The sequence below is a fragment of the Malania oleifera genome, chromosome 10 (genome assembly GCF_029873635.1).
Source record: "Malania oleifera isolate guangnan ecotype guangnan chromosome 10, ASM2987363v1, whole genome shotgun sequence".
NCBI lineage: Eukaryota > Viridiplantae > Streptophyta > Magnoliopsida > Santalales > Ximeniaceae > Malania > Malania oleifera.
In genome coordinates, this window is record NC_080426.1 from 11,754,963 (window position 1) to 11,896,372 (window position 141,410).

Consider the following 141,410-nt stretch of genomic DNA (forward strand, 5'->3'; position numbering starts at 1 on the left):
CCCTCGAGAGTGCTGGGGGTAGTACCATGACGCTCCTGGCGGAGTTCTCTTCAAGTCTGCTGGGGCGGATCGTCGGTGGGATTGAGTCGAGTTTCTCGCTATAATCAGGGTAAGTTATTTTATTCAATTTTTGACATTTTGGTAGTTGTAGGAAATGATGTAGGCCAGAAAATATTGATATTTGGTTCTAGCAAATATGGTTTTCAGGGTGTGGAATAGGAAGCCCTGTGGGTGTAGGACCAGTATGCGATAGGGGCTTTTCGACAGTTTGGTAAGGGAAACATGCTATCTAACGACCTCAAAATTCATATCATTTTTATATATATATTTTTATTATATATATATATATATATATATCCATATCGATACCTAGGCAGCGGAAATAAATATTATGCAACCATTTACATATATACTATGCAATACCAGAATTCTATATATATACAAACCATGGTCACACAAAAATGCTCTTCCAGCATCATCTACTCAAAAATATACAGCTCTGACAAAAACTTACCCTATAACAAGGGTGATCTAACTACTTTCTATTCGTGAGTCTGATCTGCTCGCCTAGCTAGCTCTCCTGAAAAATGGTAAAGTAATGGGGTGAATCGACACTCAGTAAGTGGAAATATGCTATTACTAGTGTGTGGCAACTAAGTTAAAAATACTTAAAAATAGTACTGAACTATAATGCAGTAAACATCTGTAAAGCATATTTTCCTTTCACAATTTAAGATATGCTGTATTGTCTGTATTTTCTACTTTTCATACTGATAATATCATACTATACTCATCATATACTGTGATACTATATACATGTACATAACTGTGCTTTATCCCTGGGACTTTGTACGTCATTATTTGACCCCTCATGATAGGATTGTGCGGTCCGTAGGCGGGACTCTATCTGGTCGGCCCTCCAGATAAGTCAATAAACTCTACACTACATCAGCTTGGCCAAATTGCATCCTCTCTTAGGTGCGGGTGTAATGACCCGAATTTAGAATGGTATTTAAATAATAAAGAGAGGGAAATGGAGACCGGAAACAGAAGGAGGCGACATTGAACTTTGGGAGGAAAAAGGGCAAAAAAAGGGGATCAACAAGACTTTGTCGACGAACACAGGGTTTCGTCGACGAAGGCTTAAGAGAATTCGTCGACGAACACAGGGGGCTCGTCGACGAGAAAATACCGAGAGGGGTTTTTGAGCCGACTGAATTTCATCGATGAGGGGTGGATTTCGTCGATGAAATTTGTGAAGGACTCGTCGACAAAGTACGGGCTCGTTGAAGAAATCCCCTGTTTTATATATACAGAAATCCGGATTTTTAAAGCTTCTTTAAGAAGCTAACTCTCTCTCTCTCTCTCCCCCCCCCATTCGGTTCTCTCTCTCTCTCTCTTCATTTTTGGGCTATTTTTACGCCGGATCGACGATCCGGAGTCACCACGACGCTCCTGGCGGAGTTCTCTCTGAATCTGCTGGAGTGAATCATCGGTGAAAGCAAAGAGGAAACCATCCCAAATCTAAGGTAAGACTTTATACTCAATTTTTGGATTTGTGACAGTTGAGAGAAGTGTTATACGTGTTAAAATATTAAAGTTTAATACTGGAAGTTTTCATTTCCAGGGGTGTTGATTGGAAACGTTGAGAATCGTCCCTAAGTTGAGGTAAGGCTTTTAAGACTAATTTGACTTAGTGATAGTTATAGAAAATGCTGTACGCACGAAAATACTGAACTTTAGTTCTGGTGAATTTCATTTTCAGGGTATTGAGTTGGAAACCCCGTGGGTGCAGGGAAGAGTTTCTTAGGGGCTGTTCAAGAATCAGGTAAGGGGATAAACTAAGCTAGTTTCTATTTTTGAGAAAATGCTTATATATATATATATATATATATATATATCATTTGATTTATGGATAATGTATAAGTTTATATATATGTTTTATATTTGCAAAATACTGTAAAAATGATCGTATGTTGAATATGTGAAAAATCTGTTGTGTGGCATGACTAAAATGTTGGGAAATATTGTTTTCTGGGAATGTGGATGATATGAATTTTTATGATGGAAAATAGGCATACGGGCCAAGATTTTTATATGATTTGCCAGCATACGAGCTATGCTATGGTTTGCCAGCGTATAGGCCGTGCTATGTGATGTGATTTGCCAGCGTACGGGCTGTGTTATGTTTTGCCGGCGTACTGGACGTGCTATATGACTGTGATTTGTTGGCGTACGGGCCGTGCTATATGATTATATGACTGTGATTTGCCGGCGTACGGGCCAAGCTCTGATAAAATGTGTAATACCAGCGTACGGGCCGATGATTTTCATGATACGCGTATATATGTAAAATGATATAATTGATTTAGACATGTATGATATGAATTATCCCTGTATCACGATTTCAGTATACGTATATGTTATCAGAACCTGGTTGGCTTGGTTTAGGCTAGCACTTATACAGTACCGTTGCTATTTATCCATGGTCTTCGTGATCATGATATTAGTGTTAACGCTGCTATACGGAGTGGTGTGAGATTGGATGGTCGATGTGGTTATTTTCAATAAGTGTGCTGTTATTGCCCCTAGTGTACAGACCAGTCTGGGTAGACCCATCAGACCTACAGACTAAACTATTGACTTGACAATGGTCGGCCAACTATTGTCAGGTCCCGCTTTCGGGCCACACAACCCAATCATGTGGGGGTAATACATGACAACAGTCAGCTAACCTACCAGGATGGTTTTTATGTTATTATTATTATTATGATATGAGATAAGAAATGTTTATGAAAATGCAGTATGTTCTGCCATGTTTTGATATACATATATTTTCCCAGATTTGATAAACAGTATTGAATATGTTATGTATGGTATATGTAGAACACAAAATACTCATGTTGTCACACACTGGTATTAGTTTATTTCCCTTACTGAGAGGTGTCTCACCCCTAAATTTTACAAACTTTTCAAGAGCCCCTAATAGGAGAGCGGGAAAAGCCCCGCTGATTTAGAGTTGTTTATCTGCCCTCTACGAAGGGTAAGTTTTGTAGGGACAGTTAGATTTTTGGGGAAATGTACCTAGATATGATTTTTGGGATGTATATACTGGGATACAGTGATTGTAGTAATTCTGGTATTATATTACATGTTATGATGAAATATATATAATTGTATGTTTCCTGTTGCTAGGGCTTCTGCTGTATGTTCTAATATATCCCTAGTACCTACGAGTCCAGGTGGATTGTGACCTGCTGAGTTGGAATGTGTGATGCGTGGTATTGATTTATGACATTGATATTATTATAAAAAAAAATGTGGAAAAATGAGCAGGTTGTGACAGCGGGACTGGCTGCTACCTCGTCTAGCTGGCCCCCTCTACCCAGCATACTAGGGAGCTGCATCCTCTCCGAACGCAGTTAGACGGTACCCACACACTATCTGAGATATGTGGTTGCACTCTATCTATATATAGCAACGGTATAGTGCTCTGTAATCTATATCTGTACTATATCTGTCTGAAATCTTTCCACAGGGATCTGATACTATATACATATATACATATATAATCTTTTACTGTTTCCGTCATGTTTCCAAAATTACCTTAACTCTATCTTTCTGTACTGTATATTCTGTAATTTTTGTATACTGTATCCGTAGTATCTTGATACTACCTCTATTCGTAGCATCTTGATGCTACCTCTATTCGTAGCATCTTGATGCTACCTCTATATGTATATTTGTTTGTATCTATGTTTATATACTCTGTATATTATGGTAATAGGAAATCTGTGTAAAGCTGTAATATAAATACTGATCTGAGTAACTGTATACCTGTGTATGTATATATGTACATATCTGTTTCATGAAACTATTCATATAAAAACTGTATATGCATGTACATTCTCTGTTAATATAGATATATATATATATATATATATATTCTATATAATCTCATATACTGGAAAAACTATATAAACTGCATATACTGTCAACAATTGTGTATTCAGTATAGTATGATACATTATAAAAACTATGCAAATTCCTCATCTCATGAAAATCACTTAGGCCACACAATCATTTAAACTCATATTTGACAAAACTGTATAATAAACTAGCATAAACATACATCTATAAAATCGTTGTTAACTTTATTAAAATTCCTAGCATAGCATATTTCCCTTACCTTAACTTTAAAAAACCCCTATATAATTATGTGATGGGGATCAACATGCCTTATGTATCCCTTTTACTGATATGATAAAACATGGACGACCTCCCGATCTCCACTCCTTTGCTGACATGGTGACACGTGGACGACCTCCAGATGTCCACTAGTGTTTATATCTATTTTGCAGGAACACATGGGATTAATTGAAGATCATCTACTTCTTTGATGGAAGATTTTTTTTATGTGAAGACTTTGCTATTGTTAATTTATATTTTTCGTGTATATGTTATTTCAAGATTACTAGGTGCTTGAAGACCCAAGTGAAGTATTGAAGCAAAGTCCAACTCAAAACCCATGTGGCCCCCACATGGCTCCGATGGGTCCCACACGGTTTTGGCCTTCCTTTTGGAATGTGTTTAAATTTCAAATTTGAATTGTAATAATGCAAGACAATTAAGCTTGACTTGTGTGCTTATGAGTTGGAGTTCCTTGTTTTTTAGTAAGTATTAATTGTGTTAGGTTAATAGTTGTTGAAAGTCGTTGTTGAAAGTTATTGAGAGTTGTTGTTGAAAATTGTTGAGAGTTGTTGAGTGTTTAAAGCTTTGTCTCCTAGGCTATGCCGATAAATAGCTTTCTTATTGTAAGAACAAGAGAGGAAGTTGAAGTTGAATATTGAAGAAGCATCTCTTTGCTTGAGCTTGTAAAGCTTGTTCCTCACCTTGTAAGTGAGTAGTGTGAGGCTACGGCGTTCTCTCCGGAGATCAAGTGGTGGGAGACCACTAAACTATCCAACGACTCCATCAACCCCTCCTCCATCTAATATTCTCACGGCCCCCATCAACACCACACGGCCAGCGTCTTCATACACCCACACGACGATCATCATCTACACTTCATTGCTATGTTCATCTTGTGATTCAAAGCTTGTACAAAGGACCAACGGTATGACCTAACTACGTGTGGAACAACGTCAAGTCATCCAAACCAATATCTTGGTAACTTCAATACTTGTGTTTGAATCTTTTTTATATTTTGTGAACCCTTGCTAGTAGATTAAAATCACATCTTTGAATAGCCCATTTGATCCATAGATTGCAATATTGGTACTTGCTAGTTAAAATCAATTGTATGAATATTAGTTTGCTAACATAGAACTTTTATTCTTGAATCTTTGAAATAACAACTTTTCAGTATATAACTTGATTCCTTTGTGAAAGAACCAATCGGGACTTAATTGCTGGACAAGTCATACACCTTTTCAAAATCCTTGAACATGTGAAATAAAACATGATTTATTGTGTTTATGTTCGGATAATTAAATTCTTAAATTAAAGTGTTTAAGTGTATGTGCTTGTGTGAGGGTTGAATCGTAGGACATAGGTCGACCATTCCCGTCCTACATCATTATGGCTCTATACCCGCAAGGTTCCTAACTCAACATCTTGAAAACATAATCTCCCAGAACAAAACATTAGTATTTCGTCGCCTACATCATTTCTTATAACTACCATAAAGCCAGAAATAGGCTAAAAGACCTTACCCTGAATTTGGGATGAAATCCAACTTTGTTTTCCCGACGATCTGCTCCAGCTGACTTGTAGAGAACTCCGCCAGAAGCGTCGTGGTAGCTTCGGATGGTCGATCCGGCGACTGGTGGGGCCGAAATCGAAGAGAGAAGGGAGAGGATTCGTAGAGAGAGAGAGGCGCTGGTAAATGGATAAAAATCCCAGTTTTCAAATATTTATACTACCAGATTCGTCGACGAGACACGTCACCTCGTTGACGAGTCTTTCATTAAATTCGTCGATGAGTCCCTATATTCGTTGACGAAATTCAGGCTGCTCCATACCCCTCTTGGTATTTTCTCGTCGACGAGGCCCTGTGTTCGTCGACGAATTTCCTTACGTAATCGTCGACAAAGCCCTGTATTCATTTACGAGTTTCCTTATGCACTTGTCGATGAAGCCCTGTATTCGTTGACTAGTTATGGCAATCTCTTAAAATTATTATTATCTTCAAAATGCGATGTCGTCGACGAAGCCTACTGCCTCCTTCTGTTTTTGTTTCCATTTTCCTCTCTCTTTAATATTGAATATCAATATTTTTCTGGATCGTTACATGTAATGTTAGGAAAACCTAATATGATTTCAGTATGAAGTTTATGTTTTACCAGATTATTATTCAAAGCAGAAATTTATGCAATTTATTATTGATGTTAATATATTTTAAATTATGGTACAGCATGAGAGTAGGAAAACAGTATAGAAACATGTTTTTACAGTATTTTCAGGAATATGTTTTACAGAATATATAGATAGTGAAATGCGTTTATAGTATCTTTCAGAATACTATGATTTTACAATTTTACAGCACCATAACAGATAGATTTACAGTTTATCTCAGAGAAATACAGTTGATATAGTTACAGAATATTACAGCATCGTGGTTTATACAGTTATTACAGAATCATGGTAAAACAATTAGTGTATATAGAAACGTATTATATGGTATTAAACCCTGATGGATCAGACAACAGAGCACGGTACTGTAGCTATAGATATTTAATTCAGAGTGCAACCACTTAACTCAGATAGTAAGTGGTATGAGGTCGATCGTACCTAGTCGTGGACAGGCTCCCCATCAGACGTGGGTTGAGGAGGGCCGATCTGACCGAGGAGTAGAGTGGTTTACCCTGGTCGGCCAGCCAAGATAGATCCAGCCTTTGGGCTGCACAACCCTGTCATAAGGGGTTAAATCATGACATACAACCATCTAGGGAAATATTCTCATATATTATGGTATTATCAAATTTTTTGAAATAGTATTATTATTACGAAAAGTAATTTCACATAGTTTGACATGTTAAATTATGTAGCTAAAGGTTTTATAATATGTTATAAAACCGTAACTCGGACATGTTAAATTATGTATCAGATTTTAGTTATTTGTACTACTCTTAACTCGAATTAATTTTTACAGATCCACATCTCAGTAGCCACACACTAGTGATGGCATGTTTTGTCTTACTGAGCTTTGGCTCTTCCCAGTTGTGACAACCCGAATAATAATGGGATTTAAATAATAAAGAGGAAGGGAAATGGAAACGGTAACAGAAGGAGGAAGTCGACTTCATCGACGAATGCTTCGCATTCGTCAACAACATTGTACTTTTGAAGAAATAATGAGGGGAAACATCAGGGCTTCGTCGACGAATACAGGGGATTCGTCAATGAGGGTTTTAGAGAATTCGTCGATGAATACAGGGGAATCATCGACGAAGAGATATCGAGAGAGGTTTGAACCGACTGAATTTCGTCGACGAGGACTGAATTTCGTCAACGAAATTATTGAATGACTCGTCGACGAATGACGTGGCTCGTCGACGAAGCCAGTTCTATAAATATAGAAAAATCCAAATTTTACTTCATTGTTAAGCAAACATTTCTCTTCTCTCTCTCTCTCTCTCATCGATTTTGAGCCGGATTTACGCCGGTTCAACATTTCAAAGTCACTACGACACTCCTGGGGAAGTTCTCTCCAAATCTGTCGGAGCGGATCGTTGGTGAAAGTAAGTTGGAAATCATCCCTGAGTTTAGGTAAGTCTTTTTAAGCCAAATTTGGTGTTTTAGTAGTTATAGGAAATGATGTACACATGGAAATATTGAAGTTTAATACTGGAAGTTTTCAGTTTCAGGGTATTGATCAAGAAATCCTACGGGCAGTAGACTAGGATATTTTAGGGGGCTTTCTCAGTAGTCAGGTAAGGGAATAAACTAAAGTAGTTATCTTTCACTCAAATTGTTATTATTTATGAGCAAACTGTTTTCTTGAAAATATGTATGATATTTGAATATAATGGAATTAATGCACATTTGGGGAAAAATACCGTTATTACGTTGAAACATGTATATATATGTATGAGATTCCAGAAATCATGATTTTCATAATACAATGTATAGTTTTATACAGTAAATGTGTGGCATGAATATTATTTTACGTGGAGAAATATTATGATATGAATGCAGTATGACATGAGAAGTTATGAAAGTATACAGTACATTATAATTATAATAAATGCATGATAAAATGATTATTTTTTAAACAACGTATTTATGTATGACATGTTCGGCACAAGGCCGTAATTATGTTATCTTCGGCATGAGGTCGTAATTATGTTATGTTCGACACAAGGCCGTAATTATGTTATGTTCAGCACGAGGCCGTGATGATGATATGTTCGGCACGAGGTTGTAATTATGTTATGTTCAGCACGAGGCCGTAATTACAATATGTTCGGCACGAGGCCGTAATGATGTTATATATATATATGATCATGTATTATATGTTATCAGAACCCGGATGTTAGTTTAGTTTAGTTCAGGGGCTCGGTACCGTAGCTTATAAATCAGATATTTATGATCTGATTTAGTGCTAATCACCCCACGAGGGGGTAGGAGATGGATAGTCGATGTGGCTTTCAGTAGAGTGTGGACGTCCACCTGGCAGTCCGGACTAGGGTGTGGTGGGCCCATCGTACTTACAGACATATTTGACTCAATAGTGGTCGGCCAGCCATTGTCGGGTCTCACTTTCGGGCTGCATAACTCATCATGGGGGGTAATACATGATACCAGCTAGCTATTCATCCTGGGTATGTTTTTAGTATTATTAGTATAACAGATGTTTACATACGATATGATTTACCAGCAATTATGAAAGTATATGATTATTCAGTATGTGATGATAAATGTCTATAGATATATAAAATGTACTGTATATGTATAATTACATTAAACATTCATGTTGCCACACAACTGTATTTAGTTTATTTTCCCTTATTGAGAAGTGTCTCACCCCCGAACATTAAATGATTTTCAGGAAATCCAGAGAGACCGGCGGGTCAGGGCTACTGTTGAGTGATTGGAGCTTCCCTGCTAGAAGGGTAAGCGTTGAACTAGGATCGGGAGATTTTTGTTATATGATCCTAGTGTTATTTTGACTTTTTTGGAGGTTGTATATAGTAACAGTATTTTAATGATATAGTAAACTCTGGTATTATGTTTTATGGTTGGATGTTCGAGATTTTATGCTTGCTACTACTTAGGTTTCCGCTGTGATTAACAGGTGTCCCCATTACCTACGGGTTCGGGTTGACTTTTTCATTTAATTTGTTACATTATATATTGAGAATTTGAGGTCGTTACAGTGTTGAATTATTTTTTAGGTGTGTCAATTGGGCGAGCGGGGTAGGCTCGTAGATAAAGGAGCTATTAGTCTGCCCTTTTTGAGGGTGAGTGTTTTTTGGATTCAATTTTGTTAGTCCTGGTAGTAGTAAGAGTAGTTCTTAAGAGTACAGTGAAATATGTAATATTTGTGGAATATTTAGACACTCTGGTATTGTATAATTATATATGGTTATGTTTATTTGACTTCCGCTTCTCGCTGCTTAGGTTGATGGTTGGAAAAAAAAAACCTAGTTAAATAGCAGGTTGTTACATAGAAAATATTTCCATTACTTGAAAACATCATCAACAAATGTTAATACAATATCTAGGTATACAGATTTGATTGAAGGCTCTGGAAGAGCTAATATAAAGTTACCCAATGGTATTTTATTACAAATCGATGAAGCTTTATACTCTAGCAGATCTAGAAGAAATCTGTTGAGTTTTAAAGATTTAAGACTCAATGGGTATCATATTGAAACCACAAATGAAGGCAGTAAAGAATTTCTTTACACTTTCATTATTTATGGGAAAAAAATAAATTTTAGAATAGTTGTCAACCTTATCTTTTGGACTATATTATACAAAGATTAAAGCAGTTGAATCATATAATGTCTTGCACCAGAAGTGCAATGACTCAAAGTTATTTACACTTTGGCATGATCATCTTGGACATCCTGGAGATGTAATGATGTAAAGAATCATTGAAAACTCATATGGTCGTCCACTAAAGAACCAGAAGATTCTTTTGTCTAGAGATTTCATGTGTACTGCCTGCTCTCAAGGGAAATTAATTGTCAAACCATCTGTTTCGAAAGTAAATTTTGAGTCACCTGGTTTCTTACAATGAATTCACAGTGATATATGTGGACCAATACATCCACCATCTGGACCATTTAGATACTTTATGGTTCTAATTGATGCATCTACTAGATGGTCACATGTTTCTCTGCTTTCTAGTCGAAATGTTGCTTTTACTATACTAATTTCTCAACTAATTAGATTACGAGCTCATTTTCCCGATTATCCAATTAAATTGATTCATATGGATAATGCTGGTGAGTTTACATCCCAAACTTTTGATAACTATTGCATGTTACTTCGAATAGATGTTGAACATCCTGTTGCTCATACCCATACACAAAATGGTTTAGCTGAATCTTTTATTAAGAGACTTCAACTTTTTGCTAGGCCTATGATTATGAGAACCAAATTGCTCATATCTGTTTGAGGACATACTGTTCTTCATGCTCATGTTTAGTTCGTATAAGGCCAACTGCTTACGATAATCTTTCACCCATGCAATTAGTCTCTCGGAAACAACATGATATTTGAAAGAACCTGAACTGTGATATATGGGTTTAAATAAATAAAAAATGGACAAATTGATAATTTAGCAGGATTCGTCGACGAAGTTCAGAGGCTCATTGACGAAGAGAAGCCGAGGGGTTTCGGAAAACTGGAGATATCAGGATTCGTTGAGGAATCCACCATCTCGTCGACGAGCTATCTATATGGCCTCGTCGATGAGTACACCATCTCGTTGACGAAGACGCCCGAGTCAAAGGGCTATAAATAGAAGTTTCATTACTTCCAAGCTAAGTAAACTCAAATATATTCTCTCTCTCTCTCTATAACTCTTCCTACTCTCTATCTCTCTAGATTTCTTCGCCGTTCGTTGTGAGAATCGTAAATCTGAAGTTACCACAAGGATTGTGGAAGGATTTTCTACAAGTTCTACGGATCGGAATCCCCTTTTGGAGATTTTTGGGTTTTGACATAAAATCGAGGTAAGGCTCAGTTTTCAATTCTGATATGGTAATTGTGTAGGGAACAGTTTGTGAGTATATTCTGTACTGTTGATTGTAGGTTTCGGAACTCGGTTCGCTGTTTAGGAGCCTCGGACTTCAGGATTTGCTGTTTAGGGGAAAGGTAAGGGGAATTGTGTTTATATCGGTTATTTTTGAAATCGGACTCAGTAGAACTGTGGTTCACGGTCCTGTGTGTGTTTTGGCTACTCATTTGGGGGGATCTAAGGGGGAAAACTATGGGTTTTTCGTGATTACAGTTTTGGGAAAAAGTGGGCGACGGGCTGCATCCCTGGTTTTGTTGAAAATCGAACATATATGTTGATTTATACTGTGTTATAGGGATGTCCATGCCTTTACTTGTTTTAAACTATATATGTTTGGAAAACCATGATTTTATATTACCAAATGAGTGTGGTTTGTTTGGTTATATGAGCATGCATGTGTGTGTGTGATTGGTTGAAATGCTAGCAGGAACGCAATTCCGAATTGTTCTAGGTACTAAGAGTGTCCGACTCTATATCTGAGGGCATATGAAATCGCTAGCCATAGATTGGCAGAGTGTCCGACTCTATATCCGAGGGTGTGAGCCTATCCCGGAAGATCAGGCTGAAGGGTGTGGATCCACCAGTTAGTGCTAGTAAGATGCCATAGGAGTCGGGGACTAGCCATGTGCCGGTGGCGCCGTGTTACGCGGGTTGGCTACGGGCCAACGTCGTATGTCGCGGGCCAGCTTCGGGCCGATGGGTGTGACGACACTAGGATTGTTGATCATGTATTTGAATGCGTGTATGCACTATGTAGAATTAGTATTGGAACTGCATTTAACTGCGTGTATGTTGCATCGTGATAACACTCAAATGCCACACACCGATATAACCTGTGTTCTTCCTTACTGAGAGGTGTCTCACCCTTACTGTACGTACATTTTTATAGGTACTTCAAATAACTGAAACTAGCGTCTTGGTGTAGGGAGCGTAGTGGCCGGTGTACTGTGTTTAGTGCTTGGGTAAGTGCTAGGACTGTATTTTGATAGGTTGCCATTTTGGGATGTGTTGGGCACCCAGTTGTATGTTGTATGATAGAGCCTGTTTCTGCTCTTGTATAGGCTCTAGTATGGTACTGTATGTATATAGTAAGACCTTATTCCGCTGCATATGATCTATTATGTTTGAATGTGCAGAGGGTGCCTGGGAACCCCACGGGGGCGGACCCTCGTCCATTGTCCTATATCTTTGGATGATTTGTATGGTACATAGACTGATTGATTTTCATTTTCACCCTTGGGTCCCATTTTCGGGTTCGGGGCGTGACAATATTTCTTATTTAAAAACTTTTGGTTGTACAATATATGTTCCTATTACCCCTCCTCAAATAACTAAAATGGGTCCTCAACGTAAACTTGGTATCTATGTTGGTTTTGATTTTCCTTCTATTATTAGATATCTTGAACCTTTAATAGGTGATTTGTTTAAAGCACGGTTTCAAGATTGTCATTTTGATGAAACGGTATTCCCCACACTAGGGAGAGCAAAATTAGTGTCTGGAACACAAAATGAAATCACATGGAATGTCATGAATTTATCTCATTTAGATTTTCATACAAATCAATGTGAACTTGAAGTTCAAAAGATTATACATTTGCAAGGAATTGCAAATCAGTTACCTGATTCTTTTGCGAATACCAAGGCAATACTAAAATCCCATATACCTGCTGCAAATACTCCATTACGTATTGATGTCCCTAAAAAACAACAGCCGGCTAATAAATCTAAGCTGCAAGTTAAACGTGGAAGGCCTGTTGGTGCAAAAGATAAGATTCCCAGAAGGAGAAAATTGAAATCTGTAAACGCTCCAGAAGATGTTACAAAGGTAAGTAATCCAATCGACATCAAACCCATTTCTCTTGAAAATAAAATCCCTATTTAGAATCTCCTGAAGAGAAATCTCCTCTTGAAAATGAATCTCCTAAAGAGAAAACTCCTGAAGAGACATCCCTTGAAAAGGGACAGGTACTTGGAAATAATAATGATATCTCAATACATTACACAGGAGAAATTTGTGATATAAATAAAGTTGTTGTCAATAATACATTTGTATATGCAGTAGCTATTGACATTATCATAAGTAATGAGGATCCTGAATCAAAATTTGTGGATAAATGTCGATATAGAAGTGATTGGCCAAAATGGAAAGAGGCTATCACATCAGAAATAAACTCTCTTTTAAAAAAAAAAGTTTTTGGACCTGTAATCCAGACACCAGAAGATGTCCAACCCGTTGGATACAAATGGGTATTTGTGTGCAAGCGAAATGAAAATAATGAAATTACTCGATATAAAGTAAGGCTTGTGGCACAAGGTTTCTCGCAGAAATCCAGAATTGATTATAAGGAAAAATATTCTCCTGTAATGGATGGAATCACTTTTAGATTCTTAATTGGGCTAGCAGTCGTTGGATGACTGAGCATGCATCTTATGGACGTAGTAAAGACATACCTATATGGATCGTTGGATAATGAAATTTATATGAAAATACCTGAAGGTTTTGAGTTACCTGAAGCAAAACCTAGTAATTTATATTCAGTCAAACTCTAATGTTTTTAATATGGATTAAATCAATGTGGGCGTATGTGGTACAATCGATTAAGTGAGTACCTAATGAAAGAAGGATTCATAAACAATCCAATTTGTCCTTGCATTTTTATTAAAATATCAAACTCCAGATTTGCTATAATTGCTGTTTATATTGATGATTTGAATTTAGTTTGGGACTCCTGAAGAGCTCACTAAAGCTGTTAATTATTTAATGGCAGAATTTGAGATGAAAGATATAGGAAAGACAATATATTGTCTTGGCCTATAAATTGAACATTTAAATGACGAAATTTTTGTTCATCAATCTAAATATACTGAAAAGGTATTGAAACAATTCTATATGGATAAAGTTCATCCTCTGAGATCTCCAATGATGATGCGATCACTTGATGTTAAGAAATATCCATTTCGACCTCGTGATGAGGGGGAGGAATTATTTGGTCCTAAAGTACCAAATTTATGTGCTATCGGTTGTTTGATGTATCTGGCAAATTGTACTAGACATGACATTGCATTTGTTGTGAATGTACTAATAAGATATAGCTCTGCTCCTACTCGGAGACACTGGAATGAAATTAAATACATTTTACGTTATTTGAGAGGTACATCTAATTTGGGTCTATTTTACTCGTTTAATTTCAAATCTCAACTAGTAGGATATGCAAATGCTGGATATCTATCCGATCCTCATAATGCTAAATCTCAAGCTGGATATGTATTATTTTATGGAAAAACTGTTATATCTTGGAAATCAATGAAGTAGACGATTACAGCAACATCTTCCAATCATTATGAAATACTAACTATTCATGAAGCCAGTAGAGAATGCGCGTCACTTAGATAAATGATTTCTCATATCCAAGAAAATTATAGCTTTCAGTCAATCAAGGATATTCGAACAGTTTTGTATGAAGATAACGCCGCATGTATAGCTCAATTGAGAGGAAGATACATAAAGGGTGACAGGACAAAACATATCTCTCCAAAATTTTTCTATACACATGAATTCTAGAAGAACGATGATATAAATGTACAACAGATCCAATCAAGTGATAATCTAACAGATTTATTCATTAAGACGTTGTCAACTACAACATTTAAGAGACTTGTTAATTTTATCGGAATGAGACATTTTAAATATCTTAACTAGATAAGTTTATATATAGGTGACATCCAAGGAGGAGTGTTGTGAAATGAATGGTAGATGTCACCATCCATGTCTTCAACATACCTGTCCCATATTTCTCATGTTTGCCATGCATGTGAATCCATTATTATTATCAGACAAACTCACTTGCTCCTCCCACGGCTATATAAAGAGACTATGACATAAGGAGAGGAAAAACGAAGAGTGTAGAGTGCAAAATACGTAGTGTAGAATATTGAGCGTGCAGAAAATATAGAAGGAAGAAGTAGGAGAAAAAAAAGAAAGTGAGATATTTAGTAAGGTAAGAAGGTGAGATATTTGTACAAAAGTCACGTATATTTTATAATTCTTTTTAAAATAGTGGATTTCAGATCCTATCCGCCCGTGGAATAGGTATAAACCGAATCGATCTTACTTTTATTATTATTTATTTATTTATTTTTAAATTTTGTTCGTCTTCATTACTTTTTGATTATTCACATTTATTTATTATTGTATTATTTTATAACAATTTAAAAAATATAGTAAATTTATTGTTCTATGTTTTAACAAGCACTGATTCGGATCTTTCGTTTACTTAGGAAGACTTAATCTGATTAGTATTCATTTAAGCCTTATCCCATCCAATATTTTGGACTAATTTATTCCCAACTTGCATCCCTAGTCATAACGTGCCATCCCATTTCACTTTTCTGTTCTTTTCAAAGACCGTGCTGACGGTCTGCGAAAATTCCTTACAGAGCGGGTGGACGTCAATGAATTGCCTCCTCCGCTCCGGCAACAATCCCGTCCAATCTAGGTCTTACCAGTTTCTGATTCAAATACAAAATCAAAACCCTAGCACAGACATTGTCTGCCAGTAGCTGCAACGATGCAATTAGTCTATCGGTTTGCAATCCTCTCCTGCTCCCGACGTTGTCCGCTTTTTACCACCTCCAATCATCTGCGCGTTAAATCCAATTTCTCAACGTCCTCATCCAAGGTTCGCCAAACCAGTAATTGAAAGAAAATTGAAGAAAAAGAAGATCCAACTCTCTATTTCCCATTTTCTGTTCCTATTTCTAACCGCTACCAACTGAAGACGCTGATCTCTCTGTTTTCATCATGTTTTTTTCGTTTTATTGATTCCTTTCTGGGTTAGCTTCTAACAAACAACGCGGCAGGTGTCTCACTGTTTGGACGAGGACTGCGATGATTTTTTGCCGTGGTTGCGGAAGAAGGCAGGGGTTGAAATTTCGACAGCGCTTTCAGTTGGAAAATCCGCCCACGGCAGGTTTTGTAGTTAGTCTTCTCCGCAAAATAATCCGTCCTCGACGTTGAAAAGCTGCTTAGCCTATACTATAAGTTTTTGGAAGTGATTACTTTATTCTCATCGTTGTCCGTTCATTTGTTGATTTTGGCACATGCTCTTGGCTGAGTGCGATTTACCCCTTGTTCAGTGCTTTCCGCATGAATTTCAATTGAACTTTTTCTAACGTGTCATCGGCATTATTTTGTCTGTGTTAAAAGATTCAACTAATTTTATAATATTGTTATGGATTTTGTCTTAATTTTAATCGGATTGCAGAGTTGTGGGATTTAGAAACTGAAACACATTATGAATGGGGAATCAGCTCACATTTTGAATTTTAAACTATATGAATTAATGCAATATTATTTATTGTGGTTACCAAGAACAAGTTTAGTAGCAAAGCAATATGTTGGTTTTGTTATTCTTGTTCTTCTGGCTGGAAAATGGCAGGGATGCTTGAGTTGCAGTAGTGCATTTTTCATGTTAGTGGAGTATTATCCAGCAATTGTTGAAGACCTTTTGGATTTTTCAGCTAATGAAGCTCTTATGAAGTGAATCTTGATTGGTTGTTTTTTAAGCACTAGATGCTATGGAATAAAGTTTCTAACATATTAGCTTGGAGTGACGTTAGATGCTCAATACAAAGGTAAGCAACAGAAGCTGGAATGATGAAGACATTTATGGCATGCATCAGTGTTTTGTGATTTCAATCAACAAGCAGACAGTGGTTGGCTGTCTACAGTGAAGAAATTAAAAAATGAATGTCATTGAAGTGCTGTACTTCGTTGCTGTCTTCATTTGTTTGTCTTGCATGCTTTCCTTAGTTTATTGCTTGAGTGGGTGGTTACACTGTACAATGATGAAGCCTGAAGGAGTGGGTTTTCTAGAGGCAGGGGGGTTTAAAATTGTTAGGATGACTTCACCATTTTTTATGTGTCAACCTAGCTTCTGTTCTTGCAAATGACTTTGCTTTCTTGGGGGAGAAGTACATATCTGTAATCACGCTAACAGAAAGCACACCCATAAACAACATAAATTTCAGCTTCAGAACTGTTTAGATTTTTTGAGGGGAAAATATTGATTACTTAAGGACTAGCTTATTGACAGAGCTTCCCAAGCGAGCCATGATCAGGGTTGAGAGCATAGGTCATCCTTCTAATGCATGGCAAATTGTTTCTTTTCACTGGTACAAAATGAAGGCTGTTTTTTCTGGTTAAATGAAGGATGAAGTTGAATTTAGCTGCTGACAAATTTTGCATATGATAATACTCCAATAATACTGAAGACATTTGATAGATACACAAGTAACAAAAGCATAATGGTATTGCTGCAAATTTAAGAGGTGCCTCTCTGTCTTATGCTGGTGAGCCTGTTTTACGTTACGTGTTGTTGTAAGAGAGGTTTGGTATTTGTTGCTTTTGGTTTTTGGTCTTTGTTGGGTTATGCTGGATTCAGCTCTCCGGTTACTCAATTGCTGGCCCAGGGATTGCAGGAGGAAAAGGTTCAGGGAGGTGTGGGACTGGCTTCACATTGTGTGTTGGTGCCTTTAGCATGACAAGACTAGGGAAACATTGAAGGAATAGAGTTATTTTTTGACAGTGTGAAACAAATGAGTTTGAGGTGTGTTGTGGACCTTGTGGCGTCTTTGGCATGAGAGTTAGAGGTTTTTGAAGCAATGGAGTAACCTGTTGGCAAAGCGAAAAGATGATTTGGGGCTTCTGTTCTTTTGGGTTTCTGGATGTATCAATATCAATACACATTCCTTTATTGATTTACTGTGAAATTTGTGCATAGCGGCATCTTCTTGATGCATACTGTTTTGTACCTAGGTTGGGCCCTTGTTCTGTTGCCTTTTCATTGAGTAACACATAGTTGCTTATCCCCAAAAAAGTAAAAAAATCTCTGGGCAAAAAAATGGTGGTTGCACTAACAGAAGGCCTATTGCCCAGATTTTTTTTTTTTTTGCTAAAAATGAACTTTGAATTTGTGCTCTACTGCCTGTGATGATTTTAAGTGCCTTGGCCAAATGAGAAAGCAATTGTTTAATTAGGATATGCGCGTGATGCTTTTGTCTTTTGATGGATAAAAATGCGGTGGCCTGCTCCTGTGCTTGGATTGTGGTAGAAATCAGATGTCAATCAAATGAGGCTGGCTATACATTGTCAAGAGAATGGGATTTTTGTTATCGATTGCGTGGTCAAGGATTTCAAGGGAGTTCAATATATTTTGCTGCCTGAAGACATAATTATATTTGGATTTGATTCCATGGATGATTTGAACTTTAAAATATTCGCGAAGGGTTTTATGTTGGTGGTTTATTTGATGCAACTTCATTTTTTTGTTATCTTGTTTATCCGCACTTTGAAACTGTTAGAGTAAAAATTGGTATTCTAAACACGCCCAAGGCAGAGTAGTTGCTGTGAAATTTGTTAAATCAAAATATGATATGCTGCCATTGTGCTTCACTCCATCTTAATTCTGATCATGCTAGTGGATCTCCAGTGACTGCTACTGTGGGGATTAAATCAAGCATTTTAATGGAGTTTATAGTTTTTCCTTGTCCAACTCAGTTTGTGTTTCATCACAGTTGGTCAAGCTCTATAGGCCCAAAGGAGCGAGGAAGTGGGGATTTGAAACAGTTATCAACTAATCATGCAAATGAAAGAAAAACTAAGATACTACAGCCAGGACAACCCCTCCTCCCCTGGCATTCTGTTTTGATGAGGGCGACTCTTGACCCAATGATAAGGGTGGTAGAATCAAACCTGAAGGTCATAGGGTCAATTCATGGAAACAGCATCTCCATAAATATAGGATAAGGTTATGTACATCATGCCCTCCTAGAACTGGACATTGCATGGACCTTGTTCATTGGATGTGACATTCTTTTCCTATTCTGTTCCATTGATGATTATAATCAATATCTTTTGTCTTTTTTTGTTTTTTCGTTATTGCCCATTGCATTGTCACGGAGGAAACATATATTTAGGCGTAGAAAGGTCTTTACCAGGTATTAAAGTCCACAGGATCTTTTATAGGTGCTACGTTTTTTTGGGGAAAAATATTCTACCATTTTGGGTCTCATTAAAGTTCATTTTAGATTATTTATGGTCATGATATAAAATGCATGTTTCTTGAATGCAGATTGTTGTTTGCTTGTAAGCCCATACAAGCTGGTGACTGCATATTTAAGGTTCCTTACAATGTGGTATGTTATTCTTGATAAATTTGCCCGACTTGTAAATATATATCGCATTGTTAGCCTTCCAAACTGCGCATAATGCTTGCTTTATTCCGCAGCAAATAGCACCAGATCATGTACTTCCTGAAATTAATTCTCTGTTTGGTGATGAAATTGGCAATGTTGCAAAGCTTGCTGTAGTCATTTTAACTGAGCAGAAAAGGGGTCAGGTATTGTTGGCTTTTCTTGTTTTGAGCTTCATATCTGCAGTAGATGTATTGTTGCATATTTCTGAAAATTTGCTGGGTTTTGTTTTGCATTTGTCATTTCAAACCCATATGGCAATCTTTGAGAGACTGGGCAAGAGCTGAATAATTCCTTACTTTTCCCCTTTTTATGCAGGATTCTGAATGGGCCCCTTACGTTAGCAGGCTTCCTCAGATTGAGGAGATGCATAGCTCTGTAATTCCCCTGTCCCCTCTTTTGTTGTTGATAAACATCTTGTATGGATATGATCAAAGGGAAAGAGTATGCTGGAGCCATGAGATTCTCTTATGATTTACTTAGGATTCAAGCATTTTATTATTATTATTTGCTTTCAAGTATAATGCATCTTTCATGTTATATCTTAACAGGGGGGAAAATTGTGAAATTATTTTAATATTTTCAATTATAGATGGATAGTTGAAGTTGAGGTAGGAATTACTTAAGACCCTGTTTGTTTGCAATTAATAACCTTGTTGTTCTTACTCCTTAGTGGGCTAAAATTCTGTGAAGTAGCATTGTTTTCTTCTAAATTAGGTATGCACATGATAGACATTATTCTAGAATTTTAATTTTAAGAAAAGCAATCCACTAGTACCATGTGCTATAAGTGTTATACTTTAGTTAATGCAAAGAGCGTATAATGTGACAAATGTGTAGATGCATTATATAATATTACAAATATGCTCAAGCATTGATAATTTAATGTACAAACTTACACTATGTTTAGTTTGCGGAATTAGTGCTAGGACAGAATTGAAATTTGGGCCCCATTTCACATTCCAGTTTGGTTTACATAAATGAGGGCGGAATCGCATTCTGGCCTAATGCTAATTCTCGGAATTCCAAACTTTCTTTTCAAAAGCAATTATAACCCTCACCAAATAGTAAATTCCAAAAAAGAAAACTTGCTGGCCATCTCTCAACAACAACAACAACAAAGACAACAACAACAACAACAATAAATCTTTATGATTATTATTGTTATTATGTTTTGTGTTTTAAAAATATGAAAAAACATAAAGGTCCAAATGATGTCTAAATTTCCAATAAAAGCAGGTAGAGTTGGTGATGATTTAGTTTTCATTCAATTGCAGCCACTAAACAAGGTTTTAAGTAGCGGTTACCTCTGGTACATAATGGTTTTTGGGGTTCCCAATACTGTTGCACATTGCTAAATCAGTGGGAATAAAATTGACAGCCATAGCAGCCATTACCTATCCACTATAGGACTGTTATAGTTCATGTGTGTGTCTGTATTGCTTTTTCTTCTCATTTTCTTTTTTCTTCCCTTACATAGTTCATTCTTGATAAGCTATGAGGATGACAATGAGACAAAAATTATTCTTTTTTACAAATATTCACTAGAGACACATTAATTAACAATTTGATAGAACACTATTTTGTTAAAAAAATTTAATTTTGACAATATTAGTAATTTTTAATTTTTCTTATATTTTTCAACTTTATCATTTTTTTTTCTAGTTTTTGTTGTGTTCAAGTTGTTAATACTTATATTTATTTCATGATAAATTTATGATTACTTTATAATTCTAAAGCTTAGCTTATGTTTATAAAACATTACTTCTTGGTCTAAATTTATTAGATTTTTATTACTTTAACAAATAAATAATAGAACTTTTTTTAATTAATTGCATTATTTGTAGTACTTTATTTATTTCATGATAAATTTATGATTACATAGTATAATTCTAAAGAGCAGCTTATATTTATACAATATAACTTGTTGGTCTAAATTTATTATATTTTTATTAATTTAACAAGTAATTTATATTTTTAAGAATAATGAAAAAGTGAAAAATGTATATAGTTTTTCTATAAATATCGACTTCAATAAATGCAAAATTTATTGCTCTACCAAACAACGTTAGTAAGTTGAACTGAAGGATCCAAAATACCTTGAAACTCTCTTTAAGAAGGATTAAGAGCTTAGAACATGCAAATAAATCAATATACATAAGATTGTGTGTGCTTGAAAAAAATCATGGTTACTACAATTGTTTCCTGTTATGTAACATTTGCTACTCCTTGTATCTGCGACATCCGTTTAATGGGAATTGAAATTGCTGCCCGTGATACTCATTCATTGTGACTAATCAAATGGAGTATCACATTCCAACAATGATTCAGTTCCTGCCTTGATTCCAGTTCTACATGGATTATTTTCCTACTTCAATTCTATTCTACGGAAACAAATGTAGTGTTAATCATGACATCACATTATTAATTTGTTTAGAAGCATAAGCTATGATACAAATGATCAAAATATGATTTTTAGTTTCTATTATTTGGTAAATACATTTGTTTAGAAGCATATAAGCTATAATTAAAATGACCAAAATATGAATATTAGCTTCTATTATTTGGTAAACACATTTTATTTATGAAATTGAATAATCTAGAATTCAAGTTATTAAATTATCATTATACTTAACGTCATTTACTTGTTATTACATGCAATGCATGTTACGGATTTATTATGACCCTAAAGAGTGAGTATTTTATGAAACAAATGCTCATAAAATTGTTCATCTAAAAGATATCTTCACTGTAAGATGAAAAATGCTGCACTTGAGATTTGCAGTAGCTTTTCCTTTCCTGAAAGATTTTATTGAAGATTGATTTGCTTTCACTGTAGCAGTGCACTTACCTATCCAAGAGAAGGTAATAAATGAAAACAGGTGGGGCCTCTTGTGCATAAAAGGTTGCAATTGCAACATACATAATATGCTAGAACAATGTTATGGGAAAATGGATGGTTTGCAGATGTTATTGTGGGGGTTTTCTGTTCCAGGATAAGCTTCTCACTCTTCTCTATCAAGATCCCTATGTGTATGTAGTGTTATGCTTTCTAGATTATTTTTATTGTTTGTATCCACACTTAACATTTCTCATATGCCATCCTTGAATTGCAGTTCTTCTAGGAATTTAATGTGCCTGTGGTTTGAATGTTTTGTAGATATTCTGGAGTGAAGATGAGTTGGAGATGATTCGGCAAAGCTCATTATATCAGGAAACGATTAAACAGCGAGCTCAAATTGTTAAGGAATTTTCAACGATTAAACCAGTACGTGCATGCTGACTAAAACACAAAGAAAGGATTTTTTTTTTTTTTTTCAGTAAAATGAGAGTTCATTAAAAGGGCACCCAGGGGGTTCTATCCTGGTACACGAAAAGAAGATTAAAGATACAGAAAGTGTTGAATCGATTGTGTGACACTGTATCCCCAAAATCAAGAATAATGAGAATCTCCAGCTTGTACTGGTTGCTAAATCAACTAGTAAGATTTGAGTTACTTATCCTTGGGGGTTGTGAGAGAGTAGCTGTTCCCTCAAAAGCTCTTGTCTTTCTCTCTCCATAACCCAAAAATAGCGAGTAGGATCAAGGATAAAGCTTTTCTCCAACCAGTCTTCTTTGGTGTATCCTTCCAGGCCCAAATGTTGTTTTCCACTTTAACCCAGTACTGCTGGCCAGAATATTAGCCAGATTCCATATACTCTTTTGAATGATTTATTGTCCCCAGCTAGTGCTGTATAAATATAAGTTGTCTCAGTATTGCCATATCAGTAAACAGTTAACCAACAAGCTCAAATTGATGTGGAATTTTTGAAATCAGTAAGCACATGATAATAAAAATCAAACTGCGTTTCATTATATGGTGAAACTAGTACATAAAAAACACCAATTATTAGTTTTGTAGCAAAAGTGCTATGAGTATATTTCTCCAGCGCATCTATTAAGGCCTTAGATGAGATATGATGCTACCACTGCAATTCACTTCAACATTTTAATGGTGTATGTTTGCTATTTTCTTTTCTTTCTTTCTGTTTTTTTTAATTATTTTTTTAATTTTAAACATGATATGTTGAAGATGCTTGTGCAGTTGCTTATGATATGGCAATAGATGATTAGTTTTTTGGTGTCACCAGTTCATATCTGTATGTTTCATTCAAGAACGTTCTTGAAGGGTATTGCAGTTCATTTAAGTTTATGTCTAGGAGAAAAAGAGAACAGAATGAAACAGTGAATTTGAATGTTTACACTCTGGATTCACTAATGCTTTCGACTGCCATTTGTGCCACTCTTATCCAGTCATAAAACTTCTGTGTTCTATTAAAGATAAGCTATCGGTTTCGAAAATGCTCAGCTATTGCTAAGGCTGTAGTGACAATGTATCGTGCAGAATAGAAATAAATCATATTCAGATGGTAAGCAACAATAAACTTTCCTGTGTAAAAGTTCTCATGTCACTGTACAAAGATTTTATGTACTTTTGGTTTACAAAGTCCCAATAACACCTTGCACTATCAGATGTAGTGAAAGCAAGTCCTTTGAAAAGATATTTATAGAAGATTCATGAACGATTCAGAGGCACAAATAAGACAGATGATTGAGGGATTTTAAGCTTGGCTATCAAAGGGAAACTGTATCTCTAATTCAGTTGGGATTTAAGCTTGGTCACCCTTTTCTTCATCCTGTTTCTGTCTTTTTTGGTTCTGATACAACATTATAAGTATGTATCTTGTTGTCTGCTTCATCTATGCTACTACTTTCATATTTACCAAACTGGATTTGCACATAGGAATCCTGTTCCACCTGCCCCTTTGAAATTTTTTTAGTGGTACGGGGAAAACCCCCATGGTTTCAAAGAATAATTCTGCAACAACAGTACTTAATGGAATGGGTGGGGGCTGAACTTCTTGTGGGGTGATCTCTTAGCCTCCTATAGTCCTACCACACCAGCTGCTGCTGTGTATCATGTATGAACAATTTTGCCTTTTTTTTTCTTATAAACAAATTTAGTGGGTGAAAAAAAATTTAGCGTGTGGGGGGTGGGGGAGGGGTAAGTTTTAAAAAGATTTGAGGTTCTAAGATGAACTAGATCTTGATGATAACTAAAGTTTAGTTTCTGAATTTGAGATTAAAATTTCAGTATATATATATATATATATATATATATTTATGGATGTTATATATGTAGTTTTGATAGGCCCAAAAGAAAAAATATTGTGGAAGTTCAAGTACACTTAGAAAAATAAAGTCAAAATTTGCATTTATATGTAATTTTCTCTCTTTGATTTCCAGTTGAACGATGTGTCATATCCAGATAGATAGACATCCTTTGAAGTAGCAAGTGCAATCAAACAAAGATGTGAGGTTAAATATTTTGGGTTTACTAGTTATTGGAAGTTTGGGATAGGATATCATACCCATTTGAACTTTTCTCTTCAGAGGCTTTGTGTTCATTTGAGTTTGCACTGCAAGGATTCAGGGATTGGCAAGACTAGTTGAAGTTCTAATTAATTGTCGCATAGATTTTTTTTTTTTTTAAAATATTTTTGCAAGTCTTCTTACACATAAATTAGATTTGGGTTTTGATTTTTTTTCTCTATGCTCATGATATCCCATCGCACATACAATTTGAGCTTTGCATGTTTGTATATTTTATTATTACTAATAACATAATTTACAAGGTCAAGAATGGAAGAAAAGCACATAATAAAATCCTTGACACTATTCTACAAGAAAGTGCTAAATAGTCTAAATGGCCTATATTCATGATGGAATTCTTCTTCTCTCGCAAAACCTTCTTTGTTGTTTCACATTGTATTGCGCCATGGAATTGTAAGAAAATGTCAGATTTACACTAGCATTCAATTCAGATTGAAGGAAAGAGCTTTGATCTGAGGTTAGACAAAGTGGGGTAGAAACCGCATTTTTTTGTGCTCAAACACTAGCAGAATCGAAACAGGTGGCTGAGGTGGAGAAACCGCATTTTTTCTGTGCTCAAACACTAGCGGAATCGAAACAGGAGGCAACAGGTGGCTGAGGTTTCCTCCAGATGCTGAAACTGCATATTTTTTGTGCTCAAACTCTAGCAGAATCAAAACAGGTGGCTGAGGTGGAGAAACCGCTTTTTTGTTGTGCTCAAACACTAGCAGAATCGAAACAGGTGGCTGAGGTTTCCTCCAGATGCTGTGAAATGGTTTTCTAATGGGCACGATAGAGGCATTTGGTTCTTGTTCTTGGTGAATCTAAAGATGTCGGGAGGCGAAGTTTTGAAAGTGAATTCTGTGAATTGGCTAGGGGTCTCCATCAGGAGGCTGGTGGTATGGTTGATGGTCCGCAGCAAGATCAATGATCATGGTGTCAGTCGTGGCAGCAGTGAATAATGTTGAAGGTGAAGGATGTAAAAGCACTGATTTGCCTTTGGGTCAGGGTGTCGTTGCAGGAAAAAGGATAAATCTGCTCTCAATATGGAGGTGAGATGCAATTGAGGGAATTTGCTCCAGAAGCCATCAATTCTTGTTTGGGGATGGTGACTCCTATCGTCAAGGCGGCTAGGGTTTTGGTTGGAATTGCAAAGGTGGTAGAGGCAGCTAGGATTTCTCATGGATGATGAGGGTTATGAGATATTGCAGATTGGGCCCGGGTGCTTACTGGTTGTTTTAGACTTGGGCCAAATTACTTGATACAGGAGGGGCCCCAAGATGGGCCAGGTGTTTGTACAGGCCATTGCATTAAAGAGACTAATTTGATTAGGCTTTTTTGGGAAAAAGGAGGGCGCTTCCTCTTCTAAGATGGGCCACTCTAATGACCAGGCCCTTGTTCTGTTCTTAACGCTGTTTTCAAAACCCAGGAGCCTGGTGCTATAGTCCAAGGGTCTGATCAACATTGTAAGAAGGGCCACAGGGTTTTTTTGGGTGGAGTTTATGCAGGAGAGAGACTCATGTGGGACAGCATCAAGGATCTGCAGTCATGAGAGAATGTGGGAGAGATGGAGGGGAAGAAAGGGGAAGAAGAAGAAGAAGAAGGAGGAGGAAGGAAGAGAGGGAAGGAGATACGAGGGGGGAAAACTGATGTTCACTTCAATTCAAATTCATCAATAACCAACTCCTACATGGCTTTCACACACTATTTATAAGAACGCCAATAACTCAAGAAATTACGCATTCACCCTTAAATTTACATGAAATTACAAACATACCCCTAAAATACACAAGTATTACAAACAAGCCCCCAAATACACATAATACTATACTAATTAAACTAAACACATAAGAAACTATTAACTTAACTCAACAGTCCTTGACCTAATTCTTTTGAATGAATCCCTAACAAGGGTTTGCCCATGGTCTGGCTTCTTGTCCTGCATCAGAGACCCAAGAAGATTTAAGGGATAAATGTGAGAATGACGGGGTGTTGGTTTGAAGGGAAGATTTTGCTGATGATACGAAGGGGGGGAATCTCTTGGGTGGAACAGGAAATTCAATCAGCTGGAGAACTGATTGAGGAGAGTCTTAATAATGGTTCATGTCAAGTGGTACGTATTCCAGGGAATTTATAGAATGGAAATGAATGTAAGAACCTGTGATGATGATGGTATACCAGTGCCAAAAGAAAAATATGCTTGGAAACAATTGTATGAACTCAAACATATGGGGAGGCAAATTGTTAAAAATAGATGATGCTGGGAATTTTTATGTTGAGAAATCTCAAAATTGCACTAAGGTTGATATCGATAAAAGTGTGAATTAAATTCAGAGGTAAAAATAGGAGGATATCTCAGAAAAGGACAGTGAATTTTGATAGTGATTTTTGCTTGAGATAGTGGTTTGTTGTTGAATAAGATTTGTGAAAATTTGGATTATGGGTCTGACTCTTCAGTTGGGGGATATTTCTTATGTGTCCCCTTCTCTGCTTGAAGGTTTAGAGGACGTTTCAATCTCTGAGAGGGGGGTTCAGGGGCAGAATTTAGTTGTGAGTAATCATTGTAAGGATGGTATACTACCTATTCCTGTGGAAAAAATTAGTGACCAGAATGTTGCTGTGAGTAATCAACATAAGGATACGATTCTACCTACTCCTGTGGAGATTGTGGAGACGATTGGTGAGCAGGATGTTGCTGTTCATAATATTTTGGATAAAAATGGGATTGTGGATTGCTGATCATGGAGGGAATGAAGTATGATGATGGAAATAAAGTAAATCAAAGAAGGTCAGCGACTCAGCGGGAATTAGCAAGGCTGCAATGCTCTTATCAATTATGAAGGGAAGGGTTTATTTCTTAATCATGGTTTATTTAGTTTTTTATTTGTTTTCATTTTATTTTCTACTCGTTGTTTATATCTATTTTTTGCCTTTTTCAGCTTTGAGGATCTCTTGTTTTCCCCTAGCTTGTAACTTTCTCTATTCTTAATACTAGCAGTGAGTGCTCCATGATTTTTTGTAAAATTTTGTATTTATTTTGAGGAACTAGTCTGCCGGCCCCACTTAGCGGGACTTGAGGCTTGTTGTTGTGTTGTATCTTGACAAAATAATCGCTAATATCTTATATTAGAAGAGCAGGTATGATTGATTATAGGGCGTTTTGAGGTAGTTACGGGTGGTTATAGGGCTGTGTTGGGGTCTTTTGGGTAGTTATGGGTAATTTTAGGGTTGTTTTGGTATAATTATGGGTAGTTATAGGGGTGTTTTGTATAGTGCAAATACCAGATTTAGAAAGGGGAATCCCCTTTCTAGTAGTGAAGATATTTCTTTTGCTATATAGAAAAAATATTGTTGTTTTTTTTAAACTAATCAGAACACTTGTTCTCTAAGGTCTTAAATTTCAATTTAGAGGAAACTTGTTTGCTGAATAATGAATTCAGTACATTGTCATTGGTTTTAGTGTAAAAAAAATTACATTTATCTATGCATTTATTGCCACAAAATGCTTTTGAGAATACATTACCACCAAACAAACTAATGAAATTAAAAAATCCAGGATGGTTAAATTCATGTATTAATAGGTTTTTTTTATTTGAATTATTTTTAGATAGTTTCTGTGATACAAGAAACTACTGAAAATTGTGATCATGATTAGGCGTCTTTTAAGATTTCAGGCTGTTGATCAATTCCCGGAGATTCTTGGAGATGTCACACTTAAGGATTTCATGCATGCATATGCTTTAGGTACAAAAATGCATGTGTTTATTAATCCTCTCCCAATTTTCTGGGATCAAATTTAATTGTCAATTTTGAACTGTATAGCTACTCTTTGTATGTTTGTAGTCTATTGATCTTTCTCAATGCTAATTTTATTTTTGATACTTGTTTTCTGTTCTATTCTAATGTGGTGCAGAAATTTATATCTATGTACTTTGTCATAATAGAGTGTTCTGAAATTGGCAGTTTGGAGCACTATTATATAACTGTTCATTTTTAATTAGCAAATATTATTAAAATAAGTGCGGAAGTGGGATTATAAGGCCTCCCAACAGAAATAGAATTACCAGGATAACTATAGACGACAAGGTGATCGACGATGTGGTATCAACAGTTGGACATGGTAGTCTTAAATGTTGGATTGATTAAGGCTGGGTCTCCATGGGTACTTTTGGATTTTGCATCAACATCCATATGTTAAGAGATACGATACAGGTTCAAGGCTGTAGAGGTAGGCATACAGCTTATGCATGTTTGGAAGTTGCAAGTCTCTAATGATGGTATCTACCAAAAATAAATGTTTGAATCTTTCATTGGTCACTGTTGTGTATTGCTGTAGGATCATTTGAAGAAGTTAATTGGCTCGCTGGTCTTCTGCTCCCTTTATAGTATTGAACTAGTGAATACTTCAGATTCCAATATTTGGCAGTTTTTCTTTTTCTTTTGCGCATTGGCATAATTGGAAAAAAGTTGCGTTGGCATAATTGGAAAAAAGTTGGAAATCCATGGCCCATTGCATCTTGGCAGCTTTTACTATGATGCAAGTGTTTTATCTTGGGCTGTGGGAAGTGTATGTTTGAGATGTTATTAAGTAAGTGTTCTGAGATGGTGAGCCTTGATCATTTGATGTGAAACTTGAAATATTACCTTTTTATATTTTCGAATGATGTCTGTGTTGATTTAGATGTCTTAATTCTTAAATTGGGAGATCTGACTTTTCCTTTCTGTTGTAAATCGAAATCTGCCAAATGACGCTAATGCACTACTCTACCTCTGCCCACTCAGTCAGTATTTCTCATTTTCCTGTTCGTTTGGGGCTTTGTTTATTTTTAATTTTTAAAAAAAGTGATAATGTGAGCTGCATGTACTTTTCTAAGCTTGGGCATGCACTCTTCTAGCTGTTTTTTCTTGTCCTAGATTATACTTATTTATTTGATTTATTTTTTTATATTTATATTTTCTTCTTTTATGATACTTATTTTTGAAGTTCTAATTTTTGCTTGTTTGTAAGGTTTTATTTTTAATTTTTAAAAACTCTTCCCTAAGTTATTGCATGTTTCACTAATCAAGACACTTAATATGAATGTTGCAGTTCAATCTCGAGCATGGGGAAGCTCAAAGGGCCTGTCTCTGGTATCATTGTTGTAATAATCTCATTATTATGAGTATATTCCTTTTGAATTGAACGATCAACAATATTTTACCATGTGTACGTAACCTTGCCACACACTGGCAGCACCGGCTTGTTTGATATACTTCCATTCTTCCAATATAAGAAACTTAAGCAAACATAATTAATATAAATGCAGCTTCTTTGTAACTCGATTGACATCTTTTGCATATATTATGTCATTTGTAATGCGTTTTGTTATAAAGGAATATATATTTTAGTAATAAGGTTATGTGCATGGTGGTATTTATGTCCTTTATATTTTTTATTATTAACATAAGGAGGGCTGGTCTGGAGATTTATGATTCTCCTATGTGTGCCTGGCACTTTTATCTCTCTCTCTCTTCTTTAAGATTTTCAGGTCACAATGTGGTACGGGAGCAAGTTTTGATTCTCTGGAAAATTTAACTGTTTTGAGCACTGTTCATCGTCACTGTTCACACACTGTGCACTTCTACTGCTCACCAGCCATTGTTCCTCCCTACTGCTCATAGCCACTGATTCGTTGCCATTGTTCATTGCTGTTTTGTTAATTTATTTTCATTAACAGTGGGTTCATTGGTACTGTTGATCTGAATAGCCATTGACAAAAATTTCCCCTGTTTTTCTGTTATCTTCTCACTTGACTCTTAATTCTGATGCTCCCTCTTGCTTAAGAGTTGTTTTAGGCCATTTGTTTTCTCGGTTGGGCTGTGTGCATCCACTAGCGGATGCAATGTGTGCTCAACTGCTCATAAAGTGTTGCCAATGTGAAAGCAGTCACATCCGGATAGTAGTAAGTAGTAACCGCTGTTTCTGGTTGATGCATCTTTGGGTTGGTCGTGATGTGTTTTGTTGTGTGAAATTCTGGAACAGTTTATTACTAACTGTGCCTTTTATCTGTCATTGGTGAGGTTTTGATGGGTGTTTGACTTCCCTGGTTCCTATTTGTGCCTGCATCTACATTCAGTTGATGTCAGGCTGTGTTTTGTGAGAGCTTCAGGGCTAAACTTTGAAACGATCCTGCTGTTTGTGTGATTCTGTCTGCTGGGTGGTCTTCTGGTGTTCTAGCATAATTTTCTCCCTCCTTTGCCAGCATACTCAGGCTATAGTTGTTGCTGTATTGTGGTGCTGTGTTCTGTTGTCGTTGTGGTTGCTTGTTGAAGCCTTACTGCACCAGTGCACCTCCAAAGGGCTGGTCTGTGCGACTGTGCACTGTAACTAATATGTTCAGTGCTGTTTCTGATCTACTGTGAGCTGATCTGCTGTGTTGGGGGTTGTTCTGATGGCCTCCACAAAGAAAGCTTTGTGGTTACTGTTAATGTGCAAACAACTGCCATCAAATTGGCTGGATCCCTCCAATTATTTGTTTTGGTTTCAAGCAGTTTGAGTGCATATTGATGCAAAACGGAAGTCCGAGTGTCTGTGGCATTCTCTGCCATCTCTAGATTATTACAAGGATTATGAAGATTGGATGATGGAAAATGACACGCTGCCTGTGCGGTCATGGAATAGCTTGAAGCCATGAACTGCTGTGGGGTTTATTTTTCATAGAACTGCTAAAGCAGTATGGGATGATAAAATATCAAATCTTCCCACATGAGAAAATTTTCAAATTTGACCAAGAGGGTAGGTGTGTTAGTGAGTATCATAGCACTCTTAAGAGTATGCGGTAGGAACTCAATATCTACAAACCGGTTAATTTCAACATCGAGATGAGTAAGGCAATTAATAGATTTTTCAGATGGGAAGTTTTTTGTTTGAGTTGAATCTTGAGCTTCAATATATTTATGATCAGATTTGTGCTAGTGAATACCAATGAAGCAGATGATGCTAGACTTCAGCGAATCACCAAAGATGGCTCTTAGTATGAGGATATTTATGTCTTTCATATCTTTTCATTATTATATGGATTAAGGAGGGATGGCATGTAGATGTACGTTTATCCTAGGTCCAACTGTCATTCTCTCAAATCTGGTTCACAACACATTGCTCAATGTGTTTAGAGTGCTTTAAATGTATATGCTTATGCTACAATCTCCTGTATTGTAGAGGAGCATTTTCTACAGGCATTTATTTATTTATTTATCATGCAAAAATCCTAGTTCACCATCATTTATTATACTGGAGTTATTTATATAATGCTTTGCTGGCATTGTTTGATATTGATATTCCTATAACAATCTAAGAAATCTGTAGATTCCGTTTGCAGATTTCTTAAATCATGATGGGGTTTCAGAAGCAGTTGTACTAAGTGACGAAGATAAACAACTCTCAGAGGTTTTGCCTTCCCCCCAACCCCAAATTTGTTGTACTGGCATCAAAATCATTTACTCAAACTTCATATTTTACTGCTTTTGTAGGTTTGCTTTTCTATATTTTCTTCCTCTTATTTCTTCCGAGAACTAGAAATTATTCCACTTGCCTTTTGAATCTTATTACCATTGCATATCAATGCTCCACGTGTTTTATTGCTGCAGTATTTCCAGGATCAGCTTTGCATAATTTGAGAAGAATAATTTCTTATGCGTGTTTTCTCATAGGGTGATGTGCAATAAATTTCTCCTCTAGTTCTAATTCTTTAAATTCATTTGTGTAGGTTATTGCTGATCGTAACTATTGTCATGGTGAACAGGTCTGATGCGACTTCCATATACGATTGTAATAACTGTTATTTCTATCAAGGAATTAATTTTTCTGTTTTGTGCCTGTATTCTTGAGCTGTACGTTTGATTATTTGTATTTTTGTCATAAAGAACACAAAATTAATGCTATTACGGGGTGTGATTTTATGCAGCTGTCGCATTATATCTATATATATATATATATATATATATATATGTAATTTTCATTTTGGTCGATCCAATCATTTATTTCCTGTGATAGAGCCTGTCATCTTGGGCTTTTAACCTTTTTCAGTTGGGGTTTTATTCATATCGAGTGTGCTGCCTATGTTCTCCAAATAGAGAAAATATTTTGCTGTACAAATTTATGTCATTATATTCTAGTATTCTAAGACATATATTAATTCTTGTCTTCAAAGTATACATGGGGTAGTGTATTGTGTACATACAGTGAACTTCTTTTTCTTTTCGTGTGTTTAGAAAGAAGCAGTTGTCTTGGGCAGTTCTAAAATTCATGACTGTTTGCGACTGTTTTGGTTACACCACATATAACTAATATGTTTCTGCAATTTTTAGATTGGATGAATGATATTGTGCTATCTGAAATTTTCTATTTAGTGATATTTTATTTATTTATCCATAATTCATTTTCCTTAATTTTTGTGAGTTTAGGGTTTAGTTACTCCATTTCATGTAGTTCCTTTTATTTGCCTTGTATAGTGTCCTTTTATGTAACTAGTTATTCTACTTCCTTTCATTTGCCATTTCCTCAATTTTTGTCAATTCCTTTTTCTTGTCTTTGGAGGTTGATTGCCATGAAGTTATCAGTTTTCTTTCATTCGTAAGCATTTAGAGTTGACAGATAAGCAAATTATTGAGGTTCAACAGTGATTGTTGACAATATCGGAACAAAACAACTGACAGAGACTAATAGCGCCTTTGCAGATCTTCAAGTCTTAATCACCAGATTTGATCTCAAATTTGTCAGGCGCAATTGTGGTCCATGACTGTTGAAGGGCCATCTAACTGCAAATGGAAGGAAGGTCTCGATTTGTGAACTGAGTTGAGGAGTTCGAGCCAACCTAGAACTACTTGTCTTGAATTTCCTCATTTCAACGATGAAGGTCCAAATGAGTGTGTTTATAGGATTGAGCAATTTTTTAAATTAAATTGAAATTTGGACCATAGAATGTTTCACTGACTTTCTTCCACCTGGATGGTGAGCCCCTGCAATGATGTAGTGGCTGGAGAAAACATGAGGAATGGTTACATGGTAGAATTTGTGGAAGCACTCTCTTATTCATTTTGCCCCCAGCACATATGAGCACTTCACTGGGAAATTCACTTAGCTATGTTAGACCTCCAATGACTATCAGTTCTGATTTGAACAACTCACAAATTGGACCATACATTTGTCTGGGAATTTTTTGTTAGCTGTTTTTTTTTTTTTTTTTTTCTGAGAAAAACATAAGGATGAGGTAAAGCATACTTGTGATGGGAAATTGGTCCCAGGCATTGTTGCATGTTGCAAAAATTATTCTTTGATCAAAGATGAATGGCGTGATGATGAGCAAGAAAAAGAAGTTAATGAGATGGAAGATGCAGCATAGTGTTTAGATGGTGCAACACCTGAGACTTCTATGCATGCCATCTTTCAAATTTGTCTCTCCAGACCATGCATTTTTTTGTTTAGCTGAAGAAATGAATATGGACTGTTCTTGATTCTGTTAGTATGTCATATTCATAAATTTTTTCTTACCTTGGCTAAATAACTTAAATATAAGTGGGCTAGAGACAAATATATTAGAGGTTAGGATGGTCAATGGGATGCATTATTCATATAGGAGTCTGTTTCGATATGGTGTTAGGTTTGGTCCTGTTACATGGAATTTTCCTAAATTCTTCTTGCAATTTAAAGTATTTAGAAAGAGATTTTAAGTACATGAGCGATAGATCCTCCTATTGAAATAGATAATAGCCATGCCATAGAGAATTAGATGTCAGACAGTCAGAGGGAGGTGCAGCAATGCTAATGACTATATATTTAGTGGGAGGAGTCGAACTGAGTAGAGTTGCTAGCTGATTGAAGAAGTCATCGACTTCTTATTTGGATATTTTTTCTACTCTCAAGTCTCAACAGGTTTTCTCCTAAACGTTCATGTGACTACTGCATTCCTTTATTTCGCAAGAGGCACTCCCCAAATATCCATCCTTCCTGGTATCCCTACATTCAGAAGTTAGGGATTAACAATCTCATGTAATGTTGGAAAATGATATTATCCTTTGCAATCGTCCCTATTCATCACATGTTCTTTCAGTGTAGAAAAGAGATGGTCATGGCGAATGTGTACAGATTATCAGGCTCAGCAAAATGACAATGAAGGATAAATTTTCGATTGCCACTTTTGATGAGTTGCTGGATGAACTATGCCTGCTTATTTTTCTAATTGGATCTCTGGTTTGAGCCCCCAAAAATGATATTCCAAAAGCTGCTTTTTGCACATTTTTTGCTGCGCTTTTTATTTTAATGTTTTTGATCTTTCTTGGGAGAACCATTTATCTCATTTGGTGGCAAATTTTAAAATTTTAAGAGGAACATAAATTGTTTATTTTAACTTTCAAAATGGTGGTTTTGGTAAAACACATGGAATATTTGGGCACATAATATTGTGGGATAGTGTGGCCATAGACCTGCAAAAGGTGTCTAGCATCCAAATATCCTTGGGCGTTGACAGCATTCTTGGAGTTGAATGGACATAGACGAACTTTCTGAATAATTATGGGGAGATTGTGACTCTCCCTGCTTTGCTGAAAAATTTTAAAAAAACTCTTTCTAGTTGAATGACAAAGCAGAAGCTGCCTTTAATGTTCTTAAAAATTCCATGGCAACAACGCCAGTTTTGGCTCTACTAAAGTTTTCTAAACCATTTGAGATAGAGAGTGATGTGCAGGCATTGACTCTGGAGCGGTGTTAATGCAGGGGGAATCAACCATTGGCTTATACTAGCAAAGCCTTGTTCTAAGAGTACTAGGGACTTTTGGCTTGTAAGGAAAAGGGGATTGCAGTCCTACATGCAATGAGAAAAATGGTAAAATTACTTAATTGACTTGTAATTTGTACTCTATGTTCAACATCATAGCCTAAATTATTTGAAGGAGCTGCATATTTCAAGTATCAACTAAAGTTCTGCAAGGTCTGCCAAAATTATGAGCTTTGATTATGAAATTTGATGTGTGGTGCTGACAAAGCAGCAGCAGTGATGCGTTGTCTTCACTATGGAGGGCCGGTTACTGGCTATCTCATGCCTTGTGCCTAGATGGGCAGGTGAGCTGAAGAGAGAAACAGAAGCATATGAAGTATTTTAAGAATTTGTCCTTGCCATCAGGGACAAAGTGGGGCATATGCCCATTCTTATATTGACAGATTGTAGTGGGATAATATTTAAAAAGTATGGTGGCATCTGGAAAAAAACTTTTTGAGCGGTGACAGTTGGTTCTTCAATTGTTGCATGATTCCCCTATGAGTACTTCGGGATTCAACAAAACTTACAAGAGTTTAAGGAAATTTCTGTTAGAGGGGGATAAAAAAGGATGTCAAGCAATATGTGGATGCTCGTGATGCTTTCTAGAGAAATAAAATTGTAAAAATGTGACTTTGCTTGGTTTGCTACAACCTTTATTGGTACCACCAGTTATTTCGACAGACATATCTGTAGATTTTATTGAAGGTTTGCCACCACCTCATGGGAATACTGTAATGGGGATGGTGGTAGATTGACTTTTTAAGTATGTATATTTCATTCTGGTTGCTCATAGTTATATCGTTGTTGAAATTGCTCAGTTATAGGTTAAGTTGCATGGTGTGCCGACCTCGACTGTCAGTGATAAAATAAGATTTTCATTGATGCTTTCTGAACAGCATTGTGTAGCCTGCATGGTATGAAGTTATCAGACTTATGCATGAGTTCTTTGTACCACGAGCACATGGAAAGAGTAAAGACAGAAATGGTTGACAGGTGTCTAGAGACCTATCTCAAGTGTTTCACCGGTCATCAACCCAAAAGATGGGCAAGTCTCTTTCATGTGATTAGTTGTGGTATAATACTAGTTTTCATAGTTCTACCAACATGAATCCCTATGAAGCAGCTTATGATCAGCCTCCTCTGATAGTGCTCTTTCATATTCGGGGGTCAACTTCAATGTGGTTGCAGACTGCAGAGAGTTGCAGAACTGTGATTGTTTTCAGTTAGCATAAAGATAACTTAAATGCAGCACAAATGTCAGGGGAAGAAACAAGTAGACAAGCATGGCAGTGAATGATCCTTCGAAGTTGACGACTGAGCTTATCTGTTTTTGCAGCTTTGGAGCCAAGTTACAGTGGGTAATTGCAGTAACTTGAAACTATCTTCTAAATTTATGATCCCTATTAGATTCTGGAGAAATTTTTCCCAGTTGCTTATAAGCTGCATGCCTGGATATGCTAGCTGGATCAAAGGTGCATTCTGCTTTTCATATTTCAAACTCGAAAAGAGGATTGGACCCAAGATAGTTGGCTCTGCCAACATGCCTTATTTTTCACTTGGATGGTGAACTTCATTGAGCCTGGTGCTACTCCCGTTTGAAAAATGGTCAGGAAGCATAACCATGATATAATAGAAGTGCTACTGGAATTGTTACATGCTGCTCTGGAGTCCTGAAGATGCTACTTGGAACTCTGCATGGCTAATAGAAGCTGTTAAGGCTTGATATACATTGTTGGTCCACAATCTAACAGCTTAAGTTTGTGGGTAAAGTGGTTGCTTAACAGAAAAAAATTCCCTAATTTTCAACCTTGGGGAGTATGGACAATGTGTATTTCAAAGGAGAGTGGAATGATACTATTCTATTGAAAATGTTCCTATTCAGTGATATTTTTCTATTTACCTTGTTTTCCTTAACTTTTGTGGAATCTGTAGGTAGAAAATATAGTAAAATTTAAAGATAAAATGATAAAAAGGGTGACTGGACAACAGAGGATAAGGTGGACACAAACACTGTGGAGTAGGATGGTTAGCTTTACTAAAAAGATAACAAAAAAGATTTAAGGTGAATCTAAAGGAAGATTTGCGACTAGTAATAAAAGTTGGTGGTGGGATCAAGATATCTAAAAAAACCATAAATATGGAAAGAATTTGATATAAAGTATGGCAAAGTTGTATAACCTTTGAATACTTTAAAACGTACAAAGATGCAAGAAAAGATGCAAAAATGACCAGCAGTGAAGCACTGAAGCTAAAGTAGAGCTTATGATAATTTGTATACTAGACTACATACAAAGGAAGGGGAAATAGATGTGTATACTTGTAAGAGCTAGAGAAAGAAAGTGCAAGGATTTAGATAGTGTCAAAATCTATAATGAGTGAGGATGAGAATGTCATGCTTAAAGAAGAAGACATAAAAAAGAGATGGCGAGGCTACTTTAATTAATTGTTTAGTGGCCAAGTTGAAAGCTTAAACTTATTAGTGATAGATGAGGAAAAGGCAAAAAATTTGAGATTTATTTGCAATGTTAAAGTCATTGAAGTTAAGATGGCTTTAAAAAAAATGAAAAATGGGAAATCTATTGGATTGATAACATCCAATTGAAGTGTGGAAATGTCTAGGGGATAATGGAAGTATATGGTTAACTAATTTATTCAACACAATTATAAAAATCAAGAAATGCCAGACAAATGGAGGAAAAGCACACACTAATACTTATATACAAAAACATGCTTGTAAGCTTGAGAGAATCACGAGATATTTTTTTGTGGTCTGGCATGGAGAGTTGTAGGTAGGGCTGCAAACGAACCAAGCCACTCATGAGCGGCTTGGGAGCTCAGCTTGGTAAGGGCTCGTTCAGGCTTGTTTATTATCTACATGAGTGAGTCCCAAGCCCAATTTTTAGGCTTGTGAACGAGCTGAGTGTGAGCACAGCCGGGCTTGGCTCCTTTCGGCTCATGAGCGGCTTAATAATTGGCTCAAATGGGCTTGTTTATTGGACTTGTTAAGGAGTTTGGAAATGAGCTCGTTAATAGGCTTGTTAAGTTGGCCAAATCCCAAGAGTTCAATACTAGCTCAATCACCCAAGGAGTAAGACACAAATTTTAACTCAAACAAAATAAGTGGATGAAACTATTGCTATTAGGTCGTTTATAAAATTTCAACAGGAGCCCGAGCTCGAGCCCAAGCCCGAGCCTGAGCCCGATCTCAAGCCTAAGCCAATATTTTTAATCTCGAGCCAAGCTCGAGCCCAACTTTCTGAGCTCGAACCGAGCCCAAGCCTGATCCAGAGTCAAGTTCTGACTCTACCAAGCTGAGCCTGAGCATGCTGGAGCTTAGCTCGGCTTAGCTCATTTGCAGCCCTAGTTGTAGGGACCATTTAGTGAGTTGGGTGGAGGTTTGTAGGTCTAAAAAGGAGGGCGGTCGGGTCTTTGTAGCTTGGTGTCTAAAAACACCACTCTTTTAGCTAATGGTTGTGGCATTTCCCCTTATAAGAAAATTCCTTGTAGCATGGAGTTATACGTAGTAAGTTTAGGTGGGATAAGAAAATTCCTTGTAGTATGGATTTATACGTAGTAAGTTTAGCTGGGACACCAATGCTACTTTGAGATGTTCTTTGGGGAGTCCGTGGAGGTTTATTTTCCCATATTTACTCTATTTTCACCCCTCACGCTAAATTTGTATAGGGAAGGGTTCTTGGATTCGTCTTTGGAAAGACCTATGGCTTGGGAATGTTTCTTTTTCCACTTCTTTTCCTCCTCTTTTAGACACTGCTCTGAGCTGAATTGAGTTATTTTATTATTATTATTATTATTATTATTATTATTATTTCTTGTAGACAGTTTGAGTAGCTTTCCGGTCTCTTGGAATCTTCATTTAAGGAGAACTATAAAGTATAAACGATAGGGAGATGGTGGAGTTGTCTTCCTTGTCCGTATTGAACAATTGCAACTTATCTTTGGGAAGTGATGTTCGTTCTTGGTGTCCGGATCAATTGAGTGTTTTCTTGTAAATTATTCTATGAATTTTTAACCTATTCAAACTCTCCTTTTCCTTTTTATCCTGTTATTTGGAAGGTTAAAGTTTCTCCAAAAATAAAAGCGTTTATGTAGTTGGTTGTGCTTAACAAAATTATTATCAATAACTTGCTGCAGATTAGGATACCTTTGAAGGTTTTCTCTTCAGATGTTTGTGTGATCTGTTATAGGAATTCTGAAACAGCCTCCCATCTCTTTTTGCATTGTGACTTTGCTTGGAGGATTTGGAATAAACAATTTGGTATTATGGAAAAGAGTTGGGTTTGCCCATGTTCAGTGGAAGACTTGTTAGTCATCTCTTTTGCTGGCTTTGGAAGAAGGAAGGGTAGGGCAACCTTGTGGAAGTGTAGCAAATATGCAGTGTTATGGGGTTTATGGTTGGAATATAATGCGCGAATTTTTTGTGGGAAGAAGTTGAATTTGTCATTGGTGTGGGAAAAGATTCAGTTTTTGACCTCTTTATACTTCAGCTTGGAATTTTTGAGGAAGCTAGTTTTCAGGATTTAAATAGGGATTGGAGGAACTGGTTGGCTTGATTTTTGTTGTTCAAGGTTTTTTTCTTCTGGTCTGAGCTAGATTTTTTTGGGAAATTTCTTATTCTCCCCCCTTTTAAATTCTTTCCCTATTAATGAAATTTCCTTTGCTGTAAAAAAGCCTATATACATAAACAAAGGTGATATTCAAAATTATAATGACGATCGTGGAATTAGACTAGTGAGCTAAACAATGATATTGTGGGAAAGGATAATTGAACAAAGAATAAAGTTAGAAACGAGGGTGTTAGAGAATCAATTTGGTTTTATGCCTAAGAGTCTATTTTGTAAGAAGATTAAGGAAAAGAAGAGGGACTTGCATATGGTTTTTATTGACCTAGAGAAAGCCTATGCTAGGCTACTTAGGGAAGTTCTTTGATGGGTTTTAGAAAAGAAGGGACTATGCAGTAGGTATACTAATGTCATTAGGGATATATATGATAGAGTAATGACTAGCGATAGGACTGCAAGAATTTCCAATCACAATAATTTTACATCAAGGATCTACTTTGAGCCCTTACTTTTTTGCATTAGTGATTGATGAATTCACTAGGAGTATCCAAAGTGAGATCCCATGGTGTATGTTGTTTGTAGATGATATTATTTTGATCGATGAAAATAGAAGTGTAGTGGAATCTAAGTTAGAATTATGGAGAGAAGCTTTAGAGTTTGGGGCTTCTAGGTTAAGTAGAAATAAGATGGAATATATGAGATTTAATTTCAGCCATGGTAGGAGGAATATTGGAGAAAATATTAAATTTGATGGGTGAGAAATTAATATCATTATTAGATTTTGAATCTTGGTTCTATCATGCAAGCTGGAGGAGAAATCGGAGAGGATGTAATACTAGAATTAAAGCAGGTTGGTAAAATTGAGGAGTGCTTTAGGTGTGCTATGTGATCACAGAATACCCCTAAAATTAAAAGGAAAGTTCTATAGAACGATTATAAGACTAGAAATATTATATGGATCAGAGTGTTGGGCAAATAAGAAATACCATATTCAAAAAGTAAAAGTTGCTGAAATGTGAATCCTAAGGTGGATGAGTGGTATAACATTAAATGATAAATTGATAACAAACTTATTCATAACAAGTTAGGCATCACATTGATAGAACATTAGATGAGAGTGGGGTGGCTTAAATGGTTTGGACATCTAAAATGCTGGCCAAGTAGTGCATCTATGAGGAGGAGAGAGCTTGTTACTATTACTAGTAATATATAAGGGGTAGGGATAAACCTAAAATAATGTAGAATGAGATAGTAAGGAAGGATTTAATAGCTCTTAAACTGTCTGAAGATAATGTTTTCGATCATGTGTATTGGCGGAAAATGATTCATGTAGCAGACTCACCTAGTGGAACTTAAGGCTTGTTGTTGTCTGTTTGTTTCTTTGTTTCCTTAACTTTTGCCATTCCTTTAATTTAGGAATAAGTTCCTCTATTTTATATGGCTTCCATTTATTTACCTTATGAGACTAATTTAAGGGATATAGATGCCCGCATGGCAATTCATTGAGAAATAGACACAAAGACCTTGATCTCCACAAACAGATTTGTTTTCTTTTATTAGATGCAGTGGTACTGTATCAATATATATGTGTGAGTATTGAATTATGTTTTGCATTTAAAATAATGCTTATGGGGAGTTTCTTGAGTTTTGAAAAATTCCAATAATTATGTTCTCATTAGTGTTTATGCTCCTGAACTAGGTGTAGTAGAAAATCTTAAGAGACAATTTTGGGAAGATATATAATACAAGGCATATCAAGGGTTGAGAAAATATTCATAGGAGCAGATCTGAATGGAAAAATTGGAAGGGATAATAATGGTTATGAGAGGATACATGGAGGATATGGATATGAAGACAAAAATGAGCCTGGGGTGATGATCTTAGACTTGATATGTCATAAGATTTTATTACGATGAATACTTGCTTTAAGAAGAGAGAACACTTAATAACCTTCAAAAGTAGATGAAATAAAAGTCAAATAAATTTTTTCTTAACTAAGAGGGTAGATCGCTTATCATGTAAGGATTTTAAAGTTATCCTTGATGAAAGTTTGACCACACAACATAGAGTTTTAGTGTTGGATATATGTATTAAAAGATGGAAGAGAATTGATAAAATAAACTAGTGTAAGAGAACTAGGTGGTAGAACCTAAAGAGAGAAAATATAATAAAATTTAAAGATAAAATGATCAAAGATTATAATTGATTGCACTATAGAGGATGGTGTAGACACAAACGCTCTTTGGAGTAGATAGTTAGCTTTATTAAGAAGATAGAAAAAGAGATTTTTGGTGAATCAAGAGGAAGATTCTTGAATGACAAAGAAAGTTGGTGGTGGGATCAGGATGTCCAAAAACCTGTAAAGACAGAAAGAATTTGGTATAAAATATGGAAAAAATGTAGAAGCATGGAAAACTTTGGAAAATATAAAGGAGGGAAAAGAGACATATTTAAACTTGTTAAAGCTAGAGAAAGAAAGAGTAAGGACTTAGGTAATGTAAAATGTATAAAAAGTAAGGATGATATTGTCTTCATTAAGGAAGAAGACATAACAAAAAATGGCAAAGTTACTTTAGTAAGCTATTTAATGAAAATCAAGTAAAAGGCTTAAACTTATAATTGACAAATGAGGAAAAGATAAAAAAAATATAAGATTTATTTGCAAGATTAGAGCTAATGAAGTTAAGTTTGCATTAAAAAAGATGAAAAATAGAAAAACTTTAAGACCGGATAATATCCCAATTGAAGTTTGGAAATGCTTAAGTGATAATGAAACTATATGGTTAACTAATTTATTTTATACAATTATAAAAACTAAGCAAATGCTAAACGAATGGAGGAAAAACACTTTAATACCTATATACAAAAATAAAAGATATTCAAAATTGTAATAATTATTGTGGAATTAAACTTAAGAGCCATACAATGAAACTATAGAAAAGGATAGTTAAACAAAGATTAAGACTAGAAATGAAGGCCTCAAAAAATCAATTTGGTTTTATGCTTGGGAGATCTACTACAGAAGCTATATATGTTTTACGAAGATTATTGAAAAAGTTTAGGGAAAAGAAGGGAGACTTGCATTTGGTATTTATTGACGTAGAGAAAGTGTATGATAGGGTACCTAGGGAAGTTCTATGGTGTGTTTAAAAAAAATAAAGGTGTATGTGGTAGGTATGCTGATGTCATTAGGGATATGTATGCTGGAGTAATGGCTAGTGTTAGGACTATAGATAGAGAGACTAGAGAATTTCCAATCACAATTGGTGTACATCAAGGATCAACTTTGAGTCCTTATCTTTTTACTTTAGTGATGGATGAATTGACCAAGTGTATTCAAAATGAGGTTCTATGGTGTATGTTGTTTGTAGATGATATTGTCTTGATTGATGAAACTTTGGGGGGGGGGGGGGGAGTGGAATCTAAGTTAGAATTATAGAGAGAAGCTTTAGAATCTAGAGATCTTAGGATAAGTAGAAATAAGATATAATATATGAAATGTAATTTCAGTCATAGTAGGAGAAATATTGGAGATAAAGTTAAACTAGATGATGAAGAAATCAATAGCACTAGTAGATTTCGATACCTTGGATCTATTGTGCAAGCTGAAGGAAAAATTGAAAAAGATGTAATACATAAGTTAAAGCAAGTTGGGTAAAATGGAAAAGTGCTTCGAGTGTGCTTTGTTCCTAGAATACCCTTAAAATTAAAAGGAAAGTTTTATTGAACAATTGTAAGACAAGCTATGCTATATGGATCAGAATGTTGGACAACTAAGAAACAACATATCCAAAAAGTAAAAGTTTCCAAGATGAGGACGATTAGATGTATGAGTGGTATAATGCTAAATGATATATTAAGAAATGAACATATTTGCATAAGTTAGGTGTAACTCCTGTAGAAGATAAGATAAGGGAGGGATGACTTAGATGGTTTGGGCACTTGCAACGTAGGCCACATAGTGCGTCAATGAAGAAGAGTGATTTAGTTACTTGAGGGGCACTAAAAGGGATAGGAGTAGACTTAAAATAACTTGGAATGAGATAGTAAGAATTTAATAGCCCTGAATTCGTCGAAGGAAATTGTCCATAATTGCATAAATTGACGGAAAAGGTTTCATCTAGCTGACCCCACCTAGTGGGACTTGAGACTTGGTTTGTTTTTGTTGTTGTATGTTTCCATAAAAGTTTAAGATTGTAACCACGTAGTTTCTGTTCCATGTATGATAAATATGCCCCTACATATTGTGTGAATTATTATCTATATAGTTATCTTGAATATAGACCTGTTACTACTATAGTTTTGCAGTATCTTTTATAATTTCTGATCCAAGTACTTGCTTGAAGTTTCTGTTTAGGTTTTTATAAGATATGGAAAATTCCCAAATGCTACCCTGCTGCTAGATTTTGGGTTTACGCTTCCTTATAACATTTATGACCAGGTTAGTCTAATGCAACACATATCTATTACACAAAAAAATGTTTTGCATGTCAGATGGCATATCTTGTTCTGTTCCAATAGCAGTACCTTTTTTTACAGTTGTTACTATGAAAATATGACATATTTTTGTATTCTTAGGGCTAGAATGTAGTCATTGTTGCTTATCAGAAAGAAATAATATTTTTAATTGTCCTCTTTGATTAGTCGGACGCTTGTTAATGGAGCAGTTTATCAGGGATTCGGGAACCCGACTTTGATTGTTCAGATAGAGTACTCTAGCATCTATAACTTCCAAGTAGATCGTCACACTTAAATTAATGGAGTACCTTCTAAGACAAGCTTGATATTGTTAAGAATTTTTATAGTTGATTTTATTTTTACAATCTAGAGAAATGCTTTTAATCATGTGGTCCAATATTATCTTATCATGCTGATTTCTTTGGATTCAATGATTTTTATTAAAATGAAGGTAGGGAAGAGGGCCAAGAAGTTGCGTCTTGTACATTGCCCAAAAGAAAATTATATGCCCTTAATGTGCTTGCTTACATGATTTTTAAAAAAAATGTTTCTGGTCATTATGCTCCTTGATCTTGACACCAATTTAAAATTTGAAGACATGGACAAACTCTAGATGTGGTTAATCAATTTGTGGGTCTGCATCTTTGTTGGTTTGCTGCCTGTCTAATTTCAGTGCTTCAGGACAGATGTACTTCTACCACCAAGTATGAGGGTCAGATACAAGACAAATCTTGTTTATATCTTGTGTATTTCCTCCCTTTGGTTATTATGGGTCTTACATGTTTATGCTTTGACATTGCTGTGAATGATTTCTTTTATCATTTGTGCTGCTTCTTTGCTGGGACAACACACAATAAACCACCAACTTGTTTATAACAATAACAATCCTCTATTAATGCCAATGCTTTTAATCCCCCACCCCCCCGTGCGCAGGGTTTCTAAAAATATTTTTTCTTGCTCTTCAAGTTGTCTGTGCTTAAAAGGCCTATATATAAATATTTATTTGGAAGTGAATTGGAACTGAAGTTTTTTTGGACATTTGTTCTGCATCAATTGGCTCTCTCAATTCATTCCATGTGTTTCATATGTTGACCCTCTGCATGGTGAAACTTTTGGCTTCTTTGTCGTCGTTGTTGTATTGGGCCTATTGGCTCCAAGACTTGCAAATTGGTACTGTTCTGGCTTGTGTTGATTATTAGGCTGTGAACATGAAAAATAATGCATTGAGACCTTGGGTATCTGAAGAAAATTTCCAATGTCTTCTTATAGAGATGTCAAAAAGGTCGAAAGGAGCAGTGACTCCGAGACTTGCAAATTGGTACTGTGCTGGCTTATGTTGATTATTAGGCTGTGAGCATGAAAAATGATGCATTTGAGACCTGGGTACCTGAAGAAATTTTCCAATGTCCTCATAGAGATGTCAAAAAGGTCGAAAGGAGCAGTATCTTTTTTATTCTCATAGTCCTTGTTTTACTTTTATTATCTCCAAGATGTGAAAAAAGGTTGGTAACTATTGAGGTCTGTTATCTATTTGGGATTGTCGTAGTCTAATATAAATATATCAAATGGAGAGACATAACATTGATGTCTGGTGCTCATGCTACCAAACTAGGGTAAATCCAATTCAGTTTCCAAAACTAGGAAAAATCCAAGAAGGTGTGATGATTTGTAGGATACTAGCCTTGGAAACCAAGAAACCCCAAATAGGGAAAGTTGAACTAAAATAAAATTGAAGTGCTTAGAAATTAAAAGAGTCCTAAATTTCCTAGGCTTCTTGAAATTGGAGGACCCTTAGGAATGACGTTGGTATGGTAGCATAATACCTTTCATTCCAAATCAAGCCCTTTCACATTAGTTCTTATTCTTTTCTCTTTCTTCTTTGCTCTCTTTCTTTCCTTCATCCTCCACCCCTCGTCCCTTTGTTCAGAAGTTCTATAATTTGATCACATGAATTTTCAAATGGTGCATTAGCTCATGTCAAAAACATGCTGCAACCAATTGAGAGTGAATTTTTTTTTTTGTTTCTTTTTTTCCTACTTATAAGTCATCCTTCAAGTTAGGATGAGATGCACCTAAAGTCCCCACCATGGCTATGATTCAACACAGTGCTAACTGCAAGTGCAAACCATGTGTTATGTAATCTCATAGTCAAAAGATACTTTGTACAAGGTTTGATGAGAAATAAATGACTTTGTAATCCAAACAAAGAAGTTATTCTACTGTTCAAATTGTATTACATGTTCACAAAGCAATCCAGATTGCAAAGTGTATTGGGGACCTCTCGCTGCAAGGACAGTTGGAACCCTTGGTTTTTAAAAACAAAATGGTGGAATTTTGGAAAGTGTGGCCATCTGGCCATTGTATGAAGATATGCCCCTCTATTTCCTGATGTCTCAATTGACAAGTTGGGTCAGTGATTGAGATGGATAACATTAATTTAGGCTATGAGTTGGAAGTGCATGCAAAATGTGACCACTGAGAAATGTTTGTTGTTGGATTTAGCAATCTATTTTTTTTATTTTTTTCAGTTTCACTACAGCAGACACTGTTGATTTGATGGCAATGGATCTTGCATTTGTTTTAGTAACTAGATTGAGTTTTTGACGGCTAAGTGGCAAAATTTTGATGTACATTGCCTATTATCTTTTCTGACACTATCAAAAAACTGTGATCAAGTCTTTGATCCAGACTAGGAAGGTTTTTTTTTTTTTGGTTTTGTTTTTTTGTTTTTGTTTTTTTTTTAAATTTAATTCACTCCCATGGTCTCACTTGATTACCAAGGTCGAAGTCATGACCATACTCTTGCATCTTGATATACGTGGGGAACATAACCTAGGACTTACATTAGACTTTTGTCACTTTTAACTGTAAAAAAATTCAATATAGTTGATAAAGAGAAAGTATGAAAGACTCACTTTACTGTGATGCTTGAACAAGAGTAGCTCACTATGGCTGCATGACACAACAACGACAACAACAACCAAGCCTTAAGCGCCTCTAGGTGGGGATGGCTAATCAATGCAGCTGCCTCAAAATGTATTGGTGCATGGATGAATGATGTGGTCTATCTTCCAATAATGGCTACTCTCATGGTTTTGGTGGCTTTTTTCCTTTTGATGGCCTAGGGTTTTACTTTACTTTTATGATGTGGAGGTCTGCAATACAACCTTCGTAATCAAGATTTTATTGTAACCTATTGTACCATTTGATGAGTGCAATAATTTCTAAATTCATTTATTTCTTGACTCCAAAGCAATTTAACATATTTGGTTTGCACTTGCAGTGAGCTTTGCGTAGTGCATGATGCTCATTAAGTTATTAGTCATAGTGGAGACTTCAATTGCATTTCGTTTTGACTTGCCTTCCTTTGTCACTCAATATGCATATGGGAGACAATTGATTGAGATGCTTCGAACTTCATCGCTGCTATCATGTGAGCTCAAGAGACCCTCATGTGTTGAACCTAAGGCACATGTATTTAATGCTTTGATCATTGGAGTAGTATTTGTTGAATAGTTGGGTAAAATGGAAGACCGGACCTCAATAATAGGTCTCTCTCTCAATTTACAATATATGCCATGTACATACCATTAGTAACTCACACTCAACATAACTCTAGCACATACTATCAATGCTAAATAACCAAAATAACCATTAACACATTAACACTCCCCCTCAAGTTGGAGCATATATAACATATGCTCTTAGCTTCTTACAAATGAATTTAATATGAGCACCTCCCAAGGTTGTGGATCTCTGTCCGAAGGGGGAGTTTTAATGAGATTCTAGAGACAACAACACTATCTGGGAAGTTTCTGGTGACTGCAGTTTTTTTCAGCGACTTCTGGACTTGTTTCTTACCTCTAAAGGTACAGATGATCTTCCTATAACGGCAGATTTGCGTAGGACAATCAGGTTTAGGGTTTGGTTTGGTAGTAGGGTTTAGGTTGGATCTTGCTTTGATATCATTAGATTACCACTTCACCTAAAAGCTTAAGCTATTGGGTTGTGGGCCAATAATGTATATCAAGCTTTAACACTCCTCCGCACATGCAGCCCGACAGCATGTGGAGAGATAAATACATGATAAATAACACCAATGATAGGGAACACAATAATATTTTTTTAAACACACACAATAAACACGGGCAACAAGACTAGAACCCAGGACCTCCTAGTAGCCAACTTTGATACCATGTTAAATTACCATTCTACCTAAAAGATTAAGCTATTAGGTTGTGGGCCAACAATGTATATCAAGCTTTAACATATACCATGCTGAATAATTGGGTAAAATGGAAGACCTAACCTTAATGATAGGTCTTTCCCTCTCTTTATAGTATATGTCAAGTACACGCCAATGACCATAATACCCTTCCTAACTCACACTTACCATCATAACTCTAGCATATACTAATAATGCTAAATAACCAAAATAACCATTAACAGTACTAGACCTCCCTCCTATTTTCGGAATTTTGTTAAGGTGTGCAATCGATGTTCGTCATGATTGTACAGTCACACGATGAAGTAAAGAGTATTTTTCGGATTTCTTTTGCAGTATATGTAGGACACTTGAGTAAGCGACATTAGTTCCTTACTCGATTGAAAGCAGAAGTGAACGCAGGAAAACTAGCATTGCTATTAGTCTACTTGCAACTCATTATATTGAATACATCATGCTCTCTCATTATCTCGTCCAATTTCAATTTGATTTGAAGATTCTTGTTCATGTACACATTTATGTGTTTGTGTCATTGCAAAATTCACACATCCTTTAAAAGAACTGTACTTTCAAATAAACTTCTGACTTGGGACCCTACGTAAGTTTCTTCTATTATTTTACAATTGTTGGTAATTATCAATCGTATGCTCTCATTCTGCTCCCCATTTAAAATCTTTAAGGAAGTTGGAAATGCGCATGTTTGAAGTAGCTTCTCTTTCCAAATGTCATGTGCAATTGATTATTGCATTGTGGGAAGCCTTTCTTGATTGGCTTTCACCTAGTCTGATCCCCACTGATTTTGATCAAGATTGGAAAATTTCATTCATTGCATCATGAAAGGCCTTCAATACCCATTTATAGATTTCACAGTTTCATCCACCAACAAGGTGCATCCAATCACCATTATCTGATGGTTATTAATCTCCTCAAGCAGTATGAGAAAGGGCTTTTTGTAATGATTTATCTTGAATATGGTATTAAAAATCAATACATCTCCACAACACTAATAATCCAAATGGCATATGAGTCCATCCAAAATAAAATTTCCTCATCTGTGCTCTATTTATAATAGAAAAGAAAACCCATGATGGTTGTATGTGTACCACTTAAATACATGAGGATAGCCCGACGTACCCATCTTTCAACATTGAGTTTTATTGCCCATATCCTTCGTAGTGAAACCAATATTCTCATAGTTTCCTAACTGTATTGTCATGAGGTCCATGTCTCATCAGGAGTAGTGCAACCATTTGCATTACCTTGAATCATGCAAGATCATGAACACATAGGTGAGAGTACAGAAATTGAACCTCTTTCAACAGTGCAAGTTATTGAGTGCTGAATTGAAATTTTTGACAATTCACTTTTATCTCGCATTGTTGAAACTAATATAAATGATGGCTAAGAATAAGAAGCAAAAGTGAATCACCCAGTCCAGCTTTCTCTGCACCAGTCCTAACGTTTTAAATGCTTGTTAGCTCGGTGGTGTGTGCTTGAGCATGCTCCTTTTCACATTATGGGTGTTTTGTATTTATCCTGTCTCACCTCTTGCTTTTTCTCATGCTAAAACCGACCACCTTCCTATAAAATATAATTTTTTCACCTCATTTTTAAAATCAAAATTTACAAGACCATGGACATTGTCATTTGTCAGCTCATCAAGTGCTTTAATGATTCCTTGTGTTTGTGGAGGCCCTTCTCTTCAAGTGTGGTTCCTTCATACTCCATTCCTGTTGCGGCTTTAACCCCACTTCCGTCTTCCGAATATCTTGTTGCACCCTTCTTTTAGGGAGTGCATTAAGTGTTGGTGGACAGATAACAATGTTAGGGGTGGGTGGGTTTAGATTAATGAGGAAGTTGGAGCATGTGAAAAGTGGACTGAAACTCTTGAATTAGGAAGTTTCTGGTAATTTGAAAGAAAAAAAAATCTGATTGAAAGTGTGATTGAATATTTGGATAGGTGGGAGGAGTGTAGCTTGGCTAGTGGAGAGGATAGGGCTAGAAGGGGCCAACTTTGTAATGACTTAGAGGTTATCCTTCCTGTGGAAAGTATAAGTTAGAAGCTGAAATCTAGGATGATGTGGGTTGGAAATATATGAGGAAGTATGGTGTAGGATTCAATTGATACAAATTTCTATATGTGGTTGTACACCAAAGGGTGTACGAATAGGTGCTCCAATGGCTTCACCAGGTGATGCAGGGGCAGCATCAAGGTTCTACGATCATGGAGAAATTAGAAGAGAAGAAGGAAGGGGAAGGGAGGAGATACCAGGGGGAAAACTCGCGTTCACTTCAATTCAAATTCATCAACAACTGCCTAGAACATGGCTTTCACACACTATTTATAAGAAAGCGTCTTTACATGAAATTACACATAAACCCCTAAAACTATCATTACAAACATTCCCCTACTTTACACAAATATTACAAACAAAACCCAAATTTCACATAATCCTATACTAATTAATACTAAACACACATAATAAACTACTAACTTAACCTCGCAATTCCTTAACCCTATGTTAGCTTTACTGTAATCCCAAGAGAGGGAGTGAATTGGTATTTTAAAACTTTCTCCCGTAGGTCTTATATCCAGTAGTAGTATTACTCAAACTTAGGGTCAATTTAGTGCAGATATAAAATAAATCAATATATTTAGTTAAAATTAAATTGCACAAGTAAACTAATTATGCATGCATAGTAAAGCAAGTAAAGAGAAATAACACCAAATATGTTATCGATGTTCGGCAAATGTGCCTACATCCTCGCCTTGGCTCACAAGCACAAGGATTTCACTAAGGCTCACTTCACGGGTGGAGCGGTGCCGAAATACAACTAGGTTAAATTAAAACAGGGCTGACCTCAACCTTTATAACCAATCCTTCCGAGCTGGATTAACACCCTTTAGGCCGCGCCTGAAATACAACCAATTCACGATACAAGATGTATACAAAATATATGCTTCTCCAACAAGTAGATTTGTACCAGTATTAATCAAAGCACATCAATAATATAAGAACTATAAGCTCAGTGCTATATGTGTGCAAAAACACTTAGAATAATGTCTATGATCAATCAAGTGCAATGAGTGTATTAACAAGCTAATCTTTGAAACTACGTATAGATGTATATCTCAATCACAGTTTAGGGTTTCAAAGATTTCCAACAAGAATAATCAAAATATCTCTAAAATAATTTTCTCAAGATTCAAGCACAAGAGATATTTGAAACGTAAGCTTGTGAAAACAATTTTTTGCTCAAACAAAAACACAAGCTAAGGTGTCTTGCAATTCGAATGCCAAGACCCACAAACTTTAAGGTTTCCCACACAATAGATTTATTAGATTAAATCGGGGGAAAACCTATGCTCAACTCTCAATCCAAAAATCAAACATACAATGAGCACAATGAGAGTTTCTAGCAAATGGGAATAAAGTATAATCACTCAAAGTACTCTCACAAGGCTTGATTTAGCAAATGAATAGTAGTATGAGAGTGTATAGGCTTTGTGTTTGGAAAAAGCTCTCTAAAAAATACAGAGAATTTGTTTGCTAATCAAAATGCTAATTACACCTTAATTGAGCAAATGAACGTATATTTATAGACATGGCCAAAATTATAACCGTTGGGGACACCAAGAGAATTACTAGAATTGTTTTAATTGAGTTTTAAAAAATTAACCCTTTTTAAAATTAGGCCAACTTGAGAGTTTCAGTTGACTGAGCCATAGGTTCGGTCGCCCGAACAAACACATGAGAAAAAACAAGTTTTTCATGTTTGGGTGCCTGAACAAATATTCGGTCTGTTGACCAAGGCGATTTTCCAACTTGCTCGAGGTTTGGTCGCCTGGTCTCAAGTTCGGTTTACCGAACTTACACTTTCGGTCGCCCAAGAGTATTTTGAACGTAAATGTTCAGGCGCCCGAGTTGTTGGAAAAAGTCGGGATAAATGTTCGGTTGACCGAAGACGCTAAGGTCTTTTTGGTTTGGTCACCCAAAGTCAGGTCAACACTCTGACTTTTTCAAACGTTCCGTCGACCGAGGCATTTTACCTTGCCTAGTTCGGTCATTCGAAGCCCTAACATTTTAACACCTTAAGTCCTGTTTTAAATAAAAAATTTCCCCTGATAGCATATTTGATAATGGGGACTAACCTAAGTGCTAGTGCAAGGACCTAGAGTCTTTCTAAGGTCATTTTTGAGCTTATGGTTCCTATATGCATGATGTGCATCAATTATTACAGACCGTTCTTAATTAAATATTATAGACCCGAATTGAAAAGAATATAAATTACAAAGAAAATAAATATTCTGGGTCTTTATCTTATTCAAGTCACCTCATGCCATCATATGATCTTGCCAATATGATCCTGCTCACAAACTTGATAGACATTAAATACCGGAGTATTTGTCATAATCAAAACAGGGTATGACCTATAAGGTCAACACCCTACTCTACTTAATTATTCTCTAGCAAGAATCCTTCCAAGGTCTTGCTTCTTGTCCTACATCAACTCTCCCCCAGTTAGAAAACATTTGATTGACCTTGAATTTTGAAATGTTGGAGGATCAAAAAGGAGAAACAAACTTGGATTCTTTGAAAGCTAGCGCTTGAGTGATACAGGAAACCACGATCCTTCGGCAGCATCATAGACTTGAATTGAGAGTTGGCATCAATGAGCACATCGGGAATTACAAACTCTACAAATTCATCAACAATTGCCTAGAGCATGGCTTTCACACACTATTTATGAGAAAGCCTCTTTACATGAAATTACACATAGACCCCTCAAACTACATTACATTACAAACATACATGTACTTTATACAAATATTACAAAAAAGCCTCAAATACACATAATCCTATACTAATTAATACTAAACACACATAATAAACTACTAACTTAATCTCATAATTCCTTAACCCTGCTGTTTTTAATTATTCTCCAGCAAGGACCCTCCTAAGGTCTTGCTTCTTGTCCTACATCACCAACTTTTTTCCCAAGATAGTTGGGAGGTGATTCCCGAAGATCTAATGGACTTCTTTAATGAGGGGGTGGTGGGGAAGAATTTGATGTCACTTTTATAGCTCTTGTAGAATTGAATTATTTGAATTACCAGTTCTGAAGTTGGTGGGAAAGAATGTGAATGCCACTTATAATCTCATCCAAGGGTGGCTAGCTCCCTTCAATTCAATTGAAACTCATGCAGTGCGTTAAAGACATTTTATTTGGAGGTTAGAACTAGTTTTACAACTCATCCATGTGAGGGCAGCTCTCGTTAATTCAATTGAAACTCATTTATAAGCTTTTAAGATTTGCTTTTATGCATTTGAACTTTAATTGGTATATTAATAATCTACTAATTCAATTTTACAACTCACTTGAACTAGTTCTACAGCTTGCCCCAAAATCATCCATTTGTAATTAAGTCATCTCATCATTGAGAACCTTCTAAGACCTTGTGTGTATTTGGAGTGAATTGGTATATTACTAGTTAACTAATTCCATTTTGAAACTTGCTTGAACTAACTTTATCCCTCACTTAGCTAGTTTTACAACTCGTCCCAAACTCATCCACGTGTGGGTAGCCTCCTCCATTTTGATTGAATATCATTTAATGTCTTCTAAGACCTTTTATGCATTTAGAAGTGAGTTGGAATGTTACTTTTCAACTAATTCAATTCTGCAACTCAACTTGAACTAAATTTACAACTTGCCCCAAGCTTATCTAAGTTTAGGTAGCCACCTCCGATTCGATTGTGTTAGTTAACTAATCCAAATTTACAACTCACTCGAACTAGATTCACAGCTTATTTAAACTAATGCTGAAAATTGGATTGCTCACCGCCTGCTTTGCTCTCATCACAGAAAATGAGCTTACTCTTCACCATCTTCACCACTTTCCTCTCAAATTCCCAGTTTTAACTCCTGCCAACCAGAGTCAAACTATTAATTGATAGATTAGAACCATCTTAATTTTTTTAATGTTGCTTTACAAATAAAGTAAAAAGTTACATGGGGGAGCCATCCCAAGGAGCGGGATGATAGAGAATTCCTTATTGTTATCATACCCTTTGGAAAGGGCTTAGAAGCTCTGAACTGGAGGCTTGCTGTTGCTTATTTGGTACCACATCATACCCACCCAAAATTTTTTATTGTTTGTGTGATTTTACCTTTTTTGGAGAAAATCTTTAGAATAGCATTATGATATTTGGTAATGGGCTGTATCCTAATGCTCAACTGTGGATCTATGCATTGTGCAAATAAATTAGTGCTATGCATTGTTCCTTTATGGTACACATACATGTGTGTGCATTGCTGCATATACATACACATGTTAGGTTCAGAATATGCTGTTTACTCTCAGGTTCAGATTCAGGTCGATATTCCTCATGATGATCTTCTACGTGCAATGAAGTTGGAACTTTTGCGTGGACATCATACGCCGGCCATTAAAGATGTCAACAGCTTCAATTCTTCTGGGGATTCGTTCACCATCAAGTTGGTATTGATTTATGGTTCTTTGTTTTACCATATCTTAGTAATGATTCTCATTGAACGATAAATTGCAAAATGATCTTTCTCAAGTTATCCAGAGCTAGGTTTATATATCAAACTATAGAAAAATGGTGAACTGAGTAAGAAGCTTTGTACAAGATAGTCCCTGAAGTATAACTTGAGGCTGACGGGATGTAATATAGAATATCTTGTGTCTATCTCTTTGATATGGAATGCCAGGACAATCTGGCAACCAGGAGAAGGGAAAAACATTCTTCATATTAATATCTTTTGTTGCATTCCTGGAAGCTTGTTTGCAGATAAGCCGGATGGCAGTTCTGCCTTCATAGAATTAAATACACCAAACTTGGAACTTTAAAAGAGTTTAGAAACCAAGTTAATTTGTCATATGTATGGTAGTGGAGCTTAAGTGGAAAAGAAGTAACTGGAGTCATAGGACAGTTATGTACGTTAATGTGGGATGGCTTTGTAATTGGAATAGAGAAGGAAATTATTTCAGATTAGCTTGAACTTCAGAACAAATTCTAGAAGTATTGGCATTCAACATGTGCTTGTTACAGATGGCCATTGTTGGTGTGGATATGCTGGCCAATGAGATTGTTCAGGAAAAATAGATTTATCTGAATTAACAATATTTTTAGCTGCTATAGTGTATTAAAGTAGTTGAATTTTGGAGCAAGTCCTTGCCATGTTGCTTAAGAAATTGGGGGAAAAAAAATCAATAAAAACATTTTTTGCTGGAAAATTTTGAGGAAATTTTTTAACAAATGATGCTGGAAGCTTTAAGTAATGCTGCAGGTTTAAATGAACAACCATCCTCAGAAAAGTATTTTCAGCAATTTAGTACACTGTACACCCAAATTGGAGCATAGTGGATGCAGTGCTACTATGCTCAAATCTATGGACTGTTTACTCTCTCTCTCTCTCTCTCTCTCTCTCTCTCTCTATATATATATATATATATATATATATATATATTTTCAATGTGAAGTCTTGATCTCTTGGAAACTAAAATACATCTCGCTGGTGAGTGGACATTATTCAGCCAGTTATCTATGTTGTGTAAATATTCTAAGATTTCCTGGGAATATAGCTACTTAATAAGCTATATTGTGTTGACCTCTTAGTACTAAGATTCAATAAATAGAAAACACGACTAATGTCTTGGGTTATTTCTGGAGGCTAGTACTCCGATTCTTTTCCTCTCTTTTTTCTCTGAAGTATTCCACATTCAAATTGTCTTTGTCATTTATTTCTGGTGAGTTCCTTACTCAAATGATTCACTATTCAAATTACTATATCTATGTAGTCCGTTTACATTCACAATTTTTCTGAAATTCTCTTGAGCTTCCAAAAATAGTTTGTCTGACTTGGCTGACATGTTGGGGTTTGAAGGAAAAAAATGTCAATTGTAATTTTTCCTGCATTTAAAGTAGATGCTTTTACTGGGGTTCTCACTTAGTTTTGCTGTTTGTTTCTGTTTCTCTTCCCACAATTATCACATAGGGAAGTAAGGTCTACTAAAGGCAGAGGGAGGGGAATCCCACAATCACTTCGTGCATTTGTGCGTGTTTTATGTTCCACTTGTCCTCAAGGTTTATTTCATTTTATTTTTAGGGTGCATGCCTATAGTTTAATTTGTTTCAGGGTGTTTGGAATATGTTTTAGGCTTTGGCTGCATCTTCGCATTCTTTATTGATTAATAATATTTTGATTTTCAGAACTTGGCGATTTTGCAACGGAAGCTGCACAAAATGATGGCCGGTTGGCTCGACGACCATTAATGAACAAGAGCAGAGAGATCCAAGCACATTGGACGTTACTCTCTAAAATTTCTCAGTTAATTGAGGAATATAATACATCCATCGAGGTACTAACCAATTTTTACCTCCATTATTAGTGGAGCATCGACCAAAAAAGGAAAAGCAACTAAGCTTGCCTAAAAAGTTTGTGGGCCATGAAGTCCAAAATTGGCTCTTGGTGTGAATTTTTGGAGGAAAAACTGCAACCAAGGCATTATATTTTTGGCAACAGTATTCTTCCACTAATGGGTTTTTCTTGAGAGTTTCTTTATTATATTTTGTTATCATGTGGTGCCGTATCTTAAAATTGTTACAGAAATCTTTAGATTTATGGTTGCATTGAAACAAGGATTAAATGATTTGAACATTTTTTTTGTACTGTGAATTCTATGACGCGGCTAAAGGCTTGGCTGACCGTAATCTAGTGAGCCAACATTAACATGAACCTCAGTTGTTTATGATCTTGTTGGTCCAGCTTCATATAAGCATCAATGGCAATTTAATGTAATCTATTATTAGCAATTGGAGGTATTGATCGAACCCTAGAAGGTTTATATTTTGGGATTTCCTAACATCTTACTATTTTCATCCTTCTTGTGTATGCAGTCATTGGGATCTTTATGTGCCTTGTCCACAACCAGCAAATTTGTTGTTCGAAAGCGAATGGCTCTGGATCTTCTCACTGGGGAGCTTCGTGTCATGAAATCTGCAGTTGCATGGCTGAAGAACTACTGTGCAACTTTGCAACAAACTGCAAGTATTGACCATATTGATTATCAAAAAATTCTATAAAGTGAAAAGCCTTTTTTTTTTTAATGAAAAAAAAAAAACCACATATTTTTGTGGATTTGGATACTTGCATAGGTGTCGGTACAAAGATTCCACATCGGTCTTGCTTATGACTAAACATGATTTAATGTGTATGCTTGAATTATTCTCTTCTTAACATTTTATTTTTGAGAATTGTTTAGGTTGTTTATTTAACTTTGGTACTTATTGATTGGATATATCGCCTCTGCTATTAGAAATGAGATGTTTTTTTTCTTGGTTTGGTTTTTCATATGCGAAAATGCCCCTATAACTATTCGTAAATATTTTAATAGTCACTATAATACCTATAAATAATTAATTTTTTTTAATTATCCATAAATATTTCAAAAATATCCCATATTCATTCTTAACTATCTTCAGATAATATTTTTCTTTAAATATATATATATTAATTATTTTTTTGAAAGATTATTCATTTGCTATCTAATTTGTTACAATTATACATCAAAACCACGCAGCATGTGCGTGGCACGTGACTAATGCTCAAAATCTTGGGTGGATGCATGGTGCAATTAGAGTTTGCTTGCTGAAAGATTATTATCTTAGGGGAAAGCTTTTTTAAAGCAATTTTATTTTGGAGTATTGCCCGAGCTCAAATTCAAATGGCAGCACTGTTATATCCTTTCCAATGTTGAATTCCAATGGATTTATTTGGTTTCTTTTGATTGGTAAATTAAATTATTTAGACATTTTATCTCTTGGATAATTACTCAAAAGATATCACTTTTGTGGGTTGATTTTTCATTTGATAATATCTTAATTTTCGCTCAATTTGGATTGCGATTTTATCTTAATGAGATTGTTATATTGATCTTATTATAAATATTGATTATTTCTTAGAATATATATGTTTTTATAAGCTTAGAAAGATTTTAAATCTCATATTTATTGCGTAATATTTGGTCAATGAGTTTTTAAAGCATAATTAAATTATGACAGATTTCCTTTGAACATGTTAAAATATTAATATTTTCCTTGAGAATATTTGCTTATCCTATCTAATGGAGTGACTTTAAATCTGAATTTATGAATTTGAATAAAATGTAATATAAAATTTTATTTAATTTTGTATCTTTTTCATACAAATTTAAAATTGAGATATAATCCACTTGAACCTGTGGGTGCTAGGGATATATCAGAGCATACAGCAGAAGTCTACGCAGCAGAAAATGTACAATCATATTCATACAATCATATCATACATCACAATGTACCAGAGTTACTACAATAACTGTACTTCCATATATACATCTCAAAAATGAAATCTAAGGATAATTCCCACAAAACCATACTATCCTTACCAAAAACTTACCCTTCAAAAAGGGCAGATAAACCACACTATGTCAGCGGGGCTTTTCCCGCTCTCCTATCTGAGACTTTTAAAAAATTTGTAAAATTTAGGAGTGAGACATCTCTCAGTAAGGGAACTAAACTAATACCAGTGTGTAGCAACATGAGTATTCTGTATTCTACATATACCATATATAACATATTCAATAGTGTTTATCAAATCTGGCAAAACATACATATATATCAACACATGGTAGAATATACTGCATTTTCATAAACATATCTCATCTCATACAAAAATAATAGCACGAAAACATTCCTGGTAGGTTAGCTGGCTGTTGTCATGTATTACCCCCACATGACTGGGTTGTGTGGTTTGAAGGCGGGACCTGACAATGGTTGGCCGACCATTGCCAAGTCAAATAGTAGTCTGTAGGTCCAATGGTTCTACTCAGACTGGTCCGTACACCAGAGGCGATAACAACACACTTCTTGAAAATAACCACATCGACCATCCAATCTCACATCATTCCGTACAACGACGTTAACACAGATATCATGATCACGAAGATCATGGACACATAGCAATGGTACCATGCAAGTGCTAGCTTAAACCAAGCCAACCAGGTTCTGATATCATATAACATATATTAAAACTGTGATACATATAGATATCTCATATCATTTATTTTCACATCAATCATATCATTTCACATATATACGTGTATCATGAAAACCATCGGCCCGTGCACCGGTATTACACATTTTATCATAGCACGGCTCGTACGCCTGCAAACCATAGCATAGATCGTACGCTGGTAAATCACAGTCACATAGTACAGCCCGTACGCTGGCAAATCACATAACTCGGCCCGTATGTTGCCAAATTACAAAGTTCGGCCCGTACGTCGGCAAATCACATAAAAATTTAGGCCTATACGCCGGTTTTCCATCATAAAAATCCATTTCACAACATTTTTATACTCATGCCACACTGAACAAATTTTCCACGTATTCAACATATCATCATTTAAACAGTATTTTCCAAATATAAATCATATATATAAATATATATACATTTTCCGCAAATCAGATCCTAAATATATATATATATATATATACATACATTTTCTCAAAACAAAACTAGTTTAGTTTATCCCCTTACCTGATTCCTGCAAAGCCCCTAAGAAAATCTTCCCTGCACCTGCAGGGTTCCCAACTCAACAACCCTGGAAATGAAAACTCGCAGAATTAAAATTCAATATTTTCGTACGTACAACATTTCCTATAACTACGACAAAGTTAAATTTGGCTTAAAAAGTCGTACCTCAACTTAGGGATGATTCTCAACGTTCCCAATCAACACCCTTGGAAACGAAAACTCCTTATATTAAACTTTAATATTTCAACGCGTATAACATTTTTTTCAACTGTCACAACTTCAAATTTGGCTTAAAAAGCCTTACCTCAAGGGATGATTTCCAAATTGCTTTCTCCAACGATCCGTTCCGACAGATTTGCAGAGAACTTCGCCAGGAGCGTCGTGGTGGCTTCGGTTTGTCGATCCAATGTAAAACTAGCCCAGAATCGAAGAGAGAGAGAGAGAGAGAGAGTACTTCCAAAATTAAAGCAAGCTTCCTGGAGAAACTTGTACAATTTTTACATATATATATATATATATTAATATCATAATAACTACTAATTAAGACAAAATTTCTTAGAGAAGCTTGTACAACTTTATATATATATATATATATATATATATTTTCTTGTCATACTATTCATTTTACTTGTTAATTTAATTAATTAATTTTATTATTATTATTATTATTATTATTATTATTATTATTATTATTTTTCCCAGTTACTACATTCCTCCCCTCTTAAAAGAATTTTGTCCTCAAAATTTACTGTTCTTGTAACTCATCATCCTTTAACTAGGAGAAAGGGTCTACTCATTTTATTACCTACCCTCACTTATGGCGGAGGAATACCGTGGTTACATTTCGAGTCTTGGAAGATTACATATACAAAAGAAAACCATTCCCCCAAAACTAAAATACTACACTAATTAAACCATTACATGTACCTGCAAAAGAAACTACCTAACTACTTGCATTTTATCCCATCAACTTTCTTAGAATAGATATGGATATCTCTGTCTCATCTGCTCCTCGGTTTCCCAAGAAGCCTCTTCTACCGCATGATTCCTCCACAAAACCTTTACCTAAGGAATTTTCTTATTATGTAACTCCTGTACTTTCCTATCCAGAATCTGTACTGGTACCACCTCATATCCTAATGAATCACTAAGCTCCAACTCATCATAATTGATGATATGAAAAGGATCTGGAACGTATTTCCTCAACATAGTCACATGGAATACGTCGTGGATCCTGGACAACACCAGAAGTAAAGCTAATCTATAAGCTACCGGTCTCACTTTATCTAGAATCTCAAATGGACCGATAAACCTAGGACTAAGTTTACCCTTCTTCACAAAGCGTATAACTCCTTTCATTGGAGCTATCTTCAAAAATACGTGATCACCCACATCAAACTCTAAATTCTTGCGGCTATGGTCAGCATAACTTTTCTGTCGGCTCTGAGTTGCACTAATCCTGTCTCTGATAAGCCGAATCTTATCATGCGCTTGCTGCACAAGTTTTGGCCCCACTACTCGCCGCTCACCCACTTCATCCCAAAACAAAGGAGAATGACATCTCCTACCGTACAGAGCCTCAAATGGTGTCATGCCAATGCTAGACTGATAATTGTTATTACACGCGAACTCTACCAGCGGCATGAACTGAGTCCAACTACCCCCAAATTCTAATACACACGCTCGGAGCATATCCTCTAGTATCTGTATCGTCCTCTTAGTCTGCCCATTTGACTGAGGATGGAATGTTGTACTAAACGCTAACTGAGACCCCAGAGCCTCCTGCAAGCTCTTCCAAAATTATGACGTGAATCGCAGGTCTCGATCTGACACAATCGATATAGGCAACCCATGAGAACGAACTATCTCTTGAATGTAAATCTCCGCTAAACGGCTGAGGGAGTAGTTGATCTTGATAGGAATAAAGTGGGCAGTCTTCGTCAAATGATCAACAATCACCAGATGGCATTCTGGCCATATAACGTTGTCGGCGGTCCTGACACGAAGTCCATAGATATATGGTCCCACTTCCACTCTGGGATAAATAACAGTTACAACTGCCCTGCAGGCCCCTGGTGCTCAGCCTCTACCTGTTGGAACGTCAAACATTGGGCTACATACTCGACGATCTCTCTCTTCATACCACTCCATTAGTACGACTCTTGCAAATCTATGTACATCTTCGTACTACTGGGATGAACCGTATACAAAGATCTGTGGGCCTCCTCTAGAATGGTCTTCCTGATCTTAGTATTAGCAGGAACGCATAATCTAGAACGGAACCGCAAAGCTCCATCATTTGCAATACTGAAATCCTCCCCCTGACCTACCTGTACTCTGTTTATTACCTCTGCTAACTCTGGATTTTCCCTCTGGGTGGCTTTAATTCTCTTTTGCAGAGTAGGTTGTACCACTAGGCTGGCAATACATACTGGGAGATCACTCTCTACTAACTCTATGCCGAGTCTCTCCAGATCCATCATGATCGGATGCTAGATCCCCATAGCCGCCAACACTGGTTCTCTGGATTTCCTGCTCAAAGCATTAGCTACCACGTTCGCTTTTCCTGGGTGATAACTGATGGTACAATCAAAATCCTTAATCAACTCCAACCACCTTCTCTGCCTCATATTCAGTTCCTTCTGTATGAAGAAATACTTTAAACTCTTGTAGTCGGAGAAGATCTCACACTGCTCGATGTACAGAAAATGCCTCCAAATTTTCAATGTGTGTACCACTGTAGCCAACTCAAGATAAAGTGTAGGATAGTTCTTCTCATATTCTTTCAACTGTCTAGACGCATACGCCACTACCCTGCCATGCTGCATCAATACATAATAAAGTCCCTTCAAGGACGCATCACTGTAAATGATATACCCTTCACCCCCAGACGGGATAGCTAATACTGGTGCTGTGACTAATCTCTACTTTAACTCCTAAAAACTCTGCTCACAGCTATCGTCCCACTCAAATCTGACATTCTTCCTCGTCATTTGTGTCAAAGGTCCTAACAACGCTGAGAATCCCTCAACGAAACGACGATAATAGCCAGCTAGCCCCAAGAAACTCCTGATCTCCTAGACATTTCTCGGTCTAGCCCAATTCACTACAGCCTCAATTTTACTGGGATCTATAGAAATTCCATCTCCTGAGGTAACATTCCCCAAGAACATGACCTTCTCTAGCCAAACTTCACATTTACTGAACTTGGCGTATAACTTCTTTTCACGAAGTGTTTGCAAAACCTGCCTCAAGTGCGTCTCATGCTCCTCATAACTCCTCGAATAGACCAATACATCATCAATAAAAACAACAACAAACTGGTCTAGGTATCGGTGGAAGACTCTGTTTATCAAGTCCATAAATACCATAGGAGCATTCGTCAATCCAAACGGCATAACGAGGAACTCGTAATGCCCGTACCTGGTCCTGAAGGCCATCTTCGAGATGTCTTCTGCTTTCACTTTCACTTGATGGTATCCGAATCTGAGATCAATCTTCGAATACACCCGTGTACCCTCGAGTTGGTCAAACAAATCGTCAATACAGGGTAGAAGATATTTGTTCTTGATTGTCACTTTATTAATTTCTCTATAGTCTATACACATCCTCATAGTCCCGTCTTTCTTCTTTACAAATAAAACTGGAGCTCCCCACGGAGATACACTGGGTCGTATGAAGCCCTTATCAAGTAGATCCTGCAACTGATTTTTCAATTCTACCAACTCTACTGGCGCCATTCGATAAGGTACTTTGGAAATAGGTGCTATACCTGGAAGTAAATCTATGAAAAAATCTACCTCTCGATCAGGTGGCAAGTCTGGTAACTCATCTGGGAAAACATCTGTAAACTCCTTTACTATACGCGTGCGAGTAAGTTTCAGTTCATAGTAGTAGTCTCCTGGCCTGAATGGCTGATACTAGCTAAGGCGGGGATTGCACTCGTAACCCTACGAACTTAAATTCTACTTCCTCCGGAGATCTGAATATCACTTCTCGTGCACGACAATCTATGTTGACAAAATTAGCTGCTAGCCAATCCATGCCAAATATAGCATCAAACCCGTGCATGTCTAGCATTATCAGATCAGCAAACAAGATCTTTCCTTGAATATCAGTTGGACAATCTCGGAGCACCCTACTACACCTCACCACTGACCCAATCAGTGTAGATACCAACAATTCAATATCTAATGATCGTGTTTCAGCCCCACATAATTTAACACACCCCGAAGACACGAACGAGTGCGTAGCTCTTGAATCAAATAATGCAATAACTTTAAAAGAAAACATAATGACCATACCTGTCACCACGTCACTTGACGTCTCAGCCTCACTCGACGTCATAGTGAACACCCTAGCTGGAGCCGTATTCCTCTACTGGCCCCCACGTGACGCCTGATAACCTCTCCGATATGGTCTAGGAGCTGGAACTGTATCCGGTAGGGTAGGGCAGTCTCGTACCATGTGCCCCGATCTACCACAGCGATAACACACCATACCACCAGCTCGACACTCCCCCCAGTGTCTCCTACTACAAGTCTGACAGACTGAAGGACCCTGCCCTAACTGCGCCTCGTGTCCTCCCGTTTCCTATCTTCGTCCTCTGCCATGATTTCCTCTCCTCTACTAGCCCGATCTATTACCCTACTGGTAGCCCATAGATGCAGATATCTTCCTCTGTCCCTACTCCTCTGCATCAAAACGCTCACCGACCTCTGCCAAGGCCGCCCTATCGACCAACTCAGTAAAGTCCTGGATCCGAAGCACCACCACCTGCTTGAATATGCTCCGTCTCAAGCCTCTCTCAAACTGTCTCTCCTTCCTCACATCATTAGGAACAATATACGGGGCGAAACGAAAGAATTCGATAAAATGTGCTGCATACTGCTGGACGGATAACTGTCCCTACTTCAGACTCAGGAACTCTTCTACCTTAGCCTCCCTGACAGTAGCTGGAAAATATCTATCGAAAAACAGCTCCTTAAATAGGTCCCATGTCATGGCTATCAGAGTCACCCTCTGCTGCTCCAGTAGTCTCACCGCAGTCCACCACCCCTCAGCCTCTCTTATCAGTCTATAGGTGGCAAAGAGGACCCTCTGTTCCTCAGTACACTGTAGTACAGTCAAGATCTTCTCAATCTCCTGCATCCAGTTCTCAGCGGCTACAGGATCAACTCCGCTTGAGAACGCTGGAGGATTCATCTTCGTGAACTTCTCTATGGTGCACCCATGGCTTGTAAATAGACCACTTTGCTCCCTCGAGCTCCTAGCGATCTCAACCATAACCTGCTGAGCCACGCTATGTAATACCGCATCAGAGTCGGTCCCAGCTGCACCTGATGATCCTGCTCCATCACTACCACTGGCATGGGCACTATTTCCTTCCGGATCCATCCTGAAACAACAAACACAACTTAGAAATTCTATCCTCATAATCTACCCACCTATCCTCACCACTTATCTCAACACTCCCCAACTTATTTCCAATCCCCAGTCCTACATTCTAGGAACATAACCCGACAATAGCTTACTATGGTTTTCCTGAAATCGTCATCCTAGGAAAAATACAGAAACTACTACGGAAGTCCTGCCTCTAGATTGTAGAACAAAACCTCAAATCCCTTCCTAAACTCTGGTATTGTTTCTACTGCACTCTAAAGTCCACAGAACTTAGCAACCTAGGCTCTGATACTAAGCTGTCACGACCTGCTCATTTTCCACACATTTTTTTAATAATAATATCATCATAAAATCCATCAGCATCAATATCACATATCTCATATTCTAACTCAGCAGGTCACAATCCACCTGGACCAGTGGGTACTAGGGATACATCAGAGCATACAACAGAAGCCTACGCAGAAAATGTACAATCATATTTATACCATCATATCATACATCACAATATACCAGAGTTACTACAATCACTGTACTTCCATATATATATCCCAAAAATGAAATCTAGGGACAATTCCCACAAAACCATACTATCCCTACCAAAAACTTACCCTTCAAAAAGGGCAGATAAACCACACTATGTCAACGGGGCTTTTCCCGCTCTCCTATCTGGGACTCCTGAAAAATTTGTAAAATTTAAGGGTGAAACACCTCTCAATAAGGGAAATAAACTAATACTAGTATGTGGCAACATGAGTATTCTGTGTTCTACATATACCATACATAACATATTCAATATTGTTTATCAAATCTGAGAAAACATACATATATATCAACACATGGCAGAATATACTGTATTTTCATAAACATATCTCATCTCATACAATAATAATAGCACAAAAACATCCCTGGTAGGTTAGCTAGCTGTTGTCATATATTACCCCCACATGACTGGGTTGTGTGGCCCGAATGCGGGACCTAACAATGGTTGGCCGACCACTGTCAAGTCAAATAGTAGTCTGTAGGTCCGATGGGTCTACCCAGACTGGTTTGTACACTAGGGGCGATAACAACACACTTCTTGAAAATAACCACATCGACCATCCAATCTCACACCACTCCGTATAACGGCGTTAACACAGATATCATGATCACGAAGACCATGGACACATAGCAACGATACCGTGCAAGTGCTAGCCTAGACCAAGCCAACCAGGTTCTGATATCATATAACATATATTAAAACTGTGATACGTATAGATATCTTATATCATTTATTTTCACATCAATCATATCATTTCACATATATACGTGTATCATGAAAATCATCGGTCCGTACGCCGGTATTACACATTTTATCATAGCACGACCCGTACTCCGGCAAACCATAGCACAGTCCGTACGCTGGTAAATCATAGTCACATAGCACAGCCCGTACGCCGACAAATCACATAGCTCGGCCCGTACGCCGGCAAATCACATAAAAATCTTGGCCCGTTCGCCGGTTTTCCATCATAAAAATCCATATCATCCACATTCCCAGAAAACAGTATTTCACAACATTTTTATACTCATGCCACATTGAACAAATTTTTCACGTATTCAACATATCATTATTTAAACAATATTTTCTAAATATAAATCATATATATAAATATATATACATTTTCCGCAAATCAGATGCTAAATATATATATACATACATTTTCCCAAAACAAAACTAACTTAGTTTATCCCCTTACCTGATTCTTGCAAAACTTCTAAGAAAATTTTTCCTACACCCGCAGGGTTCCCAACTCAACAATCCTAGAAACGAAAACTTACAAAATTAAAGTTCAATATTTTCGTACGTACAACATTTCTTATAGCTACCACAAAGTCAAATTTGGTTTAAAAAGTCTTACCTCAACTTAGGGATGATTCCCAACGTTCCTATCAACACCCTTGGAAATGAAAACTCCAAATATTAAACTTTAATATTTCAACGCGTATAACACTTTTATCAACTGTCACAACTTCAAATTTGACTTAAAAAACCTTACCTCAACTTAGGGAAATTTCCAAATTGCTTTCTCCAACGATTTGTTCTGACAGATTTGCAAAGAACTTCCCCAAGAGTGTCGTGGTAGCTTCGGTTTGTCGATCGGGCATAACACTAACCTGGAATCGAAGAGAGAGAGAGAGAGAGAGAGAGAGAGAGCACTTCCAAAATTAAAGCAAACTTCCTGGAGAAGTTTGTACAACTTTACATATATCTATATATACCTTTAACTTATATATATTACATATATATCATAATAACTTTTATATATATATATATATATATATATATATATACTTCCTTATCATATTATTCATTTTACTTGTTAATTTAATTAATTTATTTTATTTTATTATTTTATTATTATTTTTTCCCCTGATTACTACAAATGAAGTAAGTTTTTTACATATTGTTGTTTATGATATGATATTTAATTATGAAAAATTGTGGTACAAATTTTATTATATTATCCTTAGGTTGTGGCTTGCTCTCCCGTCAATGTGCACAGTATCTCATAAATTGAAAATTTAACATAAATTTAAAAACAAAAACTATTATGCCTCACAAATTAAGGTCAATGGTTTTTATCCTACATGTTTTATGAATAAAAATTTATGGCGAAAAGGCATTAAAATATATTAAAATTCTCAATATGGACATGAACATAAATTTAAAAATTCAAAAAAAAAAAAACGTTGAAATAATTAAGGTGTGGTTTGACATTTGAAAAAAAGGGGGATGAAAACTAGTACATAATCTAAAAACTAAAATCGATTAAAAAAACAATAAAAATTTAGAGACATTAAAATAAAAAAAAAAACAATCAATTAACTTCGTTATTTAATTATAACAAGAAGAATTTTATTGTTGGTGAACATTGGGAATGTTTAAAGCAATTTTTTTTTCATTTTTCATAAATTTTAAAATTTTACAAATTTTAGTACTGTTATACTATAATTTAAAAAATTATTCTATTTTAATTTTTACTTAAGAAATTATACATATTCATTTAATTTCATATACAATAAAAATATTTTTTAAATATTAATTTACTTCAAGGTTCATTCGTAATATCGTCCAAATCAAAGGGCTTTTCCGTATGGAAAACCTTTGACAGGCGATAACATATCCAGGCCGTCGAACCACCTAGAGTTTGCTCTATAAATAGGAGGGGTAGAGCGACTCCGGCTTTCCTAATATTCGTCACCTAGGGTTTTATCAGCCTCTACAGTTGTCAGGTACTCCTCTCTCTTCGCTCTCCCGTGTTCAAATGCTCGTCATAATCTTGGTTTTCGTATGTGAATTCTTGATTTTCTTTGATTCTCTTAGAAGACTTTGTGTGAATTTTATCGTTTGTCGGTTCGAAATTGATGAATTGTTAGGATCCGAAGGTCGTGGGTATCTCTTGTTGTTTCAAGTTCTAGAGAAGATTTCGGTTTTCTCCAGAAAAAAAATCGTTCTTTTTTGTGTCATTGCTTTATTGGATCTGTAAAGGCATATCAGGTCTGAAAAGTTTTCATCGCTAGGTATTTTGCTGCATACTCCTTTCTACGTGGGTGTGTTTGCGTGTGTACATGTGCGTACCTGCGTAAGTATATGCAATCTTCGTGAAATTAATTAATAGATTAGAGATTTTATTGTAGGAAAAATGCCTCGATATGATGACCGCCATGGTAGCACGCGTCTCTATGTGGGTCGTTTGTCTTCTCGGGTACGATCACGTGACTTGGAAGATCTGTTCAGCAGATATGGAAGGTGAGGATTTTTGTTTCGAATGGCAAATTGATTGAATTGTGGCCTGATGATGGAAGAATGATTCTCTGATTAACTTGCAACTATCAAATCTTGCACTGGATTGGATTTCTTTTTATCAGAAACAGAAAAGATATTACCTCTTAAACAATTTTCATAGATTGTAATTTTTGTCGATCAATATTTAGAAACTCAAACCTTTTGTGATATTATTGGAGCACACAATATATTGTTTAGCATGGATTTGTTTCAAATTAATCAATCTTCTGTACTTAATTTTAGATTTGAAACCATTTACCTTTTTGGGTTATAGTTTTGTCGTTGGTTGCAGTCCTATCATTTTTTTTAATCGAGGATTAGTAGTTACTGGTGTAGTTGGTGGGTAGGACAAGGCCTTTGCCAAGCCATTATTTGTGCTTGACGACCAAACTTCATTATAATTTATGTGTGCGAACATTGCACCCCTCCACCTGTCTGCATGATTTAACTTGAATGATCTTTTGAAGGTTCTTGGGCTTTTGCCCAACCTGGAGGTCTATGGTGAGAGGTTACCCTTGGTGGAATTCGTGGCTTTTCTTTCCGAGTCTATAGGGGGCTTTGGCGATTCTTACTATAATGTTATTGCGTGTTTGTATGGATGTGGCAACAAATCCAAGTGGTGTTTTGTTCATCTGTAAGGGGCGATGTATCAACCCTTCCGTACTTATATCATGATGGCCTTACTGTTTCTGGCAACCGTTTACGCAGAGTACGCGATGTGGATTTGAAGCGCGATTTTGCCTTCGTTGTATGTACTACTTCCTGCTGCTCCTCTATTTTATAATTTTTTTTGTGTTTTTATTTTATATTGTCCGTTCCCTAATCGTGTGTTTGGAAAAATGTAAGCTTTTTTTGTCAATATTTTTTTTGCTTCACACCTAATTCCAGGAATTCAGTGATCCGCGAGATGCTGATGATGCAAGATATGACTTAAATGGTCGGGAATTTAGTGGAAGCCGAATCATAGTTGAATTTGCTAAGGGGGTGAGTAGCTTGATATGTTTGTATTTCTTAATCCTTTTTAGCTTAAGCATTTATTTAGTATCATTTATGGGGTATTTAATCACTATATGAATATTTTTAGTATGTTATTTCAGTGTTACTGTTAGCGGGTATGTAAAATGGCAGGTGAAAATATCCTTGTTAACTTTCTTGGCCGTGACTTTGAAGCTGAGCTCTGGTTATTTGGTTAAAAAGGCTAGAGAATATTGGAGAACTCATGAAAATTTCAAACATTAATATCCTGTTCTAAGGGCAGAGATTCATGTTTAGTTGCAAACCTGAGAGATGATCAAAGGTGTTGGTGTTCATTCTATGTAGTTCATTCTATATCTCATCTACTAGAGTATGTCTGCTCTGAAAGGACTGTGGAAGATTGAAAAAAAAAAAATTGCAGTTCTGTTGCAAACCTAAGAGTTGAATTATGGACAACAAAGCTGGGTTTCAAGCATTTGTTGTATGATCAACTAGTATTGCAGCCTTTGGCTGACATGAATGCATTTTTCATCTTTCTCTTTTTAATCATTATTCATTTATTTGATAGCATGCTTTTTATTTTTTAAAATATAGCACTGACCATTTATAGGTTTTTTTTTTTTTATTTTGTTTTTTAGATAATAATAATAGACTGGATGTGTTTTGACTTGGTATTCTTAGGGACCACGAGGTGCTGGTGGATCTCGTGAGTATCTTGGTAGGGGTCCTCCTCCTGGATCAGGGCGCTGCTTCAATTGTGGACTTGATGGGCACTGGGCTCGAGATTGCAAAGCTGGTGACTGGAAAAACAAGTGTTATCGCTGTGGTGAACGTGGCCATATTGAAAGAAATTGTCAGAATAGCCCAAAGAAATTGAAGTATGTTTCCTTTCGTGAATCTTTTTTATAGATATCTTTTGGTTAGGCTCAACAAGAAGCTTTCTGGTGCAGACGTGGACGTAGTTACTCTAGATCACCATCTCCTCGCCATGGCCGAAGTCGGAGCCCTAGTTATAGCAGGAGTCGTAGTTACAGGTAAATAGTCTCTGCAACTGTAATATTAGAGAATATATCCCTCCCCCTGCAATCCTGCCTCTCTCTCTCTCTCTCTCTCTCTCTCTCTCTCTCTCTCTCTCTCTCTCTTGCTTATGTTCACCTTTCCTTGTTAGTACAGAGTATGTAACACTACTGTCGTTCTGTTGTTCAGAAATCAATTTTATAGAATGATCAGAATTATATGTTATCAAAAAGGTTAAATTTCCAGTCTGTTCCCTGAAATTTGGCAGATCATTCATTCATCTTGTTATAATTGGGCATTAATTTAGATAACGTAGGGAAAATTAAAATTAGAATGAATTGAGGACTATTATCTCATGGGATTTTGACATTGTAATGTATTTTGGCCTTCTCTTTATTTATTGATTTTAAATGCTTGTTATTTGATGCCAATGATGCAGAGAAAGTAATCATTAGATTTTGAAAGGAAGATATTTGAAATACATGTTGTTCTAGAACTGTTGTCAAGTATTTATTTGGTTGACCCAATATGAAGCAACCTTAAATTCCTTAGTATGTCACCCCTCAAAGTTTAAATTTTTGTGGCTGGATTTTTATCATATCTTTTAGAGGAGCAAAAATTGACGTCTGTTTAATCTTTATTTTGAATTTTTTTCCAGTCGTTCCAGATCACCACCAAAGAGAGAGCGGAGTGTTGAACGTCTGGAGAGAAGATCAAGGAGTCCTCGTGACAGCAGAAGGAGCCCCCGTGACAGTAGGAGCCCCAAACGACACAAACTGTCACCACCTCCAGCCAAAGGCAGGAAGAGGAGTCTGACTCCTGATGGCAGAAGCCCACAGGAGAGAGGGAGCCTGTCCCCAAGGGACCGCAGGCATGCCAATGGGTCAGATTATAGTGGGAGCCCAAGGGGAAAGAGTAGAAGCCCAATGGACGATGGTAATAGAGAGAATGGCCACAGTCGCAGCCCTAGTCCCATTCCTAGGGAAGAACAGAGCCCAATTGATGATGATGATAACCATGGCTCTCCTAGGGGCAGTGAATCGGCTTGAAAGCACACTTTAAGTTAGACCCCTTAGAACTTTGCAAGAAAATTTGGAGTCTTGTGATTTATTTTTGGAACAATGAGGCCAGAGACTTGGAACAATTGTTTGGTTTGCTTTTCTTTTGCACTTAGATGACATCTCGTTTTGATTATCTGATATGTTGACGCATTTATTAAGTGGAATGAGTTTCTGATTGTAGTATACCTGAGATATGAGGCCTTTCAAAATGAAGTTTTGCGGCGGCCCAGCTAGGATGGCATTTCAACTGTATGGACAGTTGAAAACATCCCTAATTTGCAATCTTGTCAGTGAATTGGACTCCCAAAAAGCCAGCTCAAACTCCATATTTTGCCTGTTTTAGTCGTGAATAAGTAGTTCTATTTTTTTAATTTTTAGTTTCTTAAAGGTTATAAAATATTTATTCTTTTTACAACATTTGTATTAAAATTTTAATAAAAGATTTTTTTTTATTGCTTTGATTTTGTATAAATGTTGTAAACAAGAAATAAGTTATTTTTTTTCTGTAATTCATTGAAAACATGAAAATTATTTTTCAGTGTAACCTTTACTTGTGTCCTCAATTTCACAGGGTACAACCATGAGGGATGGAAAATTTTCCACTCAGGATTTGTTGTGTAAAGGATCCTAGGCTTGACAGAACCCTTAGAACTCTTCTGCCGGACGCGTTTTTAGGCGATGCAATATATGTTCCATTTTCTTGAGAAAGATATGTTGGAATTTCTGTATTTCTGTCATTTGCATTTTTTTTTTCCCTGGATTTTGACAAAATTATGCATTGGGAAAGCAAGCTGGCAACTAATTAGACACAAAAAAAGCTAACTCATCGAACCTGCAAAATATTGATTAAACATGCGTCTTGCGGCATCAATTAGTGACTGGGAATTCCTTTTCAAACCAATATATCCTTCCCTACAGGATTCGAAGCTCAATATTCCCATAAATGTTAAAGCATACAATATATTTCATTTTTACTTGCTCTCAAGCCACAAAATGGCAGTAGGTTCAAAAATACCTAGAAGACAACTACTAGTGTCATCCTTACATGTGGTCGCCAAATCGTGGCATGAGACATACAGGAAATAGGTGCCTGTCTACGGCAGGAACCACTGCCAATTGCTTCAGGCCCCAGTTGAGGACGTCTCTTGTTATAAAATGACTCTAATGCTGCATTTGGAAGCATAAATTTTGAATCTTAAATTTAAATTTTGAATGAATTTAAATAAAATTTAACATATATTTTGTCCAAAATCATACAAATCCAAATCTAAAGTCCCTTCCAAACAGAAGATAAGTGAACCATTTATGAAATAAAGACCTTGATTGCATCTGAATGTTCAGAGCTCAGAATTCCCACAATAAAAATGTCAAATATACAATGTCTCTCTATATGTTCGGAAACAAAAGAACAGGCAGAAGGTTCAAAGGTACCTAAGACACAGTAAAATGTTGACTGCATATGTACATGTAGTTGGTCTCTGACCTAGTGTACCAAACATGGCACACAAATATCCCCCTTGAAACAGAAAATGAGCTTGCCCACGATTGGAATGAGCAGCGAGCTATTTACGAAATAAAGGCCTTGATTGCATCTGAATAGTTGCACACTAAGCCTGTTCTTGGACAGGTTACCTTCCCATTGTTCTTCTTGGCCATTTCTTCGAGAGCCTGCCACAGCAGAAGAGAAGTTAGACCGACCATTAAAAAACTCACTTTCCGGCTACTAGGATAGGGTTGAACCTTGGTGCTGTACACATAGCCGTTAGGCAAGACCAGTGGTGGATTGTCTGTGTCCATTAGCTCTTTAGTTATGTAGCAAACAAGCTTTGAGTGATGCTGCTTTGAGAATGGCAAAGGCAACGCCAGCTTTCGGAAGCTCTCCTGTGACAGTGGATCGTCCTTGGGACAATCATCTTCATAACAAAATCTAAAGCAGGCTAAGGCAAAAACAGCTAAGACAAAATTGACTCAACCATTGGCACAGCTGAGAAATGCTCAATGACAAGGCATCGTGAGAAAATCTCCTTGGTCAAGATTTCTCCTCTAATTTGATTTTCCAATGTGCATGAACACACTCAAATGTGCGCACACAGACACAGGCAGAGAGAGAGAGAGTCAAAAGCAGAAAACAGGCAATGATATATTGGAAACAACTTAAATGCAGACGACAGGCAGTAAAATATTGGTAATAAGTGGCAGAATATGGATACGGAGTTTTCAGAGCAGAAAGGCCTGCTTGCAGATATATATTCAGCAAAGGCTCAAGAGTCATGCCATATAACCTGCAAAATTCCTGTTTGAATTGGTCCACTAAATAATCCCATTGCTTTGGTTCAAATAGTACCTGCAAAGCACAACAAAATATAGCAACCAATTTTTATGGGTTATTCTGTAAGATATCTTCTTAGCTGAAAGCAAACCAAATATTCAAAGATAAAGCAATACCTCTATGCTATGCCAAAATTCATTCTTATTCAGTCAGAAATATACTGTGGAGTAAATTCCAAATTTAATATGTCCTATTTAATAAGACCACAAAATTCAAAATAAAATTTTATAAATGACCCCAAGACCAGCAATGACATATGCATCACCATGTTGGACAACAGAAAAACATAACAAAAGAAGCCAAGTGCTACAAACTGAGAAGTTATTGCAAAGACAGAAATTAAGAGAACTGGACGAGAGGAGAGGGGTCGAAGGACAAAGAGGAAAAAAGTAGGAAGGAAAGAGCAAAAAGGAGATATAACGAGGGGTAAGACACATTCACTTCTTAATATAAATTCACAATTCACGCACTATATTTATAAGAAAGTCTAAAGATACAAGAAAATTATAAATACACTTAACAATACATGAAATTACAAATAAACTCCTAAAGACACATATATTAAGATCAGACCTCCCAAATACATATAAGCCTTATAAAGATTAATTGAACACATTCGGGTTAGGGTGGAACCTTGACCCTATCCTTTGAAATTGGCCTCCAAATTGGGTCATAGTGATACATCCAATTACCTGCTTCCAAGTAAAGAAATTTCAATGGAAATTTTGATGTCGATGCAGATTTTTCAATTTTAAAAAATGATGGAAATAGAGTGAAGCATGGAATTCTTTTATGAAGCTTTACAAAATATTAATAAACATAGTAATGTAAGATTTAGAACTAAAATATTATAGATAAAATATATCATGGTTTGACAATTATGATATTAAACATATTCAATTAATACAAATGGAATTCATAAATCAGTTAAATTTTTTTTAATTTAGAAATAAATGGTCAAATTAATTGCTATAGTTAATATTTGAGGTTACTTTTTTCATATAATTTCAAAGTCTAAAAGTCATTCATATCCTTCATGTGATAACCTTTCGTTTCAATGAGAAAAGAAGATAAATTGAGAGAAATTTCAATTCCAGGTTTTGAATCACAACTAAATTTTAAGGAAATTTCATTCCATAGTTAAAATTTTGAGAATTTGATAAATTTAAGGTGATTGGTGGAAATTCCAACAGAAATTTTGAAAAGCAGAAATGGATTGCCATTTCAATTTCGAGGAACGGTGGAAAGAGGAAATTTTGACAATATCGTGGACATTTAAGACCATGCCAGCTTCCCATCCTACATAGTTGAAATGAGAATTTTAAGATGGGTGGCAATATAAGTTTTAAAAATAGCAAGCTAAAAGCATAGCCAATAGAAGAAAAGGGAAAGGTGTTTAATATAATTTGGAAGAAAATAAAATTTTATAGGATTTTTGTAACACAAGTAATGATATGTGGATCAAAATGCTAGGCAACTAAAAAAACAATAGTTGAAATGAAAATGTTAAGCTGGATGAGTGGTATAACTCTAAAACATAATGCGAGCAGTGGCGCGTCTGTAGCAAGATAAGCAGTGCCCATATACAATGGGGATGGTGCTTAACATAGTTTGGGAAACTGCAATTTAGACAAGATAGTAAAATTTATTTGATTTGAGGTTAGAAACACAGGAGGGTATGGGGGTAAACCTAAAATAAACTAAGTAGAGATAGTAAACTTGGATTTGATGGCACCAACTTTTGGGGGATGCAACACTGGATCAAGCACAATGGCAAAAGATTATTCATATAGCCAATACCACATTATTGTCCCATTTAGCTACCATTAACCAGATACGAGGTAGCAATTATTCAAGTTTGCATTTTTCTAGCCAGTCAAAGGGTCAAGGTGTGGATTGGTGTGGATTCCCCTCTAGGATTGAATCTTTCATTGTACCATCCTTCTTTTAAATAGAAAAGGCAGTTAAATGGTTGGAAGGTTTGTGTTGAGGTTTCTCAAACTAAAACCCTTACTAAAGCAAGATAGCACTCTCAAAATGTCTTCAAGAAAGACTGTTCAGAAACCTCTGGCACTCACGGGAAACTTTCTACAAATGTTCACACTTATTTAAGAAACTTTCCAGAAGCACTTGAGAAATTCCGGGGGAAATTTCTTTAAAAAGGGCAATTCCCATGAATATCTCTTTTTCTTTTGATTCTTAAGGCTTTTACAATAGTGAATAATAAAAAATTATGTAGTTATAACCTAAAGAATCAAGTTACAGGTGTAGAAGTCCTGGGCAGTCAAGTGCATGATTGTAGGTTCAAGTCATGGCAACAGCAACTTCATGTGAAAATGCAGAAGGCATCGGACCTTCCTCAACGAGCTATAAGTAGCACTCACAGGAGATCATGGAAGAGTGTTTTAGATATTTTGGCACTTGCATATTACACCAGCTGAAAGAATAACGATTTGATCTAAGGTTGAGGTAGTACATGAGGGATAAATAAACATAAAATAAAAGAACCAAAAAAAGAAGAAGAAGAAAGAAAAAAGAAAAAGTTGTATTGAGATAATAAAGCAGCAATAGAGAGCCCTCCAAATTTTGGAGGATTTTACCCTTGGATTGAGTAGAATAGTAAGCTAATTCTCACAGCAAACCGCACATTGTTGCTGCCTTCAAGAACCATTTACAATCACATGTCACTACATGAGATGCAATTATTATTTATTAAACTTCCCATCTACAGACTGCTCACAGAAGGGTTGTGTGGTTTGCCACTCATTGTGTCATTCTAATTTCCTTTAATTAACAGTTAAATGCTCAGAAGAGTGGGGCTCAGGTTAAGTATCAGGACATCATTACAAAACTATATCTCCAAAAAATGGAGGAAAACTTGTTGGAAACATTTGGACTCTTTGGGAAGACTTCCTGGAGATGTCTATGGTTAAAAACCTTCACGAAACTTTCCAAAAACACTTAGGTAGTCTTTGGGAGTATGGACCTTCAGTCCTTGATTTGGATTTGTGTGAATTGAATGGAACTCAACATAATTTTGTATTGTATTTTGTCCAAATCCATATAAATCCAAATCCAAGGTCAGAAATCCAGGCTCTCAAACAAGCAGTTAAGAAATTACAAGGGAATTTTATAAAGGGGGAAAATGCTTAAGAGTCACAGCCAAGTGAAATCACAGGCCCACATGGCAGCACAAGAGAGAAGAGAGGGGGGGGGGGGGCTGTGGGCCCCACGTCATGTGCTGCCACATAGGCCCTCGATGATCACTGGCCCGTGACCCATGGCATTACTCTGTAAAAAGCATATCTCCCATATCTTTCACTTGTGTTTCTAAAGGATTTTTCCAAAAAAAAAAACCAAAAGAATCATAAAAATTTCTAATTTTTTATTTAATTATAACTTAAAAGAATTATATAAGGAGCTATACTCTAGTCCAATGGTAAGAGCACTGGGCTTTAACTGCAAGTGTATAAAGAAAGTTGACAGTAGCAACTTCATGTTAAAAAGCTATATGTTCAAAATGTAGGGGACCAAGGGCTCAAACCACAAGGTCATCGTTTGGTTCTCCATACAGAATCTCAAACAATTATATTATTTAATAAACCATTATCATTACAAGGGATTAACTTTGTAACAGATTCTGCTTCATATTTTCCCTGTGTTTTGGGGTCTGAATTTCTTACTTCTGCTTTCACGAGTTCTTGCTTCCCATTCTATTAACCATGGTTAAAAAGCACTAAATTGCCTTTGTAAGGTTTAGATTGATAACTGAACTCAATCTAACCTGAACCTGAATCTACCAGTTCTCTTCCATTGCTAACAGTGTCTGCGCCGCACACTTTCTTTTAGTATGTGAAGAAGAGTTTTATTAGCTGTTGACCCTATGGGTCATTCCCTATTTTAATTATAACAAATACTCTGGTATTTAATGCCTATTTAGTTTGTGTGCAGGTTTATATTAGCAAATCAATTGATGGCACATGACGTAAAGCATGTAGACCCTGGCATATTTATTAATTATTTTAATATATTTTAGGTCTGTAATAATTTCGTTTCAAATGAGTTTGTAATAATCTCTGCATGTCATGCATGTAGGTTTTGTAAGCTCAACATGACCATAGGGTACCGAATGTCATTAGGGCATTTTTCGGTATCCTCATAGACCTTAAAAAGATCTTAGGTCCATACACAAATGCACAAAATAGTCCCTATAATCACTTATAATATCAGGGGAATTAGTTGAAGTGAAAATGGACTAAACAAACAAAATTTGTGAGAGGTCGGGCGACCAATCCCCAGAAGTTCAAAACTCCTCGGGCGCCCAAACTATTGAAAAGTCAACAGTTTGACCAAGCTTCGGGCGACCGAACCTATTTTGACCTTATCTCCCTCGGGCGCCCAAACCCTTTGAAAAAGACATTTTACCAACTCGGACTGCCAAGCATTTTAGTTGAAATCATGCCCCGGGCGACCGAACTCTTGTGTTCGGGCTACCGACCTAGACCTGGGCACCTGAACCTACGAACAAAATGCTACTGACTTTTGTTCGGGCTACTGCACCAAAACTCGGGCTACCAAACCATCTTCAAGGGTTTTTAAAAATGTGTCTGTTCGGGCGACTGAACCTAAGTTCAACCACCGGAACTTTGTCGGGTTAAAATTAATTTACTCGAGGTAATAATGGGTTAATTTGAAATTAATATTTAATAAGCATTTTAGACTTTTTTAAGAATACCCAATAGGCCCCAAACGGTTATATTTTTTACCTTATTTATAAAAATGGGTTCATTTGTGAGGATTAGCATGAGATTAGCCAAAATAATTAGCAAAAATCCTCTCTATCTCAAAATCTCATTTTGCCCAAAATACTATCAAATATTTATTCCCTCAATAGATCTTGATATTGTGAGAGGTTATAGATTGTTCTTGTGTTTATTAGATAATACTCCCATTTGTTTGGTTGATTGTTTGATTCATTTTTGGGAGTTTAGTTAAGTTTATCTCACAGATTTCAATATTATAAATTTTGTATTGGGATAAACTAGCAAGCTTAGGATATTTGCATTGTTATTACAAGTGTCTCATAACTTTGATTTTGATGTGCAAAATATTTTTCTACAAGTTAAAATATTTTCAAACTATTTTTGTGCTCATTACATTGAAGGAAAATATTTTGAGTTAAGTTTGAATATTTGAATAACATCTTTGAAACCCTAAATTGCTATTGAGATTTCATTTAGCTCGTTTCAAAGATACAACTTGCTTAGAACACTCTTGAACATTATTGTAATCATATCTTGTTGAGTGTTATTTGCACATATATTCACATCACTGAATGTGATTGCTTATAATGAGTACATATCTGCTTTACTTAAGAAGCATAATGACTGTATCAGTTATATTAAGAAAAATACCGTTGTATTCCAGGCGTGGTCTGAGGGGGCGATAATCCAACCCGTAAAGATTGTTAGGGTCTTCTCCGCCCCGCAAGGAGAATTTATAAAGGCTGAGATCAATCCTGTGCTAATTGACCTGATTGTATTAAGTACCGCTCCACCCATTAAGTGAGCATTAGTGAAATCCTCGAACTTGCGAGTTAGAGGTGGAGACGTAGGCACAGTTGGCCGAACCCCGATAATATATCTGGTGTTGATTTTATTTTCCGCAATTTAATTTCTGCACCTGTATGTTTATGTTTATCGTTTAAATATTTTATTGGGATTGTGAAAACATAGAAAAACTCTAGGTTTATAAAATACTGCTTGCTAGATTAGTTTAACCTAGAGAATTAATTTTTAAATACCCAATTCACCCCACCTCTTGGGAATACACCAAGGCTAACGTTAGCTTTTCTTCACTTCCCTTATTTTCTCAAATTTTTTGTAGCTCCAATCTGAGCAAATCCAGCAGTTCACCAGAGTTCCAACTTTAAAGAACAGAAGGCAAAAAAAGAAAAAAAAATGGCATGACAGCAACCTTCTCTTTGAAAACCAAGCATAAAAAATCTATATCCATTTCAACTAATGCAGCAGAAATATGTAAGTGATAGTCCAAGAGAGAGGTGGTTTACCTTGTAAGTTGCACATTCAGTACTACTCTTAAAAGCCAGCGTTGCCATGACTCGCTGCAATTCTTTCATATGGGTAGCTCCCCAAGGAGCAAGATACTTTCGAGCATATGTAATTGCCCGCATGCTGTTTTCAGCTCGAACCAACTCTATGAACTCTTGAAGTCTTAACTGGAATTCAAATTTGCTCTGACATCAAGAGAAGGCATTCAGTATCAAACAAGTGAGGATAAAGCTTCAAATATTCCACAGCTAATGCAAAATCAAATTTCACATAGTCACAGCAATTCTATGTGAGTGTTTTCATTATGCTCTATAATAAATATTTTAAAATATTTACTTCAAAACTGAATTCATATTAATTATAAATAGCTATGAATGAACAGTTTACAGTTCACAGTCAAGAGGAACTCTAGCTGACTTGTCTATACTCTACAGCAGTATGATCTTGGTAGCCTCTAGCGAAAAATAGAACAGAAAATACAATTGAAAGGAGTGAAATTAGAGGAATGAGATTAAAGGAGGAGCACCAGCAGCAGGATATGAAGAAAAAGAAAAATAAGTATAAATAAATTAAGTATAGATAAGTATTTGAACACAAAGTGCACCTCGTTTTGATGCAGCAAACCTTATTTATAAAAATGTAAAATGCATCCTTGACATTTAGATAAATATTTGACCACAAAGTGCAAACCTTATGACTCAACATGTATGTTCTCAAAACATGTGGAGTTAAAAATGCATAAAATAGCTTCTATATTTAAAATTAAAAAAAAATGATAAAATTAAAATAATATATTATGGAATGCACTAAAGAGCAGTGCAATTAAACCCCATCCAGCTCAGCTGGTTGGACAGGAAACCCAGTGATCCCGACCTAAAACTGAGTTGGATTTCATGGACCAGAAATGCAATTGAAAAAGTCAAACCCACACAGACCCAAATTAACCTAGGTCCTAGGCAACTTTATCTGATGGAGCTGGGTCTATAATTATATGAGTTTTTTTATATTTTCCTTTTTAATATTTACCATTTGCCTGTTCCAAATTACAGATTTTTGGGGATTTTTATTTTTAACTGAAATTTAATATTTTTGTTTTCTTAAAATTGTTACTTGTATTTTTACATGTATTCCATAAACTAATATTTTTCCCCACTTTCTTACAATTGGCATATATTACTTCTTAGGTTCTTTTTTAACTGGGCAATGCGTAAAAGTTGGATTGACTTTACCTTAAATTTTAGGACTCAAATCTTGCTTTTTAATATTTGAGTAAAAATGTGATTTTGAATTTGTATTAGCTTTACAACATATAATTTCATTTTAAGTGTGTTTAATTTTTTAAATACAAAAAATGTTTTTATAATATCATAATATTATAAACTTTACATCATATAAGAAATATTTTATAACGTTACAAATTTTTAATTAGATTACTATTGACCCGCAATTGACCTGCCGGTTCCAGATGACCCAGTCCCTCTACTGGGTCATTGGCCAGGCCAGGTCTAACATCGTTGCTAAAGGGAAAAATTCAGAACTTTTAACCTGCCCCTCTACAACTTCTCTGCAAATTGCTCATTCACAGAAGATAATTCAAACTATGTGACACAGTTTTAGATGGCTTGCTGAAGAAAGCATATGACAAAAAAAAAACGTTAAAACTTTGAAGCATTTCGAATTAGAAAATATTCCAAACTAAAGAGAAAATTTTAATCCAAGCCTAACCTTTTTAGACCAATGCAACAATATGAAGAAGGTTGGGTCTAAAGTTCTCCAAACATGCTGCCCCTTGTGCTAGGGCATTTAGGTGGATGCAGGTTTGACTAGGGATGGGAAATTAGTTGGAATGCACAGTTTGTTTGTTAATAAATAGGGCCAAAAAGCTTGTTAGGTCCTAAATCCAATTGTATGGTTTGTTTGTGAATAAATGTATATTAGAGGCTTATTTGAAATTTTCTTGCGTTTATCTTAGAGGCCACTTTCGACCATCATCACACGCTGCTAGAAGTTCCTCCTACCGCTGCTCCTATGTTGCCCATCTTGCTGGACTTCTCTGAGCACACCAGCACAACTGTCATGTCTGTCACCTGCCAGAGCACCAAAATATGTCACTGGAAGCCACCAGAAAATGCCACATGCTTTACAGTTTGCAGGCATCAGAGAACTTCGTGTGGCCACTGCAGCAACAGATTTCCCAGGTTTCTTCAGTCTCCCGTATCTATCTTTGTTTTTCTATCCGCATTTTTCCCAGCAAACGACCAACACATCTTTGCCTTAGTAACACAAATGATTCCAGCCCAAAAAAATAAAGACTTTCCCATTTGATCCCAGCTTACCTTGTCCATTATCTTTCCAACACCCTCTTCTCTACCCCCAACCCCATCCCAACCAAACAAAAAAAATTCCAGCAACAAGGTCACTAATGTTGAGTTGTATACAAAGGTTGAATTCTTGTCCAGTAGAATACAAAATTTTGAAAATTCTTAGGAGACCATTACTGATACCTTGAATGGGTGAACAAGTTAAGTTGGAGGCTTGGCAAGAGCCTCTCAAATCAAATTGGAAACTGGAACAGCAACTGCCACAGTGCTACTCCCCACACTTTTGAGCTGAGAGAAGACATAATCATCATTTGGTCAATTAGAGATGCAATTCAGGATGCCACTCACATAAAGGAGGATAAGCAACATAATCCTCCTAGAGTTACATCGACCTTTTGTTTGAGAAGACTACAAGATGAGTTGTGTTAAAGAAGTTAGTTGAGCAGTTAGGTAAAGGCGCTCAGATACTAACCCAAGGAAGATTCTAGAGCACTCTAGGTCAACTTCTAAGGTCCATTCAGAAATTAATGGTTTAAAACCAGGTGTGTTTTAGGCATCAACCAGGTCCTAGAAATTGCAGAGAAAGAAGGTGTTGATACAACCCAAACAATTGAAGGTGAAGCTAAGATAGAAGTTCCGAGTTACGTAGATGAAATTGATAACTTGGGAGATTGTTTAGTACTTCAACCTATCCTCTCTTCCCAAAACGTTGAAGGAAATGAAGATTCAAGATGAATCAATTTTTTTTCAAATTCAGATGATTTGTCACGAGCAACTCTGTACTTCGATTATTGATCCTAGCAACAACAACAAACCTTAAGTCGCACTAGGTGGGTCGGCTGCATAAATCCTTTTCAATCAATTCACCCGATCAAGAGCGTTTTCCTCACCCTACTCCTTTTCATGTCAGCTACAATAACTCACTTCTCCTTACAGGTGCTCTACTAAGCCTACGTTTCAAATGCCCAAACCATCTAAGCCGTCCCTTCCTTATCTTGTTTTCAACCGATGCTATGCCTAAATTATTACGTATATGTTCATTCCTTACTTTATATTTTAATGTTAAACCACTCATCTACCTTAACATTTGCATCTCAGCAACTTTTATTTTTTGTATATGCTGTTTCTTAGTTGCCCAACATTTTGAACCATAAAGCATACATGGCATTATAGACATTTTATAAAACTTTTCTATTAATTTTAAGGGTATTCTAAGATCACACAACACACCTGATGCACCCCTCCCCATTTTACCTAGCCTATTTTAATTCTATGCACTACATGTTCAATTTCCCCTTCAACTTGCATAATAGATCCAAGATATCTAAAATCTATCAGTGCTATTATTCTCTTCATTATCAAGTTTAATCTTCTCTTCATTGCTACCCCTTAGATTATTGAAATTAAATTTCATATATTTTGTCTTATTATAAATCTATTAGTGCTATTATTCTCTCGATATCAAGTTTAATCTTCTCTTCATTACTACTCCTTACATTACTGAAATTACATTTCATATATTATGTCTTCTTCCTACTTATCCTTAACCCTTTTAAACTCTAATGTGGCTCTCCAAAGTTCTAGTTTAGATTCCACTCCGCTACTACTATCATCAAACAACATGATATCTTCTGCAAACAACATACATCAAGGGATCTCATTTTAGATATTCTTAATGAGTTCATCAATTACTAAAGTAAAAAGATAAGAACTCAAAATAGAACCTTGATGTACGCCTACTGTGATTGGAAAATCTAATCCTAACGCTAGTCACTACTCTGTCATACATATCCTTAATGACCTCCGTATATCGACTACAAACTCCCTTCTTTTCTAAGACCCACCAAAAAAACTTCCCTAGGTACTCTATCATAAGTTTTCTATAGGTCAATAAAAATCATATGCAAGTCCCTCTTTTTTTCCCTAAACTTTTCCATTAAACTTCTTAAAAGATAAATAGCTTATGTAGTTGATCTCCCAGGAATAAAACCAAATTGATTTTCTAAAATCTTAGTTTCTAATCTTACTCTATGTTCAATTACCCTTTCCCATAATTTCATCGTATGACTCATTATCTTAATTCCACGATAGTTATTACAGTTTTGAATATTGCTTTAGTTTTTTTGTGCAAAGGTATTAATGTACTTTTCCATCATTCTTCTGGCATTTTATTGGTTTTTATAAAAGTTTTGAATAGATTAGTTAACCAATTAATTCCTTTATCCCCTAAACATTTACAAACTTCAATTGGTATTTTATCTGGTCCTATAGATTTCTGACTTTTCATCTTTTTTTAGTGTCATCTTAACTTCAAGGACTCTAATTTTGCGGATAAATCTTCTATTTATAGTCTACTCCTCATTCATCACTTCTAAGTTCAATCTTTCATTTTAATTTTCATTAAACAACTTATCAAACTATCGCCGCCACCTCTCTTTTATGTCTTCTTCTCTAATTAAGACATTATCATTCTCGTCCTTTATGCATTTTATATCACCTAAATCTTTGCATTTTCTTTCTCTAACTCTAGCAAGTTTATAAATGTCTTTTTCTCCTTCTTTTGTATCTAGTTTAGTATATAAAGTATCATAAGCTCTATGTTTAGTTTCACTTAGTCTTTTTTGCATTTGTTCTTCTCTATATTTTTCAAGATTTTCTAAATTTCTACAATTTTGCCATATTTTATACCAATTTCTTTTTGTCTTAGCGGCTTTTTGGACTTCTTGATCCCACCACCAACTTTCTTTTCAATATTTGTATCAACCTTATCCCCTATAATCCAATTACACTCTTTGATCATTTTATCTTTAAATTTTACTATATTATCTCCCTTCAATTCCCACCATCTAGTTCTCTTGTGTTGATTTATGCTACTCCAGTACTCCTTCTTTTACATTATATATCTAATACTAAGACTTTATGTTGTGTAGCCAAATTTTCACCAAGAATAACTTTACAATCCTTACAAGATAGACGATCTCCGTTCCTAGTTAAGAAAAAAATTATGACTTTTATTATACCCACTCTTGAAGGTTATCAAGTGTTCTTCTCTTTTTACAAAGTAAGTATTCAAAATAACCAAATCGTAAGACATGGCAAAATCTAAGATTGTATCACCAACCTCATTTTTATCTCCATATCCATAGCCTCCATATGTCCTCTCATATCCTATATTACCCATTCCAATGTGATAATTCAAAACAGCTCCTATGAATGTCTTTTCAGACAATGGTATCCCTAGTAAAATACTGTTCATATCTTCCCAAAATTGTCTGTAAAGATTTTCTGCTAGTCCTATTTAAGGAACATACGCGACGCACTAATAACGTTCACTATCTCCAAGCTTAAAGTTATCCTGATTTTAATGATATTATCTCATATTCTTTTAACATCTACTATATTATCTTTTAAGTCTCTGTCTACAATAATACCCACCCTATTTTTATGTTTTCCTTTACCAATGTACCAAAGTTTAAATCTTGATTTTTCAATTTCTCTAACTTTCTCTCCTACCTATTTCATCTCTTGAAGGAAAATTAAGTTATTTTTCCTCCTAAACATTATTTCCACTATTTCCATACTTTTTCCCATAAGATTCCCTATATTCCAAGTTTTTAATCTAATCTTAGTTTCTAGTGCTAACTTATTTACTGTTTCTTCATGATTTTAGGGCTGAAGAAACAAGAATCCTTGAATTTATTTGGGTCATTGAGAGAAAAGAAAGGAAAGAAAGGCAGTTCAGAAAGGGGATCCGTTTGGTTGGTGAGAAAACAAAACCAAAAAGGAAAGAACATAATAAAGAAAATGAAAGAAAAGAAAGAGAAAAGAAAAAAAACCTTTGAAAACAAAAAGAAAAGAAACCTTTAGATGTAGAAGTAAAAGAAAAAAAAAAAAAAGAGAAATTATTGATCTTAAAAGTGTACAAATTTTGTTTTTAAAGAAGCTATGAAGTTGAATTTTGGAAGTTAATCCATGTTGATGCCCATTTTGACCAGGTCTTGTTTCCTTTGCTCAACAAACATAGAAGGGGCATGAAGCCCATTTCGGTGTTTTGTCTAACCTTAATTGCATTTTTGAAGCTTCCTAGAGCATCAATTTGAGATTTTAAGATTTTTCTTAAGGTGAATGTACTTTAATTAAATGTAAAACATTCCTAAATAATACATTAATTAAAGATATTTTTTACTTTAGCCAATATATCTTCAGTTTTTTTAATGTATCTTAAGAGACTTTTTATTAACCATTAAGGATACACAACTTCAGACGTCAAACATCAATATTCATGAATTAGAACATAATTTTAATTAATTATTTTAGATAGACACACATACCCATTTGATCACAAAGATCACACACACACATATATACAATTCTAACAGAAGATTGACAAAGGAATAATTGAAATGCACATGCATTAGAAAACAAAATGAAACATAAATTAAGACTATCAAATATTTTATATATAATTTTTGGTGGAGCAAAAGATTGCACACTCAACCAAATATATATTTTTTAATTGCCCAAATGTTGGTGATGACAATTGTAACTCATATCCATTAATCCATACATACCTATCGTAAATAAAAGGGTTCTTGGTTTAGTTTAGCCACTCAGTTTTTCCGTGCACCATGAGGGGCAAGGAAGCAGTTTTCCTTGCTCCCAAGGCTGCACTTAGAATTATTTTATTTTTTACCCCTAGCCTCTTGTCTATAAATAGAAGGCTAGGGTGAGGGGCCAGAGACGTTTTTTTAGGGGAAATAGGAGAACATTCACACTTGAATATTGGAGAGATGTTTGAAGCAGAGAGAGCATGCTTGGGTACTAAAAAAAAAACGCTTGAGAAAAGGGAGGAAAGAAAGAGAGTAATATGCTTTGAGAGAGAGAGAGAGAGAGAGAGAGAGAGTGGCATACTTAGAAGAAGGGAGAGAAACATGCGTTCCCACTTGGAAGGACTTGGAGAAAGAGAACGAGAGACTTGGCACGTGCAAAGGTTATTCTTGCAAGCAAGGATCAGTATCTAATTGGATTTTCGTCAAGATTTCAATTTAGCTTTTGATAAGAAGTGTGTTTCCCATCCTTTTCCTTCATTTCACGTTTAATCGGAAACCTTTGTCATGCTTACAACTTAGGGATTGTTATATATTTTATGCGATTATCATTTCTTTGGTGCAAGCATGCTTGAATCTCTTTTCTTTGATATAATATTTTTTGTGAATCAAATGAGCATTTTGAGAGGAGAGTAGAGAAAGGGATGGCAGTTTGTGGTTGGAGTTTTAACCGAAGTAGTGCTTGTTTGATGGCCGGTTTCGGATCCAGCGGTGGCCGAAAAAGGAAGTGAGGTCCTTTCTTATTTTTGTTCAAGCTATGTATATAATTTTGTTTTATTATTGTTACTATTATTAGCTAACATGCATATTACAATCATAATGATTATTACTATAGTATATTCCTTTTGTTAATAATGCCATTACTATTATTTACTAATCCTTTCTATTAATATTAATTATACTTTGTTATTTTTAGAATAATCTATTATGTATGTTACATGTATAGCTATTTACATACAATATTAGCATTGTACTACTACTATTATTTGTTATTACTATTTACCATCATGCTTTTAAGGTATATTATTATTGAAGTGTCAAATTTCTATTACAAAAAGTCGAAAAAGAAAAAAATAAAAAATCATAAATGGTAGGATTTATTTTGGAAAGCAAAAGGGAGCATTGACTTGCACTTAGTGCAGATTGATTGGCGTGTTTAATAGTCCGATTTACATTTGTTAGCATGCTTACTTATTTTGTACATATAAATTGGGGAACTCTAAATGTGTTTTTGGGCTCATCTTAGAAATTAGAATGACTCCCTGTTGACCTACATGATATCATCCCGACTTATGATGGGATGATAGAGAGAATTCCACCTTATGATTTTTTTTCTTTTTTCCCTTCCCAGGCGCCTTACGAGTACTCTCCCTTAAACCCGTATGAGTAAATAGGAGTAGGTGTTTGCACCATGGATTTGAAGTACGAAGGGCAAACTTGGAATCCTAACTTCATTTTTCAAAATGCCAACTTTTCAAAAAATATAATGTTGGGGATGTGGCTCATATTCAGAGCGGAACACAAGTACTGGAGAGAGCTACGTGAAGTGAGGGACAATTGAATGAGAAGAGTCTGCAACTCTAAAGGCAAACCGTTGACAGATTGGGCCATAACCGTCAACGGTTTCAGGCAATACACAAAAGGCATTTTTCTCAGCACCAAACCGTAGACGATTACCATCGGTGCAGATTACGTGATTTTAAATCGGGGGCTTGATTGGGCTAAAACGGAGGGATTTCTTCCGGGGATTGAAACAAATGTAGTTTAGATATACTAGAACACTTCTGTGCGTAATGGGTTCATACTTAAACAATATTGTAACCCAAAGATTGTAGCCTTGATATTGTTCATAGTGAAAATCGAAGTGCTGTCCCGTGGACGTAGGCTATTGCTGAACCACATATATCTTGTGCGTTCTAGTTATGTCTTTTATTCTTCTTATTCTTGTTTGATTGCTTCTTAAGTATATTTCATCATCGAGTGATTGCATTGGTGGTTATTGATCGATTCATGTTTGATTGTGTGCTTCCGCTACGCGTATTCAAGTTGAACGAACGTCAAAACAAGTGGTATCAGAGCTATTGGATCTACAATGGCTAGAGTCTCTTCGATTAAGTTCGATGTGAACAAGTTCGATGGAACTGGTAATTTCGGGCTTTGGCAACAAAGGGTGAAAATTTTTCTAGTGCAACAAGGGATGGTTAAAGCGTTGTAAGGAAAGAAGTCGGACGACATGAACGAAGCAAGTTGGAAGGAGCTTGAAACAAAGGTGGTTTCCATGATCCGACATTGTATGGCCGATGACATTATGTACAATGACATGGATGAGGAATCGCCGGCTGCAATTTGGTTGAAACTCAAAAGTCAGTACATGTCCAAGTCGCTTACAACAAGTTGTATCTTAAGCAAAAGCTTTATTGACTTAAGATGGCGGAGGGTTCGGACCTTTCTCAGTGCATCAACACTTTCAATCAAAATCATTAGCGATTTGAAGCGCATCGAAGTGATGTTCAAGGAAGAGGATAAGGCATTGATGCTACTAAACTCCCTACCGACGTCTCCTACATACGAAAACCTGGTTACGACGCTAACTTGGGGAAAAGAAACCTTGAAGTTGGAGGACATCACGAGCGCATTGCTGGGGTTCCACCAAAGGAAGAAGGCCAACGATGAAGGTTCACATGTTGAAGGGCTAGTGGCAAAGGGAAATCAAGATCGTGGGAGGAGCGGTTTCCAGAGTAGATCAGGCGGCCATAGGGCTTGGTCCAGGTCCACATCCAAGAAGAAGAAGGACGTGCGGTATTTTAAGTGTGGCAAAAAGGGCAGATAAAACCCGAGTGTCCAGAGAGGAGGAAGGAAGGTGCTGAAAACAAAGAAGGTTCGTCAAACACAGCGAATGTAGTAGGAGACTTCAGCAGCAGTGATGGTGATATGCTCTCGGTTTCATCGGGGTCGGATGAATTCAAGGATTCTTGGATTTTTGACTCTGCATGTTCATATCATATGATGTCCAATAAGGACTGATTCACATCGTACAGACTGGTCAGTTCTGGTTCTATTCTGATGGGGATTGATACTGCGTGCAAAGTGATCGGGGTGGGGAATATTAGAATCACGATATACGATGGTGTAGTGCGGACGTTGTGTGATGTGAGGCACATACCAAAGTTAAGAAAGAATCTGGTTTCATTAGGCACCTTGGATTGCAACAGTTTCAGTTACAAGTCCGAAGGTGGGGTAATGAAAGTGAGCAAAAGGGTTCTGGCCGTGATGAAGAGGAAGAGAGTGCCGGGTAATATTTACACACTACTGGGTACAACGGTTGTAGGTGGAGCTGCAGCCGTAAAGTCTAAGTCTGACAGTACTTTTCTGTGGTAATTGCGTCTAGGGCATATGGGAGAGCGTGGGATACAGAAACTTCACAAGAGAAATCTTCTTAAGGGGGTAAAATCATGCAAGCTGGAGCTTTGCAAGTACTGCGTGCTTGGGAAGCGGAACCAGGCTTAGTTCATGACGGCCACGCACAAGACAAAGAGAGTACTGGACTACATTCATTCTGACTTTTGGGGAGCAGTGAAAGTGGTATTACGAGGGGGACATGTGTATTTTGTGAGTTTTATCGACAACTACTCACGAAAGGTCTGCATTTACTTCATGCATCACAAGTTAAAAATGCTTGCCAAGTTCACAGTGTGGAAAGCTGAAGTGGAAAACCAGACCGGGAGAAAGATCAAATTCCTCATGACAGACAATGGGACTGAGTACACAAACTCGGGATTCAAAGAGTTCTGCGAGCAGCAAGGCATAAGGAGGCATTTTACCGTGCGCTGGACACCGCAGCAAAATGGTGTGGCGGAGAGGATGGACTGAACCCTGGCTGAAAGGGCTCGGTGCCTCAGGTTGCAGGCTGGGCTTGTCATGAATTGCTAAGCAGAGGCGGTTAGTATGACATGTTTTTTGATAAACAGATCACCTAGGACATCACAGAATGGGAAAATTGCTGAGGAGACGTGAACCGGTGAAAAGGTAGATTACTCTGGTTTTAGAGCATTTGGGTGTCCGGCCTATGCGCACATCCCAGGTAAAGAGAGATCTAAGCTTGAAGCGAAGTCTAGACGGTGCATCTTTCTGAAATATCATAAAGGCGTGAAAGGGTTCAAGTTATGGGATCCCGTGGCAAACAAGATGGTGATCAATAGGGATGTGGTTTTTAATGAGAAAGCCATGTTGCAACGTACTCAGGATGAAATAGGGAAGCAGATGCCAAAAAATCGCAGCATCAATGAGCGTGCGATTCAAGTGGAGTTAGAGACTCAGGGCAGACATGCAAAGAGTCCTAGCCTGAGAGATCAACCAGCAGTGCAAGTGGAGTCAGAAACTCAAGAAGGAGATGACACAGGGAGTTCTAACTCGTATGACCAGCAGCCGCGTCGGAGCATGGCTGTAGACAGACCCAAACATGTCGTTAGGCCACCCTCAAGATACAATTTTGACAATCTGGTGTCTTATGCGCTTATCACCAACAGCGCGGATCCTACTACCTATTAGGAGGTGATGCATAGCCAAGAGAAGGGTAGCTGGATAGGCACCATGATGGAAGAGATAGAGTCATTGCAAAAGAACCAAATGTGGGACTTGGTGGAGCTTCCAGCTGGGAAGCGGGCAATTGGATGCAAGTGGATATACAGGAAAAAGAAAGCATTTTCAGAAAAGAAAAGATAGAAGCACAATGGTCGCTTGGTAGCAAAGGGATACTCGCAAAGAAAGGGAGTAGATTATGACAAAATCTTCTCCCCTATGGTCAAGCACACTTCCATCAGGGTAGTGTTGGGCCTGGTGGTGCAACATGATCTGCATTTGGAGCAGATGGACGTAAAGACAACGTTCCTTTATAGTGACCTAGATGAGTTGATTTACATGATATAGCTAGAAGGGTTAAGCCAACGTGGACAGGAGCATTTAGTTTGCAAACTAAACAAGTCACTATACGGGCTAAAGCAATCTCCGAGGCAGTAGTATAAGAGGTTTGATGCCTATATAACCTAGATCGGTTACAGGAGGTGTGAGTACAATTGTTGCGTTTATCGGGTCTCTTATTTTTATGTTGCTATACGTAAGCGAAATGTTGATTGCTGCTAAAAACATGACCGAGGTAGATCAGTTGAAGATTCTGTTGGGAAAAGAAGTCGACATGAAAGAGTTGGGTGCAGTCAAGAGAATACTTGGCATGGAGATTTGCAGAAACAGAGCCGTAGGAAGACTACGGTTATCTCAGAGCAACTATGTGGAGAAGGTATTGGAGAGGTTTAACATGGCTAATGCTAAGTCAATGAGCACACCTTAAGCGAGTCATTTCAAGCTATCTACCGCCCAATGCTCAAGGACGGACGACGAGGTCCGGGGTATGTCAAGGGTCTCCTATGCTAGTGCAATGGGGTGTCTGATGTATGTCATGGAAAAGGTGTGGGAGAGGTTTAGCATGGCTAATGCTAAGTCAGTGAGCACACCTTAGGCGAGTCATTTCAGGTTGTCTATCGCCCAATGCTCAAGGACGAACGATGAGATCCGGGATATGTCGAGGGTACCCTATGCTAGCGCAGTGGGGTGTCTGATGTATGTCATGGTGTGTATGAGGCCAGACCTAGCACATGTTGTCAACGTGGTAAGCAAGTTCTTCTCGAATTCGGATCGACGGCACTGGGATACTGTGAAGTGGATTTTCAGGTACTTGAGGGGTACAACCAGATATGGCATAGAGCTCAGAGCACAACAGAGTGATCCATCGGTGGTGGGGTACGTGGATGCTGATTACGTAGGAGACCTGGATGATAGGAGTTCTACCACGGAATACGTATTTATCCTTGTAGGGGGACCTATTTGCTGGAGCTCTACGGTGCAGTCGCTCGTGGCGTTGTCTACTACCGAGTCGGAGTACATGGCACTGGCTGAGGCTGCCAAGGAAGCATTATGGCTTACAGGGTTAGTCAAAGAGCTGGGTTGCCGAGCAAAATGGAGTTCGGCTGCAGTGTGACAGTTAGAGTGTCATATACTTGGCGAAGAATCAGGTATACCATGCGAGGACGAAGCACATTGATGTGCAGTATCACAAGGTCAGAGAACTGATTACTTCAGGGGAACTTCTTCTTAAGAAGGTCCATACATCTAGCAATGCGGCTAATATGCTGATGAAGCCGATCATGATGGACAAGTTCAAGCATTGCTTGGACTTGATCAACGTCTCCAAGTGCTAGAGGGGAGACGGACTTAATCTACAGGCCCAGGTGGAGCAACAGTTATGCCTTCAAATTTCAAAGGTGGTGAATATTCGCCAAGGTGGAGATTGTTGGGGATGTAGCTCATATTCAGAGCAGATCACAGGTACTGGAGAGAGCTACATGAAGTGAGGGACAATTGCATGAGAGGAGTTTGCAACTTTGAGGGCAAACCGTAGACAAATTAGGTCCTAACCGTAGACAGTTTCAAGCAGTACGCAGAAGGCATTTTTCTCAGCACCAAACCGTTGACGGTTACCGTCGGCACAGATTACGTGATTTCAAATCGGGGGCTTGTAGATTGGGCTAAAACGGAGGGATTTCCTTCGAAGATTGACACAGATGTAGTTTAGATATACTAGAACACTTCTGTGCGAATTGGATTCATACTTAAACAATATTGTAACCCAAAGATTGTAGCTTTGACATTTTTCATAGTAAAAACCAAAGTGCTGCTCCCGTGGACGTAGGCTATTGCTGAACCAAGTATATCTTGTGCGTTCTAGTTGGGTTTTTGATTCTTCTTATTCTTGTTTGATTGCTTCTTGAGTATATTTCATCATCGAGTGATTGCATTGGTAGTTATTGATTGATTCGTGTTTGATTGTGTGCTTCCACTGCTCGTGTTCAAGTTGAACGAACGTCAACAAATAACTCTTCAAATTTGATTTTATATTGTTTTCTTTTATGGCCAATGATGAAACCTTAGTTGTATTTTTTAAAAAAAAAAGCTTTTCTTTTATTGCAAAGATTGTTGTTTAAAAAAAAAAACACATTTTATTTTTGAAATTCGCATCCAATCAAATATCTTCTCTTGCAATTCATCCTCTCTCTAATTGATTGCAAATCAAAATTTACTCCCAATCATCATTAAAGATTTGATTATAATCAATAGTTTCACTCCTAATCATCATCAAAATACTGATTTCAATCAGTGGTTCACTCCTAATTATCATCAAATCATGGACTTCAATCAGTGGATTTACTCCTAACCATCATTAAATCATGGATTTCAATCAACATATTCTCATCCTAATCATCATTAAATTATTAATTTCAATCAGCATATCTTCATCTTAATAATCATTAAATCATTAATTTCAGTAAGTGGATATACTCCCAATCATCATTGAATCATAGATCTCAATAAGGGGATTTTAATCCCAATCATCATTTGACCCTTCATTTCAATCAAGGATTTCAAATCTCAATTATCATTAATCCTAGATTCCAATCAATGGATTTTCATACCAACCATCCTTAATCCTTGATCTCAATCAAAGGATTTCAAATCTCAATCACCATTAATCTCTTATTCAAATCAATAGATTTGCATATCAATCATCCTTAATCCTTGATCTCAATCAATGGATTTCAAATCTCAATCACCATTAATCCTTGACTCTAATCTATGGATTTTCATATCAATCAATCCCTAATTTTAATTAAAGGATTCCAAGTCCAACCATTGCCAATCCCTGAGTTCAAATCAAATCAAACCTTTTTATTTGGGTGCCAATCAAATTCAATTGTATCCATCTTTACAAATAAGTCTATTTTATAATCCAATCATCTTTTCTAGTCAAGTCAAACCTCATCTTGAATTTGATGGCAAATTTTTCCATTTTCCCTTTTTTTAAACAATTTGGTTTTGAAAACAAACCACATTTGAACTCATTGATTGCAATCAATTAACTCTTTTTCCATCCTATTCAATTTTCTCCATTTTTTTTCAAATTTAAAACTTTAGGGTTTCTTAAAGCCAACCCTTTTTCAAACAAGAGCATATCAGGGTTTCTAACCCTATTGTTTGGGACTCTTGGACGATGATATTTCATCGGATGATTGAAAAAGGGAATTTTTTCTTCTTTCTTTTTCTTTTTGTTTATAACACACATATACACAGATATGCTCAATGGTTTGTCCTTAGAACGGGTGTCGATTCATGTGTTGGTTGACCGATCTCCCTCATGATGGTTGGTCAATCACCTTCCCTATGCACAAGTGTACTCTTGAACTCTTTTCTATTTTTCGTAGATCTCTTAAGTTTTTTCCTTTTTAAAAAAATAAAGGTGGAAACTCCGCTTCTTCAATCATTTGTGTCTTGTAACTATAGTCTTTGTTTTCGTTCAGGTTTTCTTTAGCTTTCTTTTTTGGGGATTTCATAAAAAATAAAATAAAATCTCTAATGTCTAATGCTCTAGAAGAGCTTTTGGATGAAAGAATTTATAAGCAAAGGGTCCTCACTTTTTCTACAACTAAGGTAATGCACAAATAAAAATTTTTACAAGCCCAGCATGAGCTGTGGTAGGGAATCTTCCAACTCAAGTCATGTTTGCTATTTTATTATTTTTAACTTGTCAATATAATGGGTAGGAAATAATCAAAGAGTATAATTAACAAAAGAGTCATAATTTATCTTGGAATTAAACCTTAAAGAAAATGTTGGAAATGAGAATACACCTTGGCCTTCTTCAACCTGAACTTGTTCTCAGCACACCAAGCTAGAGCAGGAGCTACCTCCTTATTCTGCAGTGCATCAATAACCCTTTTTGCTTCATGGAACACATCAATGTCAACGAGATCCTGACACAGAATTATTAATTTGATTGACATAGCTGATGCACAAGAGAGAAATGACAGTAGCATTTTTGAAAAACCAAAAGCTTGAATGATTCACAATCCATTCCACAAAAAGTAATGAAAGAAACACCATAAGGGAGCAATAGAAGTAAATTATTAATGTGACTACACAACGTTAGCATTGAACACGAAAATTCTCTTTTCCCTTCACTTTTTTTTCCCACAAGTTGTGACATGATTGCATTGGCATTGGCAACAGATTCATTTTTTTTAACAAATAGGAAATTCCCTACCATATACCAGAAAAATTGAAGAAAGATTCTTATCCCACATGAAGATCAAATGATTAAATGATAAATGCAGAAGTTTGGATTTTAAAGCAGTATTAAAATCCTTCAAATGCACTAGCTGAAACTACCAAAGAATGCCAGACAAAAATTATTGAGTCAAATGAATAAAAATGAAAACACACATATACGCACAAAAAACAAAAACAACTTTGCAATAATAAACATCACTGCACAACAGTAATGCCAACTGTAACAGGCAAGCAAAAACACCTGTATATTGCTGCTTTCTGCTAGCTTCATTGCAGTGTCATAATATGACATTCGCAACATATAGTCCACAAGAATCCGCTTCAATCGTGTGTTGTTCCACTCTGATATATTATCAGCATCTGCTGATTCTAGATAATCAAGCCGAGCCCGACACCTCTGTGCTTGCAAGTGCTCCGTGCGACTTCCCTCTTCCAACTGATTGATCAAAACACAAAAAAAAATACCATCATAAAATCAATTTATATTGAGACACGAAAAACTGTAATAATTAGATGCTTACTAAGAACATAAAAATTACTCCTTTTGAATAATCAATAGTTAAAAATACAACGACTGAGCCAATTTAGAAAAGATCTAATTCATTCGGATGAAAAAGTTACACAACTTGATCATTCCATAACACCGAATCAAATAAACTTCTTAAATCACTACATGCCAATTTGGAGATTTCTAAATCAATTGAGATATTGATCTGATCTTTCCAACTCAAAGCCAAAAATTCACAGCAACTCCTAGTTATTCTCTGCTTGGTCACTGATAACACGTTGAAAATTAAAGTTTCCAAAACCCGCACCTCGCAATTAATGTCATTAGATCCACTAATGAAAAATAGGGAGGTTCTAGGATCCCTCGTAGGATGAGCGGTTTTGATTCTTTTATTAGGGATCATGATTTAAGGGACACTCCTCTTGCTAATGCTCAGTTCACCTGATTCGCAGCTGGTGATAGCTCAGTAGCTACTAGGACTGACAGATTCCTATTTTCCACAATCAAGAGGATGCTTTTCCTACCTTACTCAAGAAATGCTTCCCAAAGTGATTCCTAATCACTGCCCCTTAGAACTTGAATAATATTCTGTAAGGCAGGATCCAACTCTGTTTGTTTTGAGCATATGTCACATCACAACTTTAGGAGGCATGATAGGGAGTGACGGGACAGTGTAACTTATTCACTGTAATGTGGAGTGTTGGGAAGGCTTTCATCTTATGAGTTCTTTTTTGAGGGAAGAGGTTAATTGGCAGCAAAAGTCTAGATTGAATTAGGTTGAGACAGTAATACAAGACCTTTTCATCGGGTGGCAAGTGGGAGGAGGAGGAATTCTATAAAAGAGTTGGAGGATGATAGGGGTGTGATTACTAGGGATCCTGTTTGCATTGCGAGTATGATTATTGATTATTATAGTCATTTTTTTTCTGAGGATAATAGAGGTAACTTATGGTTATGATTTAGTGGTTGGATGGGTGCCCTATTGCCATCGAGAAAGCATTGTGGATAGAGAGGCCTTTTGAGGAGGGGGAGATTAGAAGCATTGTATTCGATTTGGATAGAGCGAAGAATCACAGGCCGGATGGGTTCGCGACGACTTTCTTTCAGGATGGTTGGAATATTTTGAAGGACGATCTTCTCAAAGATTTTCATGAGTTTTTGCAATAATGGGATTGTGAACCTAAAAGGGATATTGCTACTAGAATCAAGGATTCAAGACAATTAATCTTGTGACCAGTGTGTATAAAATCCTATCTAAATTGTCTGTCATCTAAGAGACTGTCTAGTGTCTAGGTGGATACTGCTTGCATAGTCAAGTGCATTCATCAGTAATAAGACAGATTTTAGATGCAGCTCTGGTAGCTAATGAGGTTGTTGAAGATGCTGCCAGAAGAAATAACAGGGGTTTGGTTTTGAAATTGGATTTTTTTTTTAAATCATTATGATCAATTGACCATGTTAGCTGTGATTTTTCTTAGATAGAGTGCTAGACAGATTTTTGGAGCAAGATGGATGAATTGGATTGCTGGATGCATTTTGTCGGCAGCCTTTCTTGTTCTAATGAAGGGGGAGGCTAAACCCTGGTTTAGAGCTTCTGGGGTCCAAGACAAGACTCTATCCCCTCTCCTCACTATTGCGGCTGATGCTTTGAGTAGATGATTGATGGAGGGGTTGATAGAGGGTAGCTGGAAGAAATTTAAGGTGGGCCATTAGAACTTACCCATATCACTTTTGCAATTTGCAAATGATACCATTCTCTTTCTTTCAGAGGATATGGGCAGCTTCTCCAACATGTTATCCATTTTGCTCATGTTTGAAAAAGTATCAGGCCATCACTTATTTAGGTGTCCCCTTAGGTAGTAACCCTGCTGCTGATTCTTTTGGCAACTCAGTTTCTGAGAGAGTTGCCGGCTGGTTGGAAGGGTGAAAAGGAGGCTGTTTTTACTCTTGGGTGTTGCATTACTCATATTCATTCTTGTCTTTCTTCTATCTCCCTGTATTATGCATCCCTATTTTCAAAACTCCTTTGAGAATTGCTCATAGAGTCAAGAAATTGATGAAGTATTTCTAGTCATCGGGAGTTGGTGAGCATGATAGAGATCATCTTGGTAGTTGGGCGACTATGAGTAGATCCAAAAGGGAGGTCAGTCTTGGCCTAGGTATTTAGTGTTCAACAACATTTCCTTGGTGGGGAAGTGGTTGTGGTACTTCTCTGTAGACCGTGACTCTTCAGCACAAAGTAATATGCAGTAAATTTGAACTTCTTCAAAATAGTTTGGGTGCTAAAGTTGGGATCAACATTACCTATCCGAGTCCTTGAAAATTTGTGTCTCAGACTTATCATTCATTTGGCCCTTATGTTGCCTTGGTAATGGGGAAAGAACCCGTTTCCTAAGAACATGGGATTGGGGAGGATCCTCATCTCTATCAATTATCTTCTTTTTAGGATCCCCTTATCTCTGCTCTCTTCTCCTTGCAAGAGGTGAGCATTTATGAGATTTTCATTTTTTGAGGAACCCTAATATGTGTGTTGAGTGTGTGTGTGTGTGTGAAAGAGAGCAATGAGCTTGTCCCTTTGCTCAATGTGCTTCATTCTTTTTAGCTCCTTTGGGTTTTGGATTCTTCTAAGATTTTTCTTGTTAATCTTTTTTTTCTCTTTTGATTCACTTTCCTAATGATAATCCGTTTGTCCCTGACTCTTTCACGTTGGAAAGCAAAAAACCTTTCTAACATTAAGGCCTTTTTTTGTGGACTGCAAGCTTGGAAAAATTTAATACCACTGATGCTTCAGAAAAACTGACTTCACAAGTTTTTATTGTGTGTCCTTTGTTTTGAGAGTGGAGAGAGCTCCCACTGTTATTTCTCTTAGACATTTGGAGTAAGCTGCTTGATATTTTTGGAAAGAATTAGATGTGCCCTTCCTCCTGGGAGACCTTTTGGGTTTTGATGTTTAAGCGGTTTGGAAAGGAGAAGGAGAGAGGCTTTTGTGGCAGTTTTCAATTTTGGCCATCTTTTGGTGTAATTGGATGGAGAGAAATACTCCTCTTAAATTGCTTTGGTTAGAGTGGTGCTTCTTGCGTTGCTGTGGTTTTGGTGAATAATTTCTTTCAACATCTACCTCTGGCAGACTTACAGTGGGACTAGGTTGCTTGGCTCGAGTAGAGCTGATTTGTAATCTTTGTTTTCTGATTTTCAGTTAGTTCTTTTTTTTTTTTTTTTTTTTTGAGAAGATATCTAATCCAATCTGTTTTCGTTCTTTTCCTGCTGTACCACACTTTTTCTCTCTCATAAATTTATTTGTTTTGGTGAAGATGTTATGTCATAAGATGTAATATTCAATACTTTGTTTTTCTTCTCTGTTCCTACGCTTTCTCGATGAGCAAACACGATGCTAGGGTAAGAGTCTTGCAAGCAAGCCCGGTACCTTTCTTTTGAGGCCTTGTAATCTGGAAACCAGAGAATTGAGATGGTGAACGGCGTCGTCTGGTAACAAGTCAGCGTCGGCAGCTTCGGCGACGCCGGATATGACGGCAGACATTTCCTTCTCCACGATCCGCTGGTTGGCGCGGATTGTTTTCTTGTAATGCTCGAAGGGGACTCTCAGGAGCTGGTGTTCCAGCTTCAGCGACTCCGCTAATTGGCTTAACTTCGAGGACGGTGCAGCCGCGCCCGCCGCGGCGGCCACTGCGGCCGAGGCGGGGGCAGTGTTGCCGTTGGGGAGAGAGTCCATCTCCATGGAGAGAGAGAGAGAGAGAGAGAGAGAGGAGTTTTTTTTCTTTTTTTTCCGAAGATCGGATGGGAATGGCCCATGGTTGAAGCCTGAAGGCATGAAAACGGGCTGCGAGGGCAAGGGAGCGTGATGATCCAGACGACGTCGTTTTAGTATTGAGAGAAAAAAAAATTCCTTCGCAACCTGGGTTACAAACGAGACAAGGATACTATATTCAATTGCCTCTAAATGAAAATTAGCTTTAAATAGTTCAATATTCAGTTAATTGGTGTTATTTGATTAACACTTCTATTGGCTCTAAATGACTTCATCTAGTCATATGTTTATCCGTCTAGTAGATTATTTTTACGCATATTTGAATACATTTGCCTCTCAAAGAAAAAAAAATATCGAATACATTAGATGTATATATCAAATCAAATATAATTTTATTATATAAAAACAATATCTAAATTAATTTAAAAAATACAAAATCGTAATAAATTTAATATGTACCCCCGGCATGTACACCACTGCATTTAGTAATTTCTTCTCTTAAAGGACACCAATTACACAAAAATTACTGAAAATCCTTAAACCACGTTACCTCTTTCTCAACATTAAGCTACTTCTTCTTCCTCTTCCTTTTCTTCTTCTTCTTCATCTTATTATTAAACTAAATTAGAATTGAATTTAAATTAAATTTAAAAATTTATTTGTTCAACCTTTTCCTTTTATATAAATGAAATGAGTTATGTACAAATTGAGGCACAAAGATGCTCATAAATGATTTGATTATTTTTTAGAATTTATATGAGACATGAGAGTTTTGAATTTTTATTGGGCAAAAAGTAAGAATGAACTTCAATTAATATTACTATCAACTTTATTTTACCTCACCAAGTCTACATATTGCATGGTTCAAATAGCCACTAAATTCATATTTTGAAGTTTGAGATATATACTTACATCCAAATAGCCTATGTTTAAGCTCATTACAGTTTGTCAGTTCTAAATTATTTTTATTATATAAATTTATAAATGAACTTAATTAATTGTATTACACAAGTCCAATCAAACTTGTAACTGAGTTGCTTGTAAACCAAAACCCATTTATGTTTATTTATATAATGAACAAGTCTAAACAACCTCTTGCCAAGTCAAGTTCCCAAATTGTTCATGAGCAATTTGATTCATTTGCAATCCTAAACTCAACCTAATAAAAATTCACAGCTTTTTTTATAATATATAAGGCAAATTTCAAGAAGATTTTGTGTTTGGATGGATGGATCTTAAGCCAAAAATTCTAATTTTTCTATAGTTAAACAAAATTTAGCATGATTTTGTATTATAATTTAATTAAACTTATTGTTTTTATTCTTAACTCACAAAAAAAAGAGATTAAAATATTTATTATAAAATGTATTTGTTTGTATATTTAATATATTATTGTAGTAACACGAACCCATAAATGAAAATAAATTAAAAGGGAATGAAAAGTAAGAAAATAAAGGAGATGGTTTGGTTCAACACCAAACCATTGACGGTTTCAGGCCATCTCATAAAACTATAGACGGTTTTTTTGCGGACTGAGCTTACTTAAGTAGTAAGCAAGGTCTTTTTTTATTTTATTACTCTCTCTCTCTCTTCCTTAGGGTTTTGGGACACTCTCTCACTCTCTCACGTGGTTCTCTCTCTCCTAAGCCTCCTGGGCCACTCTCATGTACTCTGTAGTGATCCTAAACAAAAATAATTAATTAATTAATTAAATTAAATTAAATATATAAATATTATTAATTAAATAATATAATATAATAATATATTATAAAGTTATATATATAATAACTTAAGCTTCTATAGGAAGCTTCTTTCTTCAGTATCCTTGCTTCAATCTTCCTGCACCAGTACCTCTGTTTTTTTTTCTCTCAGTCTCTCACTGTAGCGTACGTCTCCTCCGTCTCTCTCCTAGTCTCCTCCGTCTCTCTCCCACTCTCCTCAATCTCGTCTCCAATATTCGGCCGATCGAAAATCTAAAGATATCGTTGAGTTCCTATCATCGCCACCGACAATCCTGTTGGAGCGGATTTGTTGTATGAGCGACGTGGGCATATCTCCTGAGCATAATTTAGGCTTTATTAGGCTATTTAGGATATTTAGAATATAGGGAAATTTTAAGAAAAGTTACTCTGAGAATTATGATGAATAATGTGGTTAAGTTTGAATTTCAGGGTTTCAGGAGTTTTTGAACGCCTAGGGCGTAGGCCAGGGTGTTATTGGTCTTTTTCAGGAATCAGGTAAAGGGATTAAGTTAAGTCAAGAATTTTATTTAATTTGAACCGATTAAATTAATATATATATATATATATATATATATATATATATAAAATTTGAAGGTTATTTCAAAAACCAACTGTTCGAAATGGATTTTACAAACCTATAATATATGGTATGGTATTTTGAATAGAAACGAACGGTGGAAAGTTTGGTTGTTTATATGGTTATGTTTAAATGTTAAAATCGTGTTGCCGATGATTATTTGGTAGGATTTATTGTTTAACTGAATTTGAGATTGTTTGCAAAATATTGGAATTGTTTGCGAAATACTAAAATTGTTGCGAAAAATATTGGAATTGCTTGTGAATAATGCAGGAATTTGGTACGATGGCCGAGGGCGAAGTTTTAATTGATGGCTATAAGCCGGGTTGTATTTTGTGGTCAGGGGCCAGGTTTTTGGAATAACAAAAAAAAATATGTGAAATGATGTTTTAAATGGTATTTTCTATTATCTAAATTGCTTGATATGCTTTAGGAATCCTGAGGACCAGTGTATTGCGAACACGGTATTGTTGCTTAAGATTTGTTATGTGGCCGTGTGCGCTCACACCTGTGTTGAGAGGTGTAGGGTGGCCTTATCCGACTTGCCTACGTGAGGTGAATGTACACCCCTAGGTGAGGGCAATCGGACCAGTAGTTGGAGCTGCATAGACCCACGGAGTATGTTACTGGAGAGTACAGATGACTATTGTCTAGGTGGATCCCCCAGGACAATAGTCCAGCCTTCAAGTCGCACAACTCGTGCCATGGGGGAAGTAAATGGAATGTTTGTCATAGGGAGTGTCTTATATGCATATCTGTTAATTTATGTGAATATAAATAATTGATAAGATAATTTTAATTGCTTACTGAGAAAGGCGAGTGCCCTAATAGCAGTGATGGTATTAGAGCAGAGGGAAGCTACTTGTATGGGCGGGTAATCTTCCCTATCCTCAGTTAATTGTTGTGAGTGTAAAATAAAAATGTTTTCATAAATGTGTTTATCTACTCAGTGAACTGGTTATTTTATGTACAATAAATGCATGCTGACCACACACTGACATTAACTTAGTCTTTCCTTGATTGAGTTGTACCTCACCCCTACTTTACAAATTGTCTTTTCAGGAAATCCTAGAGATCGGGTTTAGCGAGTTAGAGGAGTCTCTAACTCGGCCTAGTGGTGTAAATTTTAAGTAGGTAGTGTGTAGATGGAGATTTTATTTTTGTTTAGTTTTATAGGATGTAATTATGTGAAAATTGATATATTTGTGTATAAAGATAGTTAGAACTCTGGTAATGTAATTTGAGGATTTTGTATTTTATTTTCGCTACATATATGTGTTTAATATATGATGAACAAGGTATTAGGTACATAGACGTCATTAAAGTAGTACTCCAAGCCCACATGGTGGGTCAGGGTTGTTACATGCTCCTCGATCCTCTCTCCCTCCTCTTGACTCGTAGGTCATCAATCCTTAACAGGTTTAAGCGGCTATGGTTTCGTGTTCTTGAAGGTTTTAGGCAGATTTTTCAGGAACAGGTAAGTTTGAAATTAAGGAAGGTGTATTCCCAAGAGGAGAGGTGATTTAGGATTTTAAATTATTTTTATACCCTCTTTAATTAATTCTTTCTTAACTCTTATTGGTTTCAGTAAACACACATGCAAAGTTGATTTACAATCACAAGTTCAGCGGAAAATTAATTTAGTTATAAACCTTTATGAATGAGAATTCTGATTTGAACACTTCTTTCAACAATTTAATTCAACCAACCAAGATAACCAAGACAAGATTCACACTGTAAAATAATTCCACAATGCTTCCAAGATTCAGCAATTTAGTAAGTCAAAGTATAGTTTAAGTATGTGGCTAACAAATGCCCTATATTGATAGACTTGATTTCTCAATATGAAGCACTATAGAAATTTTCAATCACTCTTCCAAAACTCAGAATTTAAACAAACTTTCAGTTAATTAATGAGTCTTGCGTGTTAATCAATCAATGTACTCCCTTACGGTTTCCGCAGTTAGTATTGATCAACCAACATACTTTCTTTCGGTTTCCGCAATCCCAAAGTCAAATTAATTTTCAATTTATTTAATATCCAATCCACATAGTTTATATGAGCAGAAAATTAAATATCCAACCACGCAATTTATATGAGCAGAAAATTAAATAAGAGTAAGGAAGAGAGTGACACGGCAAGTTTTACAAGATTCGACTATACCCGCCTACGTCCTCGCCTTAGGCAACACACCCAAGGAATCCACTATACCACTCCTTTACGTGTATGAGCAACCTTTTAAAATCCCTCCTTCAATATGCTAGAGTTCGCCTCTCCAAACGATACCCCACGCTTGGTCCAACAACGATTCAAAACCTGAATCATCTACAAAAACAATAACAAATTCGGTGTACAAAGACACTCTCTACAAGAGCTAATTTGTACAACAATAAAGCTCAATTCTATATACTTCAATTCAAATTAACAATAGAAAGAATTTGAAACTTTAGAAGTATATCACCGTGAGCATCTTTCTTGATGGAAATAATTCAGAATATGCTCAGAAATTTGTGAGAGTTTCACAACAAAACTCAGTAGAGAACTTTAGAAAATATGTGAGCAAGAGAGTTTTGAGAGTTTTGTAAGCAAGAAAGCTTTGATTGTTGTGTATTACTTGGTGTATTGAATCCTTTGTCTTGGGGGGTATTTATAGATGTTTAGAAAAGTGTATTTTGTGTTCCCCAAGTGACTTAAAGTGTTTCATAAGTTTCCATAACGCTTAGAATTCAAAAAAACTAAATTTTGGAAACTTCCCGTTATTTTTAAAATTTGAATTTTCAAAGAGTCAGTCAACTGGATCACGAAGGGTCAGTCGCCTAGGTCATTAAAAACGCTGAAAATTCAAAGGCAGTAAGGTGTCAGTCGACTAGGTCATTACGAGTCAGTCACCTAGGTCCTCTCGAGTTTGCCCAAAATCCTTATGTCTACTTGTCAATCGCCTGGGCCTGTCACGCCCTGAACCCGAAAATGGGACCCAGGGGTGATTTTAGTAATCTAACTAGTCCCTGTATCATACAAATAACGAATGACACAACATATTGAATGAGGGTCCGACCCTGTGGGGTTCCCAGACACCCTATACACATCCATATACAATCATATACTCAGCGGAAAAGGTTTTTCTATACACATACAGTACCATACCAGAGTCTATACAAAAACGGAGTCCAGGCTCCATACATACAAAACGTACATCCGGGTGCCAAACATACCCCAAAACGGCAACTCGCGAAACAAGAGTCCTAGCACTTACCCAAGCGCTACCCGCAATACACCGGCCACTACGCTCCTTACACTAGGATGCTAGTTCCGGTTACTCGAAGGACCTGTAAAATATGTACGTACAGTGGGAGTGAGACACATCTTAGTAAGGCAAACATAACTTATATTGGTGTGTGTCATTTAAGTGTTATTATGACAGAAAAATATACATAGTTAAATGTAATTCCAGTATTTTCACAATACAGTTCCAGTAAAGTGCATACACGCACACACACACCTATGATCTACACGGTGTCGTCACACCCTTCGGCCCATAGCCGGTCCGCAACATCCGGCGTCGGCCCGTAGATGGCCTGCGATATGCGGTGCTACTGGCACATGGCGTAGCCCTAGGCTCCCATGGCATCGTACTGACGCAAACTGGTGGATCCACACCCTTCGGTGATCAGCCGGTAAGGCTCACGCCCTCAAATATAGAGCCGGACACTCTTGCCAAACATGGCATAGCAATTTCATACGCCCACTGATATAGAGACGGACACTCTTTCAGTACCTAGAACAACTTGGAACCCAGTTCCCATTGCATTTCAACAAAAACATAACCATGCATGCTCATATAACCAAACAAACCACACCCATTTGGTAATCCGAAAATCATGTTTTCCAATCGTATACAATTTAAAACAAAGTCAAGGCACGACCATCCCTATTACATAGTATAAATCACAATATTCAAACGGTTTTCAACAAAACAGGGATGCAACCCAATACCCCCTTTTCCCAAAAACTATAATATGAAAAACTCATAATTTTACCCATCAGATTCCCCCAAATGAGTAACCAAAACGCACATAGGACTGTGAACCACAATTCTACCGAGTCCGATTTAAAAAATAACCAATATAAACTGTATTCCCTTACCTTTCCCCCAAAAGACCAATCCCAAATTCTACAACCCCTAAACAGCGAATCGAGTTCTCAAAACCTACAAAACACAGTACAGAATATACTCACGACTCCGTACTCTACTAAACTACCAGATCAGAAAAGAAAACCGAGCCTTACCTGAAATGCCCGAAATGAGCTTTCGATCTGTAGGTTTTGTAGAGAATCCTTCCGTGTTCCTCATGGTAATGTCGGATTATCAAATCAGACGATGAATGGTGAAGAAATCTAGAGAGAGAGAGAACTTCGAGTTTCTAGAGAGAGAGGGAGAGAAAATCCAATTCTTAGCCAAAAAAGCGACCCAAAAGATCTTTTAAAGCACCTTTGACTCGGGCAAACTCATCGACGAATGGCACCCTCATTGACAAGCCCATATAAACATCGCGTTGACGAAGTAGTGATCTCGTCGACGAGCCTGAGATTCTCAGTTTCCCAAAACCCCTCTGCTTCTCCCTGTCGACGAGCACCTGAATTTTGTCACCGAGAAATGTGGGGCCTTTGTCGACAAAGCCTGTTCAATTCCCGATTTGCTTTTCTCTTAGTTAGTTAAACTCATATATCACAGTTCGGGTTCTTACAACCTCCCCTCCTTACAAAAATTTCATCCTCGAAATTTGCAATCTCTCATTCACGAACTCATACATACACGCACTCGACTCTTGAATGGGAAAAAAAAAAAAAAAAAACCCCCAACGACTATCAAAACGCAGCCTCATCACAATATATACATATATACCCTCATTTATGGTGAAGGAATACCGTGGTTACATACACATATCGTCATAGGAGTTCACAAACACACACACTCCTCAAGACCAACCACTTATTCCAATACAAGTAGAGTAATACACATACACTCAAAACAATTGTGGATACTTCCGGCGTATCTCCATTTCCAGTTCCTAATAAGCTTCCTCAATCTCGTGGTTCCGCCACAATACCTTAACTAACGGTATTTCCTTGGTGCGAAGCTTCTGAACTTTACAGTCCAGAACCTGAACAAGTATCTCTACGTACGCTAATGTATCCCCAATTTCTAAGTCCTCGTAACTAATGACATGCAAAGGATCCAGCACATATCTCCTCAACAAGGATATGTGAAACACATCGTGAACCTTCGAAAGTGCTGGGGGTAGTGCAATCCTGTAGGCTACCGGACCCACTCGCTCAAGAATCTCGAATGGTCCGATGTACCTCGGCCTCAGCTTGCCCCTCTTCCCAAGTATCATCACCCCTTTCATCAAAGCGATTCGTAGAAATACCTTAACCCCCACCTCGAACTCCAACTCACGGTGGCGAACATCTGCGTAGCTCTTCTGCTGACTCTGAGCTGATTTAATTCTCTCTCGGATCAAACCCACCTTCTCAGACACCTGCTGTAACGACCCAAAAAATATTGATATTCAAATATTAAAGAGAGAAGAAAATAGATACAGAAACAGAAGGAGGTCGTAGACTTCATCGACGAACGCGAAACGACATTACATTTTTGAGATAATATTAAATAAAAATAATTTCAGGAAAATTGCCAAACTTCGTCGACGAGAAAATACCGAGAGGGATTCTAAGGCAGCCTGAATTTCATCGACGAATACAGGGCCTCGTCGACGAAATTTGTGAAGGACTCGTCTACGAATACAGAGTCTCGTCGATGAAATCCCCTGGTATATATATATGGAATCCGAGATTTTATCTCATTTTCAACGCCTCTCTCTCTCTCCTCTCTCTCTCCTACGACTCTCTCTCCCTTCTCTCTTCATTTTCGGCCCCACCAGTCGCCGGATCGACGATCCGAAGCTACCATGACGCTCCTAGTGGAATTCTCTACAAGTTTGTCGGAGCGGATTGTCGAGAAAACGAAGTTGGATTTCATCCCAAATTTAGGGTAAGGTCTTTTATTAAGTTTTTGATTTTCTAGAAGTTATAGGAAATGATGTAGACTAGGAAATACTGATGTTTTGTTCTGGGACATTGCGTTTTTCAGGATGTTGGATTAGGAATCTTGCCGGTATAGAGTCAGATTTTTATAGGAGCTTTTCAAAGTTGAGGTAAGGGAAATATGCTATGCTAGCAATTTTTATAAAGTTATTAGAGAATTTATAAACATATATTCGTATCAGTTTATTATACAGTTTATACAGAGTATGGGTTAAATGCTTGTGTGACCTGAGTAGATTTTCATGAGATGAAGAATTTATATAGTTTTGTGATGGATCATACTATACTGAATACACAGAATACATAGATATAGATTTATATTCACAGAGAAATGTTCATGCTTATATACCTTTTATATGAATGGTTTCGTGAAACAAATATTTACATATATCCATATACATGTATACATATACTCATATTAGTATTTTATATTATAGCTTATTACACGAACAGTATATATATATATATACAGTGTTATAGCATATCATGTTTTCCTATTACCATAACATACAGAACACAGATAAATATACAGAGGTAGAATCAAGATGCTACAGATACAGTATTTACAGTACAGAAAGATAGAGTTATGGTAATTTTGGAAACATGATAAAAACAGTAAAAGAGTATATATGTATATATGTATATAGTATCAGATCCCTGAGGAAATATACACAGACAGATACAGATTACAGAGCACGGTACTGTTGCTAGATACAGATAGAGTGTAACCACATATCTCAGATAGTATGTGGGTACCGTTAGCCGTGCTCGGAGAGTATGCAGCTCCCTTGTACACTGGGTTGAGGGGGCCGGTTTGATGAGGTTGTAGCCAGTCCCGAGCTTAGGAGAGGATGCAGTTTGGCCAGGCTGAGGTAGTATAAAGTATGATGACTTATCTGGAGGGCCAACCAGATAGAGTCCCGCCTACGGGCTGCACAACCTTGTCATGAGGGGTCAAATCATGACGTACAGAGTCCTAGGGATAAAAACACAGTTATATATATATGTTTACAGTTTTACAGTATATGATGAGTATAGTATGATATATTATCAGTATGAAAAGTAGAAAAACAGACGATACAATATGTTTTAAATGGTGAAAGAAAGTTATGTTTTACAGATGATTTATTTCATTGCAGTTCAGTTATTATTTTTAAAAGTATCCTTAACTTAGTTGCCACACACTAGTGATAGCATATTTCCACTTACTGAGCATCGACTCACCCCATTACTCTAACATTTTTCAAGTGAGCCAGTGAGGCGAGCAGATCAGGCTCGCGAGTAAAGTGTAGCTCGGATCACCCTGGTTATAGGGTGAGTTTTTGTTAGAGTTGTATATCTTTTTGAGTAGATATTGGAGGGGCATTTGTATGGTCTATATATTCTGGAATCTGGTATTGTACAATTTATGTATAAATGGTTTTATGGTTTGTATTTCCACTACGTAGGAATGTTTATTGAATATATATATATATATATATATATTTAAAAAAAATTATAAGAATTTTGAGGTCGTTACACCTGCTGCACGAGTTCAAGTCCTAACACCTGACGTTCACCCACTTCACTCCAATATAAAGGAGATCGACACCTCCAACCATACAAAACCTCGAACGGTGCCATCCCGATACTAGCCTAGAAGCTATTGTTATAAGCGAACTCTACTAGTGGCATAAACTGTAACCAACATCCACCAAAGTCTAACATGCAAGCCCATAACATATCCTCCAAGATCTGTATGGTTCTCTTAGACTGTCCATCTGTTTAGGGATGGAACGTTGTACTAAAAGTAAGCTTCATCCCCAATGCTTCCTACAAGCTTTTCTAGAAACGAGAGGTAAACCTCGGGTCTTGGTCTGATACAATGGACACCGACACCCCGTGCATTCTAACTATCTCCTGCACGTACAAGTTTGCTAGCCTACTCAAAGGGTAGCTAACCTTCATCGGTATAAAATAAGCAGATTTCATTAATCTATCCACGATCACCCAAATAGCCTTATGCCCGTGAAAAGCTGGCGGCAATCTGGTAACAAAGTCCATGGAAATGTGCTCCTATTTCCACACTGGAATAGGCAAAGGCTGCAACGGCCATGGCGGTCTCTAATGTTCGGCTTTCACCTGCTAACACGTCAGACACTGCTCCATGAAAAGAGCAACTGCCTCTTCATACCAAACCACCATAAGGTTTCGCACAAGTCACAATACATCTTTGTACTACCAGGATGTACCGTATACAAAGAACGATGCGCTTCCTCCATAATTGTCCTTCTGATCTCGCCGTTGTTTGGAACACATAACCTGGTCCCAAACCTTATCACACCTCCATCAGAGATGTTAAAATCCGCATCTAATCCCTGCTGCACTTTCTCCACGGTCTCAGCTAATTCCACATCACTATCTTGCGCGGCTTTAATACGCTCAAACAAAGTTGGTTGGATCACCAAGTTAGCAATAAAAGCCTGATGATCACCACGCACTAACTCTATGCCAAGGCTCTCAAGATCCCATATGATATAATGCTAAGCTACAACCACAATTACTGCCACATGATCTGACTTTTGACTCAACGCATCAACTACCACATTAGCTTTCTCGGGTGATAACTGATGGTGCAATCGTAGTCCTTGATCAACTCAAGTCACCGTCTCTGCCTCATATTTAGCTCCTTCTATGTGAAGAAATACCTGAGATTTTTATGGTCAGTAAAGATCTTGCATTGCACACCACACAAGTAGTGTCTCCAGATCATCAGTGCATATACAACAGCAGCCAACTCCAAATCATGCGTAGGGTAATTCTTCTCGTATTCTTTCAACTGAAGAGAAGCATACGCTACTACCTTACCTTGTTGCATAAGCACACAACCTAAACTTTCAGCGACGCGTTGCTATAGATCACAAAACTGTCATCCCTCGAAGGAATTGTCAAAACTTGAGCAGTAACCAACCAGTGCTTCAACTCAAGAAAGCACTGTTCGCAATTACTGGTCCATTTAAACTTCACCCCCTTCCTTCTCAAACGTGTTAGAGGCCCAGACAATTTAGAGAAACTCTTTACGAACCGACGATAGTAACCTGCCAGTCCTAGAAAACTCCGAACCTTCTGCACACTCTTCGATCTTACCCAGTTAACCACCACTTCAATCTTACTAGGATCAACTGAGATATCGCCTTTAGACACTACATGGCCTAAAAACGCAACCTGATTCAACCAGAATTCACACTTCTTCAATTTGGCATACGACTTCCTTTCCTGCAGAATCTGTAGCACCAACCTCAAATGGTTCTGATGCACTTCCGAACTCTTCGAATACACCAGAATATCATCAATGAATACCACTACGAATTGGTCCAGATACTCATGGAAAACCCTGTTCATCAAATCCATGAACACCGCCGGAGCATTGGTTAACCCAAACGGCATAACCAAAAACTTATAGTGGCCATATCTGGTTCGGAAAGTAGTCTTTGCAACATCTTCAGATTGAATTCTCACCTGATGATACCCTAACCATAGGTCGATTTTAGAAAAGACCTGCGTCCCCCGAAACTGGTCAAAGAGATCATCAATATGAGGCAACGGGTAACAGTTCTTCACAGTCACCTTGTTGATCTCACAGTAATCAATGCACATACGCATCAACCCATCCTTCTTCTTCATAAACAATACTAGAGCTCCCTAGGGCAAAACACTTGGTCGGATGAAGCCCTTGTCCAGTAATTCTTGCAACTGCTCCTTCAATTTCTGAAGTTCCGTTGGAGCCATCCGATAAGGGGCTTTAAAGATTTGTGCCTTACCAGACAACAACTCTATCGCAAACTCCACCTCATGATCTGAAGGAAAACCGGGTAAATCTTCTGGAAACACATCCTGGAATTCGCTGACTACTCAAATATCCTCGAGTCTCAACTTATCCCACGGTGGTTCCTTCACACAAGCTAGGTACCCCTGACACCTATCCAAGAGTAACCTCCTCGCCTACAATGCCGATAAAACCTGTGGTGTCGATCGCACACACGATCCCACGAACTCATACTCCCGCTCCCCAAGAGGTCCGAAAACTACTACTTTCCTGCGAAATTCGATCACGGCATAACTAGAGAACAACCAATCCATCCTTAGAATGACATCGAACCCCGACATGTCGTATACCATAAAATTTGCTGGTAGCAGCCTTCCCTTAATTAACACTAGGCAGTTTGCTAACATCCTCCTACGGAAAGATATACTCCCAGATGGTGTAGTAGCGGATAAAACCTCGTTCATGACTTGGGTCTCAACCCCACACAGTTTAACAAAACTCACAGATACAAAAGAATGGGTCGCACCTGAATAAAAAAAAACAAAAGCTTTATTTGAAAGCAATAATAAGGTACATATCACTACGTTCCTTACATGTTCAGCATCCGCTGGAGTAAGAGAGTATACTCTGGCCGGATCTGTACTCGCCTAGATAGTCCCCCTAGATATCTAATTGCTACCCCAGTTCACACTAGACGCAGGCATGTCTCGCTTCGGTGCACGACAATCGCGAACCATGTGACCTGGCTAGCCACAGTTGTAGCAGTTACCCCCAAATGACCGGCACTCGCCCTCGTACCATCTGTGGCATCTGGTACAATAATCACTATTCTGGCTCGCCTAAGTACCCTGGCTCTCAGTATTCTGATGGTAACCCGAGCCCTTGCTCTTCTTCTTCCATGATCCCTGACGAGATCCCAACTGAGAACCAGAAGGTACTGTCCTCTTCTTTGATTCCTAATCCACCTCATCCTCTCAAATGCCAGTCTCGATTACCGTGGCCTTATCTACCAAAATCAAGAACTTGTAGATCTGAAGCATACCCACTAACCTGCGGATATCCTTCCTCAAACTCTTCTCGAATCTCCAAGTTTTCTCATACTTTTCCGAGATCAAACACGCCGTGAAGCAGGATAGCTCTATATGTAACGCCCCAACCTGGGTCTGCCAGGGAGCACTGCGTCTCTTCTCCTCCACCTGGACCAGACAACAGGGGGGTGGGCCTTATCGGACTAATGACTAGCCCCACAAACCAATACATGTCATTTTCAATGTGTTTTTGTCTTCACTCACACACTTCTTGAGAAAACTTCCCAGGTGGTCACCCATCCCAAGATTGCTCCAAGCCAAACGCGCTTAATTATGAAGTTCTTATGGGAAGGCTCCCAAAAAGAAAGGTGCACCTTGTTGATATGGGTAGTAACATCTAGTCTTTTAAGCCTTTCATCCATGGGGTATCACACTACATACCGAGCCGCATACCCCTACACCGTCATATCTCCTTGCGACAGAACAGAAAACTCATCCACCTTCGCATCACGAGTGGAGGCCGGGAAATATTTCTTAAAGAATACCTCCTTGAAATGACTCCAAGACATCTTTGAAACACTGGCTCTCTGCTTCTCCAGCTGATTCATGGCAGTCCACCAACACCCCGCTTCCCCAGACAGCTGGAAGGTAGCGTATAGGACTCTCTGCTCATTTGTATAGTAGAGGACTTCCAGAATCCTCTCAGTCTTTTCGACCCAGTCCTCCACTATAATCCGGTCGAGTCCCCCTACAAACGTCGGTGGGTGCATGCGTGTGAACCTTTCGATGTTACACCCCGTAATAGTAGGAGAGCGTTCGCACCTCTTGACACTCCGCTCGATTTCCCGCATAATCTGCCTCGTCAAACCTCAAGGCACAGACGGAGACTCATCACTCGCAGTCTCTTCGGAGCCACTCTCCAAGTTATTATCCTTGGGCTCCATTATGAAATATAATAGGAATCGGTTAGGACTCCTAGATCACGTACAGTTAACACAATAATTGACACACAACCATGTTAACTACCATCTCACAGGCCTAGGTCTGTCCTATCACACCGACACAGGAGTCATCAATGGTTTGCCATACTTTTACTGAAATCGTCATTCCAAGAAAAATAAAGAATACCGCTGACAATTCTCGGTCTAGTAACAGAACAACCCTCGAGCAACTCTACTCATACCCAACATTCTATACTCTGGTATGTACTCACGACTAAGCCTAACTAAGTCTACAAGACCTAACAACTTAGTTAGCTTTGATACCAAGTTGTCATGTCTTGAACTCGAAAATGGGACCTAGAGGTGATTTTAGTAATCTAACTTGTCCCTGTATCACACAAATAACAAATGACACAACATACTGAATGAGGATCCAACCCCGTGGGGTTCCCAGGCACCCTATACACATCCATATACAATCATATACTCAGCGGAAAAGGTTTTTTTATACACATACAGTACCATACCAGAGTCTATATAAAAACTGAGTCCAGGTTCCATACATACAAAACGTACATCCAAGTGCCAAACATACCCCAAAACGGAGAGTCCTAATACTTACCCAAGCACTACCCGCAGTACACTAGCCACTACACTCCCTACACTAGGATGCTAGTTCCGTTAAAGGACCTGTAAAATATGTATGTACAGTGGGGGTGAGACACATCTCAGTAAGGCAAACACAGCTTATATTGGTGTGTGGCATTCGAGTGTTATCATGACAGCAAAATATACACAGTTAAATGCAATTCTAGTATTTTCAAAATACAGTTCCAGTATAGTGCATACACGCACACACACGCATATGCACGCCCATGATCTACACGGTGTCGTCACACCCTTCGGCCCATAGCCGGTTCGCCACATCTGGTGTCGGCTCGTGATACGCGGTGCCACTGGCACATGGCGTAGCCCCAAGCTCCCATGGCATCGTATTGGTGCAAACTGGTGGATCCACACCCTTCGGTGATCAACCGGTAAGGCTCACGCCCTCAGATATAGAGCTGGACACTCTTGCCAAACATGGCCTAGCGATTTCATACGCCCACGGATATAGAGTCGGACACTTTTTTAGTACCTGGAACAACTCGGAACCCAGTTCCCATTTCATTTCAACAAAAACATAACCATGCATGCTTATATAACCAAACAAACCACACCCATTTGGTAATCCGAAAATCATGTTTTCCAATCATATACAATTTAAAACAAAGTCAAGGCACGACCATCCCTATTACATAGTATAAATCACAATATACAAACAGTTTTCAACAAAACTAGGGATGCAACCCAATACCCCCTTTTTCCCAAAATCTCTGACATGAAAAACCCATAATTTTACCCATCAGATTCCGCCAAATAAGTAACCAAAACGCACACAAGACCGTGAACCACAGTTCTACCGAGTTCGATTTCAAAAATAACCAACATAAACTGTATTCCCTTACCTTTCCCCCAAAAGACCAATCCCGAACTCTACAGCCCCTAAACAGTGAACCGAATTCTCAAAACCTACAAAACACTGTACAAAATATATTTACGATTCCGTACTCTACCAAACTATCATATCAGAACAGAAAATCGAGCCTTACCTCGATTTTAAGTCGAAACCCAAAATGCCCGGAATGAGTTTCCGATCTGTAGGTTTTGTAGAGAATCCTTCCGTGATCCTCGTAGTAATGTCAAATTATCAAATCAGACAATGAACGACGAAGAAATCTAAAGAGAGAGAGAGAGCTTCGAGTTTCTAAAGAGAGAGGGAGGGAAAATTCAATTCTTAGCCAAGAAGCAACTCAAAAGATGTTTTAAAGCACCTTTGACTCAGGCAAACTCGTCGACGAATGGTGTCCTCATCGATGAGCCCATATAGACATCTCATCAACGAAGCGGTGACCTCGTTGATGAGCCTGAGATTCCCGATTTCCCAAAACCCCTCGGCTTATCCTCATTAACGAGCACCTGAATTTCATCGCTAAGAAACATGGGGCCTTCGTCGATGAACTCTAGTTTCATCGATGAAGCCTTCTCAATTCCTGATTTGCCCTTCTCTTAGTTTGTTAAATTCATATATGTAACGTCCCTCAATTTCTTAACATAAAATATCACATAATAAATAATATGGTCAACCCGAACCCGTGGGTAGCGGGGACACCTGTCATACACAGCGGAAAACCTAGCAGCAGTACACATAAAATCTCAAACATCCAGTCATAAAATATAATACCAGAGCATTCTATACATCCTCACATACATCAAATTATCTCTAGGGTCAAACACAAAATAATTCTAACCCTAGTACAAAATCTTACCCTCCTCACGGGATAATCTCACTAATCTCAACGGCGGCCTTGACCCGCCGGTCTCTCAGGGACTCCTGAAAAATGTAATAATATTGGGGGTGAGACACTTCTCAGTAAGGGAAAATAAACTAAATACAGCTGTGTGGCAACATGAATATTTAATGCATTTATACGTATATAGTACATTTCATAATTCCATAAACATCATCATATCGTACTGGGTAAACATATATTTTCACATCTGTTAATAATTCATATCATACATAAAATCATTTGTTATAACTGTAGTACTAAAAATAAACACAGGATGACTAGCTAGCTGGTGTCATGTATTACCCCCCATGACGGGTTGTGCAGCCCGAAGGCGGGACCCGACAATGGCTGGCCGACCACTGCCGAATCAAATATGTCTGTAAGTACGATGAGCCCGCCACACCCTGGTCCAGACTGCCAGGTGGACGTCCACACTCTACTGAAAGCCACATCGACTATCCATCTCCCATCCCCTCGTGGGACGGTAGCACTAATAAGGCCTCGTGCCAAAATAAACCCATAGCTACGGTACCGAGCTCCTGGTCTGAACTAAACTAACATCCTGGTTGTGAAAACATATAATACATGATCATACGTAACATCATTACGGCCTCGTGCCGAAAACATAGATACGGCCTCGTGCCGAAAATATAAATACATGGCCTCGCGCCAATAACATAAATACGGCCTCGTGCCGATAACATAAATACGGCCTCGTGCCGATAACATAAATATATGGCCTTGCGCCAAAAACATAAATACGGCCTCGTGCCGATAACATAAATATATGGCCTCGCGCCAAAATTGTTTCAGGTATATATATACTGAAAATACCTCATTTATCACAACATAACTCATATTTCCATAAATGCTTGGTTCGTAAAATCTTTCACATCATAATACATTTCACATAAAATAATATTCATGCCACACATATGCTGTTAAAAGTCATACTTCATATTCTAAAAACGTGAATTATTTACATCTCATACATACATATACATTTTAATCATCATAGCAGTATTTTTCTCAATCGTACATTTCATGCGTAATACACAATATAACATATGCTTTTCTGAAAATAAATTTACTCATAATCAATAATAATTTGTATGAAAAATTACTACTTTAGTTTATTCCCTTACCTGACTATTAAGAAATTCCTTAGAACCCAAAATTTCACGCCCTTGGCGCCCGAAATTTAATTCCTGCAATTTACATTTTTCCCCAGATTAATTAATCTATTTCTCCAAAATAATATTCATCTAGCCTTCTTTAGGCTCCATATACCTCAAATTAATATTTAAACTATTATTTAATATCCCTACTTAATTTTTCAAATTTTGCCTGCGGGTCCCAAAATTACACCCGCGGCGCTCACCCGAGCCCTAAATTTCGGAAATCCTATTTCAGTCGCAGATGCTTAATATTTTTAGCATTTCTAAATTAATGCTAATTAATTAAAAATAAGCCCCTTAATAATCGCCGCACCCCAAATTTGGAGTTTTGGCCCGACACCCCCATGAGAATTCCGTCCCACTAGACTTGTAGAGAATCATCCCTAGATTCTCGTGGTGGTGTCCGTTCGTCAATTGGGCTTATATTTTGCAAGAAATTAAAGAAAAAAGGGGAAATGACTTACCCCAGGGAATATGCCTACACCGCTCCTATCACCGATCCGCTTCGGTAGAAATGACGGCAGCAGCGAATGGAGTCCAGTGGTATCTTCGGATTTTCGATCGGGCGAAAATCCGTCACGAAATCGAGGAGAGAGGGAGAGAGAACGTGAGGAGAGAGAGAGTGATTGCAGGTTGCAGAGAAAAGAAAAGAAAAGAAAAGGTAAAGAAGAAGAAGAAGAAGAAGAAGAAGAAGAAGGTTAAATTGGATTGACTCTTCTGAAGCTTCAACAAGCTTCAGGAGGATGAATATAATAATAATAATAATATTATTATTATTATTATTAATTAATTAATTAATATTAATAATAATATATTTTATTAATAAAATAAAAATAAATTTTAATTAATTTTTTTTTCTTTTTCTTTTAAATTCGATTAATTAATTATTATTTTTTTTATTTTTTTTTATTTTTTTTTATTTTTTTTTTATTTTTTTATTTTTTTTAGAAATCAATCCTCTAATCTTTTATATTTCTTTTTTTTTTTTTTTTTTTTTTGGGGTTTTTACAATATATCATGGTTTGGGTTCTTACAGGGCCAACCATGTCAGACACCTAGACAGATAAAATTAATGATTTTCAAGTTTGTTTCCAAATTCTTTTTACTCTTTTGTTTTCCCCAAAGTAATTTAAGACTTTTGAAAAATATTTTCCGGGGTTTTGCAAAATATGATCTCTAAGTCAATGAGTTTCCTAATAAGCTTCAAATTCAACCATATCATCATTTGAATGAGGTACTTACATAGAGACTCTATTAAGACTTAAACATGTTCTAAACTTGGAGTCTTCATGCTTGTCATTTGCTAAGTTCATCTTGCCTTTAAGCTTCAATTCTCTAAACTTTCTTCAGGTTATCTTTGGAATTCATGTTTTCATGTCCTTTAAGCTTTCATTTCCTTTTCATGTATTTTTGCAATAAACTCCATAATTACTTGAACTTGAGTTTAAAAACCTGATTCCTGAAGTATCATCACTTTCACCAAAACATGTTAAATTACCTTTGATTTGTTATCATCAAAATAAGATTAGTAAACCATGTTAGGCCAACAAAGGAGATTAGATTATGTTAGTTATTTTTGAGATATGAACTGATTAAACTGAGATATATGATTTTAGAAACAGTATATATGCTTTTCTGTACGAATCGGTTTTGTGAAAATGGTAATTTTTCTTATTATACAAATTTGGGAAAAACTAACGCGAATGGGTTATTGTAACGACCCGAATAATAATGAGATTTAAATAATAAAAGGAAGGGAAATGGAAACTGGAAACAGAAGAAAGTAGTTGACTTCGTCGATGAACGCTTTGTGTTCATCGACGACATTGCATTTTGGAAGGAAAAACAAAAAGGGGATCATCAGGGCTTCGTCAACGAATCCCTTGTATTCGTCGACGAAGGCTTAAGAAAATTCGTCGACGAATACAGGGATTTGTCGATGAAGAAATATTGAGAGGGGGGTTTTGAGCCGATGGAATTTCATCGAAGAGGACTGAATTTCATCGACGAAATTAATGAAAGATTCGTCGACGAATGACGTGGCTCGTTGACAAAATCCCCTATTCTATAAATATGGAAAATCTGGATTTTACTTCTAAACTAAGCCAACTCACTCCTCTCTCTCTCTCCTCTTTGGCTCTCTCCCTTTCTTTCCTTGATTTCGGGTTTGATTTACACCGGATCGACAATCCGAAGTCACCACGACGCTCCTGGGGAAGTTCTCTCCAAATCTGCTGGAACGGATCGTTGGTGAAAGCGAGTTGGAAATCATCCCTAAGTTGAGGTAAGGCTTTTTAAACCAAATTAGACTTTATGGTAGTTATAGGAAATGATATACGCATGAAAATACTGATGTTTAATACTAGGAGTTTTGAGTTTCAGGGTATTGATCAGGAAATCATACGGGGGTTAGCCTAGGATATTTTGGGGGCTTTCTCAGTAGCCAGGTAAGGGCATAAACTAAAATAGTTAATTTCCATGTAAATTATGATTAATTATGAGTAAATTTATTTTCAGAAAAGTTTATGTTATAACTGTTTATTATGAATGAAATATACTGTTAGACCAAATAGTTAAAGGTCTTTCATTCCTACTATGTTTTGATGTTGTCAACCCATTAGTTGCTCTCAAGGTCACTAACGTTTCTCTAAGATATGTTTCAGGTATACAGAATGGCATCTGAACCAACAAGTAGTCAAAACAACTCATGACATGACCAAAAGCACTAGTCTCTTAAAGCATTCATGAACAATACAACAAATGTACAAAAGTCATATGAAAAATGAGTGTGTAAAATAAGAGAGATATTGTCTTGTAAATATTTGATACATAAAGTGAAACTCAATACAAAGAGCAAGAAAGGGGCATATCACACACGCACAACATAATACTAGTAAAGTCATTTTTTAAGTATATAAAGAAACCCCCAAAATGGACAAGAACCTTCTTAGAAACTTAAAAGGCCAAAAATTTAAGAAGAAGGATCTCGTCGATGAACACAGGGCTTCGTCGACGAGTTTAGTGCAAACTTTGTCGATGAACATAGGGTTCTTGTCGACGAAAAGATACCGAGGGGCATCTGAATTCAGAACCACAACTCGTCGACGAATTACATAAAGGACTCATCGACGAACACAGGGTCTCGTCGACGAAAATATACCGAGGGGCATCTGAATTCAGAACTAGCGAATCATCGACGAACACAGGGCTTCATCGACGAACGTCGGGTAGCAGCGAACATTAAATGCTGCGAACGACTATTTTTGAATCTTGTCTTACATTCATAAATGCCCAACAGCTCTCCAGAGTTGCCCTCGTCCATTCAATGTATAAATAGGAGTAAATGGCATTTTACTAAATATCTAGAGAAATCATTTTGAAACAAGAACATTCATTAGTGTTGTCATCTCTGGGGTTTACTCACAAACTCACTTCCCCTCTTTTTGCTACTCTTAGTATTGCATTCACTCTATTGACAGAAGATATTGAGTAAGGAGTTTATTGGTTTAACTACCTCAAGGGAGTATTCAAGCTTACACTTAATCTTCATCTACCTTTTTGTAAACAAAGGCTCTTTGTGGGCTGTTTTTTGGGTGTCTCTAAGTGAGCACCTTGTTGAAGCTCTTTGTGAGCTGGTGTGTATTGGCTTCTTCGCCCGAAGGAGGATTTTAGTGGATTTTGGGAATCCTTGAGTTGGTCTCAAGGCGTGGACGTATGCGGGGTGCCGAACCACGTAAATATCAATGTGTTAAGCTTTTCTTCTCTCTTATCTTATTTATATTATTATTGTGATTTGCTACATTTCCTTTTACTCAACAATTTTATGCACTTGCTCTTGATAAGATTTTTGTGTTTGTAGAAAGTAATCTCATCACCAAAGAAAGTCTATTCACCCCCCCTCTAGACATACTACTAGGCCAACATATACGATTGGGAAAATACTGCTATGATGATTAAAGTGTATATGTATGTATGAGATGTCAGAAAAGCATGATTTTAGAATATGAAGTATGACTTTTGACAGCACATGTGTGGCATGAATATTATTTTATGTGAAATGTATTATGATATGAAAGATTTTACGAGCAAAGCATGTTTTCAGGTATTATGAAAAGATGAATTATGTTGTGATGATTTTGATGAATATAAGATAAATGATTTATTTTCAGAATGTATATACCTGAAACGATTCTGGTGCGAGGCCATGTATTTATGTTAACAGCATGAGGTCGTATTTATGTTTTCGGCACGAGGCCGTATTTATGATTTCGGCACAAGGCCGTATTTATGAAAATGATCGGCACGAGACCGCTATTATATCGTGTATTATATGTTATCAAAACCCGGATGTTAGTTCAGTTCAGTTCAGGAGCTCGGTACCGTAGCTATATGTAGATCAGATATTTACATTCAAATTAGTGCTAACCATCCCACGAGGGGATGGGAGATGGATAGTCGATGTGGCTTTCAGTAGAGTGTGGACGTCCGCTTGGCAGTCCAAACCAGGGTGTGGCGGGCCCATCATACTTACAGACATATTTGATTCGACAGTGGTCGGCCAGCCATTGTCGGGTCCCGCATTCGAGCTGCACAACCCGTCATGGGGGGTAATACATGACACCAGCTAGCTATTTATCCTGGGTATATGTTTTTAGTATTATCAGTATAACAGATGTTTTATGTATGATATGACTTACTAGAAAATATGAAAGCATGTGATTTTTTAGTATGATATGATGAACGTTTATGAAATATGAAATGTACTATATACGTAAAATTGCATTAAATATTCATGTTGTCATACAACTGTATTTAGTTTATTTTCCCTTACTGAGAAGTGTCTCACCCCCAACATTAATTAATTTTTCAGGAGACCCTGAGTGATCGGTGGGTCGTGGCCGCCGTTGAGTAGGGATATTACCCCGTTAGAAGGGTAAGATTTTGTACTAGGGTCAGAATTATTTTGTGTCTGATTCTAGAGTTAATTTGATATTTTGGAAGAATGTAAATGAATACAGTATTTTGAAAATGTAGATAACTCTGGTATTATCTTTTATGATTGGATGTTTAAGATTTTATGTTACTGCTGCTAGGTTTTCTGCTGTGAATGACAGGTGTCCCCGCTACCCACGGGTTAGGTTGACTTTTTCATTTATTATGTTACATTTCATGTTAAGTTAATTAGGGTCGCTACAGTTGTTCATCTACTTTTTCCCGTAAAATCTATAGTTTGAGTTAAATTAAACCTTACAAATGATCACCCTTTTGTTTTAAGCAAATTATATGTTTTCCCAAGTAGTTTATTATTATACTATAAATTCTCAGTAACAATTTGTGTGGCATGAAAATGGTTAAAATGGCATAAATGAACAGGATGATAATACAATTATGATTCAGTTTGACATGATGGCTATGCACCGAGTTATGATATGATGGCTATTCGCCAAGTTATGATATGACAACTATTTGCCGAGTTATGATATGACGATTTTTTACCGAGATAGAATATGATAGATATTTTACAAGAATTATGAACAACTACTGTTTTATACAGATCTGTGGAAGTAAATTCATGATTACAATTTTATTATGTAAATTGTCATATATGATCCAAGAACCCTGAGGAAATTAGATATTACAATGAGCACGGTACTGTAGCTATATATTTGGTAGGGAGTGCAATCACACGGGTATGATAGTGTGATGATAGATAGTCGATTTGGGGCTTAGGTACAATACTACTCCCGATGCAGTTCTGGGAGACCCCTTCCGATGTAGCTCTGGGTGACCCTCCCAGCGGGCATTCCGAGTATAGGGTAGGCACAATCATACTTACAACCTACTTTGACTTAGTTATGGTCGACCGGTCATATGCTAAGTCCAGCCTTCGAGTTGCACAACCCGTCATGGGGGGGAAGCATGTTGTTGGGAAAGCATTACGATGCTAGTTCAGCAATTCAAGTTGTCTCTTTTATGCATATATGGGCAAATTTACTAAAAATGGGCTATATTAATCCAATAGTATGTTATCCAAAAATTATGTATTTTCAGTTATTCATGTCGGTACAGTTTTAAAATGTCATTTCATGTACAGGTGAATTAATGGTAGTATTATGTTCACACTGAAACTCATGTTAGCCACACACTCATGATAATTGGATCCACCTTACTAAGAAGTGTCTCACCCCAATATCCATCTCATTTTTCAGGTTCTACAAGGAACTAAGTCTAGTGTACTACAGGGCTAGGAATTAGACTACCAGCAGTGGTTATCAGAGTTGGTGAGATATCAGTTGTCATGTTTTGTTGTTTTGGGTTGTAATATAATGACAGGGAGTTTTATATGTGTGTTTAGGACAATTAGAACTTTGGTAATGTGTTTTGAGGAGGTTTTTCTTCCATTGCATGTTTATATATATAGTTATGGACAGGAACACCCGTGACGCTAGTTTGGGGGGTGGGTTGTATAATGATGGTATCAGAGACTATTAGAAGAATTTATGCAGATTTTCCTACGTGGCACTTCGAGGCCCACGTAGTGGGTTCGGGTGTTACAAAGTGGTATCAGAGCCTAGGTTGTTAGGTTCTGCAGACTTTGTTAGATGATGTTACCAGAGTATAGGTTTGAGTTAGGATACTAGTGGGAATTTTGAGTTTTGGTTTTGGAGGCTGTGGGCAAAATTTCCTTAACGGACTTCTGTTTTTTTCTGTAAACGATGATTTAAAAAAAACAACGGCAATCCATCGACGGTTTTGTTTCCAAGTGGAGATACTAGAACTTGAAATTTTGAAAAGGAATATTAAGTTGGCATAGTATGTCGTAATTTGAAGGTGATGGTTTAGGCCCAATACTTAAATTTATTAAATGTGTATAGGAAAAAGGGCTAGTAAAGGTGCCTAGGGCCAAACCGTCGACGGTTTTCGGAGGGTGTTCACAAACTGTCGACAGTTTGCTTAAAATAGGCTATTGGGATTTTCATCACAGGTTTTTCGTCGACAGTTTTCGGGGGTCTTAGTAAAACCGTCAGGGGTTTCGTGTCTATGTTGGATGTTTGGGATTTATGTTGAGAATTGGGATATTAAATGGGTATTTTAGCGTTATAAATGCACCATACATGTTAAGATATTAATATTCTAAATTCATTTCGGTTATATCTTCAAGATGGATCCCAAGGATAATAATACGAACGCCGAGGGAAGTAGTAATGAGGGGATGTCAAATGAGGACGACAATGGTTCTATGTCGGTGATTCAAGACTTCGCTCAACAGTTCATGGTTGAGGTCATGCGGAGTTCTAGCATCGTCATGCTTTCCCAACAACATGCTTCCTTCCATGACCGATTGTGCGGCCCTAAGGCTGGACTTAGCATATGACCGATCGACCATAACTAAGTCAAAGTAGGTTGTAAGTATGATTGTGCCTACCCTATACCAGAATGCCCATCAGGAGGGTCACTCAGAACTGGGGTCTCCCGAAATTGCATCGCGAGTAGTACTGTACCCAGGCCACAAATCAACTATCAATCATCACACTATCATACCCGTGTGATTGCACTCCCTGCCAAATCTATAGCTACAATACCGTGCTCATTGTAATATCTAATTTCCTCAAGGTTCTAAGATCATATATGACAATTTACATAATAAAAACTGTAATCATGAATTTATTCCATAAATCTGTATAAAACAATAGTTGTTCATAATTGTATAAAATATCTATCATATTATATCTCGGTATAAAACCGCCATATCATAACTCGGAGAATAGCCGTCATATCTTAACTCAGCGAATAGCCATCATATCATAACTCAGCACATAGCCGTCGTTTCAAACTAAATCGTAATTGTATTATCATCATGTTCATTTCTGCCATTTTAACCATTCTCATGCCACACAAATTTTTACTAAGAATTTATATTATAATAATAAACTGTATGGGAAAACAAATAATTGCTGAAAACAAAAGGGTGATCATCTGTAGGGTTTAATTTAACTCAAACTATAGATTTTACAGGAAAAAGAAGATGAACAACTCATTCACGTTAGTTTTTCCCAAATTTGTACAATAAGCAAAATCACCATTTCCATAAAACTGATTCGTACAGAAAAGCATATATATCGTTTCTAAAATCATATACCTCAGTTTTATTGGTTCATATCTAAAAAATAACTGACATAATCTAATCTCCTTATTTGTTCCTGGAAAATCTGCCTATAACCTTCAGGAACACGAAACGCTAGCTGTTTATCGACGACCTATGAGCCGGTAGGAGGGAGAGAGGATTGAGGAGCACGTGAGAGTGGCCCAGGAGGCTTAGGAGAGAGAGAACCACGTGAAAGAGTGTGTGTGAGAGAGAGTGTCCTAAAACCTTAAGGAAGAGTGAGAGAGAGAGAGAGAAAGAGTAATAATAATAAAAATGACCTTGCTTACTACTTAAGTAAGCTCAGTTCGTAGAAAAACTATTGACGATTTTCTAAGATGACCTAAAACCGTCAATGGTTTGGTTCTGAACCAAACCATCTCCTTTCATTTCTTGCTTTTCCTTCAATTTTATTTATTTTCTTTTCTTTTCTTTTATGGTTTTAGGTTACTACATATATACATGGTTGGGTCCAAGACCCAATAGGCTTTTGGGTCTAGTTGGTGTTCACCCATATGTATCAAGCTTACCCATGGGCTCCTCCTGTCCTAACAAGTGGTATCAGATATGATGGTTCGTAACTCTGGGTGTGCGACATTGTGAAAATTCGAGACATGAAACTATTTCTCCTAACGTGATAACAGTATGAGGACCAAGTGTGTGGTCGAGGCCAATAAGGATCATCATCTAGACTGCAGATGGATCCGAATAGGGTCAAGACGTGAGAGGTAGGATTGGTTCAAAAATGCGTGGAATGCAATCCGACGCACGTAAGGCGCCAATGGTAAGGCCAACTTGAGCAGCTGTTGGAAAATTGAGCTTACTCGCATAAGAGAGACGATTTCCGTTCAAGGGGGAGTAGTTAGAACTCATGAGTGAGGGGGAGAATTGTAGTAACCGGAAAAAAAAAATTAAAAAAATAATAATAAAATAAAATAAATAATTAAATTAACAAGTAAAATGAATAGTATGATAAGGAAAATATATATATATATATATATAAATATTGAAGCATGTATATATATATATATATGTGTGTGTGTGTGTGTGTGTGTATATATATATAAGTAAGTTATTATGATATGCATTTAATATATAGGTTAAAGGTATATATATATATATATATATAAAAAGTGTGAAAGCTTCTTCAAGAAGCTTTACTTTAATTAATGATTACTATATATAAAATATAACTCAAGCTTCTTCAAGAAGTTTGCTTAGATTTTTTGGAAGTGCTCTCTCTCTCTCTCTCTCTCTCTCTCTCTCTCTCTCTCTCTCTCTCTCTCTCTTCTCTCTCTCTCTTCGATTTTGGGCTAGTTTTACACCGAATTGACAAATCGAAGCCACCACGACGCTCCTGGCGAAGTTCTTTACAAGTCTGCCGGAGCGGATCGTCAGGGAAACGAAGTTGGATTTCATCCCAAATCCAAGGTAAGACTTTATATTTAATATTTGGATTTTTGACAGTTGAAGAAAGTGATATACGGGTAAAAATACTAAATTTTAATACTGGAAATTTTCAGTTCCAGGGGTGTTGATTGGGAACGTTGGGAATCAACCCTAAGTTGAGGTAAGACTTTTTAAATCGAATTTGACTTAGTGGTAGTTATAGAAAATGTTGTACGTACGAAAATACTAAACTTTAATTCTGCGAGTTTTCATTTTCAGGGTATTGAGTTGAGAACCTTGTGGGTACGGGGAAGATTTTCTTAGGGGCTTTTCAAGAATCAGGTAAGGGGATAAACTAAGCTAATTTGTTTTGAGAAAATGCATGTATATATATGTAGCATCTGGTTTCAGGAAAAATAAATATATTTATATATATGATTTATATTTGAAAAATACTGTTTAAATGATGATATGTTGACTACGTGGAAAATTTGTTTAGTGTGGCATAAGTATAAAAATGTTTGCCGGCGTACAGGCCGTGCTATGTGGATGAGATTTGCCAGCGTACGGGCTGTGCTACGTGATTTGCCGGCGTACGGGCCGAGCTATGATAAAATGTGTATTTCTGGCGTACGGGCCGATGATTTTCATGAAATATGTATATGTGAAAAATGATATGATTGATTTGATAATTATTGATATGAGATATCCATGTATCACGATTTTAGTATATGTATATGATATCAGAACCTGGTTGGCTTGGTCTAGGTTAGCACTTGCACAGTACCGTTGCTATGTGTCCATGGTCCTCGTGATCATGATATCTGTATTAACGCCGCCATACGGAGTGATGTGAGATTAGATGGTCGATGTGGTTATTTTCAAGAAGTGTGCTGTTATCGCCCCTGGTGTACGGACCAGTTTGGGTAGACCCATCGGACCTACAGACTACTGTTTGACTTGGCAGTGGTCTGCCAACCATTGTCAGGTCCCGCTTTCGGGCCACACAACCCAGTCATGTGGGGGTAATACATGACAACAGCCAACTAACCTACCAGGATTGTTTTTATGTTATTATTATTATGATATGAGATGAGAAATGTTTATGAAAATGCAGTATGTTCTGCCATGTTTTGATATGCATATATTTTCCCAGATTTGATAAACAGTATTGAATATGTTATTTATGGTATATGTAGAACACAGAATACTCATGTTGCCACACATTGGTATTAGTTTATTTCCCTTACTGAGAAGTGTCTCACCCCTAAATCTTATACATTTTTCAGGAGCCCCTGATAGGAGAGCGGGAAAAGCCCCGCTGATCTAGATCAGTTGTTTGCCCTCTTTGGAAGGATAAGTTTTTGGTAGGAATAGTTAGGTTTTGTGGGGATTGTCCATAGATTTCATTTTTGAGATGTATATACTGTGAGATAGTAATTGTAGTGACTCTGGTATGTGTTATGCACATTATGATGAGATGTATATGATTTTATACTTTCTGCTGCGTAGGCTTCTGCTGTATGTTTTGTTATATCCCTAGTGCCCACGAGCCTAGGTGGATTGTAACCTGCTGAGCTGGAATATATGATGTGATGATAATTTATTTATAAAAAAATATATATATATGTGAAAAAGGAGCAGGTCGTTACAAGAATGTTGAGAATTCCACTTGTGAGTTTGTCCCACATTGAAAATTTTGAGTGGATAATGGGGGGCAAATATACATGGTTGGACCCAAAACCCAACAGGATTAAGCTTTTGAGTCAAGTCTATGTGTATCAAGCCGACTCATGAGCTCCTCCAGTCCTAACAACACACACACACACAAACACACACACACACAGAGTTACAAGGATCCTCATGATAGAAATAAACTTTCGTTACCAAAATATTTTTCGATAGCAGATTCTATCCAAGGGTGTCAACAATGAGTGATTGACGGTCCCTAAACGAGAAAGCTAAAAAGGGAGTTTGGTGAAAAGGGGATAAAAACATTTGAAAATGGAGTCACCACCTTATTTGAAAAAAAAAAAAAAAAACACACACACACACACACACAGAGGGAAAGTAAAGAAAAATCTTACAAAATGTTTGCGAAAACTAGATTTAAAGTTTGGGTGTACGCTTATGCGTAGAGAATGTGATCAACCAATCACCTCAGTGATGATTAACCTCTCAACATCTCTAATGGCACCTGTATGCAGAACAATTACCGCAATTACGCAAGTGTTGCCTTCAAATAGGGGAAAAAAAAAAACCCTTTTGGTCATCCCATAATAGAATCACCGTTTGAGCACTCCAATATGGCTTTGAGAAGCCTATAGTATTGCTCTAAAAGGGGTTGGCCTCAGAACCCTAAGTTTTGATAGAAATATGATGATGGTGTTCATGATTGATGAAAAGAAAAGTGTTGGTTTGAAAAATATTGGGCTTGTATTACTGGCTTGGGAAACCAAAGTTTTAAGAAGAAGAGACCGGACTTGTATTACTAGTATTTGAAAAAAAAAAAAAAAGTGAGATTGAAAATGAGGAAGCTTGAAATGAAATGTGTAGTGAAATGCATACGTTTTGGAAATCTAGGGCTTCATCATCACCCTTACTGAAATTTAAAAAAAAAAAAAAAACAAAAATATATTTTTCAAGATTTTTGAAAATATTTTTTGATAAAAAGGATAACTCTGACACAAAATAAACTAGAAATGGTTCATTCGATCTAATTTTGTTGTTTGGAGCCTTAACCATTCTCAAACCATATGATTTTCGAAGATTCAAATTTGTGTCATGCATAGGGATAAGGGGAGGAAAACATTAGATAATAAAATTATCCCAATTATTCCATCCTAAACAAAAATAAATTGTGGGAACCATGTGATAAAGAGTCAAATTTTACTCCATATCACTCGGTGCAATCAAATTTGGTAAAAAAGAAGTCAAAAAGTTAGAAATGATGGGGCTTCTGTCTGATTTTTGTGTCGTATGGTTAAATTACTAAAAGGACACTACCTTACCATTTTCGAACTGCTCTAAATTACCCGATGTAGTCAGAACTGATGAGAAAAATTAGAAAAGCTAGGAGTGACAAAGTTTTTCCTTGATTTGCATGCCTAATATTAAAATTGTAAGACCTAGTGGTTAAGGGTTTTTCATTCCTGCCTTGTTTTGATGACAACAACCCATTAGAAGTTCTTTAAGGTTACTAACGATCTTTCTCTAGTCCAACTCAGTTGCACAGAATAGCTCCAAGGCAAGCATAAAGAGTTAAGTAGTCTCAAATTGGAAAAGAGCAACATACAACATAACCAGAACTTTGCCACTCAACCAAAGCATTCATGGATCCCGCATAGCAAGCACAAAGCTCTGGGTTGTGTGTGTGAGATTAGAGAGATTGATATTGTAACTTTCTGTGTATAGTGCGACTTAAAAGTACAAGCAAGAGATGGGTAAATCACATATAGATCACTAGAACACAGGCACAGTCTCCCACATATAACAAGTCAAGTAAAACTGCACAAGATGTCTAAAACCCTCAAACATATTTTATTAAACCTAAAACATCTTAAAATAGATCAGAAATCATTTCTAAAATAAAGATAAGAACCTTTTTACTTCGGCACAAACTTGGTTGAAATAAATTTTAGAAAAGTAAAAGGCATCGTCAATGAACACAAGGGTTTCGTCGACGAGAACAACACAGAACCTCGTCGACGTACACAGGGTACTCGTCGACGAGAAGATACCGAGAACACCAAAAAGTTCTAAGCACCTTCATTGACGAATACATGGGATTCGACAACGAAGTCTGTTCACATTTCGTCGACATACACAGGGTACTCATCGACGAAGAAAAACCGAGACATATCAAAATTCAGAACCATTGCCTTGTCGACGAACACAGGGCTTTGTCGACAATGGTACTTATGGGGCTCGTCGACGAAGGCGCGACCTCGTCGACAAACGTCGGGATGTAGACAGCATTTAATGCACCAGAATGGCTAGTTTTCCATTTGTTTCATATCAATAAATGCCCAACGACTCTCCAGTGCCCAACTCGCCCCCTTGGCCTTTAAAATAGGTCTTATGCATTGATTTCAAACAAGTGAAGCTATTTGGTTGTTGAGAAATTGGCCTTTATTCTAGGGTTTCATTATACACACTCTTGCCCTCTTGCTCTTACTTTTGTTTACACTCCATTGACAAAGAGGATATTGTGTGAGGTTTTCATTAGGATATTTAGCTCAAGAGGAGCATTTCTCATTGTATCTACTTCTCTTCAAATTACTTGTACTGTAAGACTCTTTGTGAGCCATTGTAAGGTGTCTCTAGGTGAGCACCATTGTAAGAGCTCTTGGTGAGTAGCTGCTTGTATAGGCTTCTCCGCTAGAAAGGAGGATCACATAGTGGATTTGGGGAATCCTTGTGTTGGTCTCAAGGCGTGGACGTAGGTGCGGTGCCGAACCACGTTAACATCGTTGCGTTAAGCTTCTCTTCTCTTTTCTCTCTTGTGTTGCTTAGCCATTGCTATTTACTTTATTTATATATTGTGATATAATGCTTTTGTTCTTGCCAAGAAATTTGTGTGATTGTAGAAAAACTTGCATATCCGCGAAAGATGTCTATTCACCCCCCTCTAGATGCATATCCGGGCCAACAAAAATCATTGTCAAACCTCTCTTAACCATTTTGAATTGTTTCGAATCACGCGGTGCAATCATATTTGATAGAAAGAGCCCTGAAAACTTGGAATGATAGGGGTTTATCTCGTTTTGCGTGCCCAAAATTGATATCACTATCAGATCTTTTTTTACCATTTCAGATTGCTCCAGATTACCCGATATAATCAAATTTGGTAGAAATTGAGCAGAAATGCTTGAAGTGACAGACGTTTTGTCTCATTTAGGTGTAAAAGGTTAAGATTGCTGTTGGACCTTACCTTAAAGTTTTAGACCGTCTCAAATCACTAGGAATAGTGAAAAATGACAAAAACACAACCAAAAAAAAAGGCAAAAACAAAAGGTAAAAAAGAAGAATAAGAACTTTTTTTTGTCATCCTCCATTTTGGACATTCGGTCAAAATGATCATTGACACTATTGATAATAACAATTTAAATATAATTTACATTTTGACTTATTATGAAGATCACCTACATCCGATGATTAGAGGGGAAAAGGGAGCTTGAGAGAGCCTATGTGGGTGTTTTTCGATGCTCAAGTCAAGGATGGAAGAAGTAAGAGTAAAATATCAACTATATTCTAAGAGATTGATTATGTATGTCTTGCCTCCCCTATTAATACCCTTTTATATATAAGACACCCTTTTGGTGTTTAGTGCAAGTTTTATTTAATTCTTAATAGTTACATGATCTTAATGGATTATGCCCCTTCATCCCCTCTTTTAGTCATGAGTTAGGCCTCCTTTACTCCTTAATTAGATCTTAGGTAAGTTCCTCCTTGTCTTCATGATATTATTTTTCACATATGCTCTTGGGTGTTTACCATATAAACATTATCTTCTTATGCGGAGATATGAATGTCATTCCATAGAATGAGACATTTCTTAAAAGACATCTATTATGAATAACTATCTTTTGCAAAAGGAGACGACGACTCTTAATAATACCTATTAGAATTGACATATTTAGAGAGTAAGATAAAATTATAAAATCTAAGTATGAGTAATTTTGATATTGTTCTAACATTATTTTTAGGAGCATAAATTTCAAAACTCAAAATTTTATGTGGATTTGAATAATGTAATATAAAGTTATATCAGCTTTCACCTACATGTAAAATTTTAGAATCTGCACTCTCAAATACAATCTAATTTTTTTCAACTGACAATATTACCATCACTTTATTTTTTTCAAACCCATTACAAACATAAAAAGAAAATGTCACGAACACTGAATTTCCAAAAATCTTGAAAAGAATTTATGAACCAAACAATACCAAATAATTAGCTCCCCCCCCCCCCCTCTTTTTTATGAACACTTATGGTCCTCTTAGATGATAAAAAAAAAAAAAAGGGTTGAATATATCCATAACTATTTGCAATTAATTAAACACCCTTAAGGAGCCATTAATTTCCAATTAAATAAAATTAGTTATTAGTGTTTATATGGAAATTATTAATTTGTATTATTTGTTCAATACTGAAGTTAACGGATGTTTTATGAAAATTAAGGTCCGATTAATTTTGAAAATTATTTTTTTATTTTTTAGTTTATTAACAAATTATATAAAATTAGCTATTTTTAATTTTATAACATTTATATGAAATAAATAATTTTAACACTATTTACTAGTAAAAATAATTTTTTTTATTTAAAATTTTTAATTAATTATAAAAATGTCACCTTATTTTCTAATTTTTTAAATTTATTAGAAAGGTTGAAAAAAAAATTCAACTCTTATTTTACAAATGGGAGCATGGGATTCAGATGTCCAAAATCAAATCTAAAAGTTCATGATCCTAAATATTACCTTATATAAAATTTTAAAATTCAGAAAACAAGTTGTGTTTTTTAATTATTTTAAAAATATAAAAATAAAATTTATTTTGTATATTTAAAATTTTAAAATCTTTATTTTATAAATGTTTAATAAAAAATTTTAAAAATTTTAAAAACATTATAACTTTTTAAAAATTAAAGTTTAAAAATAAAAAATATATTTTTACTCATTGATTTGATATATTTTTATTTCTTTTTTATTCTTTGATATCCAAACATGAAAAAGTGGATTCCTTCAAACTTTTGTTTCCTTTTTTCTAATATTTTTCAAGAGCCTAATGTTTTCTACCTTGCCAAAATTTTCAGTTATTGAAACCAAATTTATGAACGATGATTAAAGGAGAGGTTTAGGGCCTAATTCTGTTATTAACTTGTGAAAATTTTATTATTTATTATTTTAATTATTTAAAAATAAAAAATAAAAAATAAAAAATACTTCTCACAAAATGGATAGGGCTTTATATTTTTGTAATAAATGACAAGAATGGTGTATTTTTAAGAGGGGGGTGAATTGAGTATTTAAAAATTTTAGGTCAAGTATTCCCTTAATTTTAAAACTAATTAGTAAAACACAAGCCTATGGTTTTTCTAAGCGTTTATAAATCCCCTAAATAATAAGCGTTTATAAATCCCCTAAATAATCAAGCGTATAAACACATATTTTTATGAGGTTCGGTTGTACGCGCCTACATTCTCGCTTCAAGCCAACCTGCTTGAGGATTCTACTATCTTGCTCACTTAATTCGGTGGAGTAAAGTCGTTTACAAATCTCCTTATAAGGTGAAGTTCTCCTCTTCAGGCGATACCACACGCTTGGCACACTCTTTACAAGATGGAGTCATCTTCTTCAAGCGATACCCCACGCCTGACACACAATTCACTACCCGAACCATAGAAATACAAATATATGAAAATATTTTTCGTACAAGTAAATGTTTCTCAAAATAAGCAGAGATGTACAGTATAAAATCCAATATGTACTCTCAAATGATATGAAATAAACTCAGTATAGAAAGTGTATTTTTTTTTCAAAAATATTTTTGCAATCTTTGAATAAAATGTATATGATATATACTTCAAAGATTCAACTCTAATAAAAATTTCCCCAAAGAATACTTTTCAAAATAAAAACACGAGAACCTAGGGTTTGACAAAAATAAATGTAGATGATATTTGGTAAATTGAATACAAGAAGTTTTTCAAGCAAGATATATATCAATAAATATATGCTCAAAGTCTTCTTGAATAACTCACAAAATTTCTCCAAAAAATAATCTTTTAAAGTGAAAGATAGAGGGGAAATTTGATCTTTAAAATGTATCACAATAAAGTCTTTCAAACAATATATATGAGTTGATATATGCTCAAGACTTTTTAAAAAACTCTTTAAAAGGATTTCTCCAAAAATATTTTCAAAATGAAAGTGTAGGAGAAATATGAAATTGCTCTCAAAGAAATGTTTGCAATGAAGAGAGTGAGAGTAAATAATCTTTGAGTGAAGGTATGTGCATAAGAAGAATGCTCAAAGGTTTCAAATGAATGACTTCTCCACAAAAAGAATTTTTCAAAAGAAAGAATGGGAGAAGCTTGATTTTTCTCTCAAAATGATTTTCCAATAAAATGAGTATGAGAGAGCTTTGATTTATAAATAAATGCCCAAACAATGTAATGATATAATATGAATTTTGCAAAAGTCATTTAAAATGCTTTGGGTAAGGTATTTGTATTGTTTTTCAAAATGTGTCCGTTTTCTGATCGTTAGAGGAATAAAATAATATTTTATTTTGAAATTTCCGACTGTTGAGAGCTCAAAATTGCTTGAACCAAAGAGGTTCGGTCAACTGACCCTGGGCGATTTTCAAATCCTCGAGATTCGGTCGACTGGGGCTCAAGATCCAATCTGCTAGATCATTAGATCGACTGGTCGACTGGGCTTCCATGTGTATTTTTGGCCGATCGACTAGGGCTATAAAACAGGCCATTTTGTTTGGCTGATCGACTGTGTTTATCATGCTCTTAAAGGGTCGATCAACTAGTGCTATTCAATTTTGGCCAAAGGTTTGGCCGGTCGACTGGAGCTTATTTAGGCATACATGGACCGATCTACTAGACATATATAAACCTGGCCAATTTGACCGGCTGATCGACTGGGCTTGATGAAAGACTGATTTTTAGTCTTGATTTGTTTTCAAAACCATCTTAAAAAACTTTGTATAAATTTAGCAATTTATGTGAAAGGTTTTTCATGAAAGGTATGTTTCTTAAGGTCAATCTATGGTCCATTGAGCTTTCAATCATACCAAGTAAAACATGCATTTACAATACAAAAATATAAACTAAATACATTCCAAATAAAGATATGTCTTCCCTTCTTACTCTTCAAATTTCCGGAATATGCCAAACTGTTATGTGCTTTAAGTCCCTTCCTGCCTTCCATTTCACCTTCACCATATGTGTGTTGAATTGTAAATTTGTTCAAGTACTAAATACACACATAAGATACTTGAATTTTATCATTATCAAAATAAGAATCGAACTCAAAAAGTCAACAATAAAAATTAAGGACTTGGTCAATTATTGCAGACAATTTTTAATTTCATTTTTGGTTTTTCAAGTAATTACGAAAGCAACACCTTACTTTCAAATTTTCCAACATTTGATACAATTTTCTAATAAATTTATCTAAATAAAACAATCATAGAAGCATAGAATATATAAGTAAGTTCGAAACTTTCATGATAGGATTGATTGGTTCGGTTCCTCATTTGAAGTTTTGGACTCGTGTGTTGCAAAGACCAAACAATTCTCCTCTCTTCATTTGTGACTAACTTAGTAATCGTTCCTTATATTTATATTATTGTATATAATTTTAAGTGAAATCCAATCCATTATTATATGTCTTTCCAATATATATGCACTAAGTGAAATCCCATACATTATTATTTTACTTTGCAATATACACTAACACAATCTCATTTGTGCATAAAAATTCAATCCAAAATATGTTGTACACTTATTATCATGACATTTTACCTCAATATTTTGATCCGTGTGATATTTAATTTAACCTGATTTTTATAAAATAAACTATACAAAATATATATAAAATATGAAAAATAAGAAAATTATGTTTTTTTGTATTTACTATACACATATTAGAGAAATTTCAAAATAATGTACTATTTTTTGTAATTTTAAAATCTTGAAAATAGATATAAAAATTATTTTTCACTATTGAATAAATCTTACATCTGCTCACTCATATACTAATCATGAAGTTTTTATCCCAATTAAACTCTTGCATGGTAGGATTTTTATATCTATTTTAAACCTAGATACTTAAAAACATTTTCAATTATAAAAAATAAAATAAAATGTTGGACTACCTTTTATACATTACTACTAAATATGCCACATGAATTGCACATGATTGTATAAAAATAAAAATGTAAAATATTTTTTATAATTTTTAATAAATTTAAATATGTCAAAAAATAAACTAATAATATTTTTTTGTCAAAATTTAGTTTATAAATATTAAAATGAGAATATTCAAAGTTATTTACAAAAAATAATATTTTATTTAAAATTATACAACTCAAACATTAACATGATATTATTATGACACTATATATACAGAGACATGAAAAATCTCAAAGATATAAACTATGTTATGATCGAATGTATTAATTTAATTTGTAAAAAATATTGAATTTTAATACTTACCCACCATTATATTTTAAAATATTATACATATATTTTTTATCATTTTTATTTTATAAAGTCCCAATATATGACTTCTTCACATGAAAATATTAATAACTTTATTAAAATTTCTAAGTTATGATTTTATATTTAAACTCAGTTATTTTTATTTATGTTTACTTAACAACAATTAATGAGTTTTTAAATTTTAAACAAATAAAAATTTATTACACGAGGGTACTTCTAGATCTATAGTTTTATTCCTAATTTTTATGAAAAAATTATTTTATTATTTATCCAATGATGCTAGCCACTTCGCAATAATGTTAGAAGACATCATAGAAATCTACCTATTTTATTTTTGGGATGTTCATTTTATTTAATACTTATAATACCATTATATTTGTTTTATTTTTTGAATGAAATGAATTTTTTTAGATCCAAATCTTGACCTATTTAAAATAAAAAATTTTAATGTAGATTTTTCTAATGTTATTGAATTTATTTTTTTAATATTATATTACTCTAAAATGATAATAATAATTTTTCTACAAAATTATATATTTGCACTTTTATATACGATATATATATATATATATATATAGCATTTTTAACTAAATAGAGTTTCCTTTTTCAATCAACTTTAATATGACTCAAATAAATATTATAAATGTATTATAATATGATTTTGGTTGAATTTGTTCTTTTAAAAATATTTTTGTATTGCTTTTAAAATATAGTGATTTTTTCGACAAATAAAATTTTACTTTATTCGCACTTTTATTAATTTATTACTAAAGCATAAATATATATGGTGTTAATTTAGCTTATTTTTTAATTAAATGAAAGTTTTTTCTTTAAGTGCAACCATTAACTTTTAGACACTCTAAATGTAGTTTAGTTTAATTTTGATTGAATTTAATTTCCATATATATATATATATATATATATATTATAGAAATTACGTCTTTTAAGAATATTAGTCTTAATTTTTAAGAATAAGTTTATACTCTATGCTTCTTTGTATAACATTACAAATTACTTTTATTTAAAAATATTGGTTTTATAGATGTTTACTTTTAAAAGTAATGACCCTTTTGTTAACAAATTGAATTATAATTACGTCTTTAAGTGCTTTTAGTCTTTATTAAAAAAAAGATTATTTTTGTTCACAAAATAATTTTTATTATTCGTTCTGTTGTACATAATATAGATAATTAGGAGTGTACGCAGATTGTCAAAAAATACAAAACAAAAATTAGACTAAACTAAGCTTTGGTTTGATTTGTTTATTTTTCGATCTTCAATTATTCTTTTAAGAAAACGGCAATTCAATTTGATTTTTGACTTAGTTCAAAACTAAATCTAACTAAATCGCTTTTGGAATTAATTGCTATATATAAATTAATCCAACAATTAATCCAATATACTTGTAAGAGTCATATGATTATGGAGCGCTACCAACATTTATTATGATCGGTTAAAATAATTAATAATATTTGTATACATACTAAAAATTCACCTTCCTTTACTATATGCATATATTAATCACACATATAAACAAAAAAAGACACTATTAAATATCAAAATATCATATATAATGTTTTTTAAAAATATTTTTTAAGTAATTAATTAATTAGCACATATATAGACTATTATAAGGAGGGAAAAAAGGGAGACTAACAAGCACCAAGCATATTTTAATCCCTATTTGGAAAGTTTTAAAAAATAAATATTTTTTAATAAAAAAATATACTTATTCTAAAGTACTTATGTCAATAAATAGTGTTTGGTCCACACTTAAATAAATACTCATCTTAAAAAGTACTTATGAATTTCTATATTTTAGGAAAAATATATTTTTAATTTTTTTTATAAAAAATACTTATTTGAAAAAATATATTTATAACATATAATCTCATACTACTTTTAGATAAATATTTTTTTAGATAAAAAAAAAAAAACTTTTCTATAAGTCAAAGTAGTCTGAAATTATTTACTATGAGTACTTTTTAGGAAAAGTATTTTTTTTTTCAAAAAAATATGTTAAAAAAATACTTATTTTTCTTAGAAAAAATCTGAAAATAAAAATATTTTTGAAATAAGTACTTATTTTTAAGTGAGAGTCAAATACTACTGATTCACACAAATACTAATTAAAAACTTTCATAAAAGTATTTATTTTTAAAGATGTTCTAAAACAAGGTATATTCATTATAGCTTAAAAAAATTATTTAGTATTTAAATAAAA

General features: G+C 36.2%; 3 protein-coding genes across 8 annotated transcripts; 2 read left to right on the forward strand and 1 right to left on the reverse strand.

Moving 5' to 3' along the window:
* Positions 1-15,614: 15,614 nt before the first annotated feature.
* Positions 15,615-58,343, forward strand: LOC131167065 (ribulose-1,5 bisphosphate carboxylase/oxygenase large subunit N-methyltransferase, chloroplastic). 4 transcript variants are annotated; one of them, XM_058125833.1, is made up of 15 exons: positions 15,615-15,933; positions 16,115-16,224; positions 19,387-19,450; positions 19,543-19,653; positions 19,826-19,885; positions 22,668-22,775; positions 28,594-28,663; positions 30,009-30,049; positions 32,265-32,345; positions 32,665-32,700; positions 44,650-44,733; positions 55,343-55,476; positions 57,001-57,089; positions 57,216-57,364; positions 57,903-58,343. In XM_058125833.1, exons 1-15 carry the CDS (start codon positions 15,823-15,825, stop codon positions 58,086-58,088), a joined length of 1,434 nt encoding a protein of 477 aa, XP_057981816.1. In that variant the 5' UTR covers positions 15,615-15,822; the 3' UTR covers positions 58,089-58,343. The 4 variants fall into 4 exon arrangements, with proteins under 4 accessions (XP_057981816.1, XP_057981818.1, XP_057981819.1 ...); XM_058125835.1 differs by lacking the exon at positions 28,594-28,663 and having other exon boundaries at positions 30,009-30,060; positions 32,278-32,345; XM_058125834.1 differs by lacking the exon at positions 30,009-30,049 and having other exon boundaries at positions 15,629-15,933; positions 32,278-32,345.
* A 10,804-nt stretch (positions 58,344-69,147) lies between these two features.
* LOC131167066 (serine/arginine-rich splicing factor RS2Z32-like) lies at positions 69,148-73,047 on the forward strand. 3 transcript variants are annotated; one of them, XM_058125838.1, is made up of 8 exons: positions 69,164-69,258; positions 69,403-69,546; positions 69,664-69,775; positions 70,520-70,559; positions 70,700-70,795; positions 71,468-71,664; positions 71,737-71,820; positions 72,462-73,047. In XM_058125838.1, the coding sequence occupies exons 3-8, from the start codon at positions 69,669-69,671 to the stop codon at positions 72,850-72,852; spliced, it is 915 nt and encodes a 304-aa protein (XP_057981821.1). In that variant the 5' UTR covers positions 69,164-69,258; positions 69,403-69,546; positions 69,664-69,668; the 3' UTR covers positions 72,853-73,047. The 3 variants fall into 3 exon arrangements, with proteins under 3 accessions (XP_057981820.1, XP_057981821.1, XP_057981822.1); XM_058125839.1 differs by having other exon boundaries at positions 69,173-69,258; positions 69,403-69,523; XM_058125837.1 differs by lacking the exon at positions 69,403-69,546 and having other exon boundaries at positions 69,148-69,258.
* A 1,119-nt stretch (positions 73,048-74,166) lies between these two features.
* Positions 74,167-101,814, reverse strand: LOC131167067 (protein MAEA homolog). The gene is made up of 7 exons (XM_058125840.1): positions 101,299-101,814; positions 97,608-97,802; positions 96,928-97,050; positions 81,264-81,449; positions 75,075-75,208; positions 74,605-74,791; positions 74,167-74,532 (listed from the first exon to the last, which is right to left on the reverse strand). Exons 1-7 carry the CDS (start codon positions 101,701-101,703, stop codon positions 74,431-74,433), a joined length of 1,332 nt encoding a protein of 443 aa, XP_057981823.1. The 5' UTR covers positions 101,704-101,814; the 3' UTR covers positions 74,167-74,430.
* Between the last annotated feature and the right edge of the window lie 39,596 nt (positions 101,815-141,410).

Coding starts and splice junctions, on each gene's coding strand:
- LOC131167066 (XM_058125837.1), top strand. CDS start 69,669: ATGCCTCGATATGATGACCGCCATGGTAGCACGCGTCTCTATGTGGGT. Junction 70,560..70,699: donor AGCGCGATTTTGCCTTCGTT/GTATGTACTACT, acceptor ACCTAATTCCAG/GAATTCAGTGATCCGCGAGA. Junction 70,796..71,467: donor TAGTTGAATTTGCTAAGGGG/GTGAGTAGCTTG, acceptor TGGTATTCTTAG/GGACCACGAGGTGCTGGTGG.
- LOC131167067 (XM_058125840.1), bottom strand. CDS start 101,703: ATGCCTTCAGGCTTCAACCATGGGCCATTCCCATCCGATCTTCGGAAA. Junction 97,051..97,607: donor CAGAAAGCAGCAATATACAG/GTGTTTTTGCTT, acceptor ATTCTGTGTCAG/GATCTCGTTGACATTGATGT. Junction 74,533..74,604: donor GCTATGTGTACAGCACCAAG/GTTCAACCCTAT, acceptor CTGCTGTGGCAG/GCTCTCGAAGAAATGGCCAA.
- LOC131167065 (XM_058125833.1), top strand. CDS start 15,823: ATGCAATTAGTCTATCGGTTTGCAATCCTCTCCTGCTCCCGACGTTGT. Junction 16,225..19,386: donor GGAAAATCCGCCCACGGCAG/GTTTTGTAGTTA, acceptor TCTTGAATGCAG/ATTGTTGTTTGCTTGTAAGC. Junction 44,734..55,342: donor CTTATAACATTTATGACCAG/GTTAGTCTAATG, acceptor GTTTACTCTCAG/GTTCAGATTCAGGTCGATAT.